At 36.0% G+C, this 110,392-nt stretch overlaps 1 protein-coding gene across 1 annotated transcript; it reads right to left on the bottom strand.

Moving 5' to 3' along the window:
• Positions 1 to 9,732: 9,732 nt before the first annotated feature.
• Positions 9,733 to 95,648, bottom strand: LOC140147375 (cadherin-like and PC-esterase domain-containing protein 1). Its single transcript, XM_072169152.1, is given in 22 exon segments — positions 9,733 to 11,271; positions 12,329 to 12,475; positions 13,240 to 13,327; positions 14,681 to 15,003; positions 16,166 to 16,302; positions 17,911 to 18,034; positions 21,224 to 21,407; positions 22,115 to 22,304; positions 23,099 to 23,253; positions 23,256 to 23,476; positions 29,862 to 29,966; positions 38,851 to 39,024; positions 41,614 to 41,686; positions 50,130 to 50,317; positions 51,348 to 51,525; positions 53,611 to 53,791; positions 57,138 to 57,222; positions 58,006 to 58,145; positions 59,150 to 59,336; positions 89,421 to 89,714; positions 90,001 to 90,007; positions 95,524 to 95,648. Coding segments are annotated over 22 exon segments (3,423 nt in total). The 3' UTR covers positions 9,733 to 11,154.
• Positions 95,649 to 110,392: the final 14,744 nt, after the last annotated feature.

Genomic DNA, 110,392 nt, shown 5'->3' with positions numbered 1-110,392 from the left:
CCAAATGTAGTGCTAGGTCAATGTGAGCAGTGATGCGGTTCGTTCAAGCACATCGATAGACCAGTCCCTCGCCTTTATTGATAAACAATGTCAAGTGGTCTATACTAAAGCAACAGAGCCAGAAGGTAGTGCTAGGTCAATGAGAACACCATTGGTTTTCCAATGACACCAAAATCTCAATTGTGTTGGAGAAAGTGGGGATGAAGAAATCAAGGTTGTTGATTGAACCATCCTCCTGTGGTTTAGTTGGAAAAAATGAAACATACACACAAATTGTCTGGTTTTATTTTCATCTTTATTTGTTTTCCTCTTCACTGAGAGAAATCTTCATGATATACATATATAATTATCATCTGCATGATAAATAGAATAATAAACAGTTTAATAAATTAAAAACACATAATATCTCGGAAAGGTCAGGTGCAAATCATTAGCAAATAAATTCATTTGAGGGTTTCTGAAAATAAATATTATAAACAAACTAAATATCTGACACCACACCTGTCAATCCAGAAGGGAGGAAAGGTTTTTGGATCTTCATCAGGTTCCCCATGTAAAAAGATGCAAGCCAAGAAATGAAAATCAAACTCTTGCGCCAGCATTAAAAATCTGACCTTTCATTGACTTCGTAAAAAGGGTATATTGACTGCTCAGTGCCAGAAGTGGGTAAGTGCAATTGCTGCAATTTGTATATACTGTGTAAATTGCCAAATGTTCACAGGGCAGCTTTTGCACTTGCCCACTTCTGGCACTGAGTAATCGATATTTGCTACATTAAAGTATAGGCCTACATCCCAGAGGTTCTTAATTTATTTGCTTTTGGCTTATGGATGGCCAAGCACATTCCAAAGATATGTGTTTGAGGGCCAACTGCACCTTGTTTTGCCATGTTTACTAGACATTTCAAAACTGGTCAAGAGCAAACTACCATTGGTCCACATATCAAAATTATGGTGAAAGTACCAGCAATGTGTTTGGGTCAATTTTGGTACCCTTTGGACAAGCATGGGAACCGAAGCGATCCAAGAACACTCGGCCACTTTAATTTTATTTCAAATGATAATTGAACATATTAAATTTAACATAGTTTCCCATAAATCTTGGTTGGATAAACATGTCTAAAATTCAACAAAGCAGTATGTTCTATTGAACATGTACGTTGAATAACATCATGAAAGCAGCATTATAATAAAACCTTACTGGGATTATCAGGGATTTACCAAATTACAACTCCCTAGAAATGTAGATTTTTGCAGAAAATCTGACATCAAAATGAAACCGGATAAGAGTACATCAGTACTTTTAGTATCGTGCGAACGAGGCTGTCAAACTCAGAAACCATGGTTAACCTATGTACACTAGCAGTCAATGTTGGTGACCGCAATTAATATTAATACAAGCAGCCATTTGCAATGTTTTCTGACATAAACATGAGATAATAATGATTAAATTGGCCTATATGCCTATAAAATTGTTGATTGTTTGGTGATGTTTGTCCAGAAAACCTCTGATAATCCCTTAAGTTGGCAAGCTGAAATGATACGGCATACTACTTGATTACGTACAAAATTATGTTTTATAAAATAGAATTACATTTTACACATATCCCTGAGGTTATAAATAAATACATATTGTGGTCCATATCAATGAATGTCTTAGCTTACTTAATTATAATATATTTTAATTGTTTAATTGGTCATGTTTGAATACAAGAATCATTATGTGACCATCTGCAGGTCAAATTGTCCTCCAACAAGAACTGTCCTTAAAAAAGACAATGCCACAGATGTAGATCATGTTTCATAAAATTTCTTAGCCTGTCTGAAAGGACCTATACAGTCTGTAAAAAATGTTTCAATAAATTGTTTGGGGTAAATTCAAATATAAAGATCAATAGTCTACCAACCATTTATAAGGAAGTTTCTTGGACACAATTGTGATCAATTTAAAATAATAATTACATTATTTTTGAAATTAGAAATTTCTAATTGTACAGACATAGACTTGGCAGGTGAATATTACATACAAATGGACTATTCCAGTTGAAATCCATACACCCTTATGGAATACATGATCTTGAGCTTCCCCACAGGGAGTGTGAATTTCAGATGGGGTTACCTGAATGGGTAACTCCATTTGAAATCTACAACCCTGTGTGGGAGATTAAGGTCATGTCATGTCTTCCACAGGGAGTGTATGGTTTTCAACTGGAATAGCCCAATAAAGGCAGACCTATGAGCCAACAAACAGACAACATTATGTCCAATTTCTACATTCTATAACATTTGTACGAGTAAAATAAATATCATTAATTTTGGTTTGGAGCACACACATTTTTCAATTATTTTTGTTTAACAGAGAAATCTGTCTGATATTTATTGTTTTTGTTTAATTGTTTTTGTTTTCAAAAAATAGTCTGCTTATTTGCATCCCTGTAAATGTGATGTTTTGCTCAGCTTTGGTGATTGGGGGAAGAGAAGTTTAGATTTATTAGAGAAAGAACTGGAAGAATCTAAAGACTTGGAAGTACCTGCATGTTATTTAAAACAAAGTTATAAAATCTATGTTGTAAAATGTATACTTACATTTGAAAGATGCTAAGAAGGTACATTTTAAAACTTCATGAAAAATATTTGTCTGTAGTGAGCTTATATTTTACATGCTAATATATCATTAGAAACAGTAGAAGCTTAATTATCAAATGATCTGCGAAGTTTGAAAATATGATTTATGATTGCCAAGCAATATGTAGAAGTTAACTGCGAATAGATATACATAAGGTGATTCCAGTTGAATGCCATAGACACCCGTATGATATAACATTAATCTTCCACATAGGAGAGTGTGAATTTCAAATGGGGTTACCTGAATGGGTGCCTCCATTTGAAATCTGCACTCCCTGTGTGGGAGATTAAGGTCATGTCATCCATAGGTAGTGAATGGATTTCAAATGGAATAGCCCAATTTTAAAAATGATTAGGCTCAAGATGTAAGCTTTGTAATTTAGCAAAACTAATGGAATAATGCTCTATAAACATTCATACATTTTTATATCTTTGACAATACTTTCAGCATACATTTCATTTGGCAGTAGTTCATTTCTAGAAATGGAGCCAGCATATTTGATGGCTTAATGCAAGACACCCAAGAAGTTTATACAGCAAAGATTAATATCAATCATATATCCACATGCCCATACTATAGAATCTATATTTTCACACCAAAACAGGGCGGCTGTGTAATGATGTATATACAGGGTAGCTGTGGTTTTAACTCAATGAAAACAAAATGTGAACAATTGAAATGGAAGGAAACAGCAAGCCAATGGACTATTCAAATTGAAATCCATACCCGCTATGGAAGACATGACCTTAATCTCCCACACAGCAGATGTAGATTTCAAATGGAGTCACCCATTCAGGTAACCCCATTTGAAATTCACACTCTCATGTGTGGAAAATTAAGGTCATGTCTTCCACAGGGTGTGTATGGATTTCAACTGGAATAATCCAGTACGCCTAAACAGTACCAATTGATTCGAGAGATATTCTTTCATATTATTTTTTCTCTTGGCGGTAGGTATTTCATTGGCCGCAATTTCAAATCTCAAAGTGTTAGTGTACACACACATCTTTAAAAATGTCACATAGATACACTCAAAAAACAGTACAATTCAAGCAATTTACCAGTAGCATTTGCACAATTGCTGCTACCATTTGGTCACCAGTTATTTATCTCTCAATTGATGTGCCTGTATGAAGTATGGCATACACAAAAGGAGGACAGTCTTCAATCTGGGTAAAACCCGACAAATTCAAAAGACTTTGTGCAGCACCGTCCTATTGTATCTGCCATATCTCCAAAAGGCTAAGCTTTGGGAAAGAAAGCATTTTTCCACTGAGTTAAAACAGCCTTTAAACTGCAACCCTTTGTTAAACTTAGAACCACTTTGCTTCACAAACAAGGGTGCAGAGACACAGTAACTACCCTGTTTCAACGAGAAAAGATACATTTTATCATCTATAAAAATTACAAAACAATAAGGCACAGTAATTGCATAGCAAGGCAAAATTACATTCAGCATTTTTCTACATTGAGACTGGATTATAATACATGTATAAAGCACACACACAATGCATAAACTGGTTTTCCAGTGACCTAGTGGTCCCAAACCACCCCTCCCCTGACCAGTCAGTAACAACAGATGCAAGTATACATGAAAAGTTTCATCACAAAATGTGATAAGTGCCAAATATATGAGAATTGAGATAACACTGCCGAACGATTGTCCAGAGATGGCACAATTATATATTTAAAAAAAAAGAAATCACCAACTCACAATATATCCAACAGTAAACAGGTGCGTAAGTTATTTCTTTTTTGCAAAATGCAAAAATGCCACATCCGTTTAACACAATTTGTTTTTTTCTCAAATGGGTTTATCGCGTTTTGCGATGAAGCTCTTATTACATTACATTTGCACTTGAAATTACTACTCAGTAGCATGTAGGATATAGGACAGCATATAGCAGGTGCACTATGTGTATGTTATGAGCAGTCAGGAAAGTCAGTCAATGACAACTGTGTTCCAATCATGACATATGCCCTCTGCACATGACATACACATGATGGTGCACCCACTCCCAACATTAACTGAAACGCTTTAATGTCTTCACGCATATGTGTTTTTGAGATATTGGCAAAACAATGTTCAAATTCTTTTGTTTTATATTGTTTTCAGCTATTGATAAATTGCTCATAACTCGATAACCAGATGTCTGAATTTGATGGGGCTTGCATCGAAATATAGCATTCGTAAATGGCCAGAAAATGATGTGAAAACCTTTGATGTAAAAATTGAAAATTGCCGACATGTGACTCATTCCCCTTGATCATGTCACATATAGCATGTGCCCAATTATCAAATTGGTGGTACATGTACCTTTTTTACAAAAACTTTAAAGAGGCCATGCCTAGTAAATAGTGAACAGATTCAAGTGAATTTTGTAGTTGTGGTGCTTTACTAGTCAAAACCTTGGTACACCTGTATTTGCACCATTTGTCAGTCTGAGCTCATGGTGAAATGCCAAGGACTAGAGAACCAGCAAAATACATTTCAGAAGAAATTGATTCAATCAACATCAATGTACACAGTGTTGTCATACCAAAGATCCATAACATCAGACTACATTGTTTGATGTTGCAAACATACCCAAATTAACTATTGGGTTTTTTTTTCAGAGGACATATTCCTATCAAATGCATTCATAGCAGAAAGTACTTCATGTAACATTAATGATAAAAATTAACACACAGTCTAACCTCAGCCGCAAAATCACACATTTGACAACACTAGCTATCTGCAGACATGGCTGTTACCTAGGCAAATTTTCGTCTATTTTTGTGACCAATATTATTTAAGAATACATTACATAACTTGATCTTCATGAAACTGCTTAATTTATGAATATAACATAACACACAATTTCTGAAGGATTTAAAATAGAACCTACCCAGTTTATAAAAATATTAATAAATATTTAACTAATAGAATAAATAACATGGAAACATACCGTAAGATGCATAAAAATTGTTTACAGTACAGCTGCAGAATTGCATGATGGGATAGGGAATACTTGGAAAGCCATGTGACAGTAAAACTTGAAAGATTGAATGTAGAATACTTGATTGATGAATGACATATAGATAGGGAAGACCTGGTATTGGTGAATAACCACACTGCAAGGTAGTTGTCATTGTTAGGAAGTGATATAGTGTAGTCCTTAATAAACAAGTAATGTCTATGAGAATACTAGAACGAGAGAATTACTCCTGTTACATAGTCAATTACAACTCTAAATATATTCATCACATTTCCAGAAATATTATTACAGAGATTTTTTTGCACACAAAACCAATATTTTACTCAGTATTAGCATTTTGCTCACCTGAAGCATATTGAAATGAAAGTTTTTTTCAGTCATAAGGGAATCGTAAAATAAAATGTAGAACTGTTCATGCTGTTAGGTCATAAAACCCAAACTGTCAAGCAAAATGTTGGTTTTGTGAACAAGAATTACTATTTTGATATAATAAGAATACAGGACAGGTTGCTGCAACCAGTAACAAGAATTCATATATTCTGTCGGTCCGTGTCACGTCACTTCCGGTTGATGATGTTCGAGTGAAAACAAGTCCCTGATTCGATTTTTGTTGATGATTTCTGTCATTGGTGTAATGTAAATTTCGATCGCAAATAGTCAGTGGAATCAAACAACCGTTTCTAAGTCTTCAGAGTGAAAGAAACTTACTTGATTTACCGTTAATATACTGACAAACTTAAAATTAAATTCCATGGTCGAGTGTCGTTTTTTCCGAAATTGAATGTCACTCCAGCAACATCGCTATGTAGCCTCCCTCACAGCCGGTTTCTGTTGTTCACAACAAACCGTGAGCCACATGCAGTTTGGGCCCGAGACTAGAGATAGCCCGGATGTCCGACCGACAGAATAGATACATAAACTTTGTTCGGCTTATAATTGGCAATAATTATTCGGTTTCAAGAAAGGCGCAACTCACATTCGCATAAATTCACACAAGCGTGCCCCAGTCATGCATTACACAACGCACAACTAGCATAAGTGATGCGCACAACTACATGCACACCATTTTATACAACACAGATGTTACGTGTCTTATTTTTTTACCAATTATAAGCCAAACAAACTTAACCAGTACCACATTGTCAAAAACAAAAAGGGACGTGTAAGATCTAACTCAATTAAAGTACAGCTCATATTTCATTTTATGAAGTAAGCTACCCTTTCTCCCGCCCTTTCTGCATAGACGGTCAATAAAAACACTTCCTACTGCAATCAGTGGTTCCGGGTTCAACCATCTCTAAATTCCACCAACTGATTGCTTTCAAACTCTTATACTTCCACAATGTCTTTACTTATCCCGTGAAGACGAATCAGTCCACTTCTATAACTGATTTAGTCTTCTTCACCCCCCCCCCCCACAAAACTATAGTTTTGCTCAAAGGGCATCATTGATCATTTGGTTTGTTCCCTTAACCTATATCTTATTTCTGGTTGCAACTAAAGCCAAAAGCCTCTTCAGCTAAAAATGTCTACAAACAACAGGTGAAAAATACCTGAACAAAACAATACACATATTACTCAATATTATCCCCACTGTCTACAACCTCTTTGTAAACAAATAATACAGGTATACACAGTCATCGTATCTTATTATTAAAGAATATACATCTGTTTATAAAATAATCCATATTATCTACAGGTCTTTGCACTTACTGGAAGCCCATTGCATGATGTCAACAAAACCTCTAACAGGAAAAAGGGCACTTGGCACATTTTTGTGCTATACCAGTTAAAATTCATACACCCCTTATGGAAGACATTACCTTAAAGCAGTATGCAGACGCCGAGTATTAGACATATAATATTGTATGTAACATATCTACGTTATTTAATCTAGTCCCATTCTATTTCCAGTAATGTATAAGTTCTAACGAATGTTTGATGACGTAAAATCGATAATATGTTACGTATAATATCTGGTAGAAATATAATATCGATTTTATGTCATTCGTTAGAACTTAAACATTACTGAAAATAGAATGGCAATAGATTAAATAACGTAGATATGTTACATACAATATTGTACGCCTAATAAAAAGTCTGCATACTGCTTAATATCCCTCACAAATAAAACGGAGTCACCCATTCAGGTAACCCCATTTGAAATTGACACACCCCGTGTGGAAGATTAAGGACATGTCTTCCACAGAGGGTGTATGGATTTCAACTCGAATACCACATTGTTTTTAATAATAAATAATATTTACACATCTTTACACACTATCTTGTTGCTCTTTGAATTCTGAAAATTATTCTATCATTCAGATATGAAATCTTTATTTTTAATCTTTCAATTATAAATTGTGAATTTTGTTTCTCTAAAATACCTGATCTTACAAGGAATGGGAAGGTGCCAACTTAAACTTTCCCAACTTCCTAAAATAGTTGTCAAAAATGGTAATTTTACCAATATAAAACAACTTTCCAATTGTGGCCTCTTTCAGTGATACACACACATTTGCATATTGATTACAAAATGCAATTCGCCACTTGCACAGTTCCGCCATTATGCACTATGTGCGAGGAGAGCCTCGAACTGGCAGCATACATGAATGGGAATTGAACCAGTCATATAACATTCTGTGTAAGGTTACGTAATTCTTCCTTTCATGTATGCTGCCAGTTCGAGGCTCTCCCCAAGATATAGTGATATAAAATTGGATGGTTTGAACCCAATGCACAAATTTATTGAAAGTCGAGCTATGAGTTTTAAAATATTGGACGAGGCGTAGTGAGTCCAATATTTTAAAACTCATAGCGAGACCAATAAATTTTGCATTGGGTGAAAAAAACCATCCAATTTTATCATTATTATGTTTTCAGAATCTTTTTCAAAAAGACAAAATTCAAATTTTTTTCAATTTTTTTTTTCTTTTTTTCGTGATTTTTTTTGGGGAGGTCAAAATCGACTGATCTTACATGTCTAGAGCAACCAAAAAATGAAATTTTTTTTCCGGCCTGTTTCCAGACTTTTTTGGCCCTACTTCCGAAATTCCATAAGTTTCCGTAACGTTTCCGTCAATGGGGATCCATTTCGCCAAAATTTATGACGATTCGTAGCGATTCTTAAGTCTCAAAATCCATCGTAACTTTAGAGCGCATTATAAAATACATTCCATTAAAATAATTACAAATCTGCACTTCCCAGAGACCAGTACCAACACTAGAGGAAAAAAATTGGGAAAAAATCCTGTCTCATGAAGTTACGTACTCGCCCGAGTCGTTAGTCAATTGTGAAATGATATAATTGAATTATGAGGGTTAAAAATATGAAGTAATAAAGTGTTTATAATGATATTTGATAGGCAATAAACTGATAAAGTAAGCGTAACTTAAGCTACAAAAACAGAGTGCAAGCCTGCAGCAGCCAGTGCAAGAGCCAAGGCAACAGTGCAGCTATGCATTTGGGTGGACTATATTTGCCGATTTCATAAGCTTATCTAAAACCCTACCTTGTCTGTGCTAACATCATTCATACCTTGCAGAGTCTCAAATAGTTCAAAAAGTGATATTTGGCACTTGGCAGGTATAAATCCTCTGGTTTGGTCAGAAAATTTGATCATTTTTGATGTCCGATTGTGTGAGATTGCCGAATTCTGCAGCGTTTACGTAGTGGTTTAGCACCGGTTTTTACTAGTTTATTGTACTTTCCAAGGATATTTCAATAAACCACATTAATTTCTTCATTTCTTAGCAGCTGAAACATGCATTTAGTACACCACAACGTTGATTTTCAAGCCTAGAATCATGATATTAAACATGTCTTTCCGCGTCCGTAGAAAATCAAATTCTCCCGGTTTGACATCAAAATAAACAAAATCGAGTTCATCAATGAATAGTCTCATACAGTGCATTTGTGTTCTCTCTTGATCACATACGAACGGTCGATTTACAATACGTTAAAATTGGCGGCAATATCGGCGATTTTAAAAATCACGGGGGATTGGGATCCAGGTGGCGTTAAAATTGGATCCGAAATGCATCCAATATGCTATTTTTTTGACGTTTTAAACTGTGTGGAGAGGTATAGGAAGCAAGATTCTGAAAACATAATAATGCATAATGGCGGAACCGTGCAAGTGGCGAATACAACATTCCACTTCAACTTCTCGCATGGCCATACTTTTTGTCCACTCAAATTGACAAATATGAAATGTTTCTTTTATCCACAGGAATGAAAAAATGTATAGAATGAATGCTTATTGGTTTGTTTGATATTAATTTCAAATCTTGAAATCTTTTGGTCCAAAGTGGGTTCAGTTCAGGAATGGTTTATAATCAATTGCCCAATAATGTCTACAATATATTCCAAGCAATTGGAGTCAATATTACTGCAAAAAGGATGAAGGAAATATATTTTTTTTCAGTAATATTGGTGATGACCTTTTGCGTGTCTTGCCATCCTTTGCATCGCGCTGTAGACATCTCACATTACAATTCTGTTTGCTCGCATGACAGCTTGCACATACCTGCGTTGATGCCTTCCTTGTTTTTCAACACGCAAAAGGTTATCACCTCACACTTGACAAAGGTATATGACCGAAAATTCATGTAATATTTGCTATCCAATTAAATTATGTGGTTTGACACCAAATATTTTGCTTGGGCTATATTCTTTATCATTTTTCGAACCTACGCAGCCACTATTTGTTCAGTGTCTCATCTGTCTGTACTTGTCCAATCTGAGCAATATCGGAAAAGAATGCAGTGCATATTTCTCAAACAATAATGACTTGTATGAGTGTAACAGCCTATCAAAGTGATTAACTTAATTGAAGATATTATGACCATGCTAAAAGAACTCCCAAGTGGAATATTAATCAAACAAATGCACATTTGTAATTATTATAGTCAGGTTGTCTACAGGTTGGTTCCAGATTATTTCCCACTAGTCTCCACAATAGATATCGCAGAATAGAATTTGAAAAAAATTACCCATCTATAGGCCTATACTCATTTTCACACAAAAAAGGGGCCATCCTTATACCTGAAGGCCTAAATTCAGACCCATTTCAGTATTAAATCCCCCTTATAGCCATTTGTAGCCCCAGACAGTTTATTAAGAGCAACAGTCCATCATGTTCCAATTTTAAAGACCCACACTTCTACATGATCTGGGCCTGTTTCACAAAGATCTTACCCTTGATTTAATAGAGGATTTTGAGTGGTATATCTATCATAAGATCGATCGTAAGGCTTTGTGAAATGAACATCCAAACAGATTATCATAATGGGCAGGAAAAACCTATGTGCTTGTGGCCCCTGAACATGTTTAAAACAAAACTGCCAACAGGTTACACAGGCTGTTTTGCTTTAAACATGATCAGGGGCCAATGACACATAGGAGGGTTTTTCCTGCCCAACAGCGGATTTTTAAATATCCTGCAGACAACCTACTCACATTTGGCAGTGATCGCACCAAGGTTTGTAACACTTTATACAATATTTTGCACTTTCAAGAAAAATAAATAACATTTTTATCTAATTTACATTATTGACATATTCTGTTGATAAGAATTTCGGAATACAATGAGTTGATATCACCGGTAACATGATAGAGAATATTATCATAATCATCTGGATCATCCGTTGGTCGCACCTCTTCAACCTGAAATGAAAGAGTAGGCAAAATATTTATAAATTACAGATTAAAATCAAATTTTCTATATTATCAACCAAAAAGTTTTAGACTAAGGGATTCCAGACTCTGTATAGAATTGTCTGCCATGCTATGGGAAAGCCACCATAGCATATTGGATTGTCATGTGGGAACCAAAATAGCTTCTTTATAAAATGGAAAAGTGAAATTTTGGGGGCAACATTGGACAAATTTGCTGGTAAAAATTGACAATTTTTGTCCAAAATGGTTGCCTTTTGCCCCAAATGGGTGCTTTTTACACAAAAATTGATGATTTTCATCCAAAATACAAACATTTTCACCCAAATCATGTCCATTTTTGTGAAATGTGAAATATTCACAAATTATAGATTAAAATCAAATGTTCTCTATTGTTAACCAAAAAGGTTAGACTAGGGGGATTCCAGATTCTGTTGTCTGCCATACTGTGGGAAAGCCACCATAATGGATTGTCACAACTGGGTTCAAAATAGTGTACTTGATGCAAGAAGCTTCTATATAAACTTATACCAAAATGGTCAATTGAATGAACATAATGTGCTATTTAGATGCAAACGTAATGCCATGTATCTGTCACATCCCAAAACCTGTGTGGATACGTTGTCATGGTTGAGTCTCAGGAATGCAGTCATTCATCATGTCCCATTAATTTAATTCAATTTTTTTTATATCAAGCATATCTAGGCATTAACAGTTGAAATCTGGGAGATAACACAGACGATACTTCAGTCAAGTGACCTGGTGAAGGGGGTCCCCGTAAAGATAGCGAGGAGGCATTTTTACAGGCAAGCCGTAGCCAACAATCAGGTGTATTACCCTGAATGGAACTGACTGTATCAAGGTCTTTTACATGTCTGAAAAGATGATTTATAATTATACTGTAGGCACACAACAAAAATATAACATGTTCATGTGTGCCAAGACAGAAAATTGCCATTAGGCCTTATTACACCTCTCTTTGGGGATGAATTTATGCATCAAGCAAGACAAGAAAATGAAAGCATCAACAACATTCAACAGCTCTTACCTTATGGAAATGACATGCACATTTGCCCTGTACAAAATCCTTATATCTAGCCATGGTCATATTGAATGTATCAACTACTTCAAAGCCTGCATTGGAAGCATAGTCTAACAGACCAGTGTTGTGGATGAAAACTTTTCTTTGCTCACCCTGAAAGACAAACAAATAAATGGCAAACAATTTTAGTAGTGTTTAACTTGTACATAACAAATACCTTTTACATATGTTACTTCTGAAGGATAAATCCAAAGAGAATAGACCAAATCTCTAATCCAACTCCGCCATGTTTGCATGTAACTCATAGAGGGCAAACTAGTGTACCCACAGACTACTACAGATTATCTATCCACAGTCAAAGTCCCTGTGCTTTTTATGCTGTGAATTTTCGCATATTCATGAGAGCCGATTGTGTGTGTCTAACAATCACGCCAGCGTTGCATACCTTCACGTATACACGATAGAGCATTGCATGTTTTTTTGGTTATGTGAAAGCCCATAACATATGCGGTATGTCCGTAGCAGTTTCACCTGTCGCACTTCATGGAACCAGCAAACTTCAAAGTGCATGCTTGTTTGCGCTTTGCCAATCGCACATGCTAAGTGGTATAATGCGCAAAACCTTTGTAATGCTCTAGCTCAAAGACCCAAATCATTGTTCGACATTGGGTTCTTGCCTGTAAATACCAAAGGTACACTTTTTTGGTCTCTATGCATGATAAGCCAAGATTGTCAAAATGGTCCATTTTGAATGACACTTTTTAATAAAGTCCTTCAAAAATATGATGTGATATAATGCAACATGATTAAGCTGAATGAGTCGATTATTGCATGATATAATTTTTTCTTTCTCATTTCACTCTCTCAATTGTAAAGTTACTGAGATCTTCAATGAATTCATATTTTTAAAAACTTACCATTGTCAAGCAATGTATACCATCAACAGGCTGATGAAAACCTGCACCAAGTCCCTTCATTACAAGCTTCACATTGGATAAACCTTTCCTGTATTGGGAAAACAACAAGAGGTATAAAATATTAAATCATAATAAAATCATATGACATGTACAAACAGGAAAAAATTGCAGCTTGCAATAGTTGTGCTATCTCACAGCTGTAATTGCACAAATTATGCATCCACACACATACACCCCAAAAGCACGCCTATCCACACGCACACATACTGGTATGACATAGCCTATATGGACCAAAACACAAAACCTGGAAAAAAAAGACAGAAATTTTCTATCAAACCTTGGACCCAATCAGGCTTACAGGTTAAATACCACTAATAGGCCTGGGCGATACATTGAAATACGACGAGTAACTATTTGTTTTCATGGCATTCAAAAAGACTGCATTAAAATCGCTGAAATTGATCAAGTTATATAGCCAAAAAAGTACTTTCTATAGTTTGATGCTTCAAAATGGTACATTTTCTCTCATTATATGACATTTTTGTTGTAATAGTACCAAAATTCATACGCACGGCTTCGGTTTTTAGTAAATATTCGCCATATCATATTGTAACTTTCAGCTTCGAGGGCGCACTGTCATTTTAAGGTGTTTGCGGTTCAGTGCGTTAAAACAAGAAAAGTCTCAGGTCAACCTATGTTGAATTTTTGATCATTTGGCATCTAAATCATATATAGTTTCACCTGATATTAGTGGTATTGAACTGTGAGAGTTCTGAATATGAGAAAATTCCACCCGAAATTAGGCATTTTCCCATTGAAACCCGTGTATTACATAATTAGTGGTATTTAACCTACACCAAGTCAACCATGGACTAACTCTATACCTACTGATAGAGACCTCACTTTTAAACACATTGTATCCTATTTGCACCATCTTGAAGTAGGTGAGAGAGAGTGAACGTCCACAGTTGTTTGGTGTCCACATTTATCAGAGTGTGAAGGGAGAGAGTCCACATTTGACAGGTGATTCACATTCACACAACACACACATTTATGTTGGACTAGTTGGTAAGTTAAGTAACTTATTCATAATCATAACCTCATAACTATAAGCGATGTGTTTAATCCAATCATAGATAATAACGTTTAAATACACGGATGCAAATGCAGGTTATTGAAAAAGTGACATAGCACATAAGTATGCTTTACAATGACTCTATTGTGTCACATCTTTTGCATTTGAACAATTTACACAGATGCTGATTGCTGTACTTGGACATTGCATGATTGCACGCAAAGTGATTGGTCACTAGCTGTATTTACTAAATACAGGACAAGTAATGATAAAGTTAAAATTTTATTTTATTTTCAAATTTAAATGAAGAAAATGTGACACAGATGGAATTAAAAAGGTGAAATGGAGTATTGTGAAAAATCCTACCTTTTCAGTGCTTGTTTGAGTACATTGAGATGATGTGTAGCCAACCAGTGTACACCTCCCACCACTACCACTGTATCACCATTGTTCTTGGCAGCCTTGGAATGTTTCAACAATTCATACAATGCCTTATCAAACACAGGCCTCTCACCAGCTGGCAACCAGAATTGTGGGTAATATGCAAATGACACGGATGTCTGGTTGTTGTTGAGGTTGGAATAGACTTTAATGTTGTGAGTTTTATCCCACTCAGTGAGGGTACCATTGAGTTGTTCCATTATATAGTACATTATCCCCCTATTTGTTGAATCCCCAATAAATAATAGCTGAAATACAATCAGAATATCAAGTTTATTGTTAGCATAATTTGACACATACTTTTGACATTAGATACAATTCTTCAAGTTCTCAAAATTCATCATAGTAATCAAAGGCCAAGACAAGATCAAATTCAAAAAGCATTACATGTCACCTGCTACTATGATATGAGCGTAAAGTCGCAAGTTGGTAGTTTCGAGACATCCTGGCTGCTGAGTTGCTGCATACCTGTAAAAGCCAGTAGCATGTCCTTCGTGAATGGCCCATTGTGCTCTCATTCACAAAGGACATAAAGATTGGCTTGAACAGATGCGTGTGAAACAAACATCAACTCAGCAGCCAGGACGTCTCGAAACGACCAACTCGCGACTGTACACTCATTTCGTGGTAGCAGGTTGTATATGTGACACAATCAAGACAAATGAATTTAAAATTGACAATTTGTTCAATAAACATTCACCTCATTGGACTTCTGGTTACATTACTAGATTCCTATTGTGGCCGCCTGCACAGATACACCGTCCCAAAGGTACCTGACTGGTACACACAAAACCAATGCTGCTACTGAACAGGACCCACTAGCAGCGGTACTGCAATGGTACTACACAGGTACTCCCCTGAGTGGTACTGCATAGTATCTTGGCGATGGTGTAACTGTGCAGGTGACCCCAATAGGAATCTTGTAGTGTACAAAGTTATCAATGATTCTCCAACTTAAAAAATAAATGTAACCATAAGAATGAATCACCTGCTTTAATCAATAACTCAATTTTAGCAACATTCACATTGAAGTTCTAGATATGCAAAATGTACGCCAGACTAATTTAACGAGGACAACCACAATCACACAAGTTCCCATACTTTCTATATAGGAGTATTTCTTGCATATTCATGAGGGCCAATTATACATTCTTGACCAATTAAAATGTGGTATTGTGTACATCTGCACGATTAGGCAATTATCGTATTCACAGCTAAAAAAGCTCATTTGTTCTGCATTTATAGAAAATGATCCTACAATTGAACTTGGAAGTTCAGCTGATTTTTGGGGTATTGCTGATTGGTTCCTTCTCTCCTCCCTTCATAATCTCTGATTTTGTTTATTTGACACTACACATTCACAATCTAAGAACCGATATATCCTATTTCACTTTCTCTGACTCTACTTACATCTTTGCCAGCTAGACATTGTCTAAGCTGTTGTCGTGGTAATATTTGATGTCTGCAGTCATACGGCAGCCATCTTGCTTCTTTCCAATAACATGATGACTTATTGGAACACTGACTGCAAGGAATCAGCCATCGACCTAGAAACAAAAGAACGAAATGCATTAGAATTTAAAATTTATGCAGGAAAAAATCTGGATAGCTACACTACACTTATTAATATCATACATACATACATACATACATATACAATTTATACCGCGCATATTATCTAATTAAAGGTCAAAGCGCCATTACAAACTACAGCCAAGGCTGGAATAGAAACAAACAAAAAAATACATAAGGAAATAATTACAAATTACATTTACATAAAAAGATGTGTTTTTAAAAGTTTTTGAAAACAATAAGGGAAACAGCTTCTCTGATGGAGAGAGGAAGCATGTTCCATAGCCGGGGTCCAATAACAGAAAAGGCTCTGTCACCTGTTGAACGATGGGTTTTGGGAATGTGGAGCCTAGTATGATCAACGGATGAACGGAAGTAATGATGTGAAATGCTTTGACTGTTGTATAAAGTAATATCGGAGGAGAGATATGTTGGTAGTGAGCCATTCAAAGATTGATACATATACACAAGTAACTTAAAATTAACACGTTGGCGGACAGGTAGCCAATGAAGCCTCGCCAGGTAGGGAGATATGTGCTCACGTCTCTTAACACCGCAAATCAGGCGCACAGCTTTGTTTTGAATACGCTGAAGTTTGTCAAATTGCGCATTGGTGATGCCTGCAAGCAATGAATTTCCGTAATCAAGGCGAGATAGAACAAGAGCCCTGATAATATGATGGCAAGTGTCCTCATCTAAATATTTCCTGATTCGGCCAATGTTTCTTAGCTGGTAGTTAAGAGTGCGGCACAATCCCCCACCTGGCTGGTCATTGACCCATCCGAATCCATGATAACACCCAGATTATGGACGGAATTTGTAGGTTTAATCTCAGCAGTACCAACATTAAGGGTGAGATCAGGATGAGATCTTAAATTGTGAGGTGATCCAATGATCAGAAACTCAGTTTTCTCCATGTTTAATTTCAATTTGTTTGATGTCATCCAATTTTGAATATCTGTTATACACCTCTCAATACAAGTGAGTGAACTAAGACATTCTGCTTGGTTCCTGGGATCATACGATATATAGATTTGAGTGTCATCGGCATAGATATGGTACAATAAATTGTGACTGCGTAATATATTACCAAGGGGAAGAATGTATGTTGTAAATATCAGAGGCCCCATTATGGAACCCTGAGGCACTCCGCAGTCTAAAGGGATGTCACTAGAGCATTGGCCATCAATCTTTATTGTTATCCATATACTATAGTAAAAATTTCATTTGAATAAACACAGCTGCCAACAGCTGACCGTGATTGTGTTTAAAAATACAGTGCACGTCTCAGGTGCAAACACATAATTTTGCATACTTCGTGAAAATAATAACCAATCACAAGTGAGTTGGATTCACTTCCACATTATGCACATGCAGGCGTTCATCACACAGTGTACGCGTACAATCACCACGCTGACAGCAGCTGTGTTCATTCAAATGACATTTGTACTATAAATGTACAATAAATGATCATGGAATAAAACTGACTGCAATTGGGAAACTGTTAAAATTGTTCAAGATACAAATCATCTTTTTTCTATTAAAATCCATCACAGAATATTATAAACGATGGTTCAACAAACCTGGACTATTGCCACTTTCACACACAGGTAGTTTCTGCTGATCTACAATCACATCTGGCCACCTGACATCCAACACTCTGTTTAGACCACAAGGGCCATCCGATATAAATGGTAAATCACAATCCTGAAATACACAAAACAAACTCAAAAGCTTAGTTGGTCCCACATATGTAAAATAGGTTGGTGAAGCTTACATAGTTACTGCCCACAAAGCCTCTAAGACTTGTTCAAGTTACACCTCATGAATATAACAGATGTATCAATTTTATCAGCTACTTTTATCATGACAGAAGATGTTGGCTAGATTTAATTTAGTATCACTTGTACAAATGGGACCTCACACTTGTCAATCAATATGTCTACAAGAAGCTTTCAACACAATGTAAGTTGCAAGCTCTTGATTTCCAAAACTAATTTCAACTTATTTAAGTATATATCTGATTAGTAGCCAGTGGGTCACCTTGACAATGTCACAGAAAATGGAATATAATTATTTCCACTCTAAAGACTTTCTGTCAATGTCACAGATAATGGAATTTATTTCCACTCTAAAGACTTGGTGTCCATGTCACAGATGATAGGATTTATTAAAGACCTTGTGTCAATGTCACAGATAATAGAATTTATTTCTACTCCAAAGACTTTGCAAGTCTTTAGAGTGTCAATGTCACAAATGATGGAATTTATTTCCACACTAAAGACTTTCTAAGACTTTTCGGTCAATTTCCACTCTTTTCTTACTCTTTGTAAGTCTTTAGAGTGTCAATGTCACAGATAATAGAATTTATTTCTACTCTAAAGACTTTGTAAGTCTTAAAGGTGTCAATGGCACAGATGATGGAATTTATTTCCACACTAAAGACTTTCTAAGACAAATCTCAAGACATGCCTATGTTCATTATAGCATTGCTTTTAGATCATGTATGCTATGTGTTTCTTGATGCAAATGTATCCTTTCTTGGTTTTGTGGTATGTACATATTCCGCATAACTTCGGAATATCCTTCACACTCTACATATTATAATGCACTTTATTCCATAAAATGTACAGTGGTGAAGGGTATTCCAAACTCATTCCATGTTTTCTACAAATTATCATAGTCCTAGCTGGTAGTGTATTTTGCATTTTTGTAGCAAAGTATAAGTAGGCGTAGCCACAATACAATGCCTGTATTATACTAAGAATTTGCAACAAGCATATCATTTTTCAATGATGTATGCCACCGAAATAAATGCTACATTCCTTACCAATGCTTAGTATTATACGTGCATTATGATTCAAATTGAATCTTCAAGCTTCTGAGGGTAACTCAAAGTACTGGACAAAATTCATTCTAAAGAAAGACTGAAATTTAAAACATGCAAATATTTTCAAAATTGCACAGCACACAAAACTAACTGGGCAAATTTGCACTACAATTTTCATTTCCATGTAGAAAAACTATTCACTTTTAAAACCAATATCCAAATTTGACTGACGTTTCCAGAACACTTGACAGACCAGATCAATTTATTCTCATACTTGCTGCTTTGCTTTTTAATTTGTAAAAGAAGATAACAATCAATCAATTCATGTCTTTTTTTTCACTTTTGGCTTTCTCCTACATTTATATGAAATTATAAAACTGCAAACATGTACTTCAGTATGAATGTATAAAGGTATGTAAAAAAACATGAATGAAAAAAAAGAAATGTACAAATATATTTGCAATTGTAAGTAGTGAATACACTGATTGTGGGAATATAAAACAAGTACATGTTTAAGCTTGGAATATTTAGCTACTATGCAGAAACAATCAAATCAAATCCACTCTCCAAGTTAGCAGTGTCACACAAATAACCAATTATGAGTGACATTTCCAGAACACTGCTAAATCTATTTTGATACATGCTGATTGCCCAATGTAAGAGAATATATATCAATCAAGTATATTACATATGTCATTTGATATGACAGCACTTTTATTCTGGTGATTTAAGAAGTAATCAAATCTAAGTTTCCTGACAAATGTCACTTGTTACCACATCTTGATGGATGAACATGTGTCTTTTATATAATAGTATTGTAATTATTCACAAATTGAATTGTCTCAGCTTACAAAATCATGCAAAAAGTCCTTACATTTGTTTGCCTGGATACATTCAAATTTCATCAAGTCATCAAGTTTTCTTATTCAAAAATTAGTTTTGTCTTGACAGGCTAATGGGATACTTTCTATTTTGAGCCACAAAACCACCAAACAAATTATATCTTTAACTTCCCTGTTAGTATTTCACTTAAGAATTATGGCAAGCGGTACAGGACACACGACATACAAGGCTGATGAAACTACAAGGCTGACAGCCCATTCAAAATAGATGGTTAGCATTATAAGTTGAAAATAACATACTTAAAGTGGGGTACTTTGTCGCACCTCAACGGTTTTAGAGTAAGATAATTTTACTTTGACACCACATAACACATTTAGAATTGTTTGTGAAGATTTCATTATTACATGTTAATCCAATGGTGACAACAAAAATGGCGATATCGCATCTGACCCCCTGAAATATGGTACAGATGACCACAATTACGTACTTTTATGAAAGACATTACAGTTCCTATCACAATCTTTTCACACATGCCAATAATGTTTCTTATATAATTACCACATAAAAAGAGCAAGGTCATGCAATGTGACTTTGCTTGTTTAACATTCCCATATTTCATGTCGTAATTTATATATGTCAATCCGGACACCATATCTGTATTGACTATTGACACACTTGTGCACTACAAGTGTGAAAGAACCAAAAGAGATGGTCCAAGGAGTCAGAATTGCCGTATGTGTAACACTATGGTCAATCTTCCATCTTGGTCGAACGACGTGTGTCTTTGTGAGCTAGGATGCTACAAAAGTATGTAGCCCACACAGAATGGAAACAAGTACGCACTGTCACTCAAAGTTTGCCAGGCGCATAGTGAAATAATCGGAGGCACACTATTTTGCCCTCCATGATCAACACACAAAACATGGCAGAGTCGGTACTCTTTGGTTCTAATCTCTTTGGCAGGGACTACCTTTTGAGGAGAGCAAGAGCAATATCTGTCTACTGCTCTCCTTAAATCTGATATAGGATAGTGATTTGTAGCTCTCCTTACATTCAATTGTAAATGCTCTAAACAGCTCTTATTGAAGGCTCCAGAAGAGCTATTAAATGCTCTTCTGCAAATTTCAAAAGACAGTCTGTGAAGACTTCTGTGAAGACTAGTACAGTCAGCTAACCAAAAAAAGCATGAGAACCGATACTAACTAGCATCCTTCAATACTTACTTGTACAAGGCTACACACATGATGAGGCTGGTCATCTTCCCACGTTTGCTCCTCTCCCTCCTCTACACTCTGACGATAAACATTCACTGTGTATGAGTTGCTTACCCAGGGTTCAGAGTGTGTGATGTCAACGACAAACATACTGATGCGATTCTCACCAACACCAAGCGTGTAATTGGATGGCCTGAAAATAAGAAAATTAGTGAAAATTACAATTTTGTCTATGTTATTCTACATAATTAACAATCTATACATTTCAACTTTTGCTACTGAAGTGACCATGACTTCGACAAAAGCAAACACGCATGACATATTCACATGGATCTTGACTGAATCAATTCCCCTGTTTTTGATTATTATTATTGTTGTCAATTAATGATGTGGCAAGTGGGCATGCAGCAGTATGTATTCAAACTTACAGGGTTCCCACACCTTGAAGCCTTTCAAGGACTTTTCAAGGACTTTCAAGGTCCAAAAGCATGATTTTCAAGGACTTACCACAACACAAAAAGTTGATACGGCTCTCCATGCGGCACATATTAACGAAAATGACAGATCCTCTCCACTCCCCAAATTTTGTCAAAGTTATACGTTAGGTAAAATTGCAATTTTCAAGGACTTTCAAGGACTTTGTGCAAATGTCCAGGACTTTCAAGGCCTTGAAAAGGTGTTTTCAAATTCAAGGACTTTCAAGGAATGTGGGAACCCTGAAACTAACACGCCTGTATGTGAGTTAATATGTGACCCAAACACTCTCCATAAATTGAATAATATTATGATAGAACGCCAAATGAAATGTCATGCATTCTAATAGTACAATTTTTTTTAATTTGTTACAAACTTAATGGAATAAACTGTGGTAACCCCGCTCTAATATATTGTGTAACAAACCTGGAGGCTCCTAGTTTATCTTCCAGTCTGGCTTCACTGTCACAACTTGTTGCAAATCCCCATACTTTGATTAGCACCATATCATGAGGTACAGTAGCTTCATATTCAGTCACCATAGGGTCAAAGGTCGGTGTTAGGTTTAGCGGTGGGTCAAAATGGAAGGCTGAGAGGAATGGCATTGTGGCTGGATCTGTGGATGAACAAAAATTGAATACGTTTTGTGTTTGTCATTGTACTGGAAAAAAGACTTTTTTTAGGTAACCTTTTTTTAAGGATTTGTTATTGCGTGGCAATTCAAGGTCACTAGTCTGAATCTCTCAACAGTGCAAACATATTGTACACTTCAAACTCTTCGTGCAGGAGTAAAGCACAACTCCTAGCCTATTTGGGATCAGGCTCTTGGTAGCAAGATTAGGAAACCTACTCAACTGCAAGAAAAACAGTTACACATCTTGTTCAGCACACACTGCCAGAAGAGCGTCCATCCATTACCTTATGTACTGTAAAATGGCAGTTCTTAAGCCATATATCTCCTCTAATTTGCCAAAACATCTGAAGATATTAAATAATACATTATGAATGAAGAACTTCAATATTTTGACAAATATGTAGACAGTAATACTTTTAATAGGCAGACATCCATCATTATCCTATTTTAGTTAAGATAACTTTTCCAGAGTCTGTGTTGAACAGTGACTTGTGATACCATCACAGCATCTTCCTTTAACATAGTGTTTACACTCCTCCTCCTATGTCGCTGCTTGACACAGACTCTGAAATGGTAACTTTTTACCATTTTTTCAATATGACATAAATTACACCCGAAATCATGAGATTGTCAAATCATTATTTGTCTACAAACTAGACCACTCCCACTGAAGGAATATGGATTTAAAGAGATCGCATTCCACAGGTTTAGTAACACAAAGAAGGACAAGTCAAAAAGTGATAAATTTATCAATACCACTCACAAAATCTACTCACCATCATTGCATGGAGGTCTGTCATATTTGGGATCTCCAAACAATGGATCCAGATTAAACATATTATTAATTGCACCATCTCCAAGACCACTCCTCCTACTAGCACCATAAGTTCTATTCCCAAAATGTTCTGGTATGCTAGCCCCATTCATCTCGTCCGCAAGCAACGCCTCCACTTTTTTTTTCTGTAGTAATATTGCTCTACGTTAGAAATGACATTTTGGAGATCGGCTGTGTTGTGTCTCGTTGTCGGTGAGGTGGCATGCGCCCCCATTTGGTTGTATGGGGAGATGTCATTAAGGTGGTACTGGGATGCTACAAAGCGTTGAAGGTCACGCACCAGACTGTCATACTTGAAGCTATCTTTGGCTGGGTAGAGCTGAAAGATACGAGATGAGCAAACATGAGATTAAGATGTGAATGCGATTATTACGTTCTACAATATCTTTTAGCTAGGATTTTTGGGAACTAAATCTGACAATAGCAGTGAGAAATCATACTATACAGATTAAATTTAGAATTGTAATATTCCATTTGGCTAGCCAGATTCAGTATAAAATTTATGGTTTCTTCAAGGAGGTACCTGGTATAAAATACAGCAAATCAAATAAAGAGGATGTTATATCCTTATATACAGAGGGGAAAAGATGTAGTTGATAATTGGGATTGTTGGACTCACATACCAAAGGTTATCAGTTCAAATCCAAATGTTCTTTGTTCCCTGTTCCATTAGCATATTTTAAAAATGAAATAAAGAAACTAAATTCAAATATACAACATAAATTTAAATCCTGAGCTTATTCCATTGCAATCAATAAGATGATATTAAATTCACTGACCAATTTCGAGAAATACCGTAATAAAGTTGGATGACCTTTTACGGATTCAAACTCCTCTGCTGCATAGACACATATTTAAAAAATCAATACACCAAGGTTGCCGTTAGATGATGGATATTATCAAATCAATTCTCCGAGAGACAAATGTCTTGCGATAAGCCTGGACATAAACTTTAACAGCCTACATCTATTTCCATTACTGCATCAGAAATCAATCCTGAAACATCCACAGTATCATTTTATGGTGGAATATAATGTTTTGATTTATGCGACTAAAATCTGAGCAAACAGACGCCAGCTATTGCTGATGTAATCGATCAAATCAACTAATGATCAAGTTTCATGCATATGTTTACTTTTTCTATGAGTAAACTTGAAAATCATACTTTGAAACATACATCTTATTAATGATATAGACATATCTAGTAAATTATGTTATTTCACTATAAATAAAGTAACTAATCAATGAAATATGTTTTCATTTTTCCAGCTGAACGTAATATAAGCAGATATCAAAATTTCCACTTATAAATTGCTGATGAATTATGTGCATATTTAAACAATCATTTGCAAAGGCAATATTTTCAGCTTTGCATTGCTAGATAGGATGTGTGTGGGGGTACTGGCAGCTCCATGACAGTGGTGTGATTGTGACTTTGATTATACAAGTAGATGTTTTTATAATGTTTTCCCGTTTTAGTTCTCTTTAACCAGCCTAAGCAGTAGTATACAAAAAAACACAAATAATCTTCCATTTTAAATAATATTGGAAAGAATTACTACTTCTTTTTAAACAAGTAAAACGTTTCAAGTATCCTAAGCCACTACTAAAGTGCTCGACACAACACACACCAGCTTCCACTCTTAGAACCCTATTTAAAGGAACTCCGTGCAGAAGGGTACTTCTGAGCAAGTGATGCTTTCAAGTATTTATATAACATTTTATTTTACCTTAAACTATTCGATATCTGTCGCTACTTGTCTATCAACTAGTTTCCTGTGAGAAGACATTAACCTCTCCAATAAGATGAGGCTAGATAGAGAAATGTGCTATTCCGGTTAAAATCTATACACCCCTGATATGGTATTAATCTCCCACAGACGGAGTGTGATTTTCAAATGGATTACCTGAATGGGTGACTCGATCCATTTGAAGTCTACACTCCTTATGTGGGAGATTAAGGCAATGTATTCCACGGGGGTGGATGGACTTCAACTGGAATATCCCAATCTTCAACTACTATTCGGGAGTTACTTGACATTAATATCCTGCAAATTTGCATTCATACATAGGAATGATTTCATACATCATATTCATGTAGTGTTGCTGTTACATTGCATACACTAGGATCCACCACAACATGCTCATCTACCAGGGCACAGTTCTATAACCCCAATAGATTTGCACATTCATTGAATAACCTTTAAAAATTTGAGTACAAAAACTCATACTCTGCAGCTTGAGGTCAAATTTTGCACTATGATTGTTTAATTGAGGTTATTGAGCTATGCCATTGGGATGATGCTATTGTGTTACATTGCATAGTAACCAGCACTTATATTTCATACCCAGAAGGCTACAATTGTTCTCACGATATGCTGACGATTTTGTGAACTCCAAGAAAGTTTTATGGAGTAAGAAAATTGCTTGAAGTGCCAAAATGTTGTACAAGCTAACATTACGTTGTCATCTTTTTGGAAAAGTAAGGAGGGAGAGAGGCTTTCATTTATTTATTTATTTTTTGAATGCTACCTTGACAAAATACAGTAGTTATCACATATTCACGTAAAATTGACATTGTTTGCAGTTTTCAGCATCTGCCAGGAAATGATGAGACCATTTAATTTAAGGTCATAAAGGGTTAGACCCTTAGAATTCCACAATAACACTTGCAAGTGATGCATGCTGACTAATAAACTTGTTTACAGCATTGACGTTTTACTAAAGTATTAAAAACTTAAAATTTAGTATGAAAATTGAAAAACAAACAAATATTGACTGATGCCAGAAAGTGAGGTGAGAGGTGGACATGAAACAAATTAATTTTTTGATTGCAAGACTTTTTTACAACTTTAATTTCTTTAGGGAAGTGTGTAAACATGGTAAATGCACTGGTTAACTCTTCAATACCTATAAACATGGTTCTATAACTTTGTGTTATAATGTGTCTTTATATTCAAATGTATTCAGGCTGGTTTGCAAAATTCATAAAAAAATAAACCCCAAGTTCACTCTGTTTACATCTAGTTTGTGTTTTTCACAATATACTTCCTCAGATCTTTTTTTTTAAATTTTCTTTCTATGATTTTCAAATGATTTCAAATTTTATATTCAAATGTATTCAGGCTGGTGTGCAAAATTCACAAGAATAAAAGTCAGATGGATCTTCATGGGTTTAAGAGATGAGATAATGTGAGTCCCATATGCAGGAGTGCAAAACATGGTGCAGCACAGCACACACCAGCATCATGTGGCACACCTTACACAATGTGACTAACAAACAGTGTCATTCACTGAATCACATTCTTCACATTATTGTAACATTGGCAAAAATCTGACAAGACATAGAATATGAAAATTAAAGATTAGTTTTCAAACAGTATTTGTTTGTAGTTCTTTGTGTTATTTTAAAGCTCTAAAAATAACTCAATGGTACAGCACAACAGATGGTAGAAAGGGGCCATCAACCCCCCTCCAAGAGTGTGAGTCTGAATATTCATATTTGATTTCCCTGCTTTTGATAACATTTATGATCAAATTTCAAATTCAAACAAAAATTCATTCAAGAATTTTAAAACAATCACACAAAATAGTTTTGATAATCTAACACATATCTTCCTTACACCTTATATGCGCACTGAAAAAATGAAGCAAAACACCTCAATGATAAGATAGGAACCAAACATAAAAGAAAAATCAAACCAAAGACTTCTAAAAAAAGAACAATTTAATATACTCTGAAATATCAAATAAAATAAAGCTCATATATCCGATTCCATGGGTCATGTCCTTTACAAGATGACACTGATATCACCAACAGCATCAAAGAACATCTCACATTCCCACCCTGACACATACCCCAAAATCCCACTGAACACATACTTTTATTGATATTAAAAACACTCCGTATGACTCAACTATGTTTAGCTGTTCACCAGTATTCAAAAAAGATGGGATGAAGAAACCTTACACCGTGATTGACAGTGTAACACAGTGAGTAAGGTAACACTGCGTCGTGTTAGGTATCAATTGATATTTGGTTTGTGCACGGTGGGTGCAAATCACATCAAATAGGGCATAATGCCAAAGTCAGTATGACAATTCCCTTTACCAGCCAAACTTAAAGCTGCTTGGCAACAGCATAAAGTAGAGAACACTAAAGAAATATGTTTTCCTAAGAAAAAAATTAAAGCACTAAAGGAGCATGTTTTCCAAGAAAAACCAATGGGGTTCTTTGTAGAACCAAAAAAAGTTCTGTAGCCAAGAAAAATGTTCTTTGTAGAACCTTAAGCTTGAAGAACCTTTAAGGAATCTTAAAGAAAGAACCCTCAAACGGTTCTAAGTAGAACAGAAAAAAATGTTCTTTATCCAAGAAAATGGTTTTTTAGTACCAAAAAGGGTTAACAATACGTTTTACTTTTCTTAACTTTGTGATGAGTCCCTGAATGAATGAATAAGAATGTCCCCAGGCCTATTTAAATCGTTAAGGTTCTTTATAGAATTTTTTCAGGTTCTTTTTAGAACCTTATTACTGCTTAGGGTTCTGTATACAGGACAAAAAAAGGTTCTAAGTTGAACCTTTTTTTCTGAGAGTGTAAACTCTCTTCAAGCAGAGAGCACCAAAGGTGCATGATTTTGTCAAGAAAAAATCAATTTAAAATTTACCTTGTTCAATCAATTTGGTCTCAATATTTTTCAAACCAAGAGCAAAATTACAATTTCATCTCCCCGGCTCCCCATGCCATAATACTTAAAAACCCTGTTTTGACAGTCAATGGCAAATACATAACACCTCTTTAGTTAGAAACTAAGTACCGAACATGTACCTAAAGCAAAATTAAGTTCAAAATATTGTGTTCTAGACATTCTGCCTATTGTTTCTTTAATACCAATCTGGTTTCTTTGCATAAATTACAAGCTTATATGTTTCAACACAACCTAACACCATATTCAGAAGACACACAACATAGTAATATTGGTAGCTCTACGAAGCCGTATCCTGGATATTGCATTGCATGAACAGCAGCAACAAGGTCAATGAATACGTGGGATGAATACCATACTATTCCCTGTTATCATAGTTGTACATCCCTTCAAGCCCAATTCCATTCTTACTTTCCCCCCTTACTCAATGCACACTACGCTTGCCAGCTGCTGTAATATTTCAACAATACACACTTGGGTTTGATATATTTGTGCAATGTGGTCAGTGACACCAGGGTGGATGGGGCTACATACAAATCCACTTGTGAATGGGGATCCACATATTGTTGTGTTGATAACATCTTCATTTATTATCTCTAAGACAGGGGTGCATGATATGGCTCATTTTCTATGTGGCCATTTTCAGGCTCTGCAGATGGGCAACTCTGGAGCCTGGGGGTACTCACAGATATGAGACATACATGGATGGGCTGCTACAATAGGTGGTTTTTCATGAGAAACCCTTAGACACGGGTCCCATTTTATACTACAAATCCTTAGACATAGGAAGGTAGCTGCCAATTTATCAAAATGATATTAAATGCAAAATTTTCAGATGATAAGTTGTGCATACTCATGTTGCAAATATAAATGGAAAAGATGTGTAGTTGTGTACATGAGATTGAATATTTGATGGCCAAGGAAAGTAATCCATATATGGGCATTATCAATGCTAAATCATGGATGGGATGACACGCCAGATTGAATAAATAAGTTGGTGAGTTGTATGTGCTCAGCACTAAGGGTTATATTCCAGTGGGCAAGGTTTGTCTGATTTGATTGGTTCTTCTCTTTCCCATAATAACAGGTAACATTGGATCGAGTTTCACGACACTGTCACGTATATAGGGTGATTTGTTAATGTGTGCACAGAATGCCAAGCAAACAATTAAAAAGGCTATTGTTGACCATGAGCCTATGTCCAGGAATATAATAGGACAATTTTCGAGTTTTAAGTTCATTATAAATGTGGCATCACAAAGCTGTGCATTATTTTCAGCAATCAACTGGTGGATTTATTTTCAACTGTTTTAAATTATGCTAAACAACTGGATTTTTTTTTTCACTTTCGGAAATCATTGCCTTTTGATTCCCAACGTTCCAAACTTTTATTGAGATGCAGGTTTAAAATGTTTAATGTCCCTTATTGTCTTATAGACAGGTTCAATATTTGAGATATTCTGCAAGTACTTAACTATGCAATGCAAGACAATTCATGTTTATTGACTCTCTCCACCAAAGTGTATAAAGGCTTATTAGTATATAAAAGGGGATTTGATTAAAAGGAGATTTGATTTATGTGCATGAAGAGTCACTACCTCACAACAAGTTCTATAGGAGTCTGGCACACAGGACAAGGAAAACAATCTGAAAAGATACATGGCTTCTTCAGCATAGCTCTATAGCATGACTTCACCTTAACCCTAACATTGCCCGTGGTTTTTGGCTATCAGAAAGGAAAGAAGGAATGAAACAGGAGAGAAGATGAACAAAGAAGTTGCTTGGGACCCTCAGGATTCAGCTCTTAGAACCCTTACCTGCCAAGCACAAGATCACCGACCGGTAGCCACAATTATTTCACTGACCTGGCCAACAAAACCGTGCGTATATATTATTTAGCATCATGGCACCACGCGGCACACATGCATGGCAGATAGTGGTTTTCCTTGTAAGATTTTGTAAGATTTTTTGTGGTAAGGGTTAATAAACCTATAACATACCTGTCTAAAGCTAGCTTTATTGATGGCTTCCCTTCGACTGTCTAAGAGATACAGTAGATCCTCATTAGTGAGGCACAGATGATGACTGGAATGGCAGTTGACACCCTGAAAGAAGCAAATACACAAAGAAATCAAATATTAAAATTGGTAACTTTACAAATAAACTCAAATATCCAATCAATCAATGCAGTAATCAATCCATCATTCAATCAATAGATCACAAAATTTTCAAAGCAATCAAAACAAATCAATGCATACTATATTATAATGCATATTACTGTACCCATGACAGCAGGTGATTTGGTAATAGCTAAATTAATTCTAATAGGACTAGTATTGAGTAGACCTATATAATTTATAAGCAGTCATATGCCATTTAAAAAGGCATCATTTATCTTCATTTCGTTACCATCAATTTTTTCAATATGGGTCACTGAGTAAGTGATTATATAGCCACAACCAGTGCTATATTTTATCTCAAATGTACATCTTCCAACAAAACCTGCAACATGCCTTGGCAGACCTACTTCGGAGAGTAACGCTTTTTTAAAATACATACAACAAAAAAAATATTTTTGTCTTTTTGAATGGGGTACATAATAATATTTTTCAAAGCTCAATATTAATAGAAATGGTAGATTAGTAAATCAATTATTGCTGGTGATATTTGTTAATCCCATCTAGTGATGCATATTGTGCATTAAACGTGATGCGATCAAGCAAAATGAATTGTTTGTAGAAGAAACTCTAAATTATTTGTATTAAACTTGCTAGTTCCAAAGCTACATTTTGCTGAAAACCCTATCAAAATTGGACACATGGTTCCAGAGATATGGCTATTTTTGTGTTGTTTACAACATAGATCTACAAAATAAATTGTACACTACTATTGACAATATCTCAAAATCAATCTTAGCAATAAACAAGCGCAAAAAAAGTGCAGTGATTTATAGTGCGCTACGCACAGGCACAACGCCTAGACATAGATCCACAAGCCTCAGCACACTTTACAGGTTGTCGCTGACCACTATGGCCCCACATCATTCCATAAACCATTTAACAACAAATCAGGGACTTTGCTGCTTCAAGAGCGCACACCCTGGACATTCCACAAATAACAGTCGCAACCAGGATCTGCTCCCCGAGTTTCGTACGGGTTACAACAAGACAATTAGCAGTAAGTTCCTTTTCCAGGGGAATTTCAAGCTAATTCAATTTTTCCACGAGAGCATACTAGGCACCGCCAGGGTTCGAACCCGCAACCTCTCGCACCATAGTCGAGCGCCATAACAATTGAGCTAACTTGACTGCTAAACAACTCATTTTGCTTTATCAAATCACACATATCAAAAGAAACCTAAACAAATTGTATCATTACTATCATATCTTCTTAAGTATTTTGGTACAAAAACAAATTTGATGTAATTTTCTAATCTTACAGCTATATTAAAATCTCTAAAATCTTTGAAAATGGGTCATATAATATAGCTTATTATTCTACATATTTTATACATCAAAAGCCAATGACACCTTTACCATTAAATCTCTCCTGTTTAAAAAGATCATTTTTCAGTTGGTAAAGCTCATCTGGGAAATGAATGCTCGACGTAGCGTATGGCTTACAGATATATAATACAACATTAATGAGTAAGCATATAATCATAGTCAAGTGTGTTGATTTCAAGTAAGGTGTTTCACAAAAGATGACTTTGCTGACAGATATTATTGGAAATGAAAAATATCTTAACAATCGAAATGATGCCATACTAAAATTACTTTCAAGTGATGAATTAATTATTATTATCCCCTAAAGAACGGATTTTAGATGATTTCCAGGAACTTATTTAGCATTGCATGTAGCGTGTTATAATCTATCCGGTTTTCACCCAGTTCAATGCACCATCATTTCATAGCTGGCAGCGTATACCAACTATAATTGTAATTACTAGAAATTAAGCTATTTCAGATCATGCAATATTATTTTAGGTACATCAAACACTACTAGGATCTCACTCATCCATCAGTGTACAGTTCTTTAACCCCAATATCCTCACATATGCATAGAAACCTTTGAATGCACTGGGTACTAAAACTCCTACTCCACAACATGAGGTCAACATTTTAATAATACATATTGGGAGAGAATAATAAACCAGAAGATACCTTACCCTTCCCAGAATCCTTTGCAACATGACACATAACCTCATTACTCCCTAATAATATAGGTTCCCTCTGGATTCATTTTAAGAGTAGATTGGCTAAACATGGGTCGATAGTCAAGAATTAAACATATTTTGCAAGATGTGGATGTGTTCTGTCCATAAAGGTATATTTCGTCACTATCGACCCAAGCTGCACTAGATAGCAAATCAGTACAGAAAATTCAAATGAAGAAATGCATTATGGGAAGTGTAAGATATCTTCTCTCTCTGAATTAAGCTGATGGAAATGAGACTAACTAGCTCATAGTGCAATAATTATGAGACTAACTAGCTCATAGTGCAATAATTATGAGACTAACTAGCTCATAGTGCAATAATCATAACTTTATAAACACAAATTATCTCTGTAGGTATGAATGTGGCATGTGTGGCAGATTCAGGTAGCATTGGGCCATTACAGTTGAAATCCATACACCCCTGTAGGTGGAAGACATGACCTTAATCTTCCACACAGGGGGTGTAGATTTCAAATGGAGTTACCCACTCAGGCAACCCCATTTGAAATCCACACTCCCTGTGTGGAAGACTGAGGTCATGTCTTCCATAGGGGTGTATGGATTTCAACTGGAATATCCCATTATCGGGTTATTAAGTAAGCCATTGTAACATGGATAGCTTATCCAGATTCAAAGAAGGGGTGCTTTTTTTTAAATTGCTTCCAAAAATCTGGAAAAAAGAGCAAATTTTTAATTGTTTTTAGCAAAATTTGCGATAATTTTTCCAGCAAATTTAGCCATATATAAATCATTTCAAATTCCAGAACATTAGTATTTTGTATTCCAGTCATTTTTATCTAAGTTAATATCTTTTTGGGTCAAATTTTAGAATACCCCTCTGACATCCCCACCCAACCCCAAATCAAGATATATGCCACTGGTGCAAATAAGCAATTTGCCGGCCTCATTCAAAATTCACTTGCTGTATTTCAATACAGCCCTATATAAAAGTAACCAATTTTCTTACTTCCATATATGCACACGCTGTATTTCATATAGATATAACCGATTTTCTTACACCATATTACGCTAGGACGGAAGCACATCAATGAGAAATGAAGCGGCAATGTTCAGTACCGGTATATTTACTTATTCAGTCACACTGAATTAATGCAATATTTCATTCTTGGCCTCACTTGTCCTTAAGGTTCAACTTGTATCTGTGACAACAGAAAGCCTAATCATGTGAACATTTTGTACAGGATCTATGACAGTGTCCTAAGTTTCACCTCAAATATAATCAATACCTCATTTATTTCTGGTCAAATAAATCCAAGAAATTTCTGTCTATTTAGACGATTATCCTGCAAATGATCTTGCATCTGTGAAACTTTATTGCCATAATTATTTCCTTACTTTTATTTTAAGTGGTCCATTATGGGTATCTAGTTTTGTTTAACATATTTGAAAAATGAATTCAAGCCATATATTAGCTCTATGCACAAAGACGGCTAGACATTTAACAATTTTTGAGAGCATTATTCAATTTTTTTATTTAAAAACCTCAACCTCTATTTCTGAAAACACTACTATTATAACATTTAATGATCATTTCAATATCAGTGATAGGACTCTATGAAAAAACAAACACACACAAAGACCAGGTTGGGGGAGTGGGTACTTGGGTTACATAAAATAGCTATTCCAGTTAAAATTCATATACCCCTATGGAAGACATGACCTTAATCTTCCACGCATGGGGTGTAGATTTCAAATGGAGTCACCCATTCAGGTAACCCCATTTGAAATTCACACTCCCTGAGTTGGAGATTAAGGTCATGTCTTCCATAGGGGTGTATGGATTTAAACTAGAATAGCTCAATGCACTGAGCTTGCATATACCGCTCAAAATCACAGAAACTTCCATTACCAACATCGACATCACAAAAACCTGCAGGCTCTTTACCATCAAAGCCAACAAACAAAACTACTTTAAAACAACACAAACTACTTGAATACTTGTAATTAAGAAGCCTGACATACGACTTTCAATTTACGATTTCTTCTGAGGACTAATCGGATATGAGTGTAAACAACACCCTTGACAATAGCCTAAATGTTCTTGTTATACATGCTGCCACCTGTACCCTGAAGCAAGTAATATCACTGATCAGTCATTGCAGGCTACACAATATTCCTCTATATACCAAATTTACATCATGTTGTACTACCAAGCATGCTGGTACGGATGTAGTTATGTAGCTACATGCTGGTACGGATGTAAATCTCTATTGCATCATGCTGATTTGTATGGATAATCCAAAGTACAGACAATTTTTGGGAAAAAAATGTTCCAAAATAAATTTGTTGAAACACATTTATAAGCACTCAAAAAGTGGCCTGACTTGTAATGTTTGAACTATTCAGATAGGTACTAATTTCTGGTCATTTCACATATATAACAATTATCTCTTGTTACTCCTGATGAATTTATTTTGTGAAACAGGTCAGCATGAGAATTTACACTTACAAATTTCTACCCCCCCAACTTCCCAATTTTACTCTTTGGACTGTGTGCTTTGATTTCTTACATTTGAAATTAGCTCCGGATAAATTTCCGATCAATTTATCATCAAAGTGTAATGTACACTGATCAATATTCTTTTTCATCATTATTATGTCAATTTATCATTTCTTAATGATTATTTAATTACCAATTTATCAATACAAGTAGCAGTTAACGAACCATATTGACTGAAATACCTGCAGTTATGTAACTGTCATCAATATTTAGCTTTAAAAGTGCACATTGTAGCTCACAGTATTTACTACTTGCTGAATTTTGCAATTTAGTATTCTTACTGTATTATATTTTGCAACTGTTTTACCCATCTACCTGCCTATTGGTCAAAAAGAAGTTTTCATTATCAATTGGACCAATCAGCAACATTATTAGAATAATTTCACCACACAAAACAATTGGGGTGAATTATTTGCAAAGCTCCATTCTGATTGGTGGTTAAAGTGAAGATATCATGTAATTGACCAATCAGAGGTAATGTTAGATCGCCAGGTAGTGCTCATGGGGTTAAGGCACAGACACTGATTGATTAGCAAAAAATAAAAATAAAAGGAGGTAATCAATAATGCAAATGAGCAAACACTTCATCATGTTTATAAGTAAGCTTATATTGACAAGTGATATCATTGACAACTTCACCTCTTAGCTACACATAAATAACAAAACAAGCTTTTAGTTAAATGAGCTGAGGGCTGCTTAACCCCATGAGAACTACCTGCCGATTGGCCAAAAAGAAGTTTTCATTATCAATTGGACCAATCAGCAACATTGTTAGAATAATTTCACCACACAAAAAAATTGTGGTGAATTATTTACGAAGCTCCATTCTGATTGGTGATTAAAGTGGAGATATAATGTAATTGACCAATCAGAGCCAATGTTAGTTCGGCAGGTAATGCTCAGGGGGTTAAGGCACAGACACTGATTGATAAGCAAAAAATAAAAATAAAAAGGTAATCAATAATGCAAATGAGCAAACACTTTATAAGTAAGCTTATATTGACAGTGATATCATTGACAACTTCACCTCTCAGCTACACATAAATAACAAAACAAGCTTTTAGTTAAATGAGTTGAGAGCTGCTTAAACAGCAGCAGTATGGAATTTCAGCCCCATTTCTCATCTTCCCATACTCAATACACTCGGTGCAGTGTTGCCAATATGATATCAGTACCAGGCTGCTGCAATTTGGCATGGTAAAAACTTTTAAGTATTTCAAAATTTAATGATCCACTTAATGCAGACAATTTCCAAAATTCTGGTGCATTTTAGCATCAAATTGCATGAAATCTCACAATTTAACGGAAAGGTATTAGGCGATTTCGCAAAAGTTCATTATTTCAAATCTGCCTCATGAAGTGATATTGATTGTATCATTTACTTTGTACTTGTTGAATGCATCATGTCTTCTGGAGGCATATTTGAACTAATGACCTTTCGTGAAATCACCCTATTTAGCCATTTTTGTTAATAGCAAATAAGCATCACTGATCACTCAATAGTTTCAAAAAATCCTTTTATATACTAAAAAGCATGTTTCCATTTCCACAATCGCGTACCTAGCATTGTCAGTCCAGGAGGGGCAAACGTCGGTATCGTCCCTATTTTTTCCTCTCCTTCCCCTTCTTTCTCTCTTTTCTCCCTCCCCCCGCCCACTGCCTACTCTTTTGCATTTCCAATACTCTGAAAGCCCATAAATCTGTCTGAATTACCAAAACTTAATCAAAATCAAGAAATAAAAGCTAATAAAGTCTGCTACAGGTTGATGATTATCACCTAAATCGCTGCAGGATGTTTAGTTCAAAGCAGCCCGATACCGTGCCTAAATTACCGCACTGGCAACACCCTCAGTACAGAGTCAAGTTGCAACTCAGAGGATAAGGAACTCATCATTTTTTATTCTCATTAACATTCTGATAAAAGCTTGATAAAATTCATTCATTTTCCTCACTAATATCAGATATAAGTGCAATACCCTGCCAATCTGGTTAATTTCAACAAACTTTAATCAATAGAATAGACCACACAATTAAATTAAATTGTGCTTGTCAAAATAGCCACAGTTCATCACATTCAACTGTCTAGCATGCATGGTTAAGTTATAACCAGGCAATCGTGTACGTTTGTAGACGCTTTTGTAAAACATTGAAATTTTGAGCTTGGATTACTTGTGTCAAAATAGCCACAATTCATCAAATTCAACTATCTAACATGCATGGTTAAGTTAATCAGGTAATCATGCACTAGGATCCACAACATGCCCATCTATCAGGGCACAGTTATTTAACCCTAATACATTTGCACATTCATTGAATGACCTTTGACAATTTGGGTACAAAAACTCAAACTCTGCAACTTGAAGTCAAATTTTGCAGGGCTGTCAACTCTCACGCATTGGCTGTGAGTCTCACGCATTGGGTCACTTTCTCACTGTCTCACGCCAAGGTAGTATAATCTCACGCCAAGGTAGTAAAGCTCACGCAAAAAGCTGGGAAATGAGTAAAATCTCACGCATCGTCATTCTCGAGCGCCGTGGCTCAAATAATCATGGTACAAAATGAACATTGGAGTCGGCAAATCCCGGTACGTGTCTGTCTCACGCCAAGCAATTCCAAAAAGTTGACAGCCCTGAATTTTGTACTATGATTGTTTAATTGAGGTTATTGAACTACGCCATTGGGATGAGGCTATTGTGGTCCATAGTGATGTTTGCTGGTTGATGCTTCTGCAATACCCTATGAAATAGTGTTGGATGCTCAGTCAAAAAACAGACCCAGGGCAATTTTTGGTTACAGGTTAACGCATGTTATTGAGAACACAACTTCATTTTATATGTGAAGCGATTTCAAGCGATCAAGCTAAATGAGTTGTTCATCACATGATATCATTTTTTTTAAATTGTCATCAAATATTATTGTCCATTTGACAGGCTACTGAAAGATATTAATATTAAATCAATTTAATAAATGTTGTAATATTGGATTTAAGAAACCTGCACATTTTTGTTCTAAATACATAATGTCTTTACATGACTGAGTTTACATGTAACAATCCCAGGAGAACCTGGTATTGATATTTAAGCTACAAAACTTGTAAACCGAAAATGAAAAAGAAAACTAGAGAAAATGTTACATATTTTAGCATATTTTCTTATAATATCAAAAGGGATTTGAATTACTCCCTTGCTCATAAACAGAGAAATGGATACCCGCCAACGTCTCATTACAGTACCTCCAAATCAGACTGAAATTTGAACATATTGATGATGAAGGATTCATATCCAAGCTAGGCTTTGTAATTAATTTGATTTATTAAGTCACTATTTCTTTATATATCATTGTCTACCATCCCTGAAACCTTCTAAATTACAATATATGTTGTATAATGGTGTAATCCACAAGGAGTTCTTCTAACAGCAGTAAGGTAATATATAGCTAATTCATTTTAATTGGTTTTGCTCCTAGCGATGTGCAATTATAATTCTACTGTGTTGTACTGTAAATAAATATTTCATGTTAAATTATTTTATTTTTATTCCATTAATAACACATATTGGGCTAATGAGACAAGTGGTAAAAGGATTATAAAGAACACATTAATATCGCATTAATGCGTCTCCTTTAATGTTAACATGATGAAAATGTCTCCCAAATGGTCACCTTTTAAAACTTTCCAGAGGCTGGTTTTAAGAGAGGACAGTTTTTGCTTTGTTTTGTTTTTGTTTGTTTTGTTTTTCAAAGTAAATTCAAACAACTTGTTATTTGTAAAGTTATATTTCACATATTTCTTAAAATTTACTCTAATTACAAGGTGCTGTTATTCCCAGCTCCTTTCATTCTAAATAGATCCTTTACGGTGATTTTTGGTGTCTTCAGATTTGAAGATGAACAATATGGGAAAGGAGAAAGGTAACAAAATATGGGTAACAGAAGAAGGCAGAAAAAGGATGAATGGGGTAAAGAAAGGAAAGAAGGAAGGAAGGGGAGGAAGGAAAGAAGGAAGGGAAGCAAGCAAGCAAGCAAGCAAGCAAGCAAGCAAGCAAGCAAGCAAGCAAGAATGAAAAGGTAATAATTTTGGCACATTGAAAGGGGGAAGAAGGATGTTGATAGGAAGATGGAATAGAGACTGGAAAGAAGAACAAAAGTTTAAGGAAGGAAAGAGCTCCACAATAACTCTAATTCTGTTGTCATTAGGTATGGGTAAAAACAATTATATTCACAGCAGATCATACGCAACATCAAGTACTCACCGTGATACCGACATTATTAAGCTGCATACTCCTTACAGCTTCTGCAACATCTCTGGCCACAGGCGTTGCTGAAAAGAGAATGCCTACGGTATCCTCCACTGCATTTTGTTTGATGGTATTGCTAGCCCAACCTCCCACTTCTGAGTTTGCCTGTAAGTATGGTTGGCCATTCACCTGGTATAAATGGAATGTAAATAGAGTGAGAGAGATGTCACCTACAGCTATCAGAATCTAATGACGATATTTGCTCAGGTGAGATACCATCATCTACTGTAACAGTTATACACTAGCGCACTACAATTTTGTCACTTGATTTTGAATATATTTAACCACTAGAAAAACTTGCCAATGGATTTTGTTATAGAAAAAACAAAATGTACTCTTTTCAGAGGGGAAAAACACATTTTAAACTCGTAATATTTGAAAACAAATATTATAATTCATAAATATTTATTATACGTTTTCAAAACAAAGAGAAAAATGTAGGTCATAGGGGAACTTTAACAGAAATAATATTGACAAATCTTTTATTGCAACATCCTCGTGCGCAATATGTGGTTCTTCCACATGTTTATTAAAATGCAAAATCAAACAATAATATATGGAGTCAGCATTTCATACAAACTAGTGTGCATTAATAACAATATTGAAAACTGGACAATATGGCCAGCTTAATTTGTGTTGCCAAATGTAGCTACATTTATTATTGTATCCAATTGTTTTTCCCTGGTATCTAACAAAATATCAATTTAGAATTTTCCTGAGATCACTTGCTGTGGGTACTGAACTTTGAAAATGGTCTCAATTTTAAATTGTTTACACCTCAGCAACATTTGCACACATTATTTCACTGCCCCATCCCTAACTATAGTCCATTTGGCTTCGTAGAGACAGTAGCGTCTACGTTTGATATACACATGATCAAAGACTGTATATCTGTAGGGTGCAGTCACTTTGTGCTGCATCATGCTACAGATGCACTCCTTTGATTGGGTGTGTACCACACAGACTCTACAGACTCGAGGAAGCCAATTGGACTATATAGAGCTTTACCAGCTCCTGAGGTATGCCTGTAAAGTAAAGTACACAGAGTGAGAGAAATGTCACCGATAGGTATTAGAAAGTAATGATGGTATTTACCCAGGTGAAATTTAAGCGTAAATTTGTGATGGGTTTCTTTTATAAATCACCATTACTTAATATAGTACAAACCAATCAGAAATCTTCTTTGTGAAATGGAACTTTAAATCCATTATATAACTTGGGGAGAATTTTAGGACTTCCAATGCATTACAAGGTTTAGTGTAACACACCCCAGGTTAGTTGATTTAAACGATGCACCATAACATTTAGTGAAACACACCCCAGTTAGTTCATTCACCTTGTATCTAAGGGAACAAACCAAAAGTCAGATGACATCCTATAAACACAAGTCCTTTTGTTGAGGGGAGGGGTCAAATAGTCTTGCTTACATTTGTAAAACGGTAGTTAAAATATTGATTAAAGTTGATATTTCGATTTGGAATTTTTAACATTTCACACTTATGTTTCAGGGAGGAGGGGGTCAGCCTCCAAACGAAAGCACTTTCATTTATAAGAAGTCATCAAACTTCTGGTTTGTTCCCTAACATCTTACAAATTTGGAATTGTCTAGATATAACTTGCTACACTGTTTTTTAAATTTCAACTAGCACACATATTTGACTAACCCATCTTTAGGGCTTAGCCAGTTCATATAGAATAAAGTACATCTAGGAAGATGCAAGTGATGAAATCTCTGTTTCTTCACTCCATTAGTTTACTCAAATGGAGCAACAGTACAATGACACTTCATTTTGTAAAAAAAAGTTTTCTATGTAACAAGGAGATGCAGATTGCAAGAAAAAGCCCTGCATTAAGTTCAGAACTGGGTTGAGGCTGCCCGATATATAGAGACATTCATGAACTGTCTTTTTTTACCAACAGCATAGACTAATAATGCATGCAGGCATACAGGAGTAACGATTTTCTGTCAAAACTGTAGAGGACGACGACTCGCCTGTTCTGGAGTTTAGATAAAAGTCTACAGCCCAGAGGATTTTAAATCTATGTCCTTCTGATTTTCAATGAACTCAAGCATCCCTAATATAGGGCAATACCTGTCAGTTCAGAAACTGCTTTCTTCTTCCTCTTTGGCAAATAAAAAAGGAAGTTTATCTTCCTATTGACTTGATTTATAATTTACGCTTAAAACCCCAAGGTATCTTAATTTTGGTTAATTGGCTGGGATTCTGAAAAACTAAATCTGAAATCATACCAAATTTAAACAGAAACAGATATTTAAAAAAATATATCTAATTGGCAAGATTTTTAAATGATTTCTGCAATATTTTTTGAACATTTACACAAATTTTGCAACAGAATAGTAAAAAATTAGTAATTTTCCATTTTTTAAGGGAAAATTTGACATGTTCCCCTTCCATTTTATACAATTTTGCAACTCATTCTTATAACTGAAAGCCTGAAACCTAAAAATGCTCCCCTTCTCAGCCGAATATCCATCACCTTTGCACTAACAATCCTCTGGGCTTTTAAGTATTCCTGTATACTGTGAAACAGGGGAAAACCATTCAAAAAGGGTTTTCCCTGTTTCATTGTATACAAGAATGTGCCAGGTTTTGGGTACATTACCAGTAATTTTGGTACATAGCGATACCCTCTCACATGCCATTTTTTTGCTTACAAAACCACCCTTGCAAAAAAAATATGATATTAATGATTTACCTCCACTACCATAGGATGTAGAGTTGAATTGAATATAACATCAAAGCCTAGGAGCTGAAAGCAGTTCTTGCACCTGCATGATGAAATGGAAAATAAAAAATACAATCAAAATTAATAATGAAATATATCAGCCAAGTGAATTGATGGAAGAGCCACAGTGGCTTCTGGGTAAGAGCTCAAGACAAATATTTGAGTTTCAAATCAACTTGTTATGTTAGTTTGAGGTGTATGGAGTCACTGGAGGATATATGCTTGTTAGGAAGAAATCAATAGGACAGCTGAAAATGGAAGAAGAAAAACTGGAAAGAATCAGAGAGGTGTCATTAATATTATTTGATAATTGGAAAATATGTTGTTATTGTGTTATATTTCTTTATACTTGCTATGATAGATAAAGCACTATTAAATTAGTATTAATCTTCATTGCCTTGTTAAGAATAAGATAATAAAAGAATATTAATTACATTTAAGTATTAGGCCTATAAAGAAATAAGAAAACAAGTGTAGTATGAAAAATCGATTTCATTTTTAAAGCTGTTCTTTTAAAAGAAAGACTGTATATTTGTATTAGTATTACAGCAAGCACATAAGCAACTAGCGGCTAAGTATTGTTTTAAAAAACAAATTTGTCTAACAAAATCTTTACAATACGCACATCTATATAAAAGTATATTCATTGGTGATTAAAAGAAGTGAGATGACAAAGTTACACCCTGTAAGAAATAAAGGTTCTAAATAGAACCTTTTTGTCCTCTCAGGAGAACACTCCCTCTTGAAGTTCTTTAATTTTGGAGAACCCTTAAAGGTTCTCTAAAGAACCGGAAACGGCTCTGTATCACATTTTGAGAGGTTCAAGAGGGAGGGTTCTCCTGAGAGGACAAAAAAGGTTCTATTTAGAACCTTTATTTCTTACAGTACTTAATATTTAAGAAAAATTGTACATACTGCAACAAATTATGATTAAATAATTGACAGGCTGTAATTTGCAATTCCAATTGTGTAACAAAACACCGACTCTTACAGACATTTCTGGTCATTGCCCATGAAATTAGATACTTTTGTACATATCAGCTTTTTGTTTAAATTATAAAGCATTTAAACCATAGAAATACTTGTAAAATACTGAAACTAATCATGCCCAAAGTGATAGACAGGCTGTAATTTGCAATTCAAAGCATGTAACACAACATAGAGACATTTCTGATGTTGCCAATGAAATCGGATACTTTGTACATATTAGATTTTGAAAGCGCTAAGCTTGTTGGGCTGGATAGCGGAGCCTCGAAACAGGTGGAAAAATACATTAGGTTGGGAAAGTCAATCCAAAGTGCATTTAACAAGGAACTTTATTGACACTGACAAGAGGCTTGCCAAAATACCATTCTTAAGGGTACATGATGTCAGGTATCAAACTAGTTCTGTCAAACAAGTGCCAAGATATGAGGATCAGATAAGCTTGAAATGAACACAGTGATGTATCCAGCTGGGGGGGGGGCAGATTGCAATCCTTGCATCCCTTGCTAGCCCCCTCCCTAAACGAGTTGACTTCAATTGCTTAACACAAAGGATATGTATTTTGCACCCCTCCCATTTAACACCCCTGATAGATTTGCATTTTCCCCCTTGATTGCTTAAGTCTACTTATGTCAATGCTTGAACAGGAAAATGTTTCCCTGGATTTATTCTTAAGTTAAGGTTACATGGTGTTAGATATCAAACTAGTTCTGTCAAAGATACCCTGGTACTGGATGATTACAAAAGCTTAAACAGGGAAAGGATTCCTAGAATGAAGGGCACATGTCAAGCAGGTTCTGTCTAAGATGTACTGGGACTTGAGGTTTAGGAAAGTTTAAGCTGGGGAATGATTCCCTGAATAGAAGAATCCTTTAACTTTAAAGGAGCATGATGTCAGATTATCAAACTAGTTTTTTTTTTTATTTTTTTTTTTTAAAGGACCTTTTTCAGATTGACAAGGGGTGTCCCACCTCCACATCCTCCCCTGGCTACCACTCTGGTTGTTCTTTCTTTTTTTTCAATTATCTCATACTTGGGACTTGTACATGAAATCTGTACCGAATTAAAGATACCATACGCCCTAGATCAGCATGTTATAATGAAAAGCGACAGAACAATCAATAATCCTTGTCATCAAACCAACAAAATTGAATCATGAAGAAAGAAAAACAATTCACAAACATAATATCAATTGAATGTTAATGAATATGAAGAAAAAACATTAACAGTTGACAAACAAAATGAACAAAAACACTTGTAAGGAAAATACATATAAAAGAAGATGGTCATTTTTATGAATATCTATATAAATTTCAGCATATCCATTATAGAGGTACCGTAAACATTCACCTAATGGCGCACATGGGCTCCTTTGCCTTGGGGTAAATTTCATGTACAAATAGAGAGCTCCCTCCTCTAAAAATGCCAACAAGAATTAAGGGTACATGCCCTTATTTGCTGGTGGGATTTTTATGGGAGGGCACTTTAAGTTTGTGTCTAAAATTCCAGTTATGTCAAGTGAACCCATAGTGCCATTAGGCAAATGTTTACTATGTGATATTCGTAGAGTACAAATAGCTGTATAGTATTGTTTACAACTTAAAATTATTCAAATATTTAATTTACGATTAAATTTTATTATTTACTTTCAAGCACCTATCAAAATCAAATTCAAAATTATTTATATGAAAAATTAATATTCAGCATTTTGTTGTCTAACCCGCTTTCATGTCTGATAGCCTGAAAGTGTGTCTCTGCACAGAGTGATCGCTTAAGCAAACAAACAAATAAACAAAATCTGGCATAACCACTTTATCTAAATAATCTTCTTATCAATTTTGCTGAGAAATATGTCTGTAGGTCATCTTTAAAGACACAAAAATCTATGGAGTGAAACCTCCCATTTTGATTTAAAAGAGCAAATATAATAGTTATCTTTGTTTAGACAAATAAAGACAAATACAATCTACAGGCTTTTGAACAACTCAACTTGCTGACCAACAAATTAACAACAAAATCAGGTTTCTATCAAATAAACCAATGTGCACAGGACCCTGGATGAATTCATCTTATTTTTGTTGACAGCTTTCTCTCATAATCCGAGGAATTACAGTTTATCAAATTTATCTCAGTACTTCAAGGCATAGGGGTCCTCAAATTGCTTAAGCAAATCCCATTATGAAGGCTGTTTTTAGCCAGACCCCTGTGGTAAGAAGGTTTTAGCCTTTTTAACACTTGGAAAAAACAGATGTAAAGTTTACACTTTTTCAAATGATTTCCTCTTTTTTTAATTAATATATTTCCACTTGTGGCATGAAAGTAAGGATATGCCATACATGTAACCATGGCTGCCTTTGATTTTCCTTTAAAAAATGGCAAATTCCATCATGAGATATTTATTTATGAAGGGCCTAGTTGTGAATGCTGTCACGCCAAATTCTCTGTCAGAGTATTTTGAGATGTAAACATCAAACTATGCAGTGTTACTAAATTTGCACAAAGGTGTAGGCACTTTGATATAGACAAAACTTCAATTCAAAGTATCTGTAATATCATGTTACTATCCCATGCTTCAGTCAAGTCCTGTCTACACAGGAGGTTGATGAACATCCAAAGCTGTAGATTTTACTTTCAGTAAGTGTTTAGGTCATCCAGGCATACTTGGGTGGGACCAGAGTTGGTTTGTGAATCAAAGGAAAAGGAAACTATGAGGCTTGTTTCAGGGTTTCATGTCAGCTGATATCAATTGTACAAGTGTGTGTAGCTAGTTATTGGCAATTGATGTTGCCCATACTTAGTCCATCTGGGTACACTTTGAGGGGGGACTTGTAATGGATTAAAACAGATCAAAAACAACACTCACAAGGATTCTTGGGTTCAACTGAACCTCTAAGGAAACTATGACGCTTTTTTCAGTGTTTCATACAAGATCTCAGCTGATATCTTTGTACAAGTGTGTGCAGTGACTGGCAATTCATGTTGCCCATACTTCAGTCATCTGGGCACACTTTGAGAGGGGACTTGTATAGGTTTAAACATATCAAAATGAACACTCTCGAGGATTCTTGGGTTCAAATGAACCTCTGAGGATACAGGATATCATTGTACAAGTGTGTGCAGTTAATAGCAATTGACTTGGGGGATAATTAGGTGTTTCTTTTGGGGTCCAGTTGAACCCCTAAGCAAATCACAGGAAACTTGGAAGGTTTGAATGTGGTCATATTCAGAGCTTTACTTTATGATTGTGAGCAATGAATGGCCAATTGCTGCTGTCCACCCTGGTTGCATTTAGGGCATGACTTGGGAGATTTCACCTGGCATTAAAACACTGCTTGGACTCAACCAGAGCATGGATGACAGAGATTTAATTGCTCCACTCAAATATTCAGTTAGTTTACAACCATCTGAATAGGACTAGCTAGTGGACCAATTTATACATCAAGCTTAGGGCTACTCACACCCACTTGTCAAAAATAATCATCTTTAGTGCAGATTCACACTGCTTCAAAAAATGACCATTAGTAGGTATGCTGTGTCTGTGAACTATAACTTCAAGATTAGGGCTACCTGGGTTCTAAGGTTAGGATTAGGGTTATCAAAAGGTTAAGTGTCAGAATTATGAAGTTTTGGTGTTCAGATTTCAAATTAGGACTGCATTGGGCGAGTTCCTGACTAGTAAAATGTGACAGTTTGGTCAAGTTGAAGATGTTTACAACATTTTCTAGTACATTAACATACCAACCCAAACATACAACATTGGAATGATAATTGCTCCTTCCAGCTATAGTCGGCAGAGAGATTGGTCCATGCGCTCGTAACATCAAGGCTGGACTCGAATAATGGCTTGTTATACGGTCTTCCTGGTACTGTTATTTCAAAACTTCAGAGAGTGCAAAACAGTGCCGTAAGACTCGTGTTAGGAGTTAAAGGATATCGCGTTGATATTAACGATCTGTGACGAAGTGAGCTTCACTGGCTACCAATAAGGGATCGTATTGCATTCAAGATCCTCATGCACACCTACAAATCCCTTCACGGACTTGCTCCACCATATCTTGCCGATCTTCTTACTACATATCAACCAACTCGCTTCGCTTCATTCTGCTACTCAATTTCTTCTGGACCCGCCTCGTCAGTATTGCAACATCTTACTATGGTGAGCGGGCTTTCTCCACTTCTGCACCCAAGCTTTGGAATGGCTTGCCACAGTCCATCAGGAAAGCCACGTCTCTTGCCATCTTCAAAAAACACTTGAAAACTCATCTCTTTAATAATCCAATTGTGTAGTTTGTTTATGCCACTTGCCAAGTTATTTATCTTTGATTATATATATTGAGTGAGATGCCGACCATCAGATTATTTTCTGTTTGCTCGTTCCTTTTTCGTGTTTGCTTGGGTTTTTTTTCTGCGCGGTCCGCATCTCACTCGTTACAATATCTGCTGATTATTTGGTCTGATGTGTTTTTATGATATTTGTTACCGGGATTTTCCCATGGTTTAAAGTGTTTCTTGTTATTATAACTGCTTTGCTTTTTTATGTGTACTTAAGACTTTTGGGTGCAGGTCACTCTTTTATTGTACTTTTTAAGATTTATCTTTGTAAATTTTCATTGCGTGTCGATTTTATTTTGTATTTATGTAAAGCGCCTAGAGGCCTTTTTGGCATTGGGCGCTATATGAAACGCCTTATTATTATTATTATTATTATTATAGTTGATGAGACCACAAAAGTTATAAATTATTCTTGTTCATATTCACTATAAAAGACAATGTGAGACAGCCAAAGTGGGGCCGACTCAGAACAGCGCAGTAAACATGATAAAACTGGGTAAAATGTGAACAGCTCCAATCCTCAAATCTCATCAAATCATCAATCCGCAGCATTTCCACTACTCAGTGCCAGAAGTAGGTAAGTGCAATAGTTGCCATATGTAGCTGTCAAGCAGATGACTATTTTCTGTGTGTAAATTGCCCAATGTTCACTGGGCAGCTATTGCACTTACCCACTTCTGGTACTGAGCAGTCGACTTAATTACTCCTCTTGCCAAGTGTGTTCCTTTCAAACCAATATTTGGCTATTCCAAATGAATTGCACACTCCCTTACAGAATTGGCACAACTGATGTAGGATAACATCAGCAATAGAACTTTGCCACGAGGAAACTTCACAGCTGAAATCTGTCTAATTCATCAACTTCCTAATACACGGTACAGCTGGATTTGTATCATTAACTGTCACATTATGTTTTATTCCAACTCAAAGTGTATTTTCTTTTTGTATGCATCTTCCATACCCTTCAACCAAAAAAGACATTTATGCTTGATTCAATTTGAGCCTTGTCATAACTGTTTCATCTGGAATTATCAATAGTCCATACTTCTCGTAGTGTGTGTGGGAGTGAAATTTATCTTGAGATAGCCCAATTAAACTGATCTTACAGTGCAGAATTGCACTGTTCATACATACAGTTAACAATGTCACATCAGTTCTATGAAACACAATTTGTAATTGTGACAGTTACAAAAGAAAGTGATATTAAAGATTGGTGCCAGTACCAGTACAAATGTATGTAATACTATGGGTGGTTTTCACAGTGACAGTTCAGTTTGAAATCAGCATTCTTTACTTAAATTCTTCCAGGGGTGTTAATTTGCTGTGCATTATCACTTTGTATGGCTTTGTTATGTTGACTGTATATGAGACTCGGACACAAATTACATATATATTTTGATCTCTGTATTGCAGTTGAGAAAACATATATTGAGGATGTAGTGAAAGTAAGGCCTAACTGCAATAGCTGCCAGGTGTCATATGTATACAATATAGAATGCAGAATTTGGTCAAATTGTCTATATGGCAACTAATGCAGATAGGTCTACTTGCCTTAAATCCTCCATACATGTAATAGATAATGCACAAATATGAAGAAATTCAAAAAACAAACTTAACATTTCAAAAGGTAGCATCTGACTTTGCAGCATCTTGTGTAGCTATATTAATTATTGAAGATATTAGGGAACAAACCAAAAGATTGATAAAACCCTATAAATGTAATTAGTTTTGTTAACCAAGCTAACCCCTAACCTTCCCAACTGAAAATGAATCAACAGGGGGGTCAAAACTACCATCGATGATGTTGTTCACGTATATGATAAATGTAATCAAAACATCTTAACACTGGCATCCAGTGCAACCTCTAAGGCAGTATGGTGCTCAATTGGCCTAACAAATTGAGGAATTTGAGAAAAAGTAAAGAAAATAATAGGAAAAATTTAGATTTTAAGAAAATAAGAGGAACCATTTAGATTTTAATAGCTTATTAGGCCAATTTTGTGGTAAAACAATCAAATTGGCCCAAGCTGACAATTCTTAGAGGGCACACTGCTTATCTCCCTGACAAAATTTATTGGGCTTTGTCGCTCTTTTAGTTTGTTCCCTTACAAAAGTAAACAAGAAAAATTGTACTTAAAAGCTACTTGGCTGGAACATATTCACATTACAAGTTTAAAAATAGCACTCTAACAGTGCAAAGGTATTGTATAAAAAACGAAATGCTGTTGTCGCTAATATATTCACATTAAAAGTTCAAAAATAGCACTCTAACAAGTACAAGCGTGTTGTATAAAAACAATGTGTTGTATAAAAGTTAGCCATTGAGAAAAACACTTCAAATGATGTCAGTAAACCCATCACAGAAACTATGTCTACATTTTGTTAGCATGTGAGATGGAGTATTCACTCAGAACTAAGCGTTATTAACATGAGATATTACGTGAAGCAAAATAAGCATTTAGATTGAAAATATGAGAAGTTGAAATTGATGGATGGCAGTGTGAGTGTTGCCTACTGACCTGACCGACTCATCTTCCCAAGGATAATCTGTACCACTAGGATTTTGTATAAAAAGAAAACATCTGCATTGTTTTACATGTGTTCTATTTGTTATTTTCTTAGCAATATTTAGATTGTAAGGAGATTTGTTGTCAATGTACTTTTGAAGTAATCTTTAATGAAGCTACTTACTAAGTAAGCAAAACATATTATTTTAAGAAGTTGCTTGGTTATAATGAGTTATTTTACTATGTTTGTTAGAAATAAATTTGCTGCTGGTGATGTTAGGTAAATTCTACATTAATTATTATTTGCACAGCAATAAGCAATTCCCAAGCTTTCCTTGGATATAATTTTTTGATCCAAAATTAAAATGCAATGCACACATAAATGAAAATAAATAACATTTGAATTCATTCATTCATCTGATATGTTCTCTGTATAGTGTAAGGGTTTCTCTGCATTTCTGTAGGCAATAGGTATCCACTTCTCCTTTAATATTAAGTTATGTCTATTTTCATGTTACAAGTTTATATATAAGGATTGATATATATTATATTGTTAGATAAAAACCAATACATCAAAATATAAAATGTAGAATTTTATTTAAACAAAAGTTTGTATTGCCAAACTCATAAAAAATCCTTTCAAAGATTCCCAGTGTTTCCTACCTGTATCGCTCCTCCCATGGATGTGTTGTGAAAGCACCAAAATGAGCTGCCAAGGATGACTCAGCAATCAGCAAAGTTTCGACGATGGCAGCCTCCATGTTCTGGAATGCAATCTCCGCTGCTTCCGTGCCAAAATTGTGCACCAGAAAATGTTTAAATTGGGCCAGGAACCATGTCCTGTTGGGAATCTGTTGAATTGAACAACGAAATTGAAGAATTATGTTCCTACGCAACCAGGACTTGGTAAAATATGCATTGAATGTTAAGTGCTAGTTCTCACGTTGCCAACGACGCATAAATATGCGCAAGCATGCTTCACATCACTTTCCTTGCTCATTTTGCGAGTCTCTTGAGCGCTGTGTCACTTTTGCGCTGTTCTACCTTTACACTGCTCTACCTTTGCTCTGTTAATGTTATCACACTATACTTACTGGTTTACTAAGCAAATGATTTTCTGATCTTTTTTACTCTGCTTGTCTTTCATTTCTTCAGTCATGCTATGTAGTAAATCTCTGTCTATTTTCCTTGAGGTATGGCTCAATAATTTTACTGCTTGTGGATTGTCTTAATTTCCTTCAGCATTACTTTTAAATTTCCTCCTCTGCATTGTTTCTTAAACTTTCTTCATTTCTCTCTACCACTTTACCTCTTCACCCTTCAATTTTCGTCCCCTTCATCATTACATCTCTCTCCTTTCCATCTCTTTCCATTCTTGCTTCCTCCTCTCTCTCTCTCCATCTCTCATATCTTTTCTCTCAATCTTTCATCTCTCTTATTTTATTTCCTTAATCATTCTCTCTCCATTCCCTTTCTTTCCCATCTCTCCAATTCTATCTTTTATTCTCCATATATTTTCAGCTCTCCTTTCCTCTCCTCATCAAATTTCTCTGTGAAGTGCGCACTTACCAACAATATTACTTTATATGCAAATTTCCTCCAAATTGTATTCCTACTCATTTAGATATACTTTTCACTCCCTTACAAACCTTCTCTTTTAATCTCAACATTCGCATATATAATATAAAAACATTTTACGTAAATTGTACCCATTACAAGGCCATGAAATTAATACTAAGCAAATTATGAAGTATCAATATCATGATTCATACCTTGCAAATGGTCTACATTAATTAATTCTCATACCCTCAAACAATTCATTGATTCTCTTCTCTCTAAATTCCCCCTTCAACCTCCTCATCAGCCTGAATTGATCGTTACCTTTTTAAAGCCCCTAGGGTAATCATGGCGGAAGTGGACCAGTCCCTCTGAGTGTACAAATGCCCTTAACGGATTGATGGAAGTCACCAGTACGTAGGCCCGGATATTGACGGGCATACCGAATACTAACAATGGATTGGGGAAATACTCCTGGACTACTGTTTTCTTATTGTTGAATCTACAAAAGAAAGAGATCAAGAAAAAAAATGGAATTTATAAAGTATTGGTCAGTAACCTTTTGGGTGAATCAGAAATGGCTTTATCAATATGGAAAAACAAATACTCACACCAGTCACCAACAAGAGCAAATTTAAACATGTGAAGTCCTTCTCCTTCTCATGTAATTATACACACAATTTAGGGTTAGGATTAGGGTTAGGATTAGGGTTAAGGTTAGGGTAGGGTTAGGTTTATGGTTAAGATTATCTTAGGCTTTATTAAACGAAATATTACATTAAGGATCAACCTATTGTCCTTTGAATATAACATAATATACTTCAAAATTAACCTCCAGACAACTACTGCATTTGTTACAGCATTCCTGATTGGTTGGTTATGTGATTTATTCATCTGAGTGACCAATTAAAATGCAGCTTCTAAATATTCAACCTTAATCTTTGTTAGCTCTACAACTGATTCTTACCAAGTTGCTGATTGGCTCATGTGATCATAATAGCCTTCTTATAGCCAATCAGCAGGTAGTACTCATGGAATTAAAGGCTCTTGAAGTAACTTGGTAGCTAAGACAGCAGTTTAATAATATTTAGAAAGCCTGTATCCTATTTCCTTATTTTCATTTCAATAAGAAGCGCAGCAATTCATTTGAGGAAAGTAGCATCAGAAAATAAGACTCCAATGGGAAATAAACCCAGGCTATTCCAGTTGAAATCTATACACCCCCTATGGAAGACATGATCTTAATCTCCTACACGGGGAGTGTAGATTTCAAATGAAGTCACTCATTCAGGTAACCTCATTTGAAATTCACACTCCCCTGTGTGGAAGACTAAGGTCATGTCTTCCACAGGGGGTGTATGGATTTCAACTGGAATAGCCTAATTTTTACTATGATGATAGAATCAACGCGTAACACCGTTTTGGCACTAGAGCAAGAAAGTTGATTGAATTTGACTTTTTATACAAACTTATAGGATTTGCATTTATTAATTCCGATACAGAGTATTTACATTGAACGTCATTCTGAATTTGAATTCAGAAAACAGTGGATTATGTTGAGCCGTAAACAGCCAGAGGTTGTTACAGCGCAAAAACATGAACTCAATGTTTTGTTTACATAACAAAAGGTCATGATACAATGAGGACATGTACGAATATATTTCAAATGAATTCTGACCGTAGTCATCTTGAAAACAACTTCTTGAATTACAAACTTATTGTGATTGTGCTTGTTTACATTTATGAATGTATATATCGGATAGCAACTAGCAATGTTTGCACAGTGGGGTTTTTTTTACCTGAGAGCACATCAGAGTGATCAGACACACCAAATTGCATTCTGAATATGAGAAATGTCCTTCTGATATCAAATAATTTTGATTTTTTTTTAAATTTGTAACATAATACAAATTTTATGGCAAATTATTAAAAATTTATATTTTTGACAGTCCTTGAAGTTAACTTTATCAATCTAATGATATGTACTTAATGTGTATGTAGCTGGGAGGAAAAGCCGACCATCATTTAAAAAATTTTGACCTTTCGTATTGAAGATGTACAATTTTTTTCCCAAAAGACCTAAATATTTGAGACCTGAATATTAAATCATAATTGTTTGATATCAGAAGGACATTCCTCGTTTCAGAATGCAATTTGGTGTGTCTGATGTGCATTCAGCTCACACAAAATACAGTGCAAACGTTGCTATCCGATCCCTTAAGATGATGTATTCTCTTTGTGACTGTATATTGCAATTTTGGTGGAGTGAAAATAAGACTTTAGTATTGTCTTTCTTATGTTCAAAAATCATTTTATGAAGAAAGAATTCAAGAGTATCATATCAACTTGAAAATAAATAATGTATATTCTTCTTTGCACTATCTTATATTTGCAGAGATTCTTTGCAGTATCTTACATTAACAGAGATTGTTGATATATTTCGATTAGAAATTTGCTCTCCAAAATAATGTGCTACAAATCAAAAGTATACAATTTTCAAGAAAGGAAGTGAAACAGAATCTTGCAAGCAATAGGAAATAGTCAAGGGAAATAGTTGAAAGTAAGATAAGTTGATTTAAATACTTACTGTTTAACTTTTGCATAGTCTCTTTCTTTGGTCGGCTGTAGAACCTGTATGGTGCCTCCAGGACTGGTAGATTTAAACACCCACCTCACATCTGTACCAAGACCATCGGCAACTCCTAGAAATTGCTCATATTGGTTTGGAAGCACCCAGCATAGAGGAGATATCTGGCTTTTCTTTAGAGCTGCAAGAAAAGGGTAAAAAATATTTCTTATTTTCCAGTGTTATCGTACCAATTTCCAAAGGCATACCGATATGCTAATATATGGGCAATTCCAAGCGTTGCGGAATGATGCAAACTGCCTTTGTACGAATTTCTTTTTGATGCAGCAGCCAAATATGTATTAACAGCACAAGGTGAATAGCATAATGTTAAAGTATTTTTGGTTAGTGAATGATTAAGGTAGGAGAAACTTTTCCAAACCACCTAATTTCCTAATTTGCATATGCAAAGTTCGTGTTTATGGAATGATGCACACGGGCCATTATTTTTGCACTAAAACATTTTTGACAAACTCTGTGAGTTTAGTAATCTGAGATATTAAATTTGCCACTTAATCTAAAGCTTAGGATGTAAACTGACAATTGTCAGTATCGATTTAAAAAAATGTGGGCATCGTCTCTTTATGCCAAATTTTCCGACACTAGGTCACGCTATGGAATGATGCAAGGAGCGTTATGGAATGATGCTGTGTGTAAAATCCCATAGAAAATGAAAAGCAGTCCATGTTTGAAAATAAAAATAAATAGATCAATAAATTTGAGTAAATTGTGTTTTATATACTTGGCTACTTATGTTAGCTGACAAATATCAATATTTATCCAAAAATATTTATCACCGATTTTTTTTAATCAGATAACTTGTGTTGCATGGTCACATTTTGAAACTGAAATTATGTCAATATTTTGCTAGTCTTAAATTCTTGGAAGTGAAATTTAGCACTGGGTGTTAGCCATAGGATGTAACATAACAACTATCACCATCTATCAAGAAATAATCATCACTGTTTTTATTTTATCGTAAATTTAAAGAAAAAATCCTTGCAATCCATGAATCCTTATGGCGTTATGGAATGATGCAGGGGTTTTGTGGAGTTATGTCACTTACAATGGTTCAGGCAATGCTGAAACATCAATTACTGTAAAGATAATTCTGTGCAATGCATTTCAGAAAGTTCTAACCCAAAATTGTGAATATTTTTTTTTTCAAGCGGGCACATTATGAATTATGCATCATTCCGCAAGCGTTGCGGAATGATGCAACTTTAATTGGTCGTTACCACATAAATTAGACTTTTTGAAAATTATTTTTGGGTCATTGGATAGGGATGAATAAATTTGCTTTGCATTCTAGTTTCAATGAAAATCAACCTTATTTTAAAATTGCAGTGGTAATAAATGATACTTCTGCGTTGCGGAATGATGCTTTTAATCGTAAAATTGGTACTCAAACAATGCTGACGAAGCTACATGTTATAAAATTTGAAAATTTCTGGTGTTTATATTTTGAGCTACTTATAAACTTTATATTCACATGCATAATTTGTTTCCAAAATTTTACAGTACAGAGCAGTTGCTGTGTTTTTAGTTTTGCTGCTTTTACGAGTCAAGAATAAGCAAATTTAAGCAAATTAGGATGTTTTTCTAACAATGGACACCATTTCCTCCTAAAAAGTATGTTTTCAGAAAATATAGCTTTTTAGCTACAATATGAGACCAAAATCACATACTTGACTTGATTTTTAAATTTTGACAATTTGGGCGAGGTTGCTTGGAATTGACCATATACCTAAAGAAGACAACTGGACCATCATACTCTAAAGTGTCTGTTTTATTTCATTTCTTCCAATCCTGGACTGCCCCTACACATGATATTCTGGCCCATACGACCCGACCCTCGGAGCATCATCAAGAGATTTTCCTTCTCTAGTTTTCATCCACCCTAGTGTCAATGACTTGCTCTAGTAGCAATATAAAGAAGTATGATCTCCGAAGGAAATGTTTGTAAACTGTAATTGGTTTAGCTAGCTATCTAATAGATAAAATACATCTCCCCTAATGGCAAGGGGACATAAAACAGCATGTCTGTCACTTTGCAATTACTAATAGCACATCACTGGGGGTAGTATGGTATGCAATATGGAATTACACTAAACACGTTTATTTATCCTAGCTTAATGCAATGCATCTATTTTGTATAAGCTTTGGATATTCCTGATGGGTATAGACGATAAACAGACAAACATAAATTGATATATGCCTCCTCTGTACTGTGAAATGGGACAGACATTTGAAACTTATACACATGAAAGTTTTATGTGTGCAGGAAACAAGAACAATATTGAAATAGATATGAAACAAGCATCTCTGCAGCTGAATTTAAATGGTGTTGCTATGAGTGGTGTTGCTACCAGCAATTTTTGACAAATCAGTATACCAAACAGCAGAAAGTGTGCTACCTCAGTAAAAAATCAATTTATGTTGCCCAGTGACAGAGTGTACATTCAGCTTAGGATGTGAAACATGATCAAAAAAACAAACAAACATATAATACATGAAATAAACCAGAACAGAAACCAATGCTGTAGACACTATGAAGATGGCATGAAATATCGATTGCTCAATGCCAGAAGTGGGTAAGTGCAATAGCTGCCCTGTGAACATTTGGCAATTTACATTGTATAGTGTACTCATCTACACTTGGCAGCTACATATGGCAGCTATTGCACTTACCCACTTCTGGCATTGAGCAGTCGATATATGTGTCTTTTGTTCTGTGAAGCAGCTATGTCAGCTTTAGTTTTTTTAACAAGGCTCTGACCACAAGATTTTTGTCTGAAGAATTCAAAACTTTATGTAAGAGGAATGTAATAATTTAAGGCCCTTGGTTTGCATTCGCCCTTTGCACAGATCCGTTATCTTTCTACCAAAACGGGGTCCTCCTTGCAAATGCGTGCGCAAAAAGTGCATTTTTGTTTCTCGTGCTTTTCCAGCAAGGCGCCAGAAGCCTTTTGCAACACGTGCGCGACAATTAAAGCACACGTTTGACAGGCGTACGCAAACGCAACACTCACTTTGCGGGTAGAATCTCGTTTTGAGATGACCGTGCCATGGGCGAATTGCAACACAGATTTCTTCTATAAGGCCAAAAAAAATAATAGTTTGTCTCAAATCTCACGATTTTACAAATGCACGCGCGAGCTTTGAGACAAACCTTTTTTTTTTTTGCCTAATCAGTGATTGCAACTTCCGCATCATTTTGTATTTTTCCCCTTTTTGGTATCTTTTAATAACCACTGTGCTATTCCAAATGAAATCCATACACCCCCTATGGAAGACATGGCCTTAATCTTCCACACAGGGAGTGTGAATTGCAAATGGAGTCACCCATTCAGGTAGCCCCATTTGAAATTCACACTCCCTGTGTGGGTGATTAAGGTCATGTCTTCCATAGAGGGTGTATGAATTTCAACTGGAATAGCCCAATGATCCAATCAAATCACTCTGCATATAGATTTCCTAATCCTTACCTGGTATTCTCCTTGCTTGATTCATTGTATTGCAAAAGCCATCTTTACGCCATAAGATATTTCTTATTCCTGGTATTCTATTAATCTGAAATAGGAAAGAAAAGATATTGCTTCAAGTGTGCAGCCTTTTACATGGGGACTCTACAAATTCATTAGCCAAAATATTTACCTGATTAACTGTTTACATCACCATTTGTCTCCTGTTTTTGTTGTCATTATATTATTACTGAAGACATCAACAACTTGTTTGAGACACTAATCCGGGAAAGTTGTTTGTTTGTTTCTGTTTTGCTGTACAAAAGAAACTGACCTTAATTGTAGAAATTCCAGAAAAAGGTGTTTTTTTTCCTTTTTCCTTTCAAAATGTTTGACATCCTAGAAAAGTTTTTTAAACAGTTTCTTCAAACTTCTAATCTGTTTTAAAACATAGATGATGTGGTATACAATATCCCAATATACACCCATTTATTTGGTCTATGCATTAAGCTAATTAAGCCTGTATATGTTTTGTCTATGACCTTTAAGTTTTCTTTTAATCCGTCCGGCCGGGTTTTACTTTTTTTTTGCTTTTTTAAAAGTCTTGGCCATTTATGTCACGTCCAATCATTTCTAGTCAAGGTAAAGCTGATAAAATGCCTTTTACATTCACCAATGCAAAATCTTTAAATTAACTTTTATTGTCATTTTTTTATTGCATAACAATTGACTTCACAATGAATGAACGCTGATGACGATCCAACTATAACACAAGAAACTACAGTGTGCTATGACATTGCATCCTGATTCTAGAGCAAATATGGATATATACACCTGTCCTCATTCCAGTTGGATTCAAATAAAATATTCAATACAACCGTTCTAGACTCACTTTTTGGTAGTTAGCTAATTTTGGAAAGGATTCCTTTTCTAGGCACTCGGCACCATCTCCATCAGTGAAGGCCATACAGAGCAGCACCATCCAGCCTACCCACTCGCTCTCATGTGGTAATGTCACTGGCTGCATATTATCTGCAAAAAGATGTGATAAACAATATTATTGTTGTCATCGTCGCTAGGCGGGAAAAACCTCCTATGTGCTTTTGGCCCCTGAACAAAACTACCAACAGGTTACATAAGAGGTTTGCTTTAAACATATTCAGGGGCCAATGACACATAAGAGGTTTTTCCTGCCAAACGACAACATGCATAATGAAAGATGTTACTTAGGTAAGATAACACGGATCATCGCGGGAATATGCATGCAGCTGAAGATTTAATCAAGGATAACCTGCACATGCAAGTTTCTTCTCTGTATGTTTTTCCATGATCTTGAATAACATAAACGGAAAAAAGCTTGCAATTCCAACCATGTGAACTAATCCAGGGTTTACGATAGATGTCTAGAGTTCTGGGTGTTAGGCTAAAAATGGGCATTAATCTAATGATGACTTTTTTTCTCATCTTGCTTGATAGAAACAGAACCAGGGTGAAGCAATTAACATAGACTTCAGGTACATATCCAAGATTGTGTTGGGGTGATAATTTTGGAAAAAGTGAACGTTTGATGCAAAAACACAAACATGTTCTTGTTCATGAAATTTCAACAAAATTTGACCTTTTTCACCCAATGGTGGACTTTTTGGGTACGACAACACAAATATTTGAATTTTTTGTCCAAAAGTGTACTTTTCATGGGATGGATTTGGATGCATTTCCAGCCCCAGTTATACTCACTATAGATCTGAATATTTAAAATACTAAACTGTTTTTGTCTTCAAGACATTCTTCAGCAATAAGTAAAGTCTTATATATTTACCCCAGTAACATTTATGTAGAAACCCCAAACAATAACTTAGACATCCACTTCATTCCTTGCATAAGGTTCACTATGTCAAATATGAAATAAGCTTCGCTACGTCAAATCTAACTCTAACCCTAACCATAACCTTAGTCCTAAAACATAGTGAACCTTTTATTTTCTGAAGCAGCGAATCTTCAACATTGCGAACATTTCGACATGTTGAGTTACTTACTTTTTGCATTGTTTGAAGTTGCATTTGCTACTGTTGGCTTATACCATGGTGGTGCTTTCATAGCAAAATGTCTTTTCTTAAAAGCTTGCTCGTATAGTGGCAAATCACGAGCTATAACATCTTCTTGACCTTTGACTTTCACTATTTTTCTGACATCATTCACATCATCCAAGTATGTTTGCTCCAGCTGCAAAGACAAAAAATAACAAGAGATTTTTTTTCAATACTAGAGTATAAAATATTTGGATATTACTCAAGTTTGCAACAAAGACCTTTCTTGCTGTGGAATAATTTTGGAATAAATCTTATGTTAAAAATTGAAAGAATTTAAAGTGCTATATGGGCAGCTGCCAAATGGGGGTCACACATACAGAGGCACCTTTAAGATACAACTTGCTGAAAATGCACTCTCTGCCCCTACCATTACCCTTGCCCTACCCTAGGGGTATGAAACCTATTCCTCAATTGAACCATATAGTAAGGTTGAAAATATTATAGGGAGGCTATCAAGAATTAGGGCTGCCAAAATATGTTTCTTACATTTCTGTGAAAAATTGACAATATAAAGAAATACATAACAAATGCTGCCCTACAGCTCTGCTATGCTATTGCTTTTAACAAAAATATCCTCACTTGAATGTTTCAGTCTTTTAACGCACCAAAGTTACTGACCTTTTAATGTATTAATACCTCTACCTACGGTATTAAACATGCCCTTTACTGCTATACATGGTAATTAAATGAAGATCACAGGTGACATGCAACTATTAGACAATGACATGTCTAACAAGAAGAAACAGTGCCTGTCACAACTTATAAAACTATGGCTTTACCATAAACTATGGAAATCTTGTGAGAGTTAGAATGGTGAAATAAGGCAAACTAATGAGGGGCATTGGCGTACGCAGGGGGGGTGTTACGGGTGTGAAACACCCCCCCTTGGATCTGTCCAAAAAATTAAAATGGGGGGAGAAAAGGCAAAGAAAGAGAGAGAGACAGAGAGAGGAGAGAGAGGGGGGGGGGAGAGGGGGGAATGGGAAGAGGAGAGGAGGGAGATGAGCAAGGCATTACAATTATCATAGGCTATATATTACCCCGCCCACACAAATTTATCTCCCCCTAGGCCTATACCCGGTATTGACGGGCAACGTACGTAAATGTGTCAATACATGTTAACACCCCCACATCATTACACCTTTACCCTGGCAACCTACATACGTAAAGGTTTTAATTGTTAATTGACATGGATATAGGGCCTTATGATGTTAAAACCAACACCTCTCCACATCACACCCCACACCCTACCCCGGACCCTACTCCGCAACATACGTAAAAGGTTTTAATTGTGCAAATTGAGTTCGGGCCCTTTTTCTGTTTGAAGCAATGATTTAAATAGTGTAAAAATGATGCACCAAATGGCCTCAATCGGACCTTCATTTTGCAAATTTTTCGAACTTCTGCAGGAGGCAAAACTCTTGTTCACGAAAGGCTTCATGTACCGTTATTTCACCAATTTTCGGCTTTTTCAAACTAAAATTTTACATTGCTATTGCTAATAGTCCAATAATGATCCAACAAATCGCTTCAATTAGGTCTTCATTTTGCAAAAGTTTCTTAATTTTAGGGGGCATATTCCCCTCAGACACCCCCTCGTAGTGGATAAACAAGCAGCCATTTTGATTCTGCTTTCGACATTTACCAATTTGTGTTTAACACAATTTATAGGCCTACAACTGAAAAGAAAACTTGTTCACAAAAGGCTTCGTGGACCGTCATTTCACAAATGTTCGGCTTTTTCAATTTAAAATTTTACGCACTAATAGTGCCAAAATTGTCTACCAAATCGCTTCAATTAGGTCTTCATTTTCCAAAAGTTTCTTAATTCTGAGGGGGGCACATCCCCCCTCAGACACCCCCCTGCACAGTGGATAAACAAGCAGCCATTTTTGATTCTCGGTGCTTTAGATATTTACCAATTTGTGTTTAACACAATTTATAGGCCTACAACTGAAGAAAAAAACTTGTTCACGAATGACTAAAGGCTTCATGGACCGTCATTTCACAAATTTTTGGCTTTTTCAATTAAAAATTTTACACACTAATAGTGCCAAAATTGTCCACCAAATCGCTTCAATTAGGTCTTCATTTTCCAAAAGTTTTAATTCTGAGGGGGGGGCACATCCCCCTCAGACTTTCTGCGTCAAGCCTAAGCGCTGACGGGATGATTGCCACGCTGCCATTTCTTTATTTTAGTATTTTTATCATCACACCCCCCTTGAAAAATTCCTGCGTACGCGCATGATGAGGGGGAATGGTTGGAATGAGAAAATAGCCAATTTAATAGGGGTACAAATTCATGTTGATAGCAGGTGAAGGAAAGGTGATTAGTAAACTTTAGGTAGGGGTTGTGTAAAACTGCCAAAACAAACCTAGAAAAGCTTTTCATGTGTCACATATCTGGCAGTCCAGGTAAAAATGTAGTATTTGCTTTGTTTATCGTAAGGAGTTACTGCATTTTACTTTGGTAGGAGGCTGATTAAAAAACCTGCCCAAAAATAATTATGTAGTATGTTATTTATTGCAAATACTGCATGTCTACTTTGGGAGCAAAATTATTCCAAAAATACCATTGTCCTTCTGATCCCTAAGTAAGAAGGGAGTATCTCATGGTTGTGTATTTGCAGATATTATTTTTTCCCTTGATAGAAATGTGAGGTGTGCGAAAGCAGAAATGAGATATCTGTTCAGGCCATCACATGGGATCTCATCAACTGCCCAGGCTTTCAAAAATTTGAGATGTGTGTACATTTATTTCCAAGATACTTTCTTCAGCATTCTGGGTTGGTGCATAATGCTTCCCCAAATGCTTTCATACAATGACAAATACACCAAGGGGATCCTAGTTAATGTACCTATGCTCTATACAGATATATTGATTGATCCAACTTGTGCTCAGGGAATTGACCTTTGCCCCCATCGATAAAAGCAACAAACTTTCTTCATGCTTTTGGATATAATACAAATTATGTATGAAGCACAAAAAACAGCTCTCACATAGACCTAACATTCACCACAATAAAGACAAATCCACCAAGGGATCTTCAAATGTACCTACACAGATATATTGGTTGATCCAACTATTGATCAGGGAATTTACCTTTGCCCCCATGGATAAACAGATAAAAGAAACCAAGTTTCTTCATGCTTTTGGATGCATGCAGCACAGAAAACAGCTCCCAGATCTAACATTCATAACAATAGAGTGAAAATCCTCAGGTGGATATATCAAAACATTTCCAGCTTACCACATCCACAAGTAGGTAGGGGCTGATTTAAACCTTATGACCCCTGTTTTCAATCCTCTTTTGAAAGGTTTTAAAAGGCCACATACTCTCTACTTCACAATAGTCAACATCACTACTGTACATTTTGATCTTATCCAACAATGGAAGTTCAATTTTTTTGCAAAATTTTATTCCAAGATTTGAAATTGTATTGTTTGGGCATAAAGAAAACGTTGATGCACATTTCTCCCTTGCTTTCCCTTTCTTGCTCCATTTGCTAGTCTTGTTGCCAAGCACGTACATGCATGCATGACTTACTGCATTTCGCTTCTTTGAAAATTGGCTAATGTTTTGCAGTTCCACTTTCTGTGATGTTTACAAGGAACTAGACTGCTAAAATTAATTTAGCATCAAGTTCGGAGAAATAGAACAAACATTATGGGTATGGGGTTGAATATCATGAATATGATTTTAGTAATGGAAAAAGGGTACATATCATGAACTTTGGCATTTTGAAATTTTATAACGATAAGAACAGATTGTTGGAACACTCTGAAGAGGGAGAGGGAAGGACCTCTGAAAAATGAGATAAGAAGAGACAGACAGACAGACAGACACCCAGACAGACAGAGTGCAATAAAGGGAGAGATAAAAATAAGCTACATGCGAGTAAGACAGATAGAGAAAGAAAGGGAAAGAAAGAAGGAGAGATTTTTTTGTCAATTCCAGCATTCCTCCTGGCAGAAATTATTGATCCAACCCTTTTATTATTATTTGCCTGGCCTGCTTGTACATCGACACATCTGCTCCTCCAAATGGAACCAGTTTGATTCTTAAAACGTCAACCCAGAAGCAAAAATCTATGAGAACTCTGTGCAATATTTTAGTATGCAATATAAATACCATAAATGAGCATCTTTCAATTCCACACAACTTCATCATATCAACATGATCATGTTATGCTGATGGTCACTAGCACGTACCCATCACTGTTATTGTTTGGATAATTTAATAGCACAGGCAATGAACTTATCATGAATGTGTGATTTAAATCAACACATGCAGTGTGCGGTTAATTCACGCAGAGTACTACTTTACGACGACACTTATGTGATTTTTTTCATTTAACTTTTTCCCCTCTTTCTCAGTCAACTGCAGCTTGGTCATGAATGTATGATCTAAATAGTCGCATGCAGTGCAGTTACCCGGGTGCAGTTAATTTATGGATAGGAGTACGTTGGGATGAAACTTGCGTGATATTTTCATGCAGCTTATTTTCTCACAGTCAATTGTACCTTGGTCATGAATGTGTGATTTAAATTATTCCATGTAATATGAGGTAAATTCACAGAGAGTAGTATTTTATGATTCCACTGACGTGATTTTTGTTCATTCAACTTTTTTCTTTCACTCAGTCAATTGCAGCTTGACTATGAATGTGTGATTTAAATCATCACATGCAATGGGGGTTAATTCATGGAGAGTACTCCTTGTCTTTGGGGTGACTCTTATATTGTCATTCAACTCATATTTGTGACCCACTCTGACGAAACCCGCCATAAGTTGCACTCAGCCATTTCAAGATACGGCAAGTCAAGGTTGGGAAAGGGGTGAAAAACCTTGCAGATTTCATTTTTCAGTTTTTACTAATTTTTGATTCCTTTTATTTTATTAAAATATGTTTACTTTAACCTACCATTGAAAACAAACTATTCTTTTACATCTAAAGCACCCAAAACCTAGCATTTTCTGAGCCAAACCAAGTCCTTAACATGTCATTTTACAACTTTAAAGCCATTTTTCTTGCATTTGCCTTTCTTTTATGTGTCACTTCCCCCTTTCCCGTTGAAAGAGCGTAGAATGAGGACCATAATGTCCCAGAAACATAATTTTGGTATCAAATGAAAGCTGAAGACCTATACTAAATGATGACATCAAAAACTCAATTTTCAAAATTAGTGACTTATGTCTGGTTTTGTGGGAGCGGGTCACATTTTCTCACATTCAAATGCAGCTTGAGCATCTTTCAATGTTTAAAATCAAATCATTGAGATGAGATAAAACCACATCCCCAGCTGATCAAAACTATGCGGTGCAAAGCACTACTTTACGATGACACTTACGTGATATTTTCATTCAATTTAGTGTCCCTCCATCAATTGCAGCTTGAAGGGTTTCTCAATATTTAAAATCAAAATAAGTGGGATGCGATCAAACTCCTCATATTCTTGCACCACTCCTCATTGACAGATGAATTGTCCAATTTCACACGCTGCTATTTACCACCATCAGGTAATATAGGTGTGCTTCAGTCTCAAAGGGTTCAGCCCCTATAGAATTGCTACCTGTCGATGCAATGGGTACATTTGAAACTAGACCCCACCTCCCCAGCTAACAAAGCCTCTTTTCGTAATTGGAAGTGGGTATTATAATACATGTAAATGTGACACGATCTGGTCCATGGGGGGGCAAAGGAGGCATTTTTGAAAATTGAGTTACTGTAATTATTACATTATACATACAATAGGCTATCATTTACTGAAATACCAAAGGCATAGCATACTTGGTTCTAAAATTATGACATTTTTTGATGTCTATTTTCTTATGTATTTTATTGTTTTTAACTCCATATTTTTACCTTTATATCAGTTTCAAATTTACCGCCTTTGGCCCCCATGGACCAGATTGTGTCACAAATGAGTGAAAATGCAGAAAAATGGTAATTACGGGAAGGCATAAGTTATTGTGAACCAAACATGAGAAAGTGATATGATTAAATCATACTTAAATTTAGTCTGATAATTTTTTTTTAACTGTCACTTTTAGGGAAATAAGGTGCCTTTTTGAACACTGTGCAAGGTGTATTTTTTAATGTTATTCGGTACAAGTCACAGTGCAAAAAGCTGCAAAAGGATGATTAGAAAGGTGCCTTGTGACAGATCTCCCTCACTCTGCTTTACCAGTTTATTGACTCCGTTGTTTAGGCAGGTGTCAGTCCCTGATGTTCACAAATAAACTCTGTATAAATTAATTTTAACAAAAACTCTGTACCTGACACCAATTTTCTAAACTAATTAAGCTAATGAAATGCATCCATACCAGGCAACTAGCATCATTTCAAGCATGATTCGGATTGATTCCAAAATGTGACTCATCACATATCACCCTGGGATTCAGGAGTGAGAAATTTTGGACCATTTATTTAATTGATTTTTAAGACAATGCTGCAGGAACTATAGACAATATGTCTGTCATCTACAGAAATGAGAAAGGCAGAGTGAGAAATCTGAAAAATCATTCATTTAAACGTAATATCAAACACTTCAGTTTGATGGATGACTAATATTTTTGTTAAGGCTAAAAACAGACATTGGAAAATACACTTAGGTTCCATTATTTTCATAAATCATAATTTTCTGTATCTTAAAATATATTTCTCCACTAAAATGGCAATGTAACAAGAATCAATTCAGGATATAATGTAAAGGTGAATATAAAATAACTACAGGGTGTCCCAAAAGTCCCTTTATTATATTGAATGTTCATAACTCTAGTATTCAGCAACCGACAGCAAACATGGATAGAGAAAACTTTTTTTTTGTTCTTATTGCAACTGCAAGCCCAAGGAAACCAATCCATTGATTCTATTAAAAGTGTTCCAAAGTTATATTTTAAAGATTGATCTTCAGTTGGTGCATCATCATCAGTATGACGAGGGCCAGGGTTGAAAGTGCTATTTGCATATACCCATTGTTAGTGAACATAACATTTTATAAAAAACTACATCATAACAGAATAAGATAATGGTTTTCACCGAAATTTCACTGGTGAAGACCCAAATTTAAAAAGAAACGCTCATTTTTTCTTGCAGTATTGATAGGTTGCATTTAACACATTTGAAGTGCATTTTTGATAAGTCTTTTATGTGGTAATAAGGAAGGTTTTTATTTCAAACTCTAATGGTGACCCGCAGGTCAAATTGCTAGAATTGTACATTAAACACACCTAAACAGACACAATGCAATTTGCAGGCAGCAGCTTAATCAGCGCCAATATTGCAACATTGAAACAAACAACTATACAAACATCCAATCCAACCCAACCACATCCCCCAGTAGGCAATGAGGATAAAGTGCCTTGCCCAAGGACACAACAGCACGAGCGGGGCTCGAACTCACAACCTATTGATTATGAGTCGGGCGCCTTATCCACTCGGCCACACATGCTCCCAATAAGGTAGGATATATATCTTGTTTGGTATCAAAATTATTGCACAAGTTTACTATCAAAATATGTATTTTGATTTCCCCTATAGGCCAATCTTTGTGAAAGATATTGGTTCTAAATGGTAAAGAAACTTTTGGGACACCCTGTACTTCCATAACTCCAGTAGAGTGATGGCAAAGGTTCACTTTTTTTCCTTGCACAACTTCCCTGCCCCCTACCTACTGACACACCAAGTGCAGGGCATCTCTTTCCAATTATTACAAAGTTTGGTGGGAATTACTATTCTTGAAAACATACTTTATTATTAGTTCAAAGTTTACTCTTTAGCTGTAAATAATATTGACAACTCTGATCCCGTTCTTCAAACACAGACACACATGAGTACAGCCAGACATTGCCTGCCATTTTCTTTGCTGGATTGATCTACCAAATCCATCCAATAAACTTTGAGTTACCAAGCATTTATAGAAAATCCCATGAAACTGTAGAAATCCCCTACCCAACAATAACATCAAATAGTGATATTTTCATTACTTCTACTAACTATTTACTCACAGTAGCTGGGGGATTTACAATCAAAGACCATGATTTTATAAGACCTTTACCACATCAAAGCCAATGATGTATATAAGGTTGTTTTTCCTCCCTCTCTCTATAGATAATATTGCTGCATTTAAAGCAGCTCCAGACTCCCATGTGATACCATGTTTGTGTGCTTGTGATATTGCTGTGGAGATGCTTGAGAAAAGAGCCGCAGCAACTTGAAAAACTAAAGAGCAAATAATAAAATTAAAGCCACAACTTGTATGACTTCCATTCAGAGTAGGATGTCTTATTTTGTATATTCAATAACTGTAAACAGTTTTGAAAAGGTTTGAAATAAGGGGAACCTCGGGCCAAAAGCCTGCAAAAATCACTGCAGCCTACTATACTGATATACTACCCTAAAATATTGTCACCAAAGTCAGCAAAGACAGACTCAATGCTGACTTCAACATCAATCCATGGCATTGCATGCCAGTTGTTGATTTGCAAGTCTTATTAAAGGTGTCGCATAATGTGGACCAACATAACTTTAAAATTTTTGTAACATTAAAAATAGTCTGTGAACATTGATGAGAGTCCATATATTTCAAATGCAAGGGCCTGGATGGCTCTTAAAGATGTTGGTTTATTTTGTACAGTGCAAATGCAGCGATATGTGACACAGTTCGGTCAAGCATTTGTGTGTATACAAGGTACCCCATCAATGACTCCTCAATGCACTGGACCCATTACAGTGGGGCATTTTACTGTCATGTCAAGACCCTTTTCCCTGAAACCCCACCTGAAACAACCTGGCCATTTCTGGCAATCTCACTGCAAATGTCCCAATTTCAACCCATCCATGACAGACATTATGTTTGGCCCCTATCATCCACCACCCTCATTTTGGGTCAAAACACTGTTTACACCAACGAGTAACATCATATAACAATGTAATAAACATGATAAAGTGCCACCGTGAATGTGCGGACGATGTGATAAGTTTCCCACGTATAAAGCGAGCTGTCATCAGTACATTAGCAGGGTTAATATACAACACATTAAAAGATCAGATGCTGACACATATAATAAGCCATAGGGTCACGTCAGCAGCTTTACCAATTGCAATAATATTGTTTTTATGTCATTCAGGTAAATACATTGATGGACATATGATGAGGTGGTGTGGATTTGGGGCTTCTGTATACAAGATCCTGTGGTATAACCATGATTACACAGATTGCTTTCATTTGTCACACAATTTATTCCTACTCAGATCAATAGTATTAATGTTTATACATGGTATGCGTAATGTGTAACATATGTTTCATGTTCTGCATTTAAAAATGCTGTGGCAGTAGCCTACATTCCCAGGCTACATTCAAAACTAACAGCTTAAAACTATATAAAAATCTAACTTGTCTCAGACACTATACTGTGCAAACAATTATTGTAAACAGTGGCATCTGCAACCACAGAGCTTCAATAAGATGGAACCAATACCAAAGACATAAGTTTTCTGTGGCTCAAACTTTTGTGTCAATAATGATGTATTTTCAGAATAAAAAGTTAAACTGGATTAATTAATAATAATAAAAAAGAGAGCAAAAGATAAAGGGCTATATGCAAACATGTGTGATTAAACACCTATTAAACATAAAACTTGAAAAACTACACCATCTGTACTTGTTGTCCAACCAAAACAAAAACAAGTCTTACACAAACTGTCTTCACCAACACAAATTGGCTTCTCATATTTTGTTTTCATACATGACACTATCTCTCCTAGTGCATCACAGAAGACAGATGGCAGGAGTCAAACACTGCAGTATGAGGCCAATGAAAGCTTCCATACAATCTCAAACAAACTCATCCATCACAGGGCTCAGTTCTAACCTCAATATGTTTTATAGAATGACCTTTGCATCAACTGAGGTACAAAAACTCATACCCGACACCTTGAGTTGAAAGGTTGAGTTAACAGTATTGAATAGATGCTAATGAACTTTGCAAATTGGATATGAGACCATATGGGGGCATAGTGCTAATAGGGAGTTGAGAAGTTGATAGAGAAGTCATCCCTACAATCTTCCCATTATTTTGTAGGGGTGAATGGCAGCACCTTAGCCACAGGCAAATTAAATTGTCATGGGTCAGGCTACGGGGTTTCCCATCAAAACTAACACAAGATGTGTTGCTAAGAAACAATCTCTTGATTATTTATACCAGACAAGCATCCAGGAGCATCTCATCAGGTCAGAGTGATAGAAGTGTGTTTAGATGTACAAGAAAGAAAAGTACAAGTTAATTTTATTCTGTAATTGAATCTATTTGTTGCAATTTTAAATGATTTAAACAAATGTTTGGGAGCTACAACACATAATGTACATGTATGAGCAAGTGTCCATAATGAATGTCTACAGAAGTATAAGAATGGCAAATTGAAGGAGTAAAAAGAAATCAAGAATGCTGAAGAAACTAACATGTTTTCAAACAAAAGTCAACTTTAAGAACTTTGTTGCATCAAATGCATTAAATCTTTAACAACAAAACCAAAACACATTCTGTAAAGCAAAACATTATCAAAACATTTTGTTTGTTAACAGAACATAAACACAAATTTGACAATGTTTTAGCAAAGCACACAAACATTATGCAGCCAGAGGTTTCCCGATGGTATAAAAATCAAAAAGAATTTTGAAAAGTGGGGAAGATGAGGCTCTGGATCACGAAATGCCCCTTTAATATAAATTCGTGACAAGTGTTGCAAATCTAACTATTTCAAAAAGTACTGCTTTACAAACAAAATAATACACATAAATACAGCACTCTCCCTATGCATACGTACAATGCATACACCTCATCATAGAAACACTGCATAGCGTATAAGGAATTACGGATTCAAGTGGTACAAACGTGGCATTCCGTTACATTGCAAAGCCAGACAACTGCGATCTTGGTCAGGGCTAAGTGCCAGTCATGTTATAAGACATGCCCAGAGGAAAACGGCTCTTGTATAGCGCAGAGAAATAAAAGAAATCATATCTGATGAAAAGAGCATATTCAACACCTCTTATTGCACCAAAGCAGCTGTAATTGTGGCGTTCTATTCAGTGTTGCCAGAAAGCACCTTATCCCCACAATTGGGCTATAACTTTCAAATGGCTTGCTGCTGCCTCAGAAAGTGGTCACCAGTGCGGTACCAGGAATATTTTTCCTAGGGGGAGGGGAATCGGGGGTGGTCAATAATTTGCCTAAAATTTGGCATTTTTGCCAAATTTATAGGATCTTCTGGTTTTTTTTGTTCTGATGGGGAGGGGGGGACTGGATTTGATGGAAAAATCCACCCCAGTGTCACCCTTTGTTAAAATTGGCCTACTTTTGCACATATCAAGGTGGGGTGACTTTCTATGGCAATTTCCTTTATTTTACAGATTTTACAGTCAGCCAGTCAAGAAACTGAATTGCCAGCTATATTGCCCTTGTCAACTGTTTCACAGGAGGCTTTATTGATTGATCAAGTGGATAGGAAGTGTGGTCAATCACTGGGTCATCATCGACCCACTTTGGAAACTTTTTTGCTGAATTAATAGCAAAAGTGGCCAAAATTTAGGTGTTTGGATCCATTTTCCCTTGATTGGAAATTTAGCTAAGTACTTGTACACTATTTGCCGCTGCCTTGATATGGTGCTTGCCATGATTTTGGTCTTTAAATATTAGCAACACTGGCCCCATTTATAGTTGAAACCAAATCATCCCTAATGTAAACCTGCGCTTAGCAAATAGCAAGAACTGAACAGTGTGCATTCCAATGCAACTTTCAATTCAGTAAAATGGTAAACTGTTTACAAAAATGTGCCATTTGAAGCAATGTAGGCATCCATTTGGAAGGCTGTTATGATAAACATCTAAATTCCTACATAATTTGAAGGGGGAAAATGGGACTATGTTCATGGTAAAACATGTCAGGAAGAGTGTGGTGTTTATAATTTACATCTTGAGTACTGCTCTTCTGCAAAGGATTTCTATGTGTAGATACATACATTTGTATTATAATGTAAAGTATTTTGTCATTGTGCACTGATTTGAAAACAGAGATCTATGCCACTAAGTTCTATTAAAAATCAGCAACCTGAAACTGGTGAAAAAACACCTAACAAAGCATGTGAATTCAGGCTAAAAAGCCTAAAAATGAGCTGAAAATGAATGAAAATGCCAAAATTTGAACTTGCAACAAAAACCCTGAAAACTCCTTGCTCTGTGAAAACAATTTTGTGAATGTAAACAGTTAAATGGACTATCTGGAATGTAGACAGGAAGTCATCACAGTACCACCATCTGATCAGATCTGATGAAGATGCTAGTCGACCTACAGCAAAAACATTCCAGGTGAGTGCAACAAATTATTTAGTGTTGAGGTTCTATAAACTCTGTAATAATGTGTGTTTAAATAGGTGTGGAAAAAGTGTGGGTCTACTGGTACAAATCTCCACATTTCATGCCCCTTTTATCAATCATTCAATCATTCAATCAATCAAGCGTACCTCATTTCTACACAAGTGAATGGGAGGACCAACAAATGGTCTAATTTCATTAAGAAATGGGATAAACATTTCTCCAGGGCAAAAAGCCCATTTAAAAAAAAAGAACTGGTCAGATGCAGGAATCAATCAACACTACTCGAGCTAGTTGAGGCTCTAGGCGATAGCACTGTCGATTTGTCTGTGTGTGTACAATTGATTTGAACAACTCCTAGCTTTTCTTGTTGGCTTTAGAACAACTGTATGGATTGCGGAAACCAATTGCAGGAAATCGTTGGGCTTTATCGCGTTTATAGTGTGATCGGTGGTTAATATGCATAGGATGTTCTATTTCTGATTTACAATACTTAATGACATGTCTTTTTATGCATACATGAAGATGCACTAAAGACACTGTTTTCTCTTGAGTGTGTTGCTGATGTGTGAAATTCAAAGTTTGGTAAAAGAGAGTCACATTCACCTAAATAACCAGTCAAACGGTATCAATTTGAACCTAACAGGGCTAGTTACCACTTTTGTATGGCGTAATACCCCCCCCCCTCCCGTTCCATCACGGCCAAAAGTTTGGAGTGTAATGTGACTGAGACTTTTACATACATGTAGAAAGCATCACATACACTTACCAATATTTATTGTATCAATAACAGGCAAGGTTAGGCAAGTTCTGGATGTGAAACAAGACTAACTCCCTGTTCAAAATGCTCTTCCCAGTCTACTCTTTGGGTATAACCAAGTAATAAATAAATGTAGCTTGTATTGCTAGCCCATTATCAATCAAATGATACAATCATGGTTTCAAAGACAAGCCCTGATGTAATTTAAATTGGCACGACATCCTGTAATGAAATTTGCTTGAATGGAATGGATGGTACTTTTTTAACCCCTACATTAAAACAATTTCACTGCAATTAACTTTTAGTTAAAAGGAAATTTTAAATCACAGGTATCCAATACCTGAAAGAACTAGAGCGGTAAGTATTCAATAAAGCTCAAGTGATGGGTCCGGGTAATGTGCAAGATAGGCAACATGCAGCCATGCATACCGAACCAGCAAATATGGCACATCATCATCGTGCTGATTACATAAACCTGCTGCAAACTTCATTAGCACTGAAGCACAGGTGCAACTTTTGGTCACAGTAATGAAGGCTAAATTGCTTGATTAGCCACGCATCATCAACAAACATTATTTATGGACATAGAAATAACTAAGCAGAATGTAGTAAAGCAGACCCATAACATCTCATATTAAAATTAAGTACTGTTTGAGGACCATTCGTTTCTCATATTTTACAAGCAGCCTTTTATGCTACATAATGCCTATAAATGGGAGATAAAAATAGATTTATTGATACCATCAAGCTATTAAATGAGTCATATGTCACGCAATATCTGTATTTTACCATTTCAGATCAAACACCACAGATGTGTGCAACAGTGGGTGAACAGATTTTAGTTAGAATGATCTTTTTTTTTAATTTTTTTTTTCAAAGCTGATTTTCTTGGCATATTTGTAACGTTTTCACATATTCCAACTTATAAAGATGCTTTATAGTTTGATGTGTTTGTTGTAACCCGTACAAAACTCGGGGAGCTGATCCTGGTTGCGATGGTCATATGTGAATGTCTAAAATGTGCGCTCTTGAAGCTGCAAAGTCCTTGTGTTGTTGTTAAATGGTTTATGGAATGATTTGGGGCCGTAGTGGTCAGGCTTGTGGATCAACGTCTAGGTGTTGTGCCTGTGCGTAGTGCACTGACTGCATAGTACTCTATAAATCACTGAGTTTTTTGGGTTTTTGAAAACAGAGCAATTTTGAATTATATTCATTCGATAATAAATCTCCCACATAGCTCCATGGTTAACAGTCAAGATTGTAAGTAAGTGTTTTTTTTTATTTTACTTCATTATCTTGGCATAAAATGGATCCTTAGCAATAGACCATGGTTCGTGTTATAACAGACAACTCTCAAATGTGACCTTCCACCATTTCAGATACCCTGTGGGTAATATAAAATCTACCTCAATCACTCATTCCTACAAGAGTCATCCGAGTGCATCGGAAGTCAATTAGATACTAAATTGCCATTGTCAGGTTCTATATCCATAAACTATTTCATTTCAAATCATCCTCTTTTATTATGTCCCAGGTCACTCACCGATTATAAATAACACGATTTGCCACACTTTTGTGTGAACAGGTAAATATGTATGTGATGCATGGGTGCATATGTATTACATGTTCTATCTTCAGTAGATAGCAGAAAATAATTGAAAGTGGCATAGTCAAATGAAGCATATGATGGGTCACATAAAATGGGTTTTGTGTCATGTAACATCAGTGTTAAGTTCATCACCTATTTAGGAAAGAGATGAAAGGCAGCAGTTTCAGATACCCCATATCCTTCATATCCTTAATACAGTAAGATAAAGAATTGAGGTACCAGTTATGTTCACCCCTGTATTATCATAACCAAAGACAAATATGTCAAAATTAAAACAAGCAGCCAATACATGTACTCTTTAGCTCTGATTTAAGACCTTATTTGTTGAAATTGGTTGAGAATTTAAGAAACGGTGATATAAAACCTAAGGAAGAAAAGAAATTAAAATGCAATTTTGTGTTCTAATCAATGAAAGCATAACGCTAGTTTTAACGTGCTAATCAATGGAAGCACTGCGCTAGTTCTCTTTTTCGAGAGCACTTTGTGTACAAATCAATAGGGCATGCAATGAATGAATGGAGCAAACTGCAACTTTTGAATTTGCATCTTCCTTGGGTTTTTGGAATGGATCGTCACATCTTTATTTCTTGAACGATTTCAAAGAATGAGGTCTTAAATTCGAGCTAAAAGATGCACTTATTGGCTGCTAGTTCCAATTATGACATATCTGTCGTTGTTTAAAAGGATATACAGTGGCTGAACATTACTGGTACTTTAATTTTTTTGCTTGCTGTACTCCCAAAACAATTATGTGCGCTATTGCTAAGGAACACGTATGATAAACTATGTCCATTATTCTTGCATCCAGGCACCAAACTTATTAATGTTGTCTACAATCTGGGTCAAGACATATGAGACCATCTGTAGGTGAAATATCGGATTAACTCAACATTCAGACTCCGGTTACATTATTAAACCTACATTAACCTTTAGAAAAAGAAGTTAATAAACAACTTCTATACGAGATGTGACAAGAGGGTACTTTATTCATTACCCCACAAAATATGCTCCTCAAGACATTCATATTTATTGCATATTAAATTTGTCAAATGATCGATGTAATAATGTGTCTTGTGGCCCACAGCGGACTCAGATTAGCCTGATTTCTATGCATTTGTTAAAACTGTCAGGGGTCCTGTCCTAGATCTGTATCATAACAAAACCATATGTGCCAAGAAATGAAGTAATTATAGTAACTATGGTTGCATGGGTTATTACTGTCATAAATAATGCTAAAAAAACAATTTAATTTGAAATAATTCTCTATCTACATGTATACAGTGTCATAATTATGACAGTGACATATCTATCACACTGCGGTTTCTTTCATAATTGAGAGTGTCAAGGTCGACTGTGTTTCTGAATTAAAAGTACATGTAATGCACAATAATATAAAATGAATCATCAGGTTTTTTTCAATGGACAGTCAAAATACAAACCAAAATTCCCTTCTTCAGCTGCCAAAGAAAATATGAACTTCCTGAAGTACAAACACCAATTGATTCTTGTTTCAACAAACAGCTGAAAATGAAATGATTGTTGCATACTTCCCCCAGGCATATTGGTGTATATACAATGTGTGTATACATGTACCTGTAGCATGGAAAAAATACATGCCAGTAAAACAGGCTATTAAAATAAAATACAGGGAACTATAATAAATTATAATCCCACAGATGGTTGTGAGTACAACAACTAACATGTAATACATATGATTCTTCAGAACAAAGCATACAGATACCAAACCAAATGTAGACACATGAAATACACTGATGAACAGTTTTCTTCAGTAGACAGCACAATTACAATCAACTGTTACTAGCCTCTGTCACTTTCTTCATTAGACAGAACAAAAGTAATTTTACTTTCTTATGTGGACAGAAAAAATGTTAATATAATTTTCTTCAGTAGACAGCACAGGGCAAAAAAACATTACTTTCTTCCATAGACAGCACTTAGCACAATGAAGTATTGCTTTCTACAGTAGACAGCAAAAACATTCAAGTATTACTTCTGTCTGTAGATGCACAAAAGGCAATTAGGCATTACACACAAGATATCATAAAACACAATCAAGTACTGCTTTCTACAGTCGACAGCAAAAACATTACTTCCGTCTGTAGATAGCACAAAAGGCAATTAGGCATTACACACAAGACATCATAAAACACAATCAAGTACTGCTTTCTACAGTAGACAGCAGAAACATTCAAATAATTACTTTCTTCAGTAGACAGCACAAGAGACAAATAAATTTTACTCTCTATGTCCATAGACACACAGCACAAAAGACAACCATGTATCATTTCTTCAGTAGACAGCATACATGTATAACACAATCTCCAGTCTACAGTAGACAGCAAAAACATTCACATATTACTTTCAATAGACAGCACATGGGACAATGAAATTGTACTTTCATCAGTAAACATCACAAATACAATGAAACTTTACTTCCTTCATTATAGAGCACAAAAAACACTCAGTTATCATGGTTATTACTTCGTCAGTAGACAGAACATATCACAATGAAGTATTGCTATCTACAGTAGACATTAAAAACATTCAAATTTTACTTTCATCAGGAGACAACACAAAAGCAATGAAACTTAACTTTCTTCATTAGACAGGATGAAAGACAACCAGGTATTACTTCTTCAGTAGACATCACATAACACAATCAAGTATAACTGCTTTCTACAGTAGACAGCAAAATTAAGCATTGCTTTCTTCAGCAGACAGCACAAAAGACAATGATATTTTACTCTCTTCTGTAGACAGCACAAAAGAGAATGACAGCACAAAAACACAGTCAGTTATTTTTTCTTCAGCATGTTCAGTAGACAGCACATAACATACATCAAGTATTGATTTTTACAGTAGAAAGCAAAAAATAAGTCTTTTCTGCATTAAATAGCACAAACCGCAATTGAATTTTACTTTCTTCAGTAGACAGCAACAAGATATTTTAGTATTACTTGTTCAATAGACAACACAACAACACCTAACATAATCAAATATTACTTTCTACAGTAGATAGCATAAAAATAGGTATTTTATGCATTAAACAGCATCAACCACAATTAAATTTTACTTTCTTCAGTAGACAGCAACAAGAAATTCAAGTATTACTTCTTCAATACACAACACAAATCAAAACCACATATTCATTACTAAAACTGACAGCAAAAAAAGTATTGCTTTCTTCAACAGAAAGCAGAAAAACTATCAAACATCACCTACAATAAACTATCAAACACCACCTTAAATACTTTATCAATATTAACCCAAACTGAACCAATCTCTTAAATTTACAACACATCAAGGCACCATAATTGTTGGTGATGCTTCCATTACAAAATTGAGTGATACAATACCGGGTTGTTAAATTATAAATGCAGTCATAATGAAAACGAGAGGCCACATTCAGAAACATTATCCTTAATCGCATATATCTTCGAGAGTATAGTGTATAATACTTTGCCCAAATGAAACTAAACAAGCAGCAGGAACAATGCTACCCTCAAAGGTATAATTCACTACGATCTCATATATCATCATCTGCAATGACACAGTTCTTTAACCTCAATATGCTTGTACACAATTACATTGACCTTTGACTATTTTGGGTATAAAAACGCATGCTCTACAACTTGAGGTCAAATTTTAAAGCTATGTTTGGTAAGTGAAGGTTGGTGAACTTTGCAATTGGTATGGTACTATTTTTGCTCCTACTGGTTTCAATAAATGTTTGTGACTCTGAATCACAGAAAAGCATTTAATGATTAAATGTGTAGTGTATTGTAGATCATAAAGTATACTCTATAATCTGATTGCCTGTTTTGTTTTGTTGTAAAAAGCACCCATAAGCATGTTCTCAAACTTTAATTTTGTATCACTAAGCTGCAAAATCCTTTGATATTATGGAATCCAATTTCTGACTGATTTAAATTTCATAGGCGCTTTGCTGCTTTGAACTGTATATTACTCTATCACCATTGCAATTATGGTTCAGCTTTGAGTTAATGATGCAATTTGATTCATGATTCAGATAAACTATATTCTACTCAAGTTTCTCTCTTGTTTTTCAAGGTATTGTTTACATGGGATCTACTTGGCTGTGCATCGTAAATGTCTGTATTTATTAATTTAACATTCAAAGCTGAGAAGTCTTCAGTTTTATAAAATTATGAAATCAGAGGTTATTACAAAGAAAGTGGTGCCAATACTGCTATTTATGTGCACCAAAAAAAGTCCTGGGTACATAGGATTTGACATTGAACGAGGAAGGGGAATCAGAAGTTTTCCGTTTTATAGAAAACGGGAAAAAAATCACGAAATCAGAGGTACAACACGGAAAATTACATTTTTGTATGATGTGACAAAAATTGTTAAAAGATAAGAGAAATAAATGTTAAAAACAATTTTGAGTTGTGTGTGTCAATTTTTATGATAAAAAATACTGTTTAATAATATCCGAAATAAAAGTATATTACCAAGGCATGAACCCCCTATCCATCCAAACATCGTAACAGTCGGCCTATTATCGTGAGAATATTCCTGGAAGAAATCATATTTGGGCACAAATTCTCCTGCAACTGTCGATAGTCTTGACAACATTTAAAAATCCCTTGTACAATGTGTGTCTTCAGCTGCCACAATTGCCAAACATTATGTTCCGTCTTGTAAACTACTAACCCAAATCCTCATTCTAATCAAATAACTGAACACATTTTACCTCAGACATGACAACTCCTGATGTACCTAATTAATAACCTATCGTTAACAATACAGAACAGGCAATGCTGAGTTCAAAGTGATGTCTGGGCATTTTTCTATAGTACTTACCAACATAAGTAGGAGCCAGGAACTGCAATTTGCCTGTCAGCAAGGAATTCAATCTAATTGTACACTTAGTTGACCTGCTTAATCAACTCTCAAGTTGAATCCAACGGAATCTTATATCTCATTTTTTACACCCGGCATTGATGCAGATTGGAGATTTCATGTAATCTTCTACCAATTTATCAGTGAAGTCTAGGTCACATGAGAGACTTTCATTATGATTGGGTTACATCATTGTCTAATGACATGAGAAGCGTGCAACTACTTTTATCTTGGCTTGGAAGGACATTATCATCATCCATGATTGGTAACATTTTCCACCATTAAGCCCATCAAAATAATGATGGGCTCATAATGAAGCATATAAAATGCTTGTGTGATTGCATTTTGAGATCTTATCCCATTTATCTGCTACCGTTATGATCTCATTTTAAATGAGAAATAACGACCAATAAATGAAAAACCTTGCATGATCCCGTCTTGGATTTTTTATGTTTGTAATTGAGATGGCAAATGTCTTATTCCCTCTAATAAATTTATGGTTATACCGCATTGGTTGCTATGCAAAAGATAAATTTACAAATGAATTATGAAACACAGTTGCAACTTGGTATCTCAATGACAGGTGAACTTTCATTTGATAATGGCAATGGTGTCATTAAATTGAGGATTTAAATGTTCTTTTCATGTTGCGGAAAAGTGATTCGTGAAGTGAAGTTTAGAAAATATGTACATTGTCTAAGACAGATAATTGAATGTAAAGACAAGTTGTTGGTGTATTTTGGGGTTATTGTTTCCCGCCTGCCAAACCAGACATGTTTATTGCTCATGTATCAAAATAACAACATCCATGCAAATAAAATTATATTATATAAAAATCTTACATCTTGGAGCGCTACACAGTTTGTGAAATAAACTCGCCACAAAAGGCAGACCTCATTGATTCCCCATCCACAAAAACAGTGGCTGCAAAAAATGGTGCATTTCTTTTCAATTACATATCGAAGCCTGCAGAAATGGAACATTCACTAGGAACTGTCAGCCCCGTCAAGTACAACATACAAACGATATTCTGATTTTCACACTGGCAATCCTCCCATACCCTACCATAACAAAAATACCGGAATTTTATAAGCCGGCATGTTTGCTATATCAAGTTCTGGATCCTACCTGGAAAACAATACCGTGTGCAGTGCAATGTATATTTGGCGTGGTTTAAAAAAAGGAAGTCGCTCATTCCAAGTGGCCCTATCACTTTTCATCTTGTCTCCGATTCATCTCTTAACCCTCGGTGAAAAATCGAATTACGGCAAATTGAATCAAATCCTTGAGCACGTCTGTCGATTCCTTGGTGCTCCGAATCCCCTTAAGACAAGTCATTACATCTTCTAAATTATAGATATCTACACCATGGCAGCTTAAGACAAGGATGGGAGTATCTTGCCGTGGGGTACCGTTGCTAGTTTTTTACACAGGAAATTCAATATGAGGAGAGATTTGGGTGGTAACCATGATCTTTCTTTATACCTCCTTTCCTTAAAAGGAGTACATATCAAATTTAAGAGAACTTATTGGAAGTGTGATTAAATGTCAGGCAAATTCCTTTGATTACTTTGGTTCAGTTTCAATGCTTAAATTTGTTTGCATCACTGCATTCAGCTTCAAATGGCATATTTGATTTTACCATTTTATCCTGTGCACTTAGCAGTGTAAATTAAATGTCAGGGTGCAGATGTGGGGCCTTATATATGTATGTTCAAGTCTTTTGAAAAATCCAAGCTCCATTTCACACACTTTGGTGCTCTACAAAATTCCATGACATTTAACCATTTTCTCGTGTTCAAATAGAAATCAAATTCTATAACACACAAAAGGATCAAATGAATTTTGAGCCGCATTCACTGTGTGCATAAGTGCGTATTTCCCACCTGACCACATGCGTAATACAATGTACCCCTAAAATCCTTCACTCACGCTTCCTGCAGCTGAGAATTTCTACTTGACAGTGATACATAATTTCTAAAGGGTTTATAATAAGATCTTTATTTCATAGACCTTCATAGGGATGCCTAGCTCTAGTATAGAGCCTCTACCACTACCCATAATACACAGTCTGCTACTGCCATATTATCCACCATATATCCACAAGCAATGAGTTCTGTGGAAGGGATGCCCTTTACCGTTTTCGCTCACAAATTTGCATCATCATCACAACTTCCAACAAAAACACTTTTGCATCAAGCATAGCTTTGCTAATAAACAAAACATCTGCAATACAGTCAAGTCACAGAAATATATTCTTAAAGTTAAAGAAGAAATGGCCTTCTGAATGAGCAATGTGGATTCCCTCCATTTACACCAGCATCCATGTGAGACGTGTCGTTTTGGTGCGTGAGCGGCGATGTAACAAATGAATATATAAGACAGATGCAACATACCCCAGGCATAGCAGACAGATTTTTATCAGTTCCTCTATTTATTACATGTGATAGAAACATGTTAGGTATGCAACCAGGAAGGTGGTATCTACAGTATTCCACTTTATACCACCAAGTTAGGTATGCAACCAGGAAGGTGGTATCTACAGTATATGTTCTACTCTATACCAACGATTTTTGGATCTTGCACTTGGCTGGTTCTAAGATGCAGTGGCGTAGCTCCTTGGAAGCAGGGGGGCAACCATCCCCTGGCTATTTGGGCCCCTGTCCCTCCCTCCATTTGTAGAACTCTTTCTGTTTCACCTTTGCATATATTAATTAACTAAGAAGAACTAATTAAAAAATCAAAATGGACCCCTCACCCCTCTCCCCTGACAAAAATACCAGTAACTATACATCTTTGCAATCCAGTAGTAGTGGGGATATGGACAGTACGTGCAAGAATGGGGCAAAATTGGGACTAATTCTGCCAAGACACCTGTATAAACTATCAGATTTATATTGGGATTCAGGAGCATCAGGGTGGGTGGGGCAAGGGGGCAAGGGTCCTTATAGGGGATTATTCCACCTGTCCCACTCATGAATACATATCCATTTGGCTATTTTAAAGGAAAGACCCATTTGGCTAGTTTCAACATGAATTTATATTGTACATCATATTTAAAATGAAGTTCATCTAGCTAGTAATAGCCAAAAGTGGAAAAAATCAACTTACAAACTAATCTGGAATAATTTTATCTCCTTGATTTTCTACAAGCTACCAAAGACTTTTCTCACATATTTGCAATGTATGATGTAGTTAAATAAGAAATTCTGTACCAAATTAAGTGGCTGCACAAAACCTTTCTTCAAGAAAGTGTGGCATTCGGGTAACAAGAATTTCCAGGGGGGATTTCTGGGAGTGCTTAAAATTTGCCTAATATTTGACAATGTTTCCCCCAAAGTGAAATTTTCAATAATGTTTTTGTTTTGACGGGAGAGGGCAACAGAGGAGAGGGAAAAGTCCACGATCGGAATGATGGCAAATACCTCTCTTGCAACGGTACAGATGAAATGCTGTAAGTATTGAAAGAAGTTTGTTCAGCAGCCAGCTCAGATAAACCTCTCCATGTTTCATGCACGACCAAAGCAAAAGGAAATCATGTTAAGATAGCTTATCAAAATCATTTTGAGAATCTAAAATCCTATCTAATCATATTATTGCCCACCAAAGCACTTCACTAGGTATCTTATAAGTTATAGTAATTTAAGTGAAAATTTTTACACAACATTTATTTTGGTCCTTTTTGGACTCAATTGAAAGAACCTATAGTGAATATTTAACATGCAACAACTCCTCCCTATATACCTTTGTACTGGAGCCAACCGTTGTTAATCTGTGATGAATCCACACTTTTACTGTAGCGTATACGCGAACGCGAGCGAGACTACGCGTTACGCGAGAGCGTGTAAAATTCGTCATGCCTGGAACCTTTGTGCATATGCAAGCTTACAAGTTGAATTCAGTATTTTTCAGGTAGCGGCTAAACTTTGCCGTTTTATTCTGTAGTTTTATTGCTGATATTAACAGAGAAATCATCGAAGTTTTTGTAAGACTTAGTGACAATGATTAACTGACATTTCCTCGTAAAATAATCGTGAATTATACGATCTTTAGCTTCTTTTCGTTGTTGAAAGGGATTCAATCATGTTTCACCATTGTTCATCACCGTTTAACAATGTTGCGTCCGGCTTGTCTGCGTGGTTTACTTCGCTTGGGGAGCTAAAGCTGCCCTCGCAAAGTAAACCACGAGACGACGCGCCGCATCGTTGTTAAACGGTGATGAACAACGGTGAAACATGATTGAATCCCTAAATGAATGAATATAATAATTGCTTTAAATTTGTTGAGACCGATAGGTCTATAAGGATTTTAATCTCAAATTTAAAAACAAAGTGAAACAGTTTAAATTGAGCAAAGAGCAAAATATTATTCGCACAAAAAATCCACTTCTATTGGGTCCATCATTTAAGTGCTTTACCAACTTCCCTATCTCATTTGATGGTACATTTATTGATGTTATTATGACCTGGTCAACCTCATAAACAGATATCATCATCTTGGGACTGGATAAATAAACTCAGCATTGATAGGGCAAGCCTCCCATTTGATGCTTGAATCTCAAATAAGTACCTACGTGTAGAAGAGAGGCTTCCATAAGGCTTCCATAGAGCTGAGGAAATTTAAACTACTTTATTACTTGAAAATCTCAACTTTTAATATGCTCCCAAAATGTACTGACAAATGTAGAGGATTAACATTCAAACATGTACATGTTTTCCTCATTCCAGAATTAAATGAATCAGATTTTTAAAAAGAACAATATCATTCCATTTATGCAATCAAACACAGCTCAATCATAATCCTATATTTAAAAAACTTTAACAACTTTAAATGCATCGGTTGAAGAGTTGCAATCCTAAATATGAAAATATTCATTTTGACTTTTTCAACCATTCTTTAAAATATTTGATTCATTTTTCCCCCAATGTTAAGTTTGAATCGAAATGAACCTTTTATTCCAAATAAGGGCACAATAAATTGAAACTTCGCAATGCTACTGCAACAAAATTGAAGTCATCTTCAAGTCATTTTGTAGACATGGTAGCTACACCATGATTAGTAGGTTCCAAGTAGAGTATCTTCCACTGATTCGGAGACATGCCGCAAAAAATAAGGCCATAGGTCTTGAAATATAATGCTCAACAAAAACATCTGCATCCAGTGATGCTGAGGTCTTCATCAGTGCTCGGGTCCCAGTTCTATAAAGTAGAAATACTCGGAGACTCGTTTCTGACTAGAAAACATTTGCATGAACGTGTTTTCTAACCCGAAAATATACACCAGCTCTACAGAACTGATGGGAACATCTGCACACTAGCATCTGTCATCATTATACACCATTAGGGTAATAGCAACTAACTTGACCCCATGAAAATTGTTAAAGTATTTGCACTTTTAGATATTTAGCTCCACATTTTAACTATACCATCCTCATCATCAGAGTTGTTTATCACAAACCTACTTTGATGTCCACTGATTAACATTTAAGCTGATTGTATATCATATCTCTCCGACATCATTAATCTCATCGTTAAGTCTTCTTTGAGTGACCCATAATTAAATTACCTTTTTTGGAAGTCCAGTGCACATTGTAACTGCAAAATTTTATATTTTATTAAAAGGCGCAATTAAGTAACACTTGACATTTCGAAAATATAAAATTTGTGGGGTGTGTGTAGGGGTGTGGGGGTGTGTGTCAGGGGGAAGGGTGAGTATGCCAACTTTTGCCAAGTTATGTTGTCTGTGAACTTCTGTAGATATCGATTAAGGGGACATCTGACAGATACAAGGGTAATGCAGGAGGTGGTAAGACTACATTACAGTAGAAATTTCAATTGAATGAACACAGTTTGACATAGAGCGATGTACGCCAGCATGTGCGACTGTGTGTGCTTAACGCAGAAGTGAATCCAATCATGCCAACTCACTTGTGATTGGTTAGTATTTTAAATATTATATCCAATGTGATGCGTTCGAGTTGTAGTTTGAAATATGCTATATATGATCACGGTTGGGTCGAATACAGCTATTGAAAGCTGTGTTCATTCAATTGAAATTTCTAATATAGCGTAGTATGTATTTTTGTGTGTTTCTGTAAAACGATTTTAAAATTTATAAATGAAACTTGGATCAAAAATAGTTAAAATATTTCTGTTAAAATAAATATGATTTACCAACACAACCGACACGTTCCATACGATTGCATATAATCATATCTCTAATCAACCAAATGATTTGCAATCAGGTCAATTATATCCATTCCATCTCAATCCACATGGTTATACCTTACAGCCAGAAGCTTAAAATTTTAAGCTTACTTCTCCCAAGTGTTCTTGTTTATTTACATTGAAACACTAACCATATGCAAGCACTAAGAATTTTATTTCTAATTTTGCTACAATCCAATGATTACTTAGCATTGTGCTGCACTTTTTTAACGCTAACGAAGTGGGTAATTCCTGCCTGATAAAGGAGATTAAAATCTGCATTGACAAGGTGAAATGTCAGCCTTGGGGCAAATGGCCAGAGCAATTTGGTAAAATTGAATGCCACTAAATGGAACAGAGAAACCGAATACCAAGATCTATCTGTATTGACGGTATTCATGAGAAAACTAATTGAGGACGAAAAAGACATTTTGTATATGATCATCAAAATGTACGTAATAATAACACACATGGCAATGACACTCATCACCCGTCAATACCAGAATCTATATTTAGTCATCGCCAAATTAAAAAGTTCAGATTTGGGCAAACAAGTTCCAATCTGTAACTGATGTTTATTAAGGGTTCATCTATTCTATTCTGCCAACATCAATTTCTTTTTGGAAGCCGGAATTGGCAATACACACTTCAGGCCCACACCCGGGCCCATACACACTTTTTGTGGCGAGGGTAGTTGTTGGAGGGTGTGGAATTTCCAAAATGTGGACATTTACCCTCCCCAGAAAAAATGACAATTGTGGACTTCATCCCTCTAAATATGGACTTTTTAGGGCTATTTTGTATAGTTTAACATGATAAACTTTTCAGGTCCTGCCTTTTATATTTCTTTTGAATTTGGACCTTCTTGGACAATTTTACCTTGTTTATACTCTGAACATGCTGAAGAGTGGATTTTCTTTATGCACCCCCCCCCACACACACACCCCCACATACAAGACTGACACATTTTTCATTTAATTAATGTCTGTCCCTGCAAGCACCATCCACAAATCCAGATGATCCAGTAAACTGCTACAAAGCTTAAAATGCGGATTTGCCATTGCCAACATTTTACATTGCAATAATTAGGCTGCTTGAAACTTGCTCGCCATGAGCTCAAAAAGTTTGCCATAAACTGGTCTTAATACACATTACATGTAGCAACTTTGAAGATACTTTGGTAATCATTCCTGGTAATCATTATATTGCCAAAGCTTATTGTATAAATGTATTTTGGTCATCCACTGGATTCAGACAGAACATGATGAGCCTTCAGAGAGCCAACATGTATAATCTTTATATTATATTTATAAAAGAGGATTTTAACCCTTTGGAGTGATGGATTTGTTACTTACATGTACATGCTGCTGATGAAAAGGAAGTTGGCTAAAATAGATTTTCTCCTAATTTGATCATTTTAAGCAGTTTGATGCTAAAAAAATTATGCATAAGGGCTTTAAAATTAGGTGCAGATTGTTTGAGATGTATGTGCTACTTCAGAGCTCTTGTCATTGCATGCTTAGCATTCTGAAAACTTTTGTCACTAAAAATCTCTGGCAATGCTTCTCCTCAAATTACCCAAAGGTCGGATAACTTAAATATGGTTTCGCACCGCTATCTTTCCACATCACACAGCATGTTTAAACCAATTTGACAAGAACCGATTATGAAGAGATGTCTTGATTAGATCTGGCAGCTCGTAATAACGTGTATATAGGAGTTGCTAAAAATATGACTAACTAATATCAGGGATATTGCATATTGGTCCTAAGAGAGCATTCCACCTTGATTAATTTTTTCATCATTTACTTCATTATCAAAATGTTTATGTTAAGTACATGCAACTTCAAGCTTCTTTCTGTGCCATATCAAGCTTTTTTTAGTTTATGCAACTTATTATGGGTTTCAGATGGTACTGGCACTAACAGATCCCAGGGGTCGCGGGTAGCATATCCAGGGGTACACCAGGGGAACTGGTACCCCATCCTCTAGCTGCAGTTTGTTGCCCTCACATAATTAGTGCTACCCCTCCTCCTTCCCCCATGTCCAATCTGTAAAATCAACCTATTTCTGTGTATACCTCCAACCAAATTAGCCTATTCACATTTTTTTTTTCAAATCCAGGATTGGCCAGTGACTAGGGTATATAGTTAGATTTAGGGCTAGAGCTTAGGAGCTCTTAGGATTAGAGTTTGTCTATGGCCTATGATAAGAATTTGGGTAAGGATTTTTAGGTTTTAGGGATGGGGTTATAAGCTCCTTCCATGGAAATTTGGAAGTTTGGAGGGAAATTAAGGTCCTCAAACAAAGAAATACATAAGAATTTGGAGGGAAATTTGTCTTTTTGAAGGGAAATTTTGATCATCTTCCAGGGAAATTTTCATTATTTCCAGCCCTGGTTGGTTGATGGCATAAGTTACTAATTAGTCCTTACATGGGAACAAAATAAACTAATTAGCCTCATTTGAAAATGTAATTTCAGGTGTAAACATTAGGAGGCCATGTTAATGAGTGGGTTCATGTTGTGGTTTAGTGAACGCAACAGTGGAAGCTTAATTAGCAGTGGTTAACTCAAAATAGCCCAAGGCGCCTATACGTAACGAGGGCACTAAATCGTTCCTTTTTGGTTTGACATTGTTTGACAGGTAACCGAAAAACACAATGAATGTGGGTACAGTATGTGGGAGGAAATCACCAAATGACACAAAAGGCTAAATGCATACAACAAAACTGTTAGATATTTAGATGTATAGGCCTATATGTATACTCCTGCAAAATATTTTGATAATGATAACAGTAAATTCACAATTGGGATATTGCATTTGCATTTTACTGAAAAATTCCCTATAAATAATTTCCATTTACCATATCTTTGGCGACTTTAAAACACACCAAATGACATAAATATTTAAAGTGTAATTTAATTGCTAACAGTGAAATTCGTTGAAAAAAATTAATTTCCATTCATGATCCACATGATGTAAATATTTGAAAATATAATATGATTATGTAATGCAAAATATTTTGATATTGAAATTCATAGAACAGTGTTGACCATGACATTAATTTAAATGAAAATTTGATTCCCTAAAGCAATTTTCATTCACCATAGACAACTTCAAATGGTGACTTAAAAATACACCAGTTTAATTAAACTTAAGCAAAGGTAAAATTGCATTGATGTCCATCACTCACTTAATGGACAGAATTGGCCACTTGGATGAGTTGACACTCTTAACTGATTAAACAATTTAAACCAACAAGATATTTTACAGTGTACATCCCAGCAAACTAGTCATAGAATATTGTACTGTTTACACATTTTAAAAGGAGGGTTGTATAGCAGGTTGTGGCACTGAGCTTATTACAGTATGGAGGTAAGTTGAATCACAATTAATCACCCATTTATTTCAATGCACAGAATTTCAATTGCATCCAAATGAGCAATGTGACAAAGACTTGAATTTCAATTGCATCAAAACAATTTCAAATGACTAGATATTTCATTTCATAACGGATCAAAGTATCATAATGACTCAGGAGATAGATTTGAATTGAAATTGAAATGATTTAGCAACCTTCAGTAACTGCAGTGGAAGAGAAACACATTCTATATGTATGCGGCACTCATTATAAATCAAGTCCAACTCAAAGACTTAAAAGTTCGATGTATACTCCACTTCGCGACCGCGATTTCGCAGGCCGCAAAGAAATTTGAGCTGAAATTTTACAACTTCGCGGAGCAGGTTTCTTCACTTCGCGGAGAGTTGGATTTGGTTCAACTTTTGAGGGGTAGGCCAGCGAAGTTTCTATAAGAAAGCACAGAGCAGGCAACAATCTTTGCGATACCTGGCGATATTCTGATGAAGGATACATGAATGCCTTCGCGCGAAGATACAAATTAATTTTTTCATCACAGCTTCTCGCTAAGTGGCGAAGTGGTGTATACATGTACATCGAACTTAAAACTGGGAGAAATTGGGACTCCGTACAACCCTGTGATGCCTAGCACTGTGTCTACCATATTGGATTGTCACGGGGACTAAAATATTTTTCAGTGTAGCAGTGTTGAGTGATTAGTAGCATCTTGAATCATGAGCATTACAAAGGTTAGCATGCAGTTCCCAGTGTATTATGTGAAGATTTCAAACTATGCACAAAACATGTAGGAGACAGAGTCTGTTACAGTACTCTTACTGTTTCAGCTCTTTGATTTAACTCACAGTGAGTAATGGTTAGGGTTTGGGTTAGGGTTAGGTTTCAGGACAAGACTAGACGATGAAATGACCCATTAGCAAATAGGGAGAGAACAAAATGGCTATTATAAAGACCAGGTATAAAGACTATTAATAAATTGGAAACATTTAGCCTAACTTACCTGCTGTAGATATTTATACAAAAGTGTTGATTCAATGGGAGGTTTCTCTTCTTCATCCTTAACCACCACTTCCTCCTCCTCCCCCTCCTCCTCCTCTTGCTCTAATCCCTCCAATATATTCCTCTGTTGTACTACATTATCACTATCATCACCAGCATTGTGGCCATGCACAGGCCTAGGCGTTCTTGTTCTAGACACTTTATCACTCCCCTCGCTTTCAATTAGCGAGTCTTGCGTGTTGTAAGTTAAATATAAGGAAAATAATAGAAGAATAACAATAGACAGTAAAATGTTCTATGGTCACCACGGCATAACCGACTCAGTTTGTGTCGTATCATGTTCAACATGAATAAAATGGTTTCTGCTTGTCAATATATATCACCTCGTAAAACCATGTGAGTTGACTGTAAAAGACCTACACTCCATAGCAGTTTTCAAGTAGAATTGTGCTTCCTCTGGAATAATTTGCAGAGTTGAGGCTCCTTTTTTGTTGTTGTGGTCCAGTGCCATTATTCTGTCGAAAGCTGGCAGGTAGCGTTGCTCTGTTTTGCGTAGATTACTCCCATTTTGTATAGATTACTTGGATCCTGGAATAAATAAACAGACATAGTAATCTCAATTCAAATAAATAATGTGGCATGTGTAGCTTAGCTAGGTAATGCTAGACCACTGACCCCTTCAATTTATAGTTTCAAACCAAAAGGGGGTATATGCAGTTTCACCTTTAAATTCTCTAAGCTGGATTTACCATGACTTGCTGCCAAGATTTGAGATGTTTATTAGTGCCTTGTTCCCATCAAACCAGTGAAAAATTGTCAAAATTCAGCTTTCAGTAGCAGCAAAAAGAGTTAAAAAGACTATTATATTTTCAAGTATAATTTGATACTTTTAAGTACAGTGACCATTCTTACAAGTTGAAAACTGAGCAATTTGCTGTCAATTTTGTAAGAAGGTTGATGGACAACTTAATGCAGTAAAGAGAGATAATGGACATTGAAATATGAACCCTGCAGTGCTGTTCTGAATAGTAAGTGGACTTCCATCAAAAAAGGATCTATTTTAATAAATTTATGAATTTTTTGAGGGATAGCTCATCTCCTATAGCCTGTAGTTGAAAAATATTTGACATCAAGAACTGTGATTTTCACCCCTTTAAAATTGGAAGGTATTTTCAATTGTAGCTAAGCTGACAAGTTCCTGGTTTGCGGAAATAGGTCACTCTTTTTACAATTAAGACTTGAAAAAGCTTTAATTCACTTCAAACATGAGAGTAATTTGAAATTGCACAGGCTTTTGGCATATTATTTCACAGCTTACTGCTCCAGTTAGGTTTCAATACACAGGATATGCTATGAAAGCAAACATTTGTGACACACAAAATGAGTCTCTTCACAAGAAAAATTAATTTCCATTATTTCTTTTCATATTCTAGTCTATTATGCGGGTTACAATATTGTGGAAAATCCATCACAGCTGGATTAATGGTTCATGAGATGTGGTTAATTTTTACATTACAAAAAACAACATGTTACAAAACGAAACTGAACGCTTCTTTGGGCGATATTTTAAATCGCCATTACCGACATCCCGATCATCTCGCATGATCACACACCACGTTAAATACTGCTAGTATTGACTATTTTTAGCTATCTGCAAAACCTGTTTGTTAATTTTCATTAAAATCCATCTTAACCGCTTTCCCTCAACCCTTCACGGTAGATCATATTTCCAATTTGCCGCTTACAATAGGGACGTTCAGGTGATAATTGTTAAGCTCAAGATTAGTGTTAATTTTGCTCGGGTGAATCCTAGACTTTGGCTTATAAATGGTCATATGAACTGCCTATCTGTCACCGGCTTGATTGAACTCATATTTTAAGCCTGAATTATAAGCCCCAGAAATTAGGGCAAGCTATTACTTAGAGCTGATAATGCTTAGCATGAAATAAGCCAGAAAATTTTGGCTGTGTGAACACATCACTTGCTTAGGTCAAGTGCAATATTTGAACTGGGACCATACAATTCAGGTGATGAGGATATCTAGACACTGTGGGTCCATTGTGGACGTGAAAAATTGTAAACAGCAATATTGCAATTATACATTTATGTAATAAGATTAAAAAATAGCATTTTAGTTCAAAATAGACACATAAATCATGGAGAAATTTAAAGACCCCAGCATTGCTTGGAAAGTAGATCAAATTATTGGACCAAGTTCAAGATAAAAGTATACCAAACAATTAAGACCAACTTTTGATATCAAAATGTGTTCTCAGCCACAAAAAACCCATAAAATATATAGAGTCAAAACTGAAACAGGGCTTTTAAGCATATTACATAGATTTAATTAAAATAAACTCTATGTAATATGGCAGCTGATTGACATAAAAAGTATCTCAAAGCATGGTTTAGGTTCAACTGAAGTTCTGAACATGCAGAATAGAGTGTGTACTGCATCTACATGTATGCAGCACTTTCTAGCTTTTGGCTTAAATATCTCTGGTCAGGGTTTAATAAATTCCCCCTTACATGTAAATGGAGTTATGGCCATTGACCCCAGCTCAGCTACATGTAGTATACAATGTAGATGCTGCATACGATGCCCTAACAATGAACTTGTTCTTTGGAATAAAACTAAATTGGTAATTATTTTAAAAACCTCTTTGGGAAAATGACCAACCTAAAAATAATTAAGGGGAAAAAACATTCCAAAAGAGAAAAGCTACCAGGAACAAATTCAGGAACTGGTCAATATTTATGTCAAGTAGAATGGTAGAATTCACAATGTCTACTCCCTCCAATTTGCAATTTCTCAAATTTCTTCATTAAAATGTTATCCTTTTATTTGAACAATTATAACCCCCCCCCCCTTTTGTGCACCTGAACCCCCCTCATAAATATAGATCGGTCCTTAACATTGCTCTGACCAACTCCAAAATTGTGTAGATTATCCCTAATAGCGTCAAGCGTTTGACATGTACAGTTATACCCTGGAGTAACCACAACACTTGTACTGGATGATGCATCATATCTGACAACTCACATCATTTTCTACATTTCACCATTTGGTGCTAAAATTGTATCAGTAAAGTGTGTTTTTCAACAGGTTCATCATCCAATATGGACCACAAGAGCCTCATCCCAATGGCATAGTCCAATAACCTCAATTACATAATCATAGTGCAAAATTTGACCTCAAGTTTCAGAGCATGAGTTTTTGTACCTAAATTTTCAAAGGTCATTCAATGAATGTACAAATGTATTGGGGTTTAAGAACTGTGCCCCTGATAGATGAGGATGTTGTGGATCCTACTGTAAATGTGCTGGTTCAATAGTGGTTGAATGCTAATGGAGTTGGTCGGTGAGCTTGGTGATGCATCTGATATGTGTGGGATAGCTTGAAACGCCAAAAGAGATCAAATGAGACAGAATGTTCTGCAATTTTTGATACCTCAGAAATAGGTCAACCCCAGAGGGTCAAATGCTTTTTGATGATATCATTTTGAATCTTGAGTGCATTGACTGTGCTGTCTACAGAATTTAAATCTTATCTGATTAGGGACCGATCGTTATTTACGGCAGGGGGGGGAATGGGTGTTTTGGCAAAAATATCGACAAAAATTTCGCGTTCCCCCTCGCGTCCGCTCAAAATTTTCAGCGTTCCCCTTGTTTTCCCAATTTTCTCCATTTAAAATTTAACAATCCCCCTCCTGGTTCAACTAAAATTTCAGGTTCCCCTCAAGATCACAAAAAATTTCGTGTTCCCCCTAAATTTACCCATTCCCCCCCTGCCATAAATAACGATCCCTCCCTTACTACCATATTCCAGAAATGTTAGTTCAATTGATGTTAGTTCCAAATTTCCCATCAATTTTTGATTTTTTTATTTTTATTTCATTTATAGTTTCAATTTTGGATATTAGCAAAATTCCTGTGTTTTAATAATGCTGAAATCTCTTAAATTGTCAGAACGATGAATGGAGTATCTTCTAGGCCTATGGATGAAATATCTGATCTGGGAACTGCGATGCAGGACAGGCAGATATGGAGAGCTGTTGTGCCCGAAATAAATACCCACTACGCAGCTTATCAATCTTTTTAGGGTAACATTAATGTCATATGACTCATATCAGCCTACATTTGTAATTAACTCCCAAGACACTTACAATATAAAGTCATTTCAACATTATTACCTTTTATGGAATTTGAACTGAACAATTTTCCCAACAAAACAAATGTTGTTATAAACTTGGGATAATAAATGGAGCTGTAGTGCAAATGTCAAATAACACAAAGCCCAGAAGATTTATTCTGCTATTTTTGTTTCAGTTTTGCCATGTTTTTATGCCCAAATACACTGAATTCAGAGACACTCAATAACATAATAATATTGTAAGTTCAAAAATCTTTGATGTGGCCTCTAATTAGGTAATTAAGGAAGAGGCACTAATGATAAAATATAAACAACTTTTAAGGTCAGTCAAGCTATATATAGTATTGCATATCAAAAATGATGCCAGGAATCATGGTTGAATTAAAGTGAAATGCACTACTTTTGAGTAATTTAAAGCCTGCACCTGTTACAATGTACAAGATCATATTTGCAGTATCCGTCCATATTACCAAATCTGCAGCGGGGTGCCACCCCCCCTCCCCCATGGCAATACGACAAACATTGAAATTGGCCGGTTTTTGAAGGAAAAGTTTACAAAAAGTCAGGTTTTTTTGCTCCCTGCACCTCCCAAAATAAATTATGGTTATGGGCTTGAACATTACATGTGACATGTTTCTTTAGTTTGGTCATAAGATGAGCTCAAGTGCAAAAATGTTATCACAAATATCCTTGGAATGATGGTATGTGTTTCAACAGTCCTCAGAAGAATAGAATACTTGTGAGGACTTGTGCAAGGTCCTCAGATGGTAGGCATAATTCCTCCTCCAAAAACCTTTATGCTTTCAAGTTTAAATTGTATATAGTAAAACCAACATTAGCATGTGTACACACACATTGCTTTTCACCAACACCGACTAAACTTGATGACAAAACTAATTACGGCAGGTACACAACTGTATAAACATGCCAAACTTCCAGTCCAATTTCATATGAACTTGATTTTAAGCAAACCACAACATAACCCTTAAACTGGCAAACAAACCAACCCCTACATAAATACAGTGAGTCATACAAGGGCATACAACGAATTGGAAAAGAAAATGTACCTTTACAGGTCTATAATATACGCATTGTAGTTTGTTCGCTCAGCCTGACTCCAACTCCAAGAGCGAACCATATGTGTGTGTTGATCATTCAATTCACCTTGCTTCAGGCCAATTAAACTTACCTTACCGTTCGCTTAAACTAATATAATCATGGTTAAAAATGCTCTTTTGTGATGAGCCAATGTGCATACACTTTTTCTGCCGAAACAACTGCACCACACAAAGTTGGTTGTATCATGGGATCACACAAAAGGTAAAATTCCCTCTTGCTCCATACGATTTCCTAGGTCAAAATACACCTGAAGGCATTTACTTGAGAATTAAGTCATCTACAAGATCAAGAAATCTTGTTGCAAATTGCGCATACGTGTGCAAACAATATTTAGATCCAATATGCCTTAAAGCTAACTCTAGCTCTAACTTTGCTTTTGATATTGTGTTCCTCTTTTTTATATGGTGTAGAGCTCTTTTTATATGGTGTAGAGCTGTGTAGGGTTGTATTAGTGCTGAAACGATACCAAATATCGCAAATGAAATTTCAAGTTATCCAATTTTGCAAGATACCAGTGGAGTTGTTGACATGTTCTTCTCACACAGAATCAGCACAAGTCAGCATTCTCTTCCAAAAACACACAACTCATATATAGCTCATTTCACTACTAAACTTGTTTCATAGTTCTCCACACATTCAATCCTGTCAGTGTTGTCAGTATTTCCCACTCTTCCAAGTTCCACACATAAATACAGTAGCTGGTATATTATATTTCCTTTGACAGATACAGTGAACCACATCAATGTTAAAACATTGACATCTGCGTGATTGAATCGGGTATGTCAATTTGATACACATGTAGCATAGCGACTTCACCACCAATATACTTACCCAGTGAAAACATCAGAAGTATTGGCTATAGTTTCCTTACGTGTTGTCCCCGTGTGTGTACTATCCACACTAGCTGTGTGAAGCTCTGTGTAGTTTGAGCTACTCCAGACAGGAAGGCAACTCATTATAGGTTCACTCTCACTGCAACACACACACACAAGAGCTGGCCAGCCAATGACACAACAGGATGCGTTATTTTGTTTTCATCCAATCACACGCCATCATGAACTATTCTATAAAGGAAATAGAATATTATGCAAATTAGTTCAATAAATGGGGGTATATAGTAATGCTTTTAAAGTTGTATAGTTAATTAATATAACAAAGATTTTAATTTTACAAGTAATTATAATATGAGTATGTGGGTCATTTTAAATATATAAATATGATAGTTCGTGATCGTGATTACTGGTGGTCAATAGTAATACAAACCAACCCAATAAAGAGCAGAGGCTGGTATAGTTAGTCATCAATCAGTTGTGCTCAATTGGTGTAGGAAGTGTGACCATTCAAGTATGTAAAATAATTACACCTTTGATGAACCAATCAAGAAAATTGGCCAAAGCTATTGATCATTTTCTTCAGAGTGTAAAATGGGCTGCTCATTATGCTTAATTACTTGTGGTTATTTCTGAACCTTTTACTCTACCAATTATTATTTTAAACCCAAACTATTACTGGTAGAAGCTTAAGAAATAATAGTATGATGGTCCTGTAAACATGCATTAAAATGAAAATATTACACAAAAAATAAAATAATTCCCAGCGCTTGCCACTTATTCATTCATTTTCATGTGCTCTTCATTAATTTCAAGTCTTGCACCATTTTTTACACTCTTAAAATAAGTAGATTGGACATCATTTGCATGCCTTGCATGACTTTTGCACATCTTAAATGAAGATTTGATAGCATCACAAAATTATTATTTTAAACCCATTAAACCCAAACTATTATATTTTTGATGGTCTGCATATACATGCATATAAATGAAAATAATAATAATTCCCATTCTGCCTCATATTCATTATTGTCATAATATTAATTAGCTCCACATCAATATCATCAAATAATATAATATAATTGGACATCATCACGTTTTAATTTTAGAAGAAAATAATTCATTCTTGATAGATTGCCTTAAAATTTTTCCCCTGTACAAAATTGCAAAGAATGATTTTGCACCTTGCATGGCTGTACCCCAACAGACCCTCAAGACCCTGTAGGCTTGTGGAAGTTATTTGAAAGAAGCCTAGCCCTAGACACCACTGTAACTTAAAACTGACACTATGTAAATAATTTCCTTATAATGGTAAATAAATATTCTATTACAAAATTAAATTATCATAAATATGGCACTGCTGCATTTTGAGGGGTGGGGTGGACATCAAATGAAGAAACATTAACACGATTCATTCTGATTCTTTTAAATAAAAAATCCTTTAAAAAGGAATGTGGCACCCAATGGGAGTTTTGATGTGCTGAAATGTAACCGTTTGGATAAAATTTTCTTCTTTAAAACAAGTATTGTAACATTTATAACATATAGCAACGAAAGATTAGGAAATGCAAAGCATATCTATTGCAGTGGGAAAGGTGTAAAATTGTACTGCGTGATATGCAAGAGGATTGGTTTCAATGTAAAAATAAAGCTCAGGTTAATATTTTGTTGTTAGGAAATGGTATATCATGTAGGTGGGTTGTTGGAGCAGAATTATTCTATTCAGAATATAGCTTTGCATATTCAATTCTTTTTAAAAAAAATAAATTGAATCAAATCAAATCGCAAGCTAAAAACTAAATTACCTAAAACAACTAAAATTTATGAAACCAAGATAAAAATTGAACAACCTACATATTGAGAAGCCTCTGTATTAAAATACCAAATAAAGACTTGCTATATGTATATTTGGTTGGTGGTATCGTTAGCCTGATAGCTATACTTGGCATGTTTAGATTAAATATGTCATGTGTAGGTAACTGCTTGGATAAATAAATGATGAGTGTGATGATGTGAGTTCACAGCTACTACATTACATGTGTTATAGGACATGTACTTTGCTATCTTACTCTGCCAATGTTATAACAAGACATGATTAGAAATTTATGAAGTCCAGTGGAAATTTCTCTACCACGCGGCCATCTTATTTATAATATAGTAAATTAAGACGTAAATATTTTACTTTGTACCCCTGACCACAGATGTGCCCTGACATATCTAGCAAATTGCATCAATTAAAATATAACATTAACACAAAGGGGCATGTCCAGAAATTATAGAGGTAGGTAAGCAGTCCAAAATCTCCAAATCAATTTTGACTAACATTTTTGTAGAACAAGACCGATAGTCCAACTGATGAGAAGTCATAAAACATAATATGATGCAAAAAATATCCTGCTTTGTATGTAACAAACTTCATGTTTCCGTCAATGAGGTGGATTTTTGAAATGTCATTGGGTTCTAGCGAATGAATCCCGATAATCTATATCCTATTCTAAAACTTGGAAAAATGTCCATGGCAATGAAGGAGGCAAAAACACTACTTGGCTATTAAAAAATGAAGTTATGCAATTATTGTAAACAGGGTGACGCTTTAAATGTTAAAATATAACATATTAAAGGGGCATTAATCGATTATGTGTTATACATTGAATACATATCACATTAATGGTATCCATAAATTCCATCTTTTTGTCACTTCTGCCATTATATTAATATTTGACTGACTTTTCAACCCTACATAACAGTCAGCATTGTCAATACCAGAAGTTGCATTATTTTAAAGAACTCATCCCACACAAAACTATTGTCACTAAATGTCCAATCTGCTAAATGGTGCATCCCCTATCCCTAAGTGGATAGTGATTTGGGATTGTAGAACAATAAACAAGCCAATTATAAATTTCCCCTATCAAAGTGTGCAGTGTTTCCTGTCACAAATTGAAAGGGTCTCATCAATTTCTGTTGTTTTTCAAAAATGTTAATGGGCCATGGAAAATGTTTTGTACCACTGCTTTATTGGTAATTGTTCCACTGGGGATGAGAGGGCAAGACCTTAGCTCTTCCATTTTGTCTTCTGTTTGTTTTCTTCCCTTCTACCACAGATATTGGAACCAATATAAGTGCTTCTACTAAATCCCAACCTCACACCCACAAAGATGATTATAGAAGTTTTTGGCATCATGATTGTTGAGATGCATTAATCCAATTTAATATGATTCCACTCTTTAGTGTTACAGATTATGTGACAGACTTATAACTTTTAAGATACCCTTTTGTTTTCCAAAAGCATCAATAATCACTGTAGCTAACATAATCCATGGGTGAGCTCAGCATACTTGGGGGCCAACCCCCATCAAATTATGCTTGTCTGTGGAGGAGGGGTACTAACACCAAATTACAGCCTCTTGGAATACATCGTTTTAAAGGGGCACTATGTGATCCACAGTTCCCCCCCAACTTATTTGGTATACATTGTTAAAGGGGCACTTTGTGATCCACAGTCCCCCCCAACATATTTGGTATACATTGTTAAAGGGGCACTTTGTGATTCACAGCCCCCAGCTTATTTGGTATACATTGTTAAAGGGACACTTTGTGATCCACAGTCCCCACCCCAACATATTTGGTATACATTGTTAAAGGGCACTTTGTGATCCACAGTCCCCCCCCCAACATATTTGGTATTTGGAGGAGGGGTACTAACACCAAATTACAGCCTCTTGGAATACATTGTTTTAAAGGGGCACTATGTGATCCACAGTCCCCCCCAACTTATTTGGTATACATTGTTAAAGGGGCACTTTGTGATTCACAGCCCCCCCCCCCCAACTTATTTGGTATACATTGTTAAAGGGGCACTTTGTGATCCACAGTTCCCCCCCAACTTATTTGGTATACATTGTTAAACTTAGGGGCACTTTGTGATCCACAGTCCCCCCAACTTATTTGGTATACATTGTTAAACTTAGGGGCACTATGTGATTCACAGTCCCCCCCAACATATTTGGTATACATTGTTAAAGGGGCACTTTGTGATCCACAGTCCCCCCAACATATTTGGTATACATTGTTAAAGGGGTACTTTGTGATTCACAGTCCCCCAACTTATTTGGTATACATTGTTAAAGGGCACTTTGTGATCCACAGTTCCCCCCCAACTTATTTGGTATACATTGATAAAGGGTCACTATGTGAGCCCCCCCCCCAACTTATTTGGTATACATTGTTAAAGGGGCACTTTGTGATCCACAATCCCCCCCCCCCAACTTATTTGGTATACATTGTTAAACTTAGGGGCACTATGTGATTCACAGTCCCCCCAACTTATTTGGTATACATTGTTAAAGGGGCACTTTGTGATTCACAGTCCCCCCAACTTATTTGGTATACATTGTTAAAGGGGCACTTTGTGATCCACAGTTCCCCCCACCAACTTATTTGGTATACATTGATAAAGGGCACTTTGTGATCCACAGTCCCCCCCCAACTTATTTGGTATACATTGTTAAACTTAGGGGCACTTTGTGATCCACAGTCCTCCCCAACATATTTGGTATACATTGTTAAAGGGGCACTTTGTGATCCACAGTCCCCCCAACTTATTTGGTATACATTGTTAAAGGGACACTTTGTGATCCACAGTTCCCCCCAACTTATTTGGTATACATTGATAAAGGGGCACTTTGTGATCCACAGTTCCCCCCCAACTTATTTGGTATACATTGTTAAAGGGCACTTTGTGATCCACAGTTCCCCCCCCCAACTTATTTGGTATACATTGATAGAGGGGCACTTTGTGATTCACAGTCCCCCCCAACTTATTTGGTATACATTGTTAAAGGGCACTTTGTGATCCACAGTTCCCCCAACTTATTTGGTATACATTGTTAAAGGGCACTTTGTGATCCACAGTTCCCCCCAACTTATTTGGTATACATTGATAAAGGGGCACTTTGTGATTCACAGTCCCCCCCCCCAACTTGTTTGGTATACATTGATAAAGGGGCACTTTGTGATTTACAGTTCCCCCCACATATTTGGTATACATTGTTAAACTTAGGGCACTATGTGATTCACAGTCCCCCCAACTTGTTTGGTATACATTGTTAAAGGGGCACTTTGTGATCCACAGTCCCCCCCAACATATTTGGTATACATTGTTAAAGGGCACTATGTGATTCACAGCCCCCCCAACTTATTTGGTATACATTGTTAAAGGGGCACTTTGTGATCCACAGCCCCCCAACATATTTGGTATACATTGTTAAACTTAGGGGCACTATGTGATTCACAGTCCCCCCCAACTTATTTGGTATACATTGTTAAAGGGCACTTTGTGATTCACAGCCCCCCAACTTATTTGGTATACATTGATAAAGGGGCACTTTGTGATCCACAGTTCCCCCAACTTATTTGGTATACATTGATAAAGGGGCACTATGTGATTTACAGTCCCCCCCCCAACTTATTTGGTATACATTGTTAAAGGGGCACTTTGTGATCCACAGTCCCCCCCCAACTTATTTGGTATACATTGTTAAAGGGCACTTTGTGATCCACAGCCCCCCCCCCCAACTTGTTTGGTATACATTGTTAAAGGGCACTTTGTGATCCACAGTTCCCCCCAACTTGTTTGGTATACATTGATAAAGGGCACTATGTGATTCACAGTCCCCCCCAACTTGTTTGGTATACATTGTTAAAGGGGCACTTTGTGATTCACAGTCCCCCCCCCAACATATTTGGTATACATTGTTAAACTTAGGGGCACTATGTGATTCACAGTCCCCACCCCCAACTAGTTTGGTATACATTGTTAAAGGGGCACTTTGTGATCCACAGTCCCCCCCTAACTTATTTGGTATACATTGATAAAGGGGCACTTTGTGATCCACAGTTCCCCCCTCCAACTTGTTTGGTATACATTGATAAAGGGCACTATGTGATTCACAGTCCCCCCAACTTATTTGGTATACATTGATAAAGGGGCACTTTGTGATCCACAGTCCCCCCCCCCAACATATTTGGTATATATTGTTAAACTTAGGGGCACTATGTGATTCACAGTCCCCCCCAACTTGTTTGGTATACATTGTTAAAGGGGCACTTTGTGATCCACAGCCCCCCCAACTTATTTGGTATACATTGATAAAGGGGCACTTTGTGATCCACAGTTCCCCCCAACTTGTTTGGTATACATTGATAAAGGGGCACTATGTGAGTCACAGTCCCCCCCAACTTATTTGGTATACATTGATAAAGGGGCACTTTGTGATCCACAGTCCCCCCCCAACTTATTTGGTATACATTGTTAAACTTAGGGGCACTATGTGATTCACAGTCCCCCCCAACTTATTTGGTATACATTGTTAAAGGGCACTTTGTGATCCACAGTCCCCCCACCCCAACATATTTGGTATACATTGTTAAAGGGGCACTTTGTGATTCACAGTCCCCTCAACTTATTTGGTATACATTGTTAAAGGGCACTTTGTGATCCACAGTCCCCCCCCCCCAACGTATCCCAAAAAAGTTTTTATACCATCAGAATTTATACAACAAAGTATCTTATGGGTGGCTAATACATATAATTATATGCAAATTATTCAATGTCCTATCAATTGAAATTTTTGAAATAAGTTTTTTTTATATCTATTGCATCACACCGTACCCTAAAATGAGGATGCCAAAATCACAAAATACCCCTTTAATTTGACAATTCTTTTCATTGGGTTAGCCAGTGAAGTTACAGAGAGGCCTTGTTTGCACTCCTCTGACTTCCATGTTATCAATTCTTTTGACTGTTTTAATCTAAATTCAAATTATTGAAAAACAACAGCCTAAATTTTATCACCATCTAGACCATGCATATTTTAAGAGTATCTACATGTCTAAGCATACTTTTAAACAAATAAGACGGTATTCTTGAAACACTGATGACAATCTTGACTTCAAGCATGAGCTGTCTGACTTTTATAAACAAAATAATAAAAATAATCTTTAGGTTATTTTCATATCTGGTGCAATTTATTAAATCAATTTTGCTTTGATGAAAACAAAATATAGATATCATCAGGCCCGTACGCAGGGGGGGTGCGGGGGGTGCGACCGCACCTCCCCAAATTTGCAAAAGTGTACAAAAAGTCCCAAAATTTGAGAATTTATGGCGTAGCAGAAAGCAAAAATCAGGTTTTTATGCTTTTTGGTCAAAAAGGTCCACATTTTGGGAAGAAAGTCCACTTTTCACAAAATCGCACCCCCCTTGGGAAAAAAAGTCCACTTTTTCAAAATCAGCACCCCCCCAAAAAAAATCCTGCGTACGGGCCTGGATATCATGCAAACTTTTGAATGCATTTTCCTTCTCGGTAATATAATTTCCTCGCATTGCCTTTTAAACATGTTAAATATCATGTACAAATTTTACTAGGTTAATTTCTTGTGCATTTTATATCACACACATGTGTATGCGTATTTGTGTCCCAGGCTTTGGGCCTGCATGTTTGTTACAGGCCATTCCTTCTGTACCTCGTCTCTACCACATGTTGTCTTTAAAAATGTTCTCAAATTTGCACATAAAATTAATAAACAAAACAAGGCTCTAGGCACAACATTTGTGTACTATAAGAGACAAACAAGACAATACATAAGAAGCAAATCGTTGTCATTATAATTCAACAAAATAAATCTCTTGGTATACCAGAGCTAACCAGAGGGTGTATTTTATTAAACTTAATTTGAAAACAGCTGGTTCTTCTGAACATCACAAACAGAGTGAAAAGGAAACATGTAGAGAGGCATTATCCCTGCAGCAGAGGCAGATAAATGTCATGCCAACCAAGCAGACTAAAAAAGTTCTAGCAACACTATTTTTTCTTTGCACAAGTAAATTTGGTGAGATACATTACCAGATGTATATGCTCATCCTTAGAATTCTCTACATAATGGATCCTGGGTTTCATTACCAGAAGTCATTTTTTTGTGAAATTCCTTCCCAAATACAAAATGTGGGGTCAGCGCGTCCGATAGCGTGAGATGAGCAGCTAGAGCATACATACACTACATATTCCCGTATGACATACTCTACGGGTTATTCCATACATAGTAACAGGGTAATTTCAGACAAACTTCAGATAGAGAAACCCAAGATCCAAGTATTGTAATCCTTTCGTAAGTGTATCCAAGGGTACCCTATAGTATCCATACATGTAGAAATCCATGTCGGTTACCAGTTCAACACCCCACCCCCACCCCGACTACCCACATGTTAAACCAACCTGTACAATTGTATAAATTGTGCAAATTCTCCACATTTAAAGGGAAATTGTGGAAGATGCACATCTTTTCATACAAACCAAAAACATGTTTATTAAATAGAAAAGCTAACAGTTTGGTCCCATTGGATTGATTGGAATGAAAAGCATACAAGCTTGTGGTCTTGGTCTTCAACCATTCAAGCATATTTACTTGGTTCGGACAGGCTATGCCAAAGATTAGATACAAAAACCTAGGTATAGTGCCTTCAGGTATTTAATTGTGTTCCACATTAAATTAGGGTTGTTTTTTCAAACTGACCTTTCAATGTGTAACCTACATTCAGATCAATAGGTATGTCAACTAACTAAAGTACCTGTTGTTCCTGTTTCTATTTAAAAATATAATCGCTGCATCACAGATCTGGCACGTTTTTTGGCATAATAGGTTCGCAGCACTGTTTGACTTTAAACAAGTTTGGCAGATACACTGAAGTCTTTGTGAACATGGTGATGAACTTGGTTTTGGCTTCAACATGGAAGGGGGAAGGTAGCTCTAGTTTTTCACCTGTCCAGTTTGTGCAATATGTGATGGTGTTTCCCTCAATGCCCCACTCCCCACCCCAGAGAAAAATCCAGCAGGAACTTCTTTGGGAATGTGATTTCAATAGAGGGTAAACCAACAAGCAAGAATGAAAGGATATGTTATCCCCCCCCCCATCCCCACACACCCCCTATGTGTAACGCCTCCAAACGTGGATGCTGTTGAATACTATGCAAACGTGGACGTCCGAATTCGTACTCAATCGAAATTCCAAGGATGTTTTCCACCATTTAGTTTGTGTATTGTTTTGGTTATGGAATTTAACCTAGCAACTGGGGACGTTGTATCTTATATAACGATAGAGGACATATTTTCGCAAATACATTATACATGCATTTGCGGTCTTTGCAAACCTCCAGAAACCGAGGACGGTCCCCCATTGCCAAGTGGTCCACAGTTGGAATGTGGAATGCATGTGTGTGTCCTCGTTTGCCTGCAAACACACACGCACCCCCCTCCCCCCAGTATTTAGCAAAATTTTTTGGCAATTCAAGACTGATTAAACCCCTGTTAACATGGATATGTTGTTTCCATGCATGTAGATCCAATAAGCCTATTAACCATAGCCATTACTCTATTCATAAGCCAGCTCAAGTCTTTTGTACCTCAGCGCTGATGCAAATACTCGCTGGACTGTGACTCAAAATGCTTCTCCGAGGATCTATACAAACAACTACATTTGAGAACTTGGCTTCTGAAGACATTAAATATTAAAACAAGGAAATTAATAACTAGATTGTATTTCATTTGCCATAACATAACAGCTTTATAATGACTTCAAAATGTTCAACATTCAACATATTCATCATCCTGCCAGTTGTAACATAACTACTAATCAATTCAAATTTTAAAACCATTTTTTAAATTAAAAGACAATAATCTCAAGTTCAAAACCCCTGCCATTTAATTGTAACATCTTGCATGAGAATTCAGTAATGAGTCCATCAAGCCCAATGAGGTTCAGAGTTCATACAGTCCCTGTCCCATTGGTGAGGAGGACTACATGCAAGCGGCATAAATGAAAGACTAGCTGCTTGTTTGTGCAACAATCCCAATGGTACTCAGCTTTTGCAGTAATAACTCTCACCATTACCATACAGCTCTCCTGAGCCTTTGAACCAAAATGGCCTGTTTCCAATGGCAAGACCACTTCAGTATGCAGGCCTGGTTTTATCTAGTCAGTGCTAGGTGTAAGGGTTCAACTTTCCTTAAACTAATACCTTTCAAAAGAAAAAAGTGCCTCACAATATCCAAATATATTATAAAAGTAGATATTTAAAATGCTGGTAGAAGCCCCATTTTGACATCTGAAAATGTGGCACCTATATGTAATGACCCCCATAATCCACTTCAACTAACCACCCAATAAGTATACCTATTGTTTTAGGCCTAGGGAAATGTGCATCACACAGAATAGTCTTTATTTTTTATGGTATAGGAGCTAGTGCCACCCTGAAGCATGTACTACGCTGCCCAGATTTTAAAACAAAAGGCATTGTTTAGCAAGTTATATGATATGTTGCCTCTACCACTTCCACATGAAGCTTAATTTTGAATCCCTTAAAATCCGCATCCCTAGGGATATACAATACTCTTGCACTATAACATTGCGATATTACTTGACACACAGTATTCAGAGCTCCTCCACATACCAGGTAGTAGTGGCGAAACCCACTGAGAAATAATTGAATCAGATTTGCTGTACAAATACTGCTGTAGACATATCAGAGGGTGGCCTGCACTGAGATTTCATAGACTACGGAAACAACCGAGATGATGTTTCAATTAAAGACCGATCACAACCTGTCACGTTCCTGGATCTGTGATTTCTACCAATAATTGGCGCTTACTACATACCAGGTGCTCTCCATAATTAGCAAAACCAAAACGTAAATACCTGCGTGGGAAAATGCAATTTGAAAAAATACACAAATAACACTCTTGCATATAAAACCATTGACACTACCATTGGCGTACGCAGGGGGGGGTGTTACGTGTGTGAAACACCCCCCTTGGGTTTGTCCAAAAAATAAAAATGGGGGGAGAAAAGGCAAAGAAAGAGAGAGGGAGAGGAGAGAGAAGAGAGGGAGGGGGGGGAGGACTAGAGGAGAGGAGGGAGATGAGCATGGCATAGGGGACATAATATCAAATTATCATAGGCCTATAGATGTCTTAACTACCCCCACTAAAATTTTTCTCTCCCCTATACCCGGTATTGACTGACCGGCAACGTACGTAAATATGTCGACGTAAAAATGTTAACACCCCTCCCACACACACCCACATCCCCATTTAATTGTTAATTGACATGGATATAGGGCTTACATGTTAACACCAACACCTCTCCATATCGTCGCACCCCTGCCCCGGCAACGTACGTACGTAAAGGTTTTAATTGTGCAAATTGAGTTTGGGCCCTTTTTTCTGCTTGAAGCAATTATTTAAATAGTGTAAAAATTATGCACCAAATCAGAAATGGCTTCAACCGGACCTTCATTTTGCAAAATTTTTCCAACTTCTGCAGGAGGGAAAACTCGTGTCACGAAAGGCTTCATGGACCGTTATTTCACCAATTTTCGGCTTTTTCAAACTAAAATTTTACACACTACGGTGCCAAAATGGTCCGCCAAATCGCCTCAATTAGGTCTTCATTTTGCAAAGTTTCTTAATTCTGAAGGGGGGGGGGGCATTCTGTGTAGTGGATAAACAAGTAGCCATTTTGGCTTCTGCTTTCGACATTTACCAATTTGTAACACAATGTATATATAGGCCTACAACTTTAAGTAAGACTTGTTCACGAAAGGCTTCATGAACCGTCATTTCACAAATTTTCGGCTTTTTCAAACTAAATTTGTACACACTAATCATGGTAATAGTGCCAAAATGGTCCACCAAATCGTTTCAATGAGGTCTTCATTTTGCAAAAGTTTCTTAATTCTCGGGGGGGGGGGGGCACATCCCCCTCAGACACCCCCTGTGTAGTGGATAAACAAGTAGCCATTTTGGCTTCTGCTTTCGACATTTACCAAATTTTGTGTTTAACACAATAGGCCTACAACTGTAGGGAAAACTTGTTCACGAAAGGCTACATGGACCATCATTTCACAAATTTTCGGCTTTTTCAAATTAAAATTTTACACACTAACAGTGCCAAAATTGTCCACCAAATCGCTTCAATTAGGTCTTCATTTTGCAAAAGTTTCTAAATTCGGAGGGGGGGTACATCCCCCCTCAGACACCCCCCTGCGTCGCGCGGTCATTTCTTTATTTTGATAGTTTTTTTATCATCACACCTCCCTTTAGAAATTCTTGCGTATGCTCATGGACACTACCCTATTCCGTGTCGAGCAGAAGTACCATGCAGTAAATCCAATCCAAGAGCCGGCAAGTTCAGATTGGACTTGCGCCTCAGTCTTGCACTGGCACGTTTGCAATAGTTTGATAGCATTGCTATCATCATACCATGTATGACGTTGAATTTTATAATTATTTTGCAAAGTGAACATGCGCTACATATGTGCCTAATCAGCATGATCAGGGATGTGAGAGTAGATCCTCATACCTGGTCTAATTGAGGCAAAAAAAGTTTATCTCAGCTTTTGCCCAAAAACCGGGTGCTATGCCCGGGGTGCTATGCTGCTTTTCTTGGGGGGGTAGATTTTGCAAAAGACTATGCAAATGTGGGACTTCTTATTTTAATTTTGGCCCACTTACCCCCCGGCTGTGGTTTAACATTCTTGACGATTAAACACACTAAAAAAACTGTCCTTGACTTTGTGGGAAAATGAAACCATGGAGACATTTAATAAGTTCTAGTGCTTACACAAAATGTTCATGGATTATTGTCAAATTTAATATATCTCAATTTTGTCTGACTCTCCTCCCGAACGGAAGCTTCAGTAAATAATATGCACATGTACATAATCATACTTTTATCGCTATAATAAAAAATACATAATTGAATTCAAATGTATTTTTATTGTATAATTTTTACCAATTTATACAATATAGTATAAACTACAACGTTACGATGCAAATTTTATCATTCCCTATTTATCTCTAATTATTTTAAAATTTTTAAAACTTACCGGTTTGAAATAAATGAAATAATAATGCAAATTTTACGGTATAAAAGACACCATACAACCACTGAACATATGTTAGTACAAGCCTCATTCATTTCTCAAGGTTCGTTAATACAAACCACTTTGGTTGCATGTTGTGATAGTAATATATAGCCAGTCTAGCTAGCCGAGTTCAAACAAGCCTAGAGGGTGTGATGTTTGACTCTGGTTGACTTTTGTATGGTTGGCAAAATGTGGGGAGGGAGCAAGTTTCGCTCCTCGGGCTGTCTTAATGACGGCAAAAAGGGATCCCAATTAGTTGCTCTCTGTCCTCTGGTTGAATACTTTAGTTGTGAACTGTCAGAACTGATCATATCAAGCCGATTCTAATGATCAAATACAAACAAGAGCAGCATCTTGATGGTGAAATTAATGCTTAAAAGTTTCATGAGAAAGTACAGATGAAATGTAACTTTGTAAGCTTCCACAAGATAGATCCTAGAAAGAAGGTGAGCAATAGGTATGTGGAAGAAAATGAGCTACATCCAGAATTTTTTTTGTGGCGGGTGTGGATTTTCCAAATGCAGACTTTTTCAACAGAAATCTTCATTCTGGCCAAAAGTAGTCCTTTATCTTCTCTGCAGTTGATTTTTGGATCCTATTTTTTCAACAAATTTCACAGAAAGTTCATTACTAGGGGGGGGTGGGTATATTTTGACATTTTTGCCCAATTTTTCCATTTTTTTGTACCAACAAAGCAGAACTTTTGCAGATTTATGGGGAGTGCAATTCCCTCACCACACCCCTGGCTATGGGCCTGGCTATGTCCCTCCCTTGGTGTTTCAAATAAGGTCATACTTTGGTAAAAAGTCATTTTGACAGCTTTCTTGACACAGCTAACAGAGCTATGTTTTTTCCCAGGTACAAATTTGATCATTATGGGGATGTGCTAGGCTGCAAATTTATATGGGTCTTATTTTTGGGTCTCTAGGTCAATTTTGGTTGTGTTCAATCTGGCCAAAAATCTGGGCTTCAGCAGATTCTATACTGATGGTGAAATTAATGCTCAAAAGTTTCAAGAGACAGCACAGTTGGAATGTAAAATCCCACATTTTGATCAAGTAAAATGTATGCATTGTATATTGTGATGCGATCAAGCAAACTTTAGGCCCAGGTCAATTTTGTGATTCTTACATTTTCATTTTCAGCCTATTCAAAGCTATGTGAAAACCCCATGTGAATATGACCTTTGGTTGGCATGATCACAAAATTTTGAAATAGGATATTTCACATGGAAATTATTTTTCAACTTAAAAAATGATGGATCAACCATGTCTGTAGGTCAAAAATCAGCAAAGTTATGGGCAAATGTCTGTTTTTAAAGAACAGTGGCCATCATTGACAATGCCTTACAATGACTTTAATAGTGAACAAAATTTAAGCAAGTAATGCATCATTTTTCACCACAGCAATCCGTTTGACCAAAGGCAATTTTATTTCATGAAATCTAACTATCACTGCATGATGACTTCTGTATCAAGGGAAAAGTACCAGCACAAGATTGTCCAAATTTCAAAATTTTGTATTTCCCTATGGGGATTACACAGGTGAGCCATCTAAAAAAAAAAAAAAATATATTTTCAGATGAAAGAAGGATGTTTTTTCCTTCCATTTTTGCAAAAAAAGGGAATTTTGATTTTTCCACCCCAGACACACATTATTTGGCTCATATCTCAAAACTAGGATTGCTGAGTTCCGACTGATTTTGTTTGATTGCATCACAATTATACTTTGTTTCTATATAAAAAAGGGCGACATCCCTCCCTTCAGAAATTAAAGCTCATACTCTGGTCAAAAGCCTCTCATAGGTTACGGGGTACATTCCTGTCAATACACCCTTTTTGAGCTCTTCTACCCAATGACCTGACCCCTACCTAAACCCCGCTTTTC

This window comes from Amphiura filiformis, chromosome 3 (assembly GCF_039555335.1).
Source record: "Amphiura filiformis chromosome 3, Afil_fr2py, whole genome shotgun sequence".
Taxonomy (NCBI): domain Eukaryota; kingdom Metazoa; phylum Echinodermata; class Ophiuroidea; order Amphilepidida; family Amphiuridae; genus Amphiura; species Amphiura filiformis.
The sequence above is the reverse complement of the archived record's forward strand: the minus strand, read 5'-3'. Positions and strand labels throughout refer to the sequence as shown.